The 115,505-nt window shown below is 36.3% G+C and overlaps 10 protein-coding genes across 12 annotated transcripts; 4 read left to right on the top strand and 6 right to left on the bottom strand.

The window, feature by feature from the left end:
• Window positions 1–27,889: 27,889 nt before the first annotated feature.
• LOC126588476 (ethylene-responsive transcription factor 4-like) lies at window positions 27,890–29,025 on the top strand. The gene has a single exon (XM_050253569.1). The coding sequence runs from the start codon at window positions 27,974–27,976 to the stop codon at window positions 28,664–28,666; it is 693 nt and encodes a 230-aa protein (XP_050109526.1). The 5' UTR covers window positions 27,890–27,973; the 3' UTR covers window positions 28,667–29,025.
• A 7,426-nt stretch (window positions 29,026–36,451) lies between these two features.
• LOC126589595 (uncharacterized) lies at window positions 36,452–39,180 on the top strand. The gene is made up of 3 exons (XM_050254946.1): window positions 36,452–36,726; window positions 37,054–38,739; window positions 38,859–39,180. The coding sequence occupies exons 1-3, from the start codon at window positions 36,673–36,675 to the stop codon at window positions 38,922–38,924; spliced, it is 1,806 nt and encodes a 601-aa protein (XP_050110903.1). The 5' UTR covers window positions 36,452–36,672; the 3' UTR covers window positions 38,925–39,180.
• Window positions 39,181–39,183: 3 nt separating this feature from the next.
• On the bottom strand, window positions 39,184–42,532 carry LOC126589596 (uncharacterized). Its single transcript, XM_050254947.1, has 7 exons — window positions 42,139–42,532; window positions 41,457–41,540; window positions 41,164–41,304; window positions 40,810–40,875; window positions 40,353–40,520; window positions 39,906–40,229; window positions 39,184–39,623 (listed from the first exon to the last, which is right to left on the bottom strand). Exons 1-7 carry the CDS (start codon window positions 42,397–42,399, stop codon window positions 39,510–39,512), a joined length of 1,158 nt encoding a protein of 385 aa, XP_050110904.1. The 5' UTR covers window positions 42,400–42,532; the 3' UTR covers window positions 39,184–39,509.
• A 684-nt stretch (window positions 42,533–43,216) lies between these two features.
• LOC126589597 (uncharacterized) lies at window positions 43,217–46,877 on the bottom strand. The gene is made up of 10 exons (XM_050254948.1): window positions 46,627–46,877; window positions 46,310–46,419; window positions 45,968–46,099; window positions 45,803–45,876; window positions 45,600–45,705; window positions 45,025–45,093; window positions 44,545–44,609; window positions 44,361–44,459; window positions 44,112–44,211; window positions 43,217–43,563 (listed from the first exon to the last, which is right to left on the bottom strand). Exons 1-10 carry the CDS (start codon window positions 46,775–46,777, stop codon window positions 43,501–43,503), a joined length of 969 nt encoding a protein of 322 aa, XP_050110905.1. The 5' UTR covers window positions 46,778–46,877; the 3' UTR covers window positions 43,217–43,500.
• Window positions 46,878–48,984: 2,107 nt separating this feature from the next.
• On the bottom strand, window positions 48,985–59,947 carry LOC126590734 (uncharacterized). Its single transcript, XM_050256232.1, has 21 exons — window positions 59,750–59,947; window positions 59,092–59,364; window positions 58,661–58,717; window positions 57,400–57,427; window positions 57,190–57,312; window positions 56,379–56,490; window positions 55,978–56,015; window positions 55,793–55,846; window positions 55,538–55,606; window positions 55,344–55,460; window positions 55,140–55,208; window positions 52,990–53,069; window positions 52,629–52,754; window positions 52,295–52,559; window positions 51,783–51,875; window positions 51,515–51,682; window positions 50,880–51,004; window positions 50,621–50,753; window positions 49,999–50,123; window positions 49,712–49,897; window positions 48,985–49,285 (listed from the first exon to the last, which is right to left on the bottom strand). Exons 2-21 carry the CDS (start codon window positions 59,187–59,189, stop codon window positions 49,246–49,248), a joined length of 2,106 nt encoding a protein of 701 aa, XP_050112189.1. The 5' UTR covers window positions 59,190–59,364; window positions 59,750–59,947; the 3' UTR covers window positions 48,985–49,245.
• Window positions 59,948–74,008: 14,061 nt separating this feature from the next.
• LOC126591629 (protein RICE SALT SENSITIVE 3-like) lies at window positions 74,009–76,789 on the top strand. 2 transcript variants are annotated; one of them, XM_050257405.1, is made up of 7 exons: window positions 74,009–74,509; window positions 74,663–74,713; window positions 74,882–75,013; window positions 75,268–75,373; window positions 75,522–75,563; window positions 75,690–75,746; window positions 75,841–76,789. In XM_050257405.1, exons 1-7 carry the CDS (start codon window positions 74,379–74,381, stop codon window positions 76,567–76,569), a joined length of 1,248 nt encoding a protein of 415 aa, XP_050113362.1. In that variant the 5' UTR covers window positions 74,009–74,378; the 3' UTR covers window positions 76,570–76,789. The 2 variants fall into 2 exon arrangements, with proteins under 2 accessions (XP_050113362.1, XP_050113363.1); XM_050257406.1 differs by lacking the exon at window positions 74,009–74,509 and having other exon boundaries at window positions 74,697–74,713; window positions 74,882–75,024.
• A 9,427-nt stretch (window positions 76,790–86,216) lies between these two features.
• On the bottom strand, window positions 86,217–90,282 carry LOC126588693 (E3 ubiquitin-protein ligase At1g12760-like; the record flags this gene model as incomplete). Its single annotated transcript, XM_050253802.1, has 5 exons — window positions 86,217–86,390; window positions 86,588–86,725; window positions 87,620–87,752; window positions 87,840–87,917; window positions 90,245–90,282. Coding segments are annotated over 5 exons (561 nt in total), but the record flags the coding sequence as incomplete, so codon positions are not given.
• Window positions 90,283–94,015: 3,733 nt separating this feature from the next.
• LOC126588692 (uncharacterized) lies at window positions 94,016–95,006 on the bottom strand. The gene has a single exon (XM_050253801.1). The coding sequence runs from the start codon at window positions 94,897–94,899 to the stop codon at window positions 94,123–94,125; it is 777 nt and encodes a 258-aa protein (XP_050109758.1). The 5' UTR covers window positions 94,900–95,006; the 3' UTR covers window positions 94,016–94,122.
• Window positions 95,007–99,080: 4,074 nt separating this feature from the next.
• Window positions 99,081–101,646, top strand: LOC126589725 (probable protein phosphatase 2C 39). 2 transcript variants are annotated; one of them, XM_050255108.1, is made up of 6 exons: window positions 99,081–99,238; window positions 99,322–99,377; window positions 100,034–100,279; window positions 100,435–100,711; window positions 100,982–101,136; window positions 101,236–101,646. In XM_050255108.1, the coding sequence occupies exons 2-6, from the start codon at window positions 99,345–99,347 to the stop codon at window positions 101,371–101,373; spliced, it is 849 nt and encodes a 282-aa protein (XP_050111065.1). In that variant the 5' UTR covers window positions 99,081–99,238; window positions 99,322–99,344; the 3' UTR covers window positions 101,374–101,646. The 2 variants fall into 2 exon arrangements, with proteins under 2 accessions (XP_050111065.1, XP_050111064.1); XM_050255107.1 differs by having other exon boundaries at window positions 99,091–99,377.
• A 1,491-nt stretch (window positions 101,647–103,137) lies between these two features.
• LOC126589726 (squamosa promoter-binding protein 1-like) lies at window positions 103,138–105,067 on the bottom strand. The gene is made up of 2 exons (XM_050255109.1): window positions 104,544–105,067; window positions 103,138–103,586 (listed from the first exon to the last, which is right to left on the bottom strand). Exons 1-2 carry the CDS (start codon window positions 104,900–104,902, stop codon window positions 103,376–103,378), a joined length of 570 nt encoding a protein of 189 aa, XP_050111066.1. The 5' UTR covers window positions 104,903–105,067; the 3' UTR covers window positions 103,138–103,375.
• Window positions 105,068–115,505: the final 10,438 nt, after the last annotated feature.

The following is a 115,505-nucleotide window of genomic DNA, read 5'->3' as shown; positions in this document are numbered from 1 at the left end:
ATTTTTTTAATTTTCAAATATAAAGTTATATTTCATTTCACATGACTGCTAGATTTAGAAAAAATGTATAAACGTTTTGGGTAATGAGACATCAAAAAGAGATTGTATGACTTTAGAATGAAATTGAGTTATATCACTAAAAAAAAAAACCAAAGAACATGAAATGATATTCAGCTTGGGCTAAATTTTGGAACCTCAAATCCAACTTTCCAATATATCTGTTTTTAAACTTAGTTTTCCTCCTCATTTTAGCTCAACATAACCAAACCGCAAAGGGACGTTGGGAGGAGCGAAAAGTGTAGTCGCACAAAACTCCAAATTTGAAGGGCCCCTCAAAATTTTGCTATCTAATATTATGTAATAATGTTCTATATTTAGAAAATGGATCTTGTTAGCATTTTAAAATCTCATTGCATTCCTTGTAAGAGTAATTTTTTTTTCCTTTTTAAATATAAAAGGGTAATGCTGGGAATACTAAACTAAATGATGTGTTACTAATAGGGAATGAGCACGTATATCAACTCTTAAATAATAATCCAATCATCCATTCATATGTCTAATTTACAAAATTTAGTCTCTCTAGCATTACTCAATATAAAAATTTAGAGTACAATGAGATATTCTAATTGTCAATAATAGCACCCCCATAAAACGATGGTTTTTCAATTTTATTATAGAATAATGTCATATATTCAAGTGAAATTATAAAGTTAGAGTTTTGAAGTTTTTATCCATGTTTGGTTGTTTAAGATTGAACTGCTTTTGATTATTTAGTGAAGGTTATGTTTGCAGCTTTTTTTTATTGATGATTAATGACATTTGTAAACTTGCAATCAGTGAGTGCTAAAGTTTGTTTTGATTTAAGTGATTGTTTCCAAACATCAATACATTGTTCTACTATTTTTTTAAATTATCTTAAGGAGGGGCCCTTTTATAAATTTCACATAGGGCCCCGAAATCTCAGAGACGGCCATACCAAACCACACCACATTACTTAATCGTAATATTCCTTGTTCTAGAAAATTTCCGTCTAACGCTTTTTTAGGCACCAGGCGACCCACCACCCTGATTAATTTTCAGGTGTTTGAAAATTAAGAAAGAGCGCCTAAACCTTTCTAGCCTACCTAAACCCACCTAAATTGCGGCTCTCACTTAGACAGGAAATAAATAACTTTTATTTTGCATTTCATTTCTTCAATACATTATAATATTAGATTTGTTAAATAACTATAGATGAACACACATTATATGCTTATTCTCAAAATTTTCAACGTGTTCTAATTATGTAACTTTTTTTAAATATAGGTAGACATCTATTTATATTATATAACAAATATAATTAAATTAAAAAAAAGGGTCTCCCCTCCTAGACGCTTAGGTGTTAAGCTTCTGTCCACCAACTGATTAGCGCATGATTCCTTTTAGTACCTTCATGATGAAAGTATAATAACTAAGATATGACAATTAAAAAAACAATAAAAAAGAGATACACCAAGTCACCCGATTTGGATCCTCTCCAAGGCAATTGGTTGGGATTTTCTTGATCGATGTTTGTGGGCCGTTGAAGGTTACAAACAAGAGGGCCCTCTAAAAGTTATAATAATTGTAGCCGTTGGATAAAAATTCAATGGTCCACAGACATCGATCAGAAGGATCCTGACCAATTGCCTCAGAGACGATCCAATTCCCAAGTCACCCTAACAGAGAACTTTCCAATGCAGTGGCCTGCACAAGAGTTGCCAAAAACCACCGCTACATGTGGCACCATCGCAACAAGCCAAAGATTGTAACAACAGTCAGATCAGATGGGGACCAGGTCAAAAGGGGAGGTGAAAGCATTTTCGTAGCCCACACACACACGAACCGGTTCGACTCACGCGCCGAAGAGTTGGGCCCATCCCGACAATTTTCACAACAAAGCCCAAAAAGTCGAACAAACCCGAAAACTAAACGCCGCCATAAACTTTCCGTCTATCGCCTCAACACAAAAGGAAACGGCAGCACGAAAGTCGAGATAGCGCCCTCATAATCGCCGTTAGAAAGCCGCCCTTCCATCGCAACTCTCACTAGAAAAACATGCCAGCGTGGGCTTTTGTTATCCATGCGGGCCCCATGACAAAATGAAATTGTGAGAGTGTGTGGGCGTTACAAAATGTGGGTCAAACGCCTCGTCGACCGAGCGAATGTTTTCTCTTTTGGCTCTCGGTGTTGGCATATTGGGTGCACGGCCACGTGTAGAGCGTGACATCAACGCTCCACGTGGGCTCCTTACTCATTTCAAATTCAAAGCACTTTTAGAGTTTTATTTAAATTAAAGGGTTAATCTTAGTTTACTACTATGAAGTTTCTTGATTTTCAACATTTGGTATATAAAGTTTTTTTTTCATCCTAGAGTGGTACGTGTTGAACGGAATGGAACCAAAAGATTAAATGATTGCGGAGCCACAGCCGGAGGTGCAGAGACTGTGGGGCTTCCGTTGGCATTGTAAGTGTTCATCACGCTCAGCAAACTCTTTGGCACTTGCAAAATTATAAAATTGAAAATCGAAAACCAATTACAAAGAATTTGGCTTTGCAGTAAATCATACAATCTAAAACAAAAACCAAATAAAGAATTTGTAGTAAATTATATAATCTAAAACAAAAACCAACTAAAATTTTCGTTTTTCAGTAAATTATGAATCCTAAAACAAAACCAATTAAAAAGCATTCATCTTTGCAGGAAACTATGGATTGCAAAACATAAACCAATTAAAAAGAATTCACTTTCTCAGTAATTCTAAAACAAAAATCAATTAAAATTAAAAACCCAATTCTCAAATTACCTAATAGAGGTGAAGAAGGCAGAGATTGGCATCAAGATTGTAGGCTTGCGAAGAAACCTGAAAAACAACCAAATAAACCCAGTTGTTCAATCAAAATTAATCAAACCCAAGTATCGGTTCCCATCAATGAAGAGACAGACAGAGACGGAGAGGGAGATACATACCTGCTCGTTGACGTAGTTTTCGAGATAGGGAAAGATGTCGGGGTTGTACGGATTCACGGCGAGCAACTGCTCCACCGGGAGCACCACCTGCTGTTGTTGTGGAACCTCTCTTCCCATTATTCTCTGATTTATTTTTTATTTTTTATTTTTGCTTTGATTATTGGAAATAATCTATTTTGTGAATTTGTATCATTGTTTTTCTTTGATACAAAATAAAAGTAGAGAAAACGAAGGGACGGAGCAAAGATGTCGTGGAAAATTAGGGCTTAGATGGACGCGAGGAGGAAGAAGAAGGAGACGGAGAGGTTGAGATCTAAGGAAAGAGACAATGGGAAGGGGCATTTTTGTCTTAAAATGTTATAATTTTGTGTCACATCCTGGCTCGGGCCCCCACCACATCCGGGCTCGACTCCGCTGTAGCACGATATTGTCCGCTTTAGGCCTCGATCATGCCCTCACGGTTTTGTTTCTGGGAACTCACACGGGAACTTCCCAGTGGGTCACCCATTATGAGATTGCTCTCGTGCGAACTTGCTTAACTTCGGAGTTCCGATGGAACTCGAATCCAGTGAGCTCCTAAAAGGCCTCGTGCTAGGTAGAGATGAGAATATACATATAAGGCTTACAAGATCCTCACCCCTGGGCGATGTGGGATCTTACAATCCACCCCCTAGGGGCCCGACGTCCTAGTCGGCACACTTCCGGCCATGGATTGACTCTGATACCAAATTGTCATATCTCGGCCCGGGCCCCCACCACATCACAAGCTCGACTCCGCCGTAACACGATATTGTCCGCTTTGGGCCCCGACCACGCCTTCACTATTTTGTTTCTGGGAACTCACACGAGAACTTCCTAGTGGGTCACCCATCATGTGATTGCTTTCTCATGAACTCGTTTAACTTAGGAGTTCCGATGGAACCCGAAGCCAGTGAGCTCCCAAAAGACATCGTACTAGGTAAAGATGAAAATATATATATATATAAGGCTTACAGGATCCTCACCCCTGGGCAATGTGGGATCTTACATTTTGTGTTCCACGAACGTGGAACGAGTCGTTCCAAGGGGTGAGAGGAATGAAAATTCACCCAATACTCGTCTCGTGGGACAACGTGTTCCACCTGTTTTAGGCACACCAAACGTGGGATGGAACACCTCGTCCCACTCCGTTCTGTCACATCCCATATACCAAACGGTACCTACAGTCATAATTTTGGGACTCTTTCATACACCCGTTAAGGTTGCTATTAAATAAGTTGTTAAATGGTGACATAGCGCCTATATGGATAATGATTGGGTGCCACGTGTCAATATAGGCACGCGTGAATATTAAAAAATTTAAAAATATTGAAAAAATAGAAAGAAAACAAAATTGGGTTAAATCTCTACCACCCCTTACCCACCCCACATTCTCCTTCCCTGATACCCACCTGCCACCGTCCCTTTTCCCCTTCCCCAAAACCCCCAAATAACCCTTCATCCCTTCTATCTCCACCGTCAACGCCCAGAATGCAAACCCGGATCAGGAAACCTGGTCTGCCACAAGCTCTTATTCGAGCCATTGCTTAGGCATCTGTCTCTCCGAAGAAGATGACAAAGTTTCTCGATTTGGATGAGAGCTTGGCGCACGCATAGGCCAACCTGCCAACAAAGAAGTTTGATTTCATAGTCCGAGGATCGACCGAATCGAGAGGCCGTTTGATCCCTATTCTTCCGCGTGCTCATCTGGGTTCAAGATTGCGATTTTTTCTGCAAAGATTTCCTCCTGGTGTTCGTGCATCCCACCTATTTGATCCAATGTATAAGTCAAGATCTTTTCCTGAGGTTATAAGTTTCTCTGAAGATTTTCTTGTCTCTTTTCTGCTCATTTGGTGATTTGGTGAAATGGGTTATGGTGGAATTTTTGTTTAGAAGAATGATTGTTACAGTGAAATGGGTTATGGTGGTTCGACAAAAAAAAAAAGGTTATGGTGGAATTTTGGAATGGAGAGAGAAGGGAGGGAGGGTTGCTTGGGGGTTTTGGGGAAGGGGACGGGGAAAAAGGATGGTGGCGGGTGGGTATCAGGGAAGGGGAAGGTGGGGTGGGTAAGGGGCGGGATAGAGATTTGCCTAATTTTTTAATTTTTTAATATTCACGTGGGCCTATATTGACATGTGGCGTCCAGTTATTGTCCACGTGGGTGCCACGTCACCATTTAATTGCAGATTTAACAACAACCTTAACAAATGTATAAAAGTGTCTCAAAATTATGACTTTAGGTACCACTCTAAGATGAAAAAAAACTTCATGTACGAAATGTTGAAAACCAAGAAACTTCAGGGTAGTAAACTGAGATTAACCCTAAATTCAAAGCAAGTCAAAATCCTTTTTCTTTCTTTTGGATACTTAGCTAATGATAATGCTTGTGTCCTTAACATATGATTAATGAACTTTTCATCTAACTATTACCGTTAAAATTATTTATTTTATTTATCATCATCTAAATATTAAATTTACAAACTTCATTAATTTAGAGATGGTTTAGTCATCTATACGTGCTAAATAAATCAACAATTTTGATAATAACTAGCATTCTCATGATGAACTATCTATTTATTTTATGCACACTAATGACTAAACCAACTCCACTTGGAATAATTTTTTGTCCATATAATATTTAGATTATATTGTCGCCAGCAGGGGAGCCCAGAGCACACAAGCATTATCGCTTTGCTAATCATGTATTAACTCTAATGTCCAATCCTATTTCCTTTTAATTTCACATAGCATGCATTGCATAATAGAGCTTTAACTTTATCCTTTAAAAAAAATTAGAGCCTTAACTTTTCAATTGAGAGGTTAATTACAATAGAACAAAAAATAGTGGAAATTAAACCATTTAAACCTAAAACACATTTACAATTTTTTACTCCAATGATGTCTAGTAATGATATTTCAGCCGATCAAAAACCCCACCAGCCGTAATCTCCTTTCCACACGAAAATTCTAAATCTAATACCTTTATATTCATCGGCTTCTTGCTTCGACTTGAGATCTATGATAGCCTTTCTCTTGTTCTCCTAGTCGTTCTCTCCATTCCATACCAAAATTCTAGATCTAATAACTCTAAAAAAAAATGATATTCCAGCTTTCTAATAAATAAAATAGTAACTATATTTTGGGTGATTCTTGAGTTAAGTACCATTTGTCTTTTTCTTACTTTTTAACAAGTGTATTCTGCTTACTTCATATCTGTTACATAAAGATAGACACATAATTGTACATAATAAAATAACGATAAGAGACGAATTATTACAATTATTAATAGACAATTAGATAATAAAAGGCTTCGCCACGAGTTGCATACTGATAGATTTTTTTTTTCTTTTTAAGAAATTTACAAATTGATATGATAAATGAAATTTGTTTTATCAGTTTACCAGCTATGAAACCGGCCTTGAAACTTCATCGAAATGCTAATATTTGTCCAATTTACACATCTAAAACACACTTCCAACTTTTTATTCCAATTAAGTCTAATGATGATATTCATGTCAATCAAAAATCCTAGTAGCCGCTCTCTCCCTTCCATACCAAAATTCTAGATCTAATAACTTTTATAGTCGTCGGCTTCTTGTTTCTCATGTTCTTCTAGCCATGCTCTCCTTTCCATACCTAGATTCTGGATCTAATAACTCTAAAAAAATGATATTCCAAGCTTCTAATAAATAAAAAAATAATGTCTATTTTGCGTGATTCTTGAGTTAAGCACCATTTGTCTTTTTTTTTTCTTACATTTTAACAAGTGTATTCTACTTACTTCATTTGTGTTACATAAGAATAAACACATAATTGTATCCAATAAAAGAGCGATAAAAGATAACATATTACAAGTATCAATAGGCAATGAGATAATAAAAGGCTTCGCCACGATTTGCATGTTGACATTTTTCTTTTTAAGAAATTTGCAAATTGATATGATAGAAATTTGTTCTATTAGTTTACTAGCTATGAAACCGGCTAGGAAGCTTCATCAAAATGCTTATATTTCTCAGATAATATAAGCATGCCGACTTATAACATTCACAGCACACACATCTCTTATTAGAATGTACATTTCTACCGCTATCTAGCTTTTTTTGGTCTGTCTACCACCATCTAGCTATTCGTCCACAATTATGTTGAGTAGCATATAATGATCGATAACATAAGTAAAAATTAAAATATTAGCTGAGCAGAAGAAAAAAAAACCCAAAACAAAAGATAAAATTAAATACCATAAAACGATGATTTACAATGTAAATAAAATTATGAGGACTTATAATTTTCTACTTTAATAATCAAAATTTCATCTTCTGATATAAAGAAAACAAAAACAAAAAAGGAGTCTTCCGGAGGATGAGGATCATTGAGGCAAGTACCTTTTTAGTTTTGTTATTTGACAAGGGTATATAGTTTACTTTTATTTTTTGAAAAGTGTATCCTGCTTACTTCATATTTGCTGTTAATTTAGAATTGGGGGGGGGGGGAGTGTATCCTGCTTACTTCATATTTGCTGTTAATTTGGAATGGGGGGGGGGAATGTTTTAGCTTCAATGTTATTTGATACAATAATTTTTTTTTTTTTTTTGTAAAAAATAAAAGAATATCTTGATACATTGTTTTTTGTAACATTTAAGTCTAGAAAATATTAATTTGTTTGGATACGTTTTAATATTTCATCTAAAGTCATGCTTTTTTTTTATACAAATAGGAGAGGAATTTGCAAATCCCTACTTAGAATGTGTCAGTTGCAAATCCCTCCTACAAACCCTTGTGATGATCCTAGAGTGCACTTCCTACTCCCTTGTATACATTTTTTTATGATCTATTTTTTACTAATTTGGTCTCAATCCATTAGATCCTTTTTTTTTTTTTTTTATGATTTATTCCTCTTCACTTGTAAGTGGGAGCTATTAAGTTCAATTCTTGCAAAGACGAACTTAAACCACATTATTGCTAGCTCATTGTGAAGATTAGCCCACTCACACACCATTTAATGTAAATAATATCGTTTGTTAAATAAATACATTTTTGCATGACTGTTCTCCAGTAACATCGACCATATATTTAAGTATGTTCCTACACTTTTCTATAAATAAAAGTTAATCGTCTAATAAATATTTCATTTTTCTCATTATAAATACACCAAAAAATAAAAAGAAAATGAAAAAAGAATGTGTTATTCTTGGGGATTCTGGAGTTAAATACCATTTGTCTTTTTCTTTCCTTTTTTTTAATCAAATGATAGATTTGTTAGATTAGGGAGTCGATGAGGTTCGAACCCACGTCCCTATCATGATGCAAGGAAAAAACTCCTCTATTTGCTTTCTTTTTGTTTTTTGACAAGTTTGTTTTGCTGACTGACTTCATGTGTCTTGTTATCTCATAACATTAAAATGAAATAAATTAGAGCTTTAACTTTTCAATTGAGAGGTTAATTGAAATAAAACAAAAAATTAGTGGAAAATAAATCATTTTAATCTAAAACACACCTACAATTTTTGGACAAGGATTGTCTGCCCTCTACTTATGGTGCCCTTTCCGTGCCCTCCTATTTATGTAGTCACGGTTAAGCCACATCAACATTTTATATTACTATTTAGTTTTGTCTTATTATATCTATAAAAAATAATATAAAATATTGACGTGATTTAACCGTGACCACACAAAACAGGAATGCAACGGAAGTGAAGGGCAGACAATCCTTGTCCACAATTTTTTACTCCCATGATGTGTAATTATGATATTCCAGTCGATCAAAAAGCCCTAGCAGCCATTCTCTTCTTTCCATACCGAAATCCTAGATCTAATAACTCTATAGCCGTCGGTTTTTCGCTTTGTCTTGGTGCCGGACATCATTTCTCGTTCTCCTAGCCGTTCTCTCATTTTCATACCAAAATTCTAGATCTACTAGCTCTGAAAAAATGATATTCTAGTCTTCTAATAAGTAAAAAATAAGGACAAGGATTGTCTGCCCTCCTAGTTGTGGTGTCCTTCCATACCCTCCTATTTTGTGCGGTCACGGTTAAAAAAAAATCCTAGATCTAATAACTCTATAGCCGTCGGTTTTTCGCTTTGTCTTGGTGCCGGACATCATTTCTCGTTCTCCTAGCCGTTCTCTCATTTTCATACCAAAATTCTAGATCTACTAGCTCTGAAAAAATGATATTCTAGTCTTCTAATAAGTAAAAAATAATTACTATTTCGGGTTATTCTTGAATTAAGTACCATTTATCTTTTTACTTTCTTACTCTTTAATAAGTACATTATGCTTACTTCATGTTTGTTGCATAAAAATAGAGTATAATTATATACAATAGAGCGATAAGAGAAAAGTTATTACAATTGTTAACATAAGATAATAAAGACTTCGCTAGGACTTACATATTGATATTTTTCTTATAAGAATTTTGGCAAGTTTTGGTTTACCAGCTAGGAATCTTCATCAAAATGCTAATATTTGTCTCAAATTTACATATGCTTCTTAGATAATTATAAGGATAGCTAATCTTATAACATTCATAGCACACACATCTCTTATAAGAGTGTATATTTTTGTACCACCTATCTAGCTATTCGTCCACAATTATATTAGTAGCATATAATATCTAATTTTTTTGTGGAGGTTCAAAGTTCAAGTCTCATGGACAATAACGATCGATAACATAAATAACAATTAAAATGTTAGTTGAGCAGCCAAAAAAAGACCCCGAAACAAAGGATAAAAAATTAAATAACATAAAAGGATGATTTAAGAGGTAAAGTAAAATTTTTGAGGACTTATAATTTTCTACTTTAATAATCAATTTTCATCTTCTGATAAAAAGAAAACAAAAACAAAAACAAAAATGGTGTCTGCTAGAGGGCTCTTGAGTTAAGTACCATTTATCTTTTTCGTTTTGTTATTCGACAAGCAAGCTTGTTTTTATTTTTTTGACAAGTGCATCCTGCTTACTTCATACTTGCTGTTAATTTATAATGAGGAAATAGTAAAACTTTCTTTAACCTCAATGTTATTTTATACAGTTGTTGGAAAAAATAAAAGAATATCGTGATGCATTGAATTAAAATATTAATTCGTTTAAGTTTATTCCATTCGTGATACATGGATAAGATCAAACTCTTTTTTTTTTTTTTTTTAATTTGAGCAGCAATTGCGGTTTGCTACGCCTGATAAAATTAAATATATTGAAGTAATTAGATTTGCCTACATATCATCTAAACCCTAAACCCTGAGGGATTTCCATGTTCTAAGGGCATGAGGTCAAATTATTTAGGAACTCATCATGAGAGAGAAATTTGCAAATCTCTCTTATATACCAGTGTAATGATTCCTCCTATCAAATTTTTTGTGATCCTTTCCTTACTACTTGGTCTCAATTCATAATTAGAACTTTCAACACGACACTTCTTTTATTTTGTTCGATACTTGTCGTTGGTGAATCATACAATGGTGGCCAGTGAAGGTTGAAATGCTTCTACGAGCCTTCTCGTCACCTGAAAGAGTTGACAGTTGTGGCGAAGCCATCAATTGGCTGCCTTTAAAATAATAATAATAATAATATATTTATTTTGTAGAGGGACAAAACTTCCATGGTTGTTTTTCTTATTATCTTTGTATTTGCAATTTTGCCCATCTATGTTTGAAGGATAAAATCACAATCTTTTTATTTCTCTCTCCTTGTTTTTCTCCTCTTTCTCCAACCTATCTCTCTCCTCCTTCTTCTTCGTCCTTCTCTCTCTCCTACTTTTTCTTCATACTTCTCTTTCCTCCTTTTCTTCTTCATACTAATCTTGCGGAACTACATGAATTTTAAAACTGATATAGCAGAAGTGCATAAATTTTGAAACTGATCTTGCAAAAGTACTAAAATTTTATAACTAGATAAGCAAAAGTCTAGGAATTTTGAAAATGATCTTGCAGAATTTCATAATTTTGAAATTGATCTTGCAAAATTGCTGAAATTTTGAAACTAATCTTGTAAAATTTCATGAATTTGAAACTAATCTTCTAGAAATGCATAAATTTTGAAACTGATATTGCTGCAGTGCTAAATTTTTTGAAACATATCTTGTAGAAGTGTAAGAGTTTTGAAACTGATCATTGCATAAGTGCATGAATTTTGAAACTGATCTTGCAGAAGTGCATAAATTAATTTTACGAATATAAAATCAATTGGAAGCTTTTATAAATGGTGTATGTGGTAGTAAAATTCTGCCACCTTCTATCTTGCAAAATTGTACTACAGAACAAATACACACCTTTGATCAAATGACCAAAGCCACACGTGCCTGCGAGGTGGGCGGGGGTGGTTGGCCATTGAATCTTTGATGTCTAAGTCACTTACTCTGAAAAGAGAATTCAAGGCTTGTGTGTGTAGCAAAAACTTATCAAAAATTAGTGGAGGTGAAAATTTACATAGCTAAGAGCGAGCGGACGCATGTATAAGAAAAAAAGTTGTAAAATTATAAGAAATAAATTTATATTAGCAAAAGCTTAACGTAGTGGCCAGAGTATGATTTCGGCTTCTAAGAGTATAAGAAGATGAAAATGACATTGACCTTAGGCTAAAATTTTTTTCTTCAACAAATGATATTATTTACATTAAACGGAAAGAGTGTAAGCTTATTCTCATAATTGCTAACAATAATGTTGTTCAAATTCACTTTTGACAAGACTTGAACGTAAGACTCTCACTTATAAGTGAATAAGAATATCATAGAACCGTAGTACTAAATGAGAAATTTTCATACAATAAATTAAAAAAAAAATCTGAGATATACCAAGTTACCCTAACATTTTATTTCCCTCTATTGATATAAAATATTGACTTGACTTAACCGTGACCACACAAATAGAAGAGGATGGGGAGAGTATGGAAATGGATGTGATATTCACACACCCTTTTTACTTCTCTCACACCCTTTTAATTTTCGACCGTCTGATCGGATGAATTGATGAAGATCAAATGACAAAAATTAACAAAAAGTGTGAAAGAAGTAAAAATAGATGTGTGAATAGCATATTCCTATAAAAATAAGAGGGCAGACAATCCAGCTCTTTGTTTGTTTCCATTTAAAATGGGTCCACTATACAAAGAACTTTCCTTTGCGGTGGCTGAACAAGAGTTGCCAAAAACCACCGCCACACGCGGCATCATCGCAACAAGCCAAAGACTGTCACTACCGTCGGATCAGATGGGACCAGTTCAAAAGGGTCGAAAGCATTTTCACCTATCTGACTCACGCGGCGTAGAGCCGGGCCCATGCCCCAGTTTTCATAACAAACCCCAACACTAAACGCCGCCACAAACTTCCCATCTATCGCCCCGACACAAAAAGAATCGGCAGCCACGACGGCGCCCTCCTAACCGCCGGTATAAAAGCCGCCCTCCCATCGCAGTGGCTCCTTCTGGCCTCACCACGCGCCAGCGCTGATCGCTGCGCTTTTGTCATCCACGTGGGCCCACGACCGAGTGAAATTTGAGAATGTGCAGGCGTTACAGTGTGTGGGTGTTGGGCGCACGGGCACGTGTGGCGCGTGACTCAACGCTCCACGCGGGCTCTCCTTACTCGTTTCAAATTCAAAGCATCTTTAGAGATTTTTTTTTAGTTCACAGGAAGTCAAAATCCATTCTTTCTTTTGGAATACTTTGCTAAGAATAATGCTTGCGTCCTTCACATATGGTTAACGGACATTTAGCACTTCCTAATGTTAAATCAATTAACGATTTTGATAATAAGTAATATTATCATGATGAGTTGTTTATTTATTTTATGCATATGAATGATTAAACAATATTCATATTAAATGACTTTTCGTATATATTACCTTTAGATGATGATAAAAAGAATGACAGTTTTCATAATAATATTTAGACTATAAAAGGAAGGGACAAGTACATCCCCAAAAATTTAAACAAGCATTTTCCATTTGCTAATCATGTATTAACACTAATGTCTAATCCTATTTCCTTTTCACTCTAATCTCAAGTAACATGCATTGGACAATCAGAGCTTTAACTTTATCCTCTAAAACAATTAGAGCTTTAACTTTACAATTAAGCAAAATTAGTGGAACTTAAACCATTTAAATCTACAACATCTTAAAAGTTTTTACTCCAATGATGTCTAATAATGATTTTCCGGTCGATCGAAAAATCCTAGCACACGTTCTCTCCTTTCCATGCAAAAACTCTAGGTCTAATAACTTTATAGTCGTCGGTTTCAACTTCGAGTAGGGGGCCATGACAGCCTTTATACCGTTCTCCTAGCCCTCCTCCATAGTTTTGTTTTTAATTTTAGTGTTTTCGTCTATAAGCGCCCTTTGGTGAAGATACTTGTGAGTATATCCTAATGATAATTTTAAGTTTGTGTTTGTGTGTACCAGCTCATTTTGGGTCTATTTTGTGGTTTCTGGTAGGTTTAATAATTGTGTTGAGCATAAAATTTATGTTGGTTTGAACACTAGTTGGTTCATCTTCAGAGTCGACACTGCTCGTTTAGGGAATAATGCGAAGAAGAAGAGAGGAGAGAGAAAGAGTGAGGTAAGAAGAAGACGTGAGAAAAAGGGACCGAAGCAAAAAAAGAAAAGAAAGAAGTAAAAGAGATACAGAGGAGTAAAATTATAAATGGAAATACAATTAAAAAAAAAAAACAACTATGATATCACCTGTCACATGGCTATGTTTTGTCCCTCCATAAAATAAATAAAAAAAACTTTATTTCTTCAAAATATAATCTTATAATTTGATTCTATTGGTAATCATAAAATAAAATAAAAATATATTTTATTTTACCGTTGAAAGATAACAAGACATATGAAGTAAGCAAAACAAACTTGTGAAAAAATAAGAAAGAAAAAGTCAAATGGTATTTAAATCTAGAATCCCCAAGAACACACCTTTTTTTTTGTACTTTTCATTTTGTGTATTTGTAATGATAAAAATGAAATATTTATTAGCACAATTAAACCTTTTTCTTTAAAGTGTTGGAACACACTTAAATATATGGGTGATGTTTCTGTAAGAAGAGTCATGCAAAAATTGGCTACGTTGGATTGCCAAGTTTCAATAGATTGCGACCAAGTTAGTTAAAAATAGATTATAAAAAATTGATAGGAGGGATTAAGAAATGCACTCTATGATCATCATAACGGTTTGTAGAAGGGATATGCAAAGAACACCTTTTAAGTAGAGATTTGCAAATTCCTCTCGTATATAATGATCGAGGAGGGCTTTTGTAATCCCTGTTATCAGGCCCTTTAAGAGAAGGGATCCCCCTCCCCTTTTTTTAAATAGAGATTAGTTGTGGAACTCATTCCACATTGAACTTCAACAATCCGAACATCTATTTTGTAAGTCTCGATACATAAACCATCTTTGCAAAAATTCAATTCAATCCGAAACAATTGGCTATTGAATTATCACGATTAAATTTCATTGTTTCTTATAAAACAAAGTGTTCGTCAATTTCTTTAAACTCAATTAGATGTCTCAAATATTTTTTATTTGACTAATATTTTGCAAGGATGATCTATAAGGTGCAACTTGAAAAATAGACAGTTTTGATCGTTAAAGTTCGATATGGTGTGAACCCCACAACTAATCCCATTTAGGAAAAAAAAAATAGAGGTCAATTCCTTTAAAAGCCTCCTCCCTGCTATTTACCATTTTATTGATATGTAGGCAAAATCTGATTTCTCCAATGTATTTGATCTTATCCATGCTTCACGAATGATTTAAGCTTTAAAGGTAATAAAAATTTCAAGCTAAAAAAGTATGACTTTAGATGAAATATTAAACTTATCCAAACAAATTAATATTTCAACAAAGATGTGAATTAGAAAGGGTTGGTCGAAGAAATATGAACCGAAGGTTGAATCTTGATATACCTCAGAACAATACATTTTTGTTACCGCAATATAGATTGGCAGCTGCGGATCATTTGATTGGAATGAAATTTGGAATGGATACCCTTGACAGTATGAATCATTTGAAAAATAGACATATTCATTATGTAAGGGATCTCTTACAAGATCAATTCGGATTGAAAAAATATTATTGTATCACATTGAGACAAAAATAAATAAAAATTTCTCTCTATTTTAAATTAATAGCAAGTATGAAGTAAGTAGGATGCACCTGTTAAAATATAAAAGTGAGCAAATATACACTTGTCAAATAACAAAACAAAAAGGATAAATGGTGCTTAACTAACGAGTCCTCTAGAAGACGTTTTTTTTTTTTTTTTTTTTTTTTGTTTTCTTTCTATTTTTTTTGTTTTTGTTTTCTTTCTATCAGAAGCTGAAATTCATTATTGAAATAGAAAGTTATAAGTCCTCAAAATTTTAGTTACCTTGTAAATCATCCTTTTACGTTATTTAATTTATCTTTTGTTTTTGGGATTTTATTTTTGTGCTCAACTAACATTTTAATTGTTACTTATGTTATCGATTGTTATTGCTCACGAAATTTGAATTTTGAAAACCCTCCAAAAAAATATTAGATATCATGTGCTACTAATATTACTGTGGACGAATAGCTAGATAGGTGGTAGAAATTTACATCCCAATAAGAGATGCGTGTGCTATGAGTGTTATAAGATTGCCGTGCTTATCTTATCTAAGAAGCATGTGTAATTTTGATGCAAAATATTAGTATTTTGATGCAAAATATTAGTATTTGGGTGCTTTAGATTTAGCCCCTTACAATTGTTGAACTCTAGATATAAACCCACCTATATTAAAACATCTAAATAAAACCCAAATTTTGAATTTAATGCCAGGTAAGATAAAAGATGTCCATACATTTAAATTTATTTACAACACCATGCCACCAACATTAATATGGCTATTACGGTTTTTTTTTTGTAGACTTTTAATTATTATCTTTTGTTTGTCAACAACATTCAATTAGTTTAAGTTTTTTTTGCTTTTAATTAAAAAAAAAAAGAAGAGAAGAAGTTCTTTTCTTCTTTTATGTGAAATCGCCTAATCCAAATCTAATTAGGTCAATATACATTCTATTGAAAAAGTAGATACATTAACTTGTGAAAATTAAAACAAAAATAGGTAAAAATAAACTAGTAAACGCATTGTTTCTTGTATAAATTAAATAATAGGTACTTTATTTTTGGAAGAAAAAAAAAAACTAGTAGAAACATTGTTTCTTTTAAAACTTAAACAATGAATTTATAAGGTAAATTAGTTTGCATGTATTTGCATATATGGGTTTGTTATTATGTAGGTGCATTATTTTTCATGTATTTTACATATACTGGGTATATTATTTTTCTTTTTTTTAAGCAATCTAACATTTTAAAATTTTAATAGTAGGTGCACTATTTGAATCAAATGTTTTTTTTGTAGGTATAATAACATATATTAGACAAGTTTTATGTTATTATATAGTAGGCAATGAATTTATAACATTAATTTTTTTTTTTTGTAAAATCATTAATTCTCCATTACCATCCATCCGCATGACATTAATTATGTACATCAAACATTTAAATAGGGTTTAAAAATTCAAATAGGGGTATTTTAGTCATCCGGAATTTTTTTAATATGTGAAGTCAAACATAATTAATGAATTTGCTAATATGGAATCTAATTAATGGGTTTTATTCAAGAACAAAACTTATGTCGGGTTTTATGTAGAGAAAATTAAATTTTAAGGGCTAAAGTTATATTTTCAGTTTTATTTATTATATCAATTTTTAAATTTCTCAGAAAGAAAAATATCAATATGTAAGTTGTGGCGAAGCCTTTATTATTATTATCTCATTGCCTGTTAATAATTGTAATAAGTTGTCTCTTATCGTTCTTTTGTTGTGTATAATTATTGGTCTACATTTATGCAACACACATGAAGTAAGCATAATACATCTGTTAAAAAGTAAGAAAGAAAAAGACAAATGACACTTAACTGAAAAATCACTCAAAATAGTCATTATTTTTTATTTATTAGAATACTGGAATATCAATTTTTTAGAGTTACTAGATCTAGAATTTTGGTATGGAATGAACAGAACGGCTCCGAGAACAGGAGAAAGGCTGTCAGGCCCCAAATCGAAGCAAGAAGCCGACGACTATAAAGTTATTAGATCTAGACTTTTGGTATAATAGGTAGAGAAATTATATTCATACATTCCAAATTATTTCTCCCACACTTTTTAAATTTTTTAATATTTTTTACACATTACTAACACTTGATAGAAAAATATTAAAAAATTAAAAATGTATGGGAGAAGTAATTTGGGGTGTGTGAATATAATCTCCCTAACAGGTAATGTATTGCTATAAAACAGGGAAGAGGATTATTACCCTCCTAATCTCTCTACCCTTTCATGCCCTCCTATTTGAACTGTTACGGTTAAGCAACGTCAACATCTTATATTGATTTTTTATAAACATAATAAGACAAAAAGTAATGTGTGAGAGGATGGGATAGAAGGGGATGTGAATAGGAGGGTGGAGAATCCTCCTCCACAAAAGAGAAGGCCATGACCATTTACTAAGTTACCATTCTAAATCTAAATAGATATATAGTATTTCAGAGCCTTTATCTAAAAGGATCCTTTTTGTTTAAAAAAATGGGTACTAGTTGTGGGGGTCTATTGTACACCGAACTTTCACAATCCAAGTAGTTTATTTTTTAAGTCTTCATTCATAGATCATGCTTACAAAAAAATCAATTAAATACAAAACTATTTACTCATTTGACTGTCATGATGAAATTTCACTGTTTCTTAGAATATAATGTTCGCTAACTTCTTTGAACTCAGTTAGATACCTCAAACATTTTCAATTTGGCTAATATTTTGCTAAAATGATATATAAAGTGTAACTTGAATATTAGTTGTCAATGTGGATTGAGTTCCACAACTAATCTCCATTTTTACCAAAAAGGGATCCTTTAGAGAAAGGGCATCTACATTATTCTTCTATTTATTTTATATTCCACTAGCCTTCATGCACGCGCTCAAGTGCGTGCAGAAGATATTTTTTAAATCACGACGTGCTACGCGCGACTTACTCAATTTAAATGTATCTATATACATGAATTGATAAAAGAAAAGTCAAATATTTGAAGTAAATGAATAATCTTAAATCGTGTTAAAAAAAACCCTCACAAACCAATCAAAATAGCTGAATTCACATAATTAAATTGGTCTTTCAATTTTCATCTACATTCTATTGAATTTACATTAACAATAGAGAAAATAATATTTAATAAACAATTGATTGAATCACATTATTGCTAGTTCATTGTAAGGCTAAGCTCACCCCCCCTTAATTTTTAATATCATTTGTTAAAAAAAAAAAACAATCATTTGACAACTAATTTAATCACATTACTATGCGTGTGTGAAAGACTTTTTTTATAACCGGCATTACACACCTCTTAAGATGTTTTGAAAGTATTTAAAAATAAAGAAATTAATATTTAATGAACAACTGATTGAATCACATTATTGCTAGCCTATTATAAGGTACAAACTAAATAAAATAAAATAAAATAAAACTGTACAAAAAAAATTAATTATTAAAAAAAAAGACTTAAAATTTTGAAAACATCCCTCCATTATTTGGTGCATTATTTTTAGGACTGATTCGGTATAGGATACCTAACCGAAACTCTTGTCCCGATTCCCAAACCGAAGTTTTAAGGAATCCTAATTTCAATACCGATCTCAAACAAAATTTTCAGAAATCCCGAAATAGTTTTAGAATTTCGGAACAAATTGAAAATCCTGAAATAATTTTGGGCTATTACCACACTAAACCGCAGACGATACTACAACCCAAGCATTGAGTCTCCTACTCCTAGTGTTTTCCTCAATACTCCCTTTACACCTTGCCCAACAGTGTGATTTGTAATCTATTAAGCGACTGAATGATCAAGTGGACAACGAAAAGGATGAAGTGTTCAGATATTCGACGACTAGACATGAAATGACAAACCAATTCCAAAACAAGCAAGAGATTGCCAGAGAAGATAACACCATTAAACGTGCCCACGGGACTGTTTCCCTAAAATACTTGTCATACCCACAGAACTCCAGCCTCCTTTCCTCTACAAAACTCAACAGTACCCTTACGCAACCGTTTGAGTCCTCTAGCAAGTATAGATCGACATATTGCACTAAATTTAAAGAACAAGAATACGTGGAGAAATAAATTATAGAGGACCTTGTATAAATAGATTCTTCCACAGAACTCAAACATTGATGAATCACATCAGGAATCAATTTAGAAATGAAAAGCCTACAATCACTACCGCTTGGTGATTACCATGTTGCTCCATTTCCAGCTTTCAGTGTCCACAATACCATTGTCATTAGTAATTTACAATCTCAACCAAATCAGACGGCTGCTATAATTCCAAATCGAACGGCTGAGAGAGAGATTGAGAGAGAGTGATTGAGTATGAGTCTGAATCAGGGTTTATTTGGATTCAACGGTTGAGATTAAATATCAACCAAATCGGACGGCTGTTATAATTTCAAATATATATTTTATTTCGGTTCGGTTTGGTTCAGTTTGGGATTACCGAATGAATGCAAATGTGAGACCAATTCCCATACTGAATTTTCGGGATCGTTTCGGTATTGGGTACCAAAATTTTCAGGATTTTCGGTTTGGGATTTATTCGGTTCTGTTTCAGAATTTTTTCAATTCAGTTTGGAATTTTCGGTTTTTGTTTTCCACCCCTAATTATTTTGGGTTGCTTTTGAAATTTTTTGTTTTGGGGATATTTTTGTCCAAAATTTTTTGGTGAAGCTTGTGACCCAAAAGAGGTTGTTGGCTTTATATATAAAGGTCTAAAGTCTTGACCAATGCTTGGTGGTTGGTAAGGAACTTGTTCCCCTTAAGTAAGGTCCCGAGTTCAAGCATTTGTGAATGAAGAAGCCAGCATTGAGAGAGCTTGCCTCTTGAATGGGGTCTGACTCGGCTTGAGGGATTAGTGAGTCCACGTCTACGTGCGGGAGATACCCTTGATTCATCCAAAAAAGATCTAAAGTCTTGCTATTTCTTGTCCAGAAATTGGATAATTTGTAAATTATTCATGAAATATGGATAGAGTGCTATTTTCTGTATGAGATACGATGGGCAAAGGAAAAAAAAAAATTCCTTGTTTTTTATTTCCCTCAAAGAGAAAAAGGCGAAAGTAGTACGTTTGGGGTCAAATTTTCTTAAGAAACTTTTGGACTCCTTTTTGTGTGACAATAATTTACATGTCTCAATCATCTTGTTGAATCTAGCTAGTAATGTTTTATGTGATGAGGCCTTTAATTTCTTTCTGGACACTACTAAGACTATCTGGATTGCAAAATTTAAAACTCAGGGTTGACTTTTTACATTTAAGTATGTGCAGGAGAAAACATTTGATTTCGGACTCAAATTTGAGTATGTGAATTGGCAGATGGTTGGTTTCAAAACTCAAATGTTGTTGTTCTTGTTGAAATAATAGTTTTCCTTGTAGGTATGAGCTTCACTTTAGAATCAGGTCTTATATTGAAAGTCAAATATTAGTTTCAATTTGACTAAAATTTATACATAGGTTTTAACTTGGGAACTTTAACAAAAAGCACCTGGTACTGTTCACTTTAACGAAAAACCATATTTTTACACTAAAAAGTCAATCATGGTACTATTCACTTTACCTTTTATTTTGTCCTTATCATTAAAACTCAAAGTTTTCAAGCCCTTTTCATTAGTTTTCTTTTTTAACTTTCCATTGCATTGTTGTGAAAAGGTTGGATTTGGATCCTCTCCTGAGTTAATGGAGAGGATCCTCCTGACCAGTTATCATGGGCCGTTGGATTTTTATCCAACGGCTATAATTATTATAACTTTAAAGGGACCCCCCTGTTTGTAGCCGTTGGATAAAAATCCAACGGCCCATGATAACTGGTCAGGAGGATCCTCTCCATTAGCTCAGGAGAGGATCCAGATCCGTTATATTTGGGAGCTTTTTTGCCCACCATCATAAACTATGGTATATGCTCACCATACATCTAATCAATTGATACGTGTTATTTCACTTAACTCTAGTTAACTTTCACATTAAATGTTAGTTTTTCAATTTTGAAAAAAATTAACCAAAATTAAGTGAAATGACACGTATCAATTAATTAGGTGTGTGAGAAGCATACACCAGAGTTTACGGTGGTGAACAAAAATACTCCCGTTATATTTGGACTCTAATATAATATATGAGTTCTTCCAGAAAATATAACATTTAAGTTCAAACTTTATGATGCATTGGATATAGCCTAATAAATGAAATCGTAATCTTAGGGTGAAAAAAGAGGTTCGAAAATTGAGATTTTGAAGGCTTGTGCGAATATAATATATTAGGGCCCTCCCTTTTTTTAACAGTAAATGTGACCCTTAACAATACTATTTTACCAGAAAATCTTGAATATGGCTCGGAATAAAAAATATATATATTCATTAATTTACAAAATAGTTACTTTAAATACAAAGTATCCATATCACTTAGTACTATAGTCTAGTTGTATTTTTTTTCACTTGTAAATGAGAGGTTTTAGGTTTGATTCTCGCCAAAGGCGAATTTAAACCACATTATTGCTAGCCTATTATGAGGTTAAGCCCATCTCTGCTTCCTTAATATAGATAATATCGTTTGTTAAAAAAAAAATACAAAATCATCCATAACAATAATATAGGAGGGAAGTGATTTTCTTACTCCTATTTGACCTTCAACACTTCAATCTTTAATTTGGTCACTTGATTTTTCTTTTATTTATTTAGTCTAATGATTAAAAAAGAATATATGTGTGCAGGAAGCTAAAAAGACAAATGCATAATTCTCTTCACAATATAGAAACACGAACCTAACTTAACAGATGTAGTAATAAAAGTTGACACCTTTTTACTTTCTCTCCCTCAACTATTTACCTCTCTCTCTCATTCTCTCTCCCTCTCTCTCTCTCTCTCTCTCTCTCTCTCTATCTCCATGTCCTTCCTCACCCATAGCTGAGCACCCTCAAAGTCTATGATCGTACATATGGCTCCCTATGCGCCACTAACCAATTCCTGATGGGAGATTGTTGGCCCCAAAAGTTATAAAATCTACGTGGTGTGCAAGTTGAGTAACTATCAGCTAATTACGTCTTATTTGTGAACGTGAGTGTGCTAACTCGCGATCGAGCTCAGTCGGGCGAGTAGGACAGATGCGGTGGTGGTGGTGTCGAATGCATTGGTGACTTCTGCATTTAAGCGAGTACGACCAAGGAATTAACACGTCTCAGCTTAGGGTTCTGAAAACCTGAAAACAAGATTTGCTTTATAGTGAAGTTCAATAAAGGTTTGACTATCAATGTACCGAACATTAAGTAACTTGAGTAACACCTCATTTCGCCTAGAACACTAATAAAGTGACCACTTTGGCCTAAAGAATTAAGAACTCTTTGCTAGCCGAAACTTAGATAGATTATCAGCCGACCAAAACTAATGTTGTTTACTTGCCCAAACTAAAGGCACTCTTGAATCGTTTGCTTCTACGGCTCCAATGTTATTTACTTATATCCAAACTGAAGGTGTTGCCGGTTGTCAACATAGTCTTATTTACTTATCCAAACTGAAGAGGTAAGGTGTTGATGGGAGGGATATGATAGTTAGTATTTTTTTTCAACAATGTGAGAAATGGTTTGCATATAGTGATTTTTTTCACCTAGAGCGTTTGCGTATAATGAGATTTTTTGCGTATAGCGTTTTGAGTTGAATGGGATTCTCACGTCGCAAAACCTTTGTATTTATAGAGATGAATTTCGTGATGGTCAAGTCTACCGATTGGTATAATTCTGATAGTATTCGATTCTTTAGCAAATTCTCTTAACATACTTGGAATTATTCTTGGCCAAAACTCTATCGTCACTGAGTCTCATTATCTTCAACTAGGACTCTAAACTTAAATTGATTATTCGATTGATTGAACCTCACCAATCACGATTCTTAAATTTTTTTTCATTCAATAACTTAGAGTATATGGATAGAGTGCATGCAAAATCAAGTCCAAGTAGAGATCTAGTAAATTCCATGGCTAATGTTGGAGGTAATTATGATGATGTGGAGTTTGTGTAACGACCCGTCCCTAAAAATTATGATTTTAGTATGTGGTATTACGAAAATGCCCTTCGAGGTAAATATGTTGACTTATGTTGACCGCCTTGTCATGTTATGTAAGGTTCATTTTCTTGGCGTATTCGAGTAGTACTCATCGACACAAGTGCATGGGCGCGAACGAAGTGTGATTTGGAGCTATAACAAAAAAGTTATTAACGTTTAATGTTAGGGATATTTTTGTAATTTTGACCTTGCTAGAAGGTTCCAGATTTTCTAGAACCCTCAGATAGAGCCACGTGTGTGGCTGGGATCGAAAAGGGAGAGAGATGTATGGTTAAGATAAAAAGAAAATGAGAGAAAGAAAGAAGGAGGATGGGAAGTTGGCCAATAAGGAGAGGGGAGAGGAGAAGAGTGGACGAATAGGAAAGGGAAGAAAGGAGGGGGGAAGGAGAGAAGAGAGAGGCACGGGATCATGGATCCCTGCCTAGTTCGTGCGACCCGACCCAACGGGGCTTGCAAACCCGACGCTATTCACGACATTTCACGGCGAATTGAGGCAAATCACCACCTAGGAATGACTCCTTAGCCTTCCCCCTTCCATTTCCACCCAAAATTAGGAGGAATTTAGTGCTAGTTTTGGGAAAAACCCGACGGTGGAGCTTATGGGTTTTCTGTGGCGATCCGCAAATCGTGAAGCTAACTCAACCCATTTCCACCACCAATAGGCTCCTCTCAATCTCAGGAACAAAGTCCGAGAAACGTCGAAGCAAGTATAGAGGTCAAGTTAATGACACCCTTTATGGGGTTTCCGGCGGGTTTGGATAAAATTGGGATATTTCCCGACCAAATTGGCCTTAGTCACAGGTATGAAAGTTGCTTTATTCACTGAGATCTTCATTTCTGTGATCTTTGAGAATTTTTAGAAATAGTTAAATTTTCCGGCAAGTCGAGGCGGCCAATCGCCACCTGCGGCGGCGCGTGGGCTGAGACGTCCCCGAACCTTCCTAGGCTAAATTTGAATACCCTAGTTCCATTGGTGAAGTCTGATTGACGAATTTCCGTCATTTGAATGTAGTTCCATTAAGGTCCACCGCTTGATTATTATAGCAATCGACGATCCAACCGTTGAATCGTCACCAAATTTTGATACATTATAATACGAACTATTTTAGGATATTAGAAATTTACAGATCAGGAATCCAACTTACAGATCTTCCCGAATAGGATATGTAAGTTACATGTTCTATTGATAAGAATTCTAAGACATGATTTGATAATTTTTCTAGGCGCCGATTGTTCATGACGTTTTCATGTTTGTGCTAGGGAGTTGTAGCGCGATATGCTTTACATTTTCCCAGAAACTGTTTTGAGACGAGCGTATTCTTTTAAATGTCATGTCATGCATGCATTTCATTTTATTATATGCATTGGTATGTATATGCAAACTATTGTATGACACTGTGAAGGCCAGGTAAATGTCAAGTGAGTACTGTATGGTGTTAGTGGTTGCATTGGTTATGGTTATACGTAGAGGCATGTAGAGCTCATTATCCTGCACCCCAATGTTAGTGCTCCTGCCCGTGGCCAGGGCACAATCCTTCACGTGATGTTCACCTCCCTCACTGCACACTCACCTTGGATCCAAGTTTGATGCACAACCTTGTCGTACATACCACATTAGATGGTTCCGACTCGTAGGTGACCCGCAATTATTCGCACAGCCTTCACATGATCGTAACACTTGAGCGTACTTATTTACACCTAGCCTTGTCGTACAGACCACAATAGGTGGTTCCGACTCGTGTCCAGGAATTGGTTAATGAGTTATAGGTTCAGCCGTACAAGTCACGTTAGGTGACTCTGGCTAGCATATAATTTTACATTGATTTATTTCACCTGGCTTACTTATTTCATTCTTGAGATACTTGACATGACATATACTTGGTTTTCACTACTCTCGAGCATGATTTCTATATACGTATGTATTATTGTTTTCTGGGAAATTATATGGGTTTTACGGCGATGAGTTATAACGTTTTCAAAATGTTTTTATTAAAAACTTTATTTTTAGGCCCACTCACCCTTGTTTTGTGCCCTCCAGGTTTTAGCTGCTGAAAGTTCATATCGACAAGAATTCGTGGCGAATCTCAATATAGGTGGCTACCTCTGAGGGTATAATCCTTACCCACACTACTGTACTTTACTTATGCTCTGATGTTGCGTGTGAAATGGGTTCATCCCCGTTCACAACACATCCTTGTCTTTAAGCACTTTTAGGTTTAAATTTATTCACATTTTCCACATCACTATACTTTATGAATTCGTCACCTTCCAGGTGTCGGCCAGCACAACTCAATTCGGAGTCCTAGTGGACATTCCGGGTCGGGGTGTGTCAGTTTGACATATTTTTCAATTAGGCTAATTTCATATTTGGCACCACACACACCCTTTTTTTTGTAATGTATGGTTGTAATGTGATGGTATGTGTAGGGAACCGGATCCCCTTTGGACCCAAAAAAATTTGAGCCTAAGGATCAAATGATCTAGACCATTGAAATTTGATCTAACGGCTACAAACAATGAGCCCCTCTAAAAGTTATAATAATTGTAGCCGTTAAATCAATTTTCAATGCCCCAGATCATTTGATCATTGGGCTCAGTTCCTTTGGGTCCAAAAGGGATCCGGTTCCGTACATGTAGGGCTTTTATGTTAAATCAATACTAACAAACCCTTCTCGATTCTTTCGTGGCAAGACCAATGCTAAATTATCAAACCATAACTTATAGGTTTCACTTAAAATTAAAGTGAATTGAACCTTAGCTTATGATATCCTTATCATGTTAAATATAAGTTCCACATCAGAGAATTAAGAAAATATAACATAATATATAGGTGTATGGTTCCACTCCTAATAATACTGAGACATTTTGTAATAAAACCGAACATCTAGCAATAGGTGGTTAAATTGAGGCAATATCGGTTGGTTAGTAATGGACCAATGACCATCTCTCTAAATGTCTGAAATATTCATCTTCCCATCTTAAAATAATGAATGTGCCAAGGAGACCGTCCTGTTATTTTGTTAAAGATGCAAACTGAAATTGGGTCCGGATTTGTTAAGCAACATAATTCTTCTTATCTAATACGCCAAACTTAATAACGACATATGACACTACGGATGCAACCAATACCCTTCTTACCCTGATTCCTGGCAATAAGGGCCAAGCACGGTAATAGAAAATGTTTGACATGTCAAAATTAATAACAACATATAACACTACAGATGCAATCAATACCCTTCTTACCCTGATTCTAGACAATAAGGGCCAAGCACGGTAATAAAAAATAAGTCGACCTAGAGGCTTTATAAAGCTAGAGTATGTCGTATTTGGGCCAAAAGGTATGCAAGAAAATTGGCATCATGAAACACGTGACAAAACTACACTTTAAGAAATTGAAATGTCAAAGACCGAATATCATGAACCCATAGTTGCATTCACAAACTTACCTAACAAGGAATCAATGACAATCTCAGAATTTCACCTTCAACTTATAAAAGTCTAATCTCAATTCGTCGGATTGTGCCAAGGAGACCGTCCTGTTATTTTGTTAAAGATGCAAACAGAAATTGAGCCCAGATTCGTTAAGCAGCACAATTATTCTTGTCTAATACGCCAAATTTAATAATGACATGTGACCTACGGATGCAACCAATATCCTTCTTACCCTGATTCCTGGCAATAAGGGTCAAGCACAATAATAGAAAATATGTCTGAAACACCAAAATTAATAACGACATATAACATTACAGATGCAACCAATACCCTTCTTACCCTGATTCTAAACAATAAGGGCCAAGACAATAATAAAAAAAAGTCAACCTAGAGGCCTTTATAAAGCTAGAATATGTCGTATTCGTGCCAAAAGGTATGCAAGAAAATTGGCATCATGAAACACACGACGAAACTGTACTTCAAGAAATCGAAATGTCAAAGACCGAATATCATGAACCCATAATTGCATTCACAAATTTACCTAACAAGGAGTCAATGACAATCTCAGAATTTCACCTTCAAACTTGTAAAAGTCTAATCTCAATCTTGTCAGATTGTTCCCAAAATACAACCATTACAACAATTGCACAAAGACGATTGCTGAACAAAACAACACGCCCGAAACCTCCACCTGAATACCTAAATCATGCTCCGAGAGACCCACACAGGTCATCAAACTACAAATTCATCATAAAACATCACAAAAGTGCAAACTTATAATGTGGTGTAGTTTCCAAGACCGAAATGACATAGAACTGTTTCGCCACTAAAAACATCACATTCAATCTTAATATCAATACAAAAATGAGAAATTTCCATTACAAAATTAGAAATACTTCTCATCAAAATATGGAAATTGAGTGAAGCAAGATAAGGATATGTACCAAAAACATCTAAAATAGAAAGAAAACAAATATTTTTACTAAATCTTAGTTACCAAACAAGGCAAGAACATTTTTGTACATACCAAAGATACATACGATGTATGTATAATGTACCAAAACCAGCAGTAAATTTGTAGAGAGGTAGGGGGTGGTTAAAAATCTACAAAATTGGAAAGAAAAGAGAAAAAATGCGTGGCGCGAGGTGAGAGGTGGTCAGAAGTAGCTGAGGTGGTTCGTGCAAGAGAAGCCACATTAGGCTTAGATTGTGCACTCTCCACTCTCCACAACACACAAGCGCAAAAAAGGAGCGTCGCTTTTACACTCTCCCCGCTATAAAACCGCACCTTCACTCCCCTCCCTCTCCTCTCCCCAACCAACCCTCTCCCTTTCTCTCTCAAGGCTCGCATCTTTCTCTCCAAGCAGCCATGGCTCCGACGACGGAGAAGTCCCCACCCAAATCCGGCTCTGAGGACCCGAACCCGACATCCAACGAGACCCGATTCCGGGGTGTCCGGAAGAGGCCTTGGGGACGCTACGCCGCTGAGATTAGAGATCCCGGGAAGAAGACCCGCGTATGGCTCGGGACCTTTGACACCGCTGAGGAGGCAGCGTGTGCCTACGACAAGGCGGCGCGTGAATTCCGCGGAGGCAAGGCGAAGACCAACTTCCCCACCCCCACTGAGCTCCATCTCGACGCCGTCAACATCGCCAATATGAACAACGCCGCCAAATTAGCTGCGACGACGAACATCAGCAACAGCCCCAGCAGCCACAGCAGCACCGTGGAGTCCTCCTCCCCGCCGTCTCCGCGCCCGCTCGACCTCACTCTCAAAACCCCCCGCTTGTCCACCGGCGGCGGCTACTTCACCGCCGCGAGCGGCTTCCGCCCGCTTCCCGCTTCCCGTCCCGTGATCTTCTTCGACGCCTTCGCACGGGCCGACAGCACCGCCACCCTCCAGCACGCCCGCGAAACTTGCAGGTTCGACCCCCCAGCCCCCACATCAGGCTCGGGCCACAGCGACTCGTCCTCGTCCTCGGTCGTCGACTTCGAGCGCACCTCCCGCAACGGGCTGCTCGATCTCGACCTCAACCTTCCTCCCCCCTCAGAAGTCGCCTAAACTACCGCCGCCCGCCGCGAAAGATCCCCCTTTTTATCTTTCCGGTCCAAGTTTGTTCCTTTTTTATGTAAGAAACAAAACCCCTCTTAGAAAACGAGAAAGCTAGCAACCCTCGAGCTGTCATGTATTTTGAAATTAGCCCCCTACATGCAGTTTTTTAATATTAAAAACTGCTCCACAGCTCCTTATGTATATACCCGAAGGAAAAAAAACCCACCCGACCTTTATCTAATTTTCTCTTCTTTTTTTTTCTTTTTTTTTTATTCCCATCTGAGAGATCTTAGCTTCTCTCTGTGTTGTTCAGTTAGTAGTTAAATGTTCAGAAATCTGCAATGAAATGAAACTTTCATTCTGTATCATCACGCCATTATTATTTCGTATTTACTGTTTGTTTCCCGAGAAAGCGCAGGAAAATGAAAAACGCGGCTGGATCCGAACAAGCAACGAACAAAACCCGTTTTTTGAATTCGTTAAATTTTTACGTTAAATGTTATCATTTGTGGATAATCTGTGCCGACGATCCAACAGACATGTCGCCGGCATTGTTTCCCGATTGACGAGCCTTGTCCCGCGGCGCGGGTCTGAGTTCTCACGCGACACCTCTAACGTGCGCGTCAGCCGACTGTTTTCAGTTCCAGGTGGGCGCACGTTAAAAGAAAATTCTACCCTGCTTACGTCACTTTTCGGGCCCCGCCTCCCCCAGCGTGGAGGACCACGCACCATACCACCCAGCTTATTTTAGCAAATGGAAGAAGAAATATAATTTTCCAAAAATTAAAAATGTTAAATAAAAATAATGATAAAAATGCTGCAAGTCACGGTGCGGATGTCGAGCGTACCATGATCGGACGGTGAGGATGCCGTGACTCAGGGGTGGGTCCGTGAGGGCGGTTCTCGGTTGTCTCATCTTTTCTCCGGTTTTTATTTTACGCTGCACCGAGGGCGAAACCCCTGCGACTTTTAAGAGGACCGAATCAGAAGCGGATGGGTCCACGGGATGGGGCCCAAGCGGACCGTGTTGACGAGGTTCATGTCGGGATTTGGGTTGTCGTCACGTGCACCCTACTTCACTCACCGTCCAGTAATCACTATTTCTGTTTCACGCTTTTCTGGTTTTTCTCTTTTCGCCCCGTCAGTTTTCTTCTGATAAATATTTGCCCCTTTGGTTGTAAATATTTACATTGGAAGGCTAAATATCATCACCTTCTTTTTGCGTTTTAGTTAGTCTAGTGCTTAAGCACAAATAGGAAAAGGGTAATAACTAATAAGTTATCATAAAACGATATTCTTTGGTCATTATTACTTTTTCGCCCGTTTAACAAAAGCCGACCTATGTGCAGTTTCTTATATTTCTATTTCGTCATAATTAACTAAATACCTCATTTGTAAATGAGAGTACCCACAACCGTACTCTAGCTCATATGATGATATACATGTTTTACGTAAAAATTATTAGTTTTGAGCTCTAAATGTTGGTTGTCAACAAAATGAACAAATGATTCTCTATCGACATGAAAAATCATATGAACACCATCATTTCTTCTTGTCGCTTTAACAAAACTACAAAACTTCGGTTATGTGAATTTCTATCTTTGTCTGCTTCATCATAACTGAACTGCATGATCTTGGGAATGAGCGTTTGTGTCGTTATATTGGTAATCACTAAAAATTCTAGAACAAATAAATCATTTGATCATTAGAGTATCGACAATAAAAAATGATATTCTCATGTTATTATTTACTTTGTTCGTCCAAAAATAGATGTCCTAAGCGCATTTTCTATTTTATCTAGTTCATCATAACCATTATTCTAAAAAGCAGCCTACAAGGGCTGGCTAAGCACTAGGCAATGTCGAGCCGCCACAGTTTAGCTTAAATCAAGATGTGAGTTAGGTGGCATCCTAGGCACTGTCTAAGTGACCTCAACAGTGTGGCTGGGTGTTGGGCGGCTGTTTGCAGGCTGCACGAATGACATCTCTATAACGAGACTAAGAATTTGGTCATCATAACTTCTTGTCGCTTTAACAAAAGTTTGGTTACGTGAATTTCTATCTTTGTTTGCTTCATCATAACTGAATTGCATGATCTTAGACATGAACATTTGTGTCGTTATATTGGTAATGACTCAAAATCCTAGAACAAATAAATTCTTTGATCATTAGAGCATCAAAAGAAAAAAAACTTCTTTAACATAAAATGATACTCATGTTATTTTTTACTTTGTCCATCTAACAATAGATGTCCTAAAAGCATTTCCTATTTTGTCTAATACATCATGACCAGTGTTATAAAAAATGACCTAAGCGCTAGGTGAAGTCGAGTTGCCGCAGTAAATCGGATGCGAGTTAGGCGACATTCTAGGCGTTGTCTTAATGGCCTCGACAATCTGGGTGGGTGATGGGTAGTATCTAGGCGAATGTCAATAGTGTCACATCCCGGCCCGAGCCCCCACCACATTCATGGCTCGACTCCGCCATAGCACGATATTGTCCTATTTGGGCCCTGACCACGCCTTCACGGTTTTGTTTCTGGAAATTCATATAAGAACTTCCCAATGAGTCACCCATCATATGATTGCACTTGCACGAACTCGCTTAACATAAGAGTTCTGATGGAACCCAAAGTCAGTGAGCTCCCAAAAGGCTTCGTGCTAGGTAGAGATGGGAATATACATATAAGGCTTACATGATCCACTCTCTTGGACGATGTGTGATGTTACAAGTAGGTTGCATGAAAGACATCTCATCAACGAGATTGAGAAATTGAGGTCGAGAGAGACAAATTGATCCCCCACTCGGCTGCCCAGATTCGGGTGTTTGTTTGATTGACATCTCTGGTATCTAGATTAAGGTTGAGAAAGAGAAGGACTGAGAAATTGAGTTGGGGCATATGAGAGACTGAGGGAGAAGAGAATTCAGCATGGAAAAGAAAAGAAAGGGTGGTTGGACCCATCTTATTATTTTGGGTTAATAATAATTAGTCCATCTTATTAAGGATAACTACCTCTTCTTATAATAAATTCAATTAAATTAATTGTAATTATGTATTCTTCGATTTTGCATTTTATCTTTCCCAAATTTCTAATACAAGTACAAATTTTTAAGTGTGGATAAGCATTTATTTATCTGATATGTAAAAACTAGATTAATAATATATTTGATTTCTTTTATCACATTATCTAATACTGAGTTGTGTGCAATCTATCGTTATGTAGTCCATCATACCTAAATACTCTTGTAAACGAACATTTACACTTTGAAATTGAACACCTAATTTTAAGGAAATACAATTTTAATTTAACCGTCTTAATCTACGTTCAAATCCATTTTTATATCTATTGTTAGATGAGGGATTAAATGATGAGGTACATCTTAGCCGCAACATCTATGATGAGTGAGACACAATTATGAGATCAATTTTTGCTTAATCTAATAACATCACGTAACGCTGATTAATAAAACACAAGAAATGTTAAGAACACTCTCTTAGAAGTATGATTTTTTACCAATTCTCATCCGTCTCATATTTTTAATACAATTTTCATACCAACATGATAAAATAATGTGTCAGAAAAATTGATGTGGCAGACTGTCTATGAGAGCCTTATTTTAAGTGCGTCTCCTTGACATTTCATAAAAACTTTTCACTCAAAAATTACATCCAAGATTATTTAATCGATTAATTTGCCGGCCCAAACCCGCCGTCTAAAGTAATAAAAAAATATTGATTCGTTATCTTAAGGTGTTTTCAAAATATTTATAAAAAAAGTAGCCAAAAGTTAAAAACCGAAAACTATCGGGGAGTTATGCTGAAAGTAGAGACTAGCGACTAATGTGAGGTCAACTCCAACACACCCCACTGTATTTTTCATAATTACACAATTTAAAGGGGTCCACGTAAGAAAATAGTGTACTTACGTGGAGGCGCGGAGCCCGCTTTGGTTTCGGCCCACACACCGATATCGGGTCGTCTGAAATCCGCGAACAAGTCCACAAGATTTTCGGCCCCCCATGCAGTCTTGCATGACGCTGACACGTAGCGTATGGCTCTCCGCCACGCTGGCCGCCTTCACGTGGACCCGAAGTACGGACGCTCGCTGCGCTGCGACGGGTGTGGCGGTGACGTGGGCGAAAGTGACACCGACAGCCGTGGCGAAGGCGCGTCGTCGGCGAGAGTTGCGTGGAGCGAACGGTGGGCGGGACCCGGCGGTGACGTAATGGCTCCTGGGGTTAGGTCATGCAAAGAGGGGAGCATGATCGGTCGCCACATGGAGCAGGAGGGAACCGCCGAAACGTAATAAATAAAAGGAATATAAAATTAAATATTTTATTTGTATTATTTTTTTATCATATGGGAATTTAAAAATTAAATAAAAATATGTGTGAGTTTTGGAATTGGGGCGGCTGTTGTTCTTTGTTGGGCTGTCAGGTAAGCCAGTACGGATATGGGCTCTGTTTGGCTGGTGGGATATTTATATACTGCATAAAATGCTACTTGGGAATAAAAATATATAAAAATATTGTAATTTTTAATATATAATACTAGATAATAATTTAATGAATTCAGTAAGTATATAGTTTGGATCCGATGTTTGGGAAGGATCTGATGGCATTGCAAAAGGAAATCTATAACAAACAGAATCATGTGCAAGGAGAGATATATGTAGGAACTTTGGAGCATTTTGAGCTCGTTTGAATCTCATGATTGGATTTAAATTAAACGGTTTTATTGTTTGGCTTAACTTGTATCGATATATTTGGATTTGTTCGTATCCAAGATATTTAGACTGAATCATCCGCTATCTCATCAAGTCATTAGCTCTCTCCTTTTTATCTTTGCTTTTCTCTCTATCAACTCTTTTTTGGAGTGGGAACTGTGGGATGATTAAAGGATCTAAATGGTTAAGTCAATATTTTAAGGGTGGTGCTATTCATACATCTCTTTTTATTTTCAACGCACCTTCTGTTAATTTTTATCCTTTAATCTTCTTTAGTTCGTTCAATCCAACGACAGAAAATTGAGATGTGTAATATACATGTAACTTTTTTCTGGTGAGTTGGACAAGTGTTTAAAAAAAAAAACAACAATATTATCAGAGTGCAAATTGCCTATTTGTACCTACCCGCAAAGAAGTGAGCAATGTATAATCTAAGAACTAGGCCCACTTACAAATGGAGTCCACGGGCTAGGTTCACTGTTCTACATTGGCTGAATGTGTGTGTGTGTATATATATATATATTGGTTTCTAATCTTTTGATATATCGTTGATTTTAACAATTATACAGCCTACATGATACTCACACTGAAGTAACTAAGGAACTAACTTCGTTTTTTGGTGGTTGATTATTGATGTGGGTGTGCCAATTCAAGCTCGGTTTGGCGAATGTCTTGAATGTATGAAATGCGCTTCTAACACCTAAATCGAGCAATTTCTACTAAGGGATAAACACTCTCGATCTTGAGTTCTATAACCTAAAAACAAGGTTATGCAACTCACTATGAAGCTTTGAATCTTGTGCACCCTTTAGCAGCCTCGACCATAGAGGTAAGAATATAGGTCTACTGAAACCGGTATCAAACTATAGGACAAAGATACTAAAAAAAAAAATGAGTGTCTTTATTGTACGAGGTGTGCCCGTCGACATATTGAACTCTAAATATGACTTGGGAGTATCCAATTATAAAAACACGCCACTTCACTGAGAAAGCAAATGAAGTGACATTTTTCCACAAGAGAATCAAAGCCTCTGCGCCAGCAGAAGCTTTAGATAATTAACCAGTCGGACTTGAGAAACTCGCCATTTAACCAAGCAGTCGGGACTTCTAAGTATAACTGATTCTACAACTCCGTGGCTGTCTAACTAGACTGTCGCCTTTGCTGGTTGCCTCTGGAAAACTTCATCTAACCAGGCAATGTTTGTTCGTCGGTTGCCAACCCAAATTTATCTAACCAGACTGTATTCGTACTAACAATTAGTAAAATAGTTAGTATTTTTCTCAAAATGTGAGAGAATTCACATAGAACGTTGATTTGTGGTAAATTAAATGTCCAAAACCTCTTGTATTATAGGGACATGCGTGCCTAAGATGATAAGTTATAAAAGCAATTTTGATTGCACCATGCCTCCTGAGAGTTTATCTCATTTTCTCCTTGCTAATTATCCCATGTCAGACTCAGATAACAGGATTGTCATTTGAAGACCATGTGCATGCATGACATCAATCCTCTCCTTAAGTTGGATTCTAGATTAATACAATTCCAATAATTGCATGTTTGTGCATGACATTAATCCTTTCCTCAAATTGGACTCTCCCCTACGCGTTGCACACTGTGCCATAAGACACAATCCTCGGCTCATCCATTTTAAATTTTGCCATCATTATCCCGAGTCAAACTGATTACTTGATAATTAACTTTGATAAAATTCAACGTAATGTGGAGATCAAATTTATAAACCAAATTTTATAAATTAAATGATGTAGATGTTGATGAATGGATCATTAAGTACTGGTCAACGTGCTTATTTCTACCGGTGACACATCATTTAGTTTGCAAATCTAGTTATAAATTTGACATCCCTAGCATTATCTTTATTCTTTTCTTTTCACTTTGCCTTGACCTCCCAGCTACGAAGATAATTTTCAGAATAATTATTATGATAATTAAAATTCTTAATAACATCAAGAAAAGTCATTGAAAATCACTTTAAAATCTTTCTTGAGGCCTAGAACACTTAACCCGATCCTGCAAATCGGGTCCAAACAGATATATATATATATATATATTGGGGGTAGAGTGAATCTTACTCACTAGCAAGAAAGAAGAGCTGAGGAAGAAAAAAAAGATGGGAGGGATAACTTCTTCTCCGACTGTCTCTCGGGTAACTTTTTCTCACGCTTCTCCCAATTTCTGCTGAAAGATTGCATCTTTCACTCACAACAAAAATGATCCATCATTAAACACTGTAAAAGTTTATCTCTTTGTTCCTCAGTAATTGTAGCCTTATCACACAAATTTGAGTTATTAAGTGGGCTTTGGTGACGCCAATTAAAAGCTCTAGATGGAAGTCTCAAGGAGGTGAAATAGTAAAAATGAATGATGACTTTTCACTTATGCCATTTATTTTCTACAGGTATAAGGTTTTCGTATATAACGAGACATTTGCAATGAAAAGAGCATTCCATCTTTCTATCTACCTATCTCATTAAACAATTTGTGCCAACTTTGCTCTTTCTCTTACCCAACAAAACAACAAGAGCATAAAGATAATACAGCTTTCTTTCACATCTCTTCTTCTACGTCTATTTCAATTGTCCAACGCTAGCAAAGAAAATAAAAAATGCGATTTATTGCTCTCGTTCCACTTCGATCTCAAGCAAAGCAAAGCTAAGGTTCTCTCTCTTGCTTCTGCCTATTTACAAGGTAAACAAGAATTTTGAAGAACGCAGATGTGCGTGTACTTGTAGTTCAAGCATGGAATTGATTTTTTACTTGGGCTTGTCAGCCTTTTATAGATATTTTGGCCGATATATGAGCCCTCTTTGTTGGGCTTGTTGAGTATGTCTTTCCTTGTTTTGGGTTTGAGGAATTGTTGGGCTCATTCAGCCGATTCTCTCTCCCTTTGCGTCTTAATTAGAAGATATACGGTCTAATTAACATCGCGGTGTACATAACAGAATGATTTTACAAATATTTTTATTGTTTTGTCAAACGATAAATTTTGTTAAATTAAATGTTAGATTAGTCACATGAGGTCAAAAGTCCAATCGATCGTGCAATTAAGGGAGAGGTAGAAAGAAGTTAGGGCAGAACCAAGCGTAACACACAATCCTTGAGAGGAGAGAGAGAGAGAGAGAGAGAGAGAACGAGAGAACTATAAATATGTTATATATGTATATATCCTCCGGAATCCTCCTATCCAACTTCTGCACAACCCCTTTTCGCTTTCTTTGTAGTCTGAATTTTGCTTTTTAACAGTTTCGATTGTTGCAGGTGTGAACCCAGATGGGCAAGTCCTCTTCTTCTCGTACCAAGAAACGCTCCAAGGTTTCCTCCGAGGTTGTCTTTCTCTCTCTATCAGTTGTTGTCGTGTTCTAGGTTTCTCGTTTTTTGTTTAATTACATGGGTTTTCCTTCCCTGCTTAAAAGATTACTTCTTTGTTTGGTTTTGTTCTTCCGATTTAGGTTTGGAATCGAAAACGAAACGAAAAACAAATCGAAAATTTTAGGCAGCATTATAAGTAGTTTGCTAAGAAATATGATGTTTTGACTATAATGTTGTACAGATATATTTGCACGATTATGTGTGAGATTAAGGTTTTATAATTTGGTTCATGATTGCCAATGTCTTATGCTAAATGCTAATTTATGTATGTGATTGCTTTAGGCTCGAACAAGGAAGAAAAGTAAGAGTAAGACCAAAACAAGGGAATATAGATCCAAGAAGCTTCGCCGTCGTGACGATTCTTCTTCTTATTCCGGTGAGGATGATTCAAGAAGTTTGAAATCGTTATCGTCTTTTAGCTCAGATGATGATTTGAGAAGTAGAAGGGCTCGATCGCGCGCTAGGAAGGATGCAAAAGGGAGCAAGAAGAGGGCTCAGAGACGATCTTATAGCCCTGACAGCAGCGGGGACTCTCCCCGTAGAAAGAAGAGGAAATTGGCAAAGAAGAAGAATGATAAGAAAACGCATTTGAGGAAGAAGCCTAGGAGGAATGTTAGCGTTAGTTCCAGGAGTAGCGCGTCGTTTAGGTGCTCAACTTGTCCGAGTGAGAGTATTAGCGGTGATGAGATTGAATCTAAGAGGCATAGGGGCAGACCTGGAAAACGAAACAGAGTTGAAAGTGGGATTAACAAGGTTGAAAGTGGGACTAAGAAGGCTAGGTATAGGTCAAGGAGTTGTTCTTTGTGCAGTCAGCGTAGCGAGAGTGGTGATTGTCGGAGTGAGGAAAAAGTGACATATGAGAACAATTCGAGGAGGTTGAGATCTGTAGTTACGGTAGCAGAAGAAAACGAGCATGGAAGATGGATGGATACGGATGCGCACAAAGAAGAGATTACATATGATGACGACTACCCTTCTTGTAGGAGTAATGATAGTAATGATGGAGGGGGCAAGAGGGAGTTGGATGATCGTTTGGATGTTGCATTTGAGAAGAGAACGGAAGTAGAGAGTGGGAAAGAGGAAGAAGCTTATGTTTCTAATGTTCTAGTCATGGATCTCAAAGATAGTTGTAACATTTTGGAAAAAGATTGTACGGGCCAAGATGATGGAATCGGGATTTCTGGTCCTGCTAATGAAAATAAGAATGAGGTTTCTGGGGCAATCATTAGTCTGCCAGGTGAGGATCTGGAATCAATTTTAAGACAAAGGGCTTTGGAAAATCTAAAAAGGTTCAAAGGAAAGCATCAAAGAATTTCAGCGGTAACTACCAATCAGGAAGACAAGACCGACATTGATTTGACACAGCCGTCCACTGCAAAGGTTGAATTGGTTCAAATAGAATCGCCCAGGGAGGGTGGTGCTAGAGTGGTTGTAGCAAAGTCATCCGAGGAGGATGTTGCTGAAAGGGTTGATGCAACGCAATCAGTAGAAGAGGCCAATGGGCCTCAAGAGAGAGTTTCCATTCTTTCTTCCCAAAACCTGAAAAAGGAACCCGATAGGATTAATAGTGGCAGTGAATTTATCTCTGCCAAGCAAGATGTTGCTTGTCCAATAGAGCAAGTTGGTTGTCCAATAGAGCAAGTGGCTGTCGGCAGAAAGATTAAGACCACTGCTTCGCTCTATAAACCAAACTCGACTTCACCAACCTTGAGGGGCCATTTGCTAGAAGCTCACCAAACGCTGAAACAAGAACCTGCTTCGCAGGAACCTCCCGAGGAAGGATTGTTGGTGAGTGAGAGTAATGTAGATAAGGGTGCTTCTGATATTGCCCAAACCGTGCCCCAAAGAAGCAATAGAAACGGTGAAGATATCAAAGATAGTTCTGATATGCAGCAAGATGAAGCTACTGATGGCTCACAGTTTGAGCAGAAAACAATGTCGGTGATGCGAGGTAGTGAAATGGTACAGGTGGGTGTTTTGATCCGTCACAAATTTGTTTACGTTTCTTTCTATATTACCGGATGTCCCTGAAAGGCAGGCGTTTTCTACCACTAGCTTTAACGATGTTTTAATTTATTTTTTGGCAGGTGAGTTACAAGGTTTACATCCCTAAGAAAGCTCCTGCTCTGGCGAGGAGGCAACTCAAGCGCTGATATCTGATCATCGTTCTGGTGCGCACAGTTTGCTCTTGATTAAAGCGTTGCATTGCACGGTCTGATTGGCTTTCTAGCAGACATTTTCATCCGCGGTTTGGTAGTCGTTTTTGGTAGTTATATCATCTGACACGCTTCTAGGTTGAATGACATTGATATACTTCTCTCTTTTGTGTTCTTTTTCTTGTTTATGTAAGGTGCTCACAAATATGAAATGAATAATAATGAAATAATATCTTCAGGATATTATATCGAATCCTTCTGCAAATATGAAATGAATAATAATGAAATAAAATTATGAGGTAGATTCAAGCTCATGAGAGTTGTCAATATCTGTGTTTGGAAAAGAGGTATCTCTCTAGAACGTCGACGCCGGTCATTGTTGCTCGGCCAAGAGAAACCCGATTACAATACAAGATCATCTGACCTACTCCCGGGTGAAAAGAGTTTCTACATGGAAAGAAGCTGCATACAAGTTGTCATGGGTCACTGCTGCTTTTTCCCAAGGTCAGTCCTGCTAATTCACAATACTGTCTGGCTCGCTTATCCAATGGTACTTCCGTCAACGTTTGAAATGGCAGAAAGTTAGCTTTCAGAAAGATTCTGCTTCTTTGTTCCATGAACACAGGCCCAATCATCCATCTCAGTAATCGATACGTCTTCTAATAACTGTGAATACCGCTCTACGATATGTGGAAGCTGCAGGAACACGGGCACAACGAAATGAGGACGAGGAACCTATGTATGATCCAATATATACCAATTCATTTAGAATTTCTGAGTGAAATTCATGGTGGATCGAAAGAAAACCACCATGTTTGCGCAGCCAAGCTAAACATCGCTTAAGAAACAGATACTTAAACCTTAGGTTGGCAGCTTCATGAATTTGGAAAACGTTCCTATAGCTTACCAAGCAACATGTAACCTAAACTTTAGCAAGCAAATGACATTTACAATCCATCACCTGTGCTAGAATGATACCTGCTCAGAGATAATGCCAGAGAGACCGACGACTGCCCCAGGCTTTGCATAAGAGACGATATGATCCGCCAAATCTAATAGGGGATTCAAAAGTATATTTGCGATGACCACGTCGTACTTGTTTGTTTCTAAGATGGATTCCACTCCAGATGAGCTCCGATCTTCCACACCTCCGCATGAATCTCTCGAGGTAGAGCTAGTTTTGCTGGGGAGCAGGTGCAATTGCATCTTTTCAGGTCCTATGTTGTTCAGAGCAGCATTCTGCCGCGCCGAAGTAATTGCTTGGGGATCTATATCAATTCCGACTGATAAGGCAGCACCAAACTGCGTTTACAGTCAAAATGCCAACATCATTTGAAAGGAATTACATCACAATAATGAAATGTGCAAAAGATCAAATGGATGGAGTTACTCAGCAACATCATTTACAAGATTTAGTTAAAATACCTTAACTGCAGCGATTGCGAGAATTCCAGAACCTGTGCCATAGTCCAAGAATAATTCTCTTCCCTTTATCAATCTACGGAGCAGCAATAGACATAACTTGGTAGTAGCATGCTCCCCGGTTCCGAATGCCAATCCAGGATTTAGAATTATATTAGTTGCTTGGGCATCCTGTAGGAGTTAAACAAATATAACTATATGGCATAAGAAGAGACGAGAGTAAGTAATTTGGCATCACTTAGCATTAAGACAAATAACAAAGTGAAAGGGCGTGAACATATACACGCAGATGTGCCTGAGATCATGCGTCTGCCAAGACGTTTCAATAAATTTCTGAGTGTTGAGACGTAGAATTTTCCAGTACATGATCAAGTTGTCAATGCATCATGAACCACCATAGCAAACAAACCCTTTCAAAAAATAGTTTGAAACCAGAAGAAATAGTGTAATACTATCATACCGGGGGAATTCTCCACTCGGGCACAATCCAAAGTCCTTCAGTAACTTCAACAGGATGGAATGATTCCTGTAAACAAAAATGGAAAAGCAGATTAAAGAAATAATGCTTAGAAAATATGGCCAAGAGTAAAACAGTACCACTGAGCATATTCACTGGTTGCTTTAACATTCTGCATATTGTCTCTCCTATGGCCAATAAATACCCTTATGCTGTTTAAAACAGTACTAGAGCTATAACAAGTTCTTACTAGTGAAACTGATTTATCATTCAACAAGCATTAGCAAAAGATATCGCACCAAAGAGGATAATGACGAAGAAATTCTTTCCGAGGACAGAATTTACAAGCAAATTAACCTGAGTTTTCGTTATCCAGTCGAACTGCTCACCCATCTTAACTTCATAACTAGGCATCTCTTTCAAACTTACGGAATCTGCAGCACGTGAAATGCAGGTTTTTACATCTTCGCCTTCAGGAAATATGGAATCAATGCAGATCTGCGTTTAAGAAAAAAGGCGCATTCTCATCAGTTGTTCATCTGCAAAATCGTCTAACACTAGAAAGATAGCACAACGAAAGAAGCTTTCAACACATAAGGACAAGTAAAAAGCATTCCAAATGGAACGTCATAAATCAACAGGGAACCCACCTCATCCTTTCCGTCATTGTCATCTTCTTCGTCAATACTTGTAGAACTTGCACCGAAACATAACAGCGCTTCTGAAAGTATATCCTGGTCAACAAGGAGAACCAAGTTGGTTAGGCATTGTATTGTCTTCAACTTAACAGAGCCTTAGCTGATTCAACGAGTTTTGATAGTCTTTAACTCCATGTCTCTACTTCCAAGACCTCATCTTTTCAATTGAATGGCACGTAAAGTTGTAAACTTCAACTTTATTGATTACGACTAATAAAAAACATTCATTTTCTTCCAAATCCAACCAAAATGACATAATAATGAAACAAGTTGAGATTCCATCCTAAAACCAATTGGCATTAGCGGAAGCGGCCCAACTCCTTATAAGCCCTTACGAAGTTTCTTACTTTCCGACGTGGGAAAATCGTCACATCCTCACAATAAGAAAGTTTCTACCTTTGGTAAGAAAAAAAAAATTTAAAGAAGTTAAAAGTAAAAAATTTCTGAGTCCCCATTTCAATACAGACAATAAATTCCATACAGAATCAGTTTTCTCTCCATAATTTTCTGAGTTCCCATTTGAATATACACAACATATACAATCTCTGTGACCAAACATGCCCATAACATTTTCATTGGAATCCCAGTAACTGAACTAAATGCACCAAAAGAAGAAGAGAGAGAAGAAGCTCACAGCGACATGTTTTTGGCAGCGGATTTGAACGGAGAGGAAAGGCGAAGCGAAGGGCTCGTTGGGCTCGGCGGAGGGAGTGGGAGGGTCCGAAGAAGCAGTGGAAATATTTGCGGCGGCGAGGGAATTGGGCCGGGAGAGGTGTCTGGGTTTGGGGTTTGGGAAGAAGCGGGAGGAGAATGGGGGAGCGAGAGGGCGAGAGACGGTGGTGAAGCAGCGGGAGGTGAGATTGTACGCAAGGTGTCTGAGCAATCCGCCTGACATTATTGAAAATCAAAGTGTAATCACCACCTAGTGGGTTAAAAAGGCCTAATCGGATAAATGCTTATTAATCGTCGGTATTCGGAAGATGGGCCATGGTGAAAAATTACGAACTAAATTATTGTGATGAAGTCCAATAAGATTTAGGTTCAAAATTGAAAATTTCGTAATTTTTTATTCAAGAAGAATGAAATAGCGACGTGGGTGTTACGTTTTATCGTCAATTGAAATGAGTGAGGCTAGTTCGTATTTGAATAACTCACACCGCGATTTCATCGATCTGCTATGGAGAGTGGCTATGAATGAGTTTTAGTTTTGAGCTTCTGAGCGTTAAATGGTCGACCAAGAAGAGAAAATGATGATTTTAGCTTCACAATTGAGGCTCGCGCGCACGCTGTCATAACACGTATGAAGCAAAATCTGCAACCCCAAAGAAGCAGCCATGATATCTGTTGCCTTAGACGAAATCCGTTGAAGAAGAAACAAAATTGAAGTGGCAGACCGAGGGAGAGGCCCAGATTATGCAGTTAAAATCTGTCCACAAGGAATGTGCGCAGTGGATTTCAGCGAACAACGGGACGAGTCTTCTCTGATGCTGCAAGACACTGCGCGTCTATGTTCTTGGAGAGCTTTTCTGCCGTGGAAAATGCACCGACGTTGCTAACAACGTAAACAATTGCGGCAAGTGCGATAAGGAATGCTGCCGCAGAGTTAAATGTGTTTGTTCAACTTGTGGATATGGCTGAATAGTCAAAGGTTTCGTGCCAGAGTTTAAAGGTAATTGAAATGAATAAATATATGGCTACTTTCTGTAGCTACATAAGCAAAAAGATAGTTTGATTTGTTTTGTTGGTTGGAAAGTCTGTAAAATGTATTTGCTTAATAATTGTATAGAAAATACAACAATTAATGCACAAAATTAAAAAAAAGTAGGGAAAATATAATATGTACACATTTGGACTTACAAAAGAGAGCCAAACTTGGATGCAGCATATGCTTGATCTTTGGAATAAAACCTCTGGGTTTTAGGCTACAAAAACGCCACCTCAAGACTCGTTTAGATCCCATGAACAGTAATGTTAGAGTGTTCCCCGTTTCGAAAACTTACAGATAAAGAATGAGCTCAACTGCAAATTTCCCCTTCTTCGTAGGGTTAATTTCTCCTATCTGAACCAATGTAAATTTGAACATCATAAATGCCAGGCTAAAGACATATTAAGATTTAAGAGTTAAACATGAACATAAATATAAGAGATGGTTATGCACTTATGCTGATACTTAAACTCTTTAACAGATTATGAGGGTAATAATGCAAAATAATACATTCTATTAAATTACAGTAATATAACTCGAAAGCATCTCCAATCAAACGATGGTCAATCATAACCTTTGTTATTTGGGTAGCCTTATACCCTCACCAGTGTCATGGCAAAATGATATGCCAGGGTCTAGTTAGTGAAGAGTGCATATAGTGCAGATTATAACATGTAGTAAGCACTCGCAACTTCGATAACAATACAGTACTATACTACTCTTAACATATAAGAACGGGAAATGGTTCCATATCCAAAAGCACTACTTGCAAAAATACTGGAAAGGTATCAGGAACTGTACAAGAAGTGTCAATGTGTTTCATGTATGGTGCTACATAGCTGACAAGTAATTTGGTAAAAAAATAAAAAAATAAAGTAGTTTTCTTAATTACGGAAACTCACCCTTAGTCTTCCTTTACCTCTAACCGACACAATATCACCAGTCTTGAGTGTAGCTCCATTTTTAGTAACAGGGGTCCAGTTCACACGCACATCACCATCACTGCACAGATAAGAAAACGAAAGAACCCATCTAACTAAGAAGTAAACCAACAAAATATGATTAATTAACTCAATAAAGCTTAACAAAATTGCATATGACCAATAAACTATTATTCGAGCGAGAATTCTGTACAAGTGAAAAGACCGTACCGAATAAGATCAACTAGTTTTGTCCGTGATAACTTAAATCCTGCACTAGCTATAGCATCAACTCTCACTGATGCTTCTATGGTTTTGAACGACTTAGTCCTGCAAAGAGAACAAGATACTTAAGTAATTAATGATGCTGCATTATGGAGAACGGAAAAAAGATAACAATATGATAATTTGCAACCTTGGCGGTTCATAATCAAGAGCAATCAGTGGTATCCTCTTAAAAGATACTGGCACATTACTAACCTGCAAGGTGAAAAATTGTTTGCAAACATTAAACGTGTACGCTTAAATATTATGATATACATAGCTATCTTGACCTGTGATTCTGTGAAAAATGCTTCTCTTTTCATACTAGAAAATGTGAAACCATTCTTTTCTCTTTTGTTTATTATTTGCCACTGTTTTATCTCCTCAATGTACACTGCAATGATCGCTAAAAAATTAATGCCACAATAGTTCTTTCAGATGTTTTTGAGAAATTAAATGATAAACCTGAGATGTAACATTCAAAAATAAAATTTGCTCCAGAGATGAATTCAACCTTATGTAAGGAACCAAAAGAAGAAATAAAAAGACACAAAACCCAGAACTTTATTATTATTGACGTTAACGAGGAAGAACAATTCATAAGAAACAAAATACTCAGATGTTAGACAACCTTGTCGAGTGATGATATGATGAAGTCAACAAGTTCTGGAACAACAATGACTTGAGCTCCCTTCTCCCCCTAGAAGCATTACAAAAGATATAAAAAGTCATAAACACTTGATCCAACCAGGCCGTATCCCTCATAAACACGAAAAAAAATCCAAACTCCAAAATAATGGATACTGAATGCATCAGTGGGAATTACAAACTGATCACAATGGTATCCAATTGAAAGCTCTAAGACAGTACTGCACTTAAAGGTTGATGTTTCAAATTAATACTTCTCTATAAATACATTGAAAAGATATTGCCCTGCTATGGCAGGACCACAGCAACACTACGTAATGCCGTTATCACATCCACGTACCAATATAGGATACAGACATCCAAATCCTGACATTGAAATCCCATACGAAGTAGCCATTAATAAGTTGAGGCAAAGATTGACATGTGTTTGTTTATTTTAGCTCTGATGTTACAGAAGAGGAAATTCTTATTTAGTTTACATATAAAACCTAATGACCCTTCTCATTGGAAATTTTGATCAAGAGCTAAACCCTTAACCAAAAAAAATACAAATGATACCTGCAAGATAATATCTCCAAGCTTCTCCCTAGAAATCCCTGTACCAAGAATTGCGCCTAGGAAATCACCATGAGAACAAGGCTGGAACCCGAAGTTTCCTGTGATACTGGAAGAACCATTAGAGAAAACTTAAGATAAGGTTTTCCTTCAATTAAAGATGAATTCTTGGATAAATAAAAGTGGTACAGACACGATATTAATACCTCAATGCTGCAATTACATCAGGATCACTTGTCAATCCTTCCGGATGTCCTACAGAAATCCGACACCGCTCAGCCTAGACAATTTGAAGCGGCAACACATTAATTAATACAAGTACACTTTGATTTGCACAAGCGCAACACAGAGCAAATACTATTTAGTTCAACCTGCGGGTATCCACCTTGAACAACTACTTTCAGATCAGCTAGCTTTTCCAATGCTAGCATTGACTCCTTCACCACTGGAGGGGTGAGAAAATTTGTATGGAGAACCTCCCTTCTCGATGATGCACGTCTAGCCTACAAAAAATGGAAAACCAAGAATGACAACTTAGAAACATCTCTTCTCTTCATCTTCAAGTAAAAAAAAAGGTGAAACCTATTCAGCTATTCGATGTGACCTTACATTCATCTGTCTGAAAATCTGGACTTTATAAGTCTCTCTAAAAGGAAGGGTTAAATTAAGAAACAAAAAATATGGTCTTGATAAGGAAACAAGTTTTGAAGTACCATCTCGAGAACACGTTTTACTTCTTCAATAACAGTTTTGTCTGCCACTCCCTTAAGCAAACCATCAACATCCCCCTTTATAGCTTGAGCTAAATGGCATATTTCTGAAGCTGTATCAAGGAGAGTAATCCAGTGATTACGTAGCAAATCATCAGATACAAAAATAATGGCTTGTTTGATAACCATTTCAACTTATCCAATCCACAATTCAACCAAATGGGTAGTCAAAATTACAAGAAATTAGACAGTGGAGAGGGAAAGAAACATGATTTATGTTAAATAATCAGGTACCCAAAAGCGGGATTTGTTCGCAGTACCTGAAGAACTTAAGCGAGGAGTGAGAGGAAAGGAGATAAGGGTCCTGCGGCAAGAAAGCTTGCTGCTTGTCAGAAGAAGAGGATGCGAGAGAGCAAACGCCACGGTTGCTCTTCTTACAAGTGACGCTGCTAAGAAACTGGTGGCAGCCATGTCCCTCTCCTCTGAGCACTGCACAAGGCCAAGTGTTTGATTTCGTAAGGAAAAATGTGTGCTTCTCCCTTTTGGTGGGGCTTTTGGTTTCACAAAATTTAGCCCAGTATTGCACTTGCACAGGTTTACAAACTAGGGGTGGGCACAGGTCGGGGCGGGTCCAAAATTAGAGGGACCAAACTGAACTCGTTTGAAAAGAAAACCTCGCAAACTTACATCCTGATTGGCTGCCCCATCAACATTCAATTTCACAAAAGGATTATGAAATTCTAGGAATTTAGATTGATCAAGGGAGAGTACTATATCTCATTTGCTATTCTTCTTTTTCGTATTTCTTTTTATTCTGATTCATGAATTATCTCATTCTAAGTAGGTAAAGATACCTAAAACGTTACAGGTGTGGACGTAATCACATTGCCAGAAGCGAAACTGCACCACTTTACATCGAACTTTGAACCTCTCTTGTACAGTTTAAATTATAATCACTTGTATAATAAAAACATACCTAACAATCAAATTTGAAATCTACTTCAATATTATTGAAAGCATTTTTTTAATAAAGAGATATGATTTCGGGTTGTAGACTCACACTTCTTAAAGATCTAAATTTAAAGAAAATTAATGAAAATGGCTTCAAATCTTTACATTTTAATCAAAAATCACCCACTAACTTTATTTTAATAATATGGACAAAAAACTAAAAAAAAAAACATAACAAACCCACTAGCGCTGGGAGCGTACCCCCCCCCCCACCCCCTAGTCCACTTTTTTTCTCCTACCTTTTGTCCCATCATTCAGCTACATTAATAGTTTGTTTTTTATTTTTTGCATAGAATTTAAAAAAAACTTCGAATTGAATTACATTCTCCTGTTTTATTTTTGTGGTGTTGTTTTCTAATAGTAGTCATGATGATGAGAAACTTTTCAATATGCCTAGAACACATGATGGTACACTCCATACAAGTTGTGAGAATCTTGTGTTAAAAAATTAATAACATAAAAAATAAATTTTCCACCACTTATATAATAACATGTGGTATGTCATTTGTGTTACGGGCACAAGGAAAAAAATTTCGAAGATGACACCTAAGCTCAAGAAATTGGATGGAAAGCTACATTTATCATTGTAGGTATATGAAAAAAGTGAGGAAATTTTAATTTGGTAATTGAAAACAGCTTTTTAAATATAATTACTAAGAATTAAACACTATTTATAAAACTTGACTAATAATGGTCTAAGTTTCAAACCTTATGAAACTGAACCAAGAATTAAACACTATTTATAAAACTTTACCAATAAGTAGACACTATTAATGAAATTAGACCAATAAGTAGACATCATTTATGAAACTGGATCAATAAGTAGACACTATTTATGAAACTAAAACAAGAATTAGGCATAATTTGAACACTAGACTATACACTATTTATGAAACTGAAGTAAGAACTAGACAATATTTATGAATTATAACCAAGAAATAGGCACTATTTATGAAAGTGGACCAATAACTAGACACTATTTATGAAACCGGACCAAAAAAGAGACACTATTAATGAAATTGTACCAATTACTATACATTATTTATGAAACTGGACCCAATAATTAGGCATTATTTATGAAACATAATCAAGAACTAGACATCATTTTCTGAAAGTGGACAAAAAACTAGACACTATTTATGAAATTGAACCAATAAATAGTATAGTACGGTTTAGTTTCATAAATAGTGCAGTTTCATAAATAGTGTTCAGTTTTATAAACAGCGTTCAGTTTCATAAACACTGTACATGCACTGCTCGCCCGTCAGGTTTTTTGTTTTTGTTGTTTTTTTAAATTGTGTCATTTTCGTTAAAAATTAAGTTTTTTTGTCCTTTTTATTAAAATTTAAGGGTTTTTCATTAAATAAAGTTTATAGCATGGTTTTTTGTTAAAATAAACTTAATCCAAGCCTTTTTCATTAAAGTTATAATAACATTATTAAGTTCATTAAGTTGTTCTGGTCTTGGCTATGTAAAAGGTCGGGACTATGTTTTGGTCTTGTTCGCGAGGTTTCTCGTATTAATTGCAAAATTGAATCCCCAAGTTCTGCATTATATTATATGAACATCTTGTGTTGAAAATACCAACTCTCGTTCATGAGATTTGAACTCTGCAACTCTTCCGTTGCAGTGATGTTTATAGTTTCACCAGCACAAAAAACCGAACCTTCCACAAAAACCACGACCAATAATATGATTATGAATAAATATAACCAATTTTGGTAACATTACAACGATGATAAAACAATAGCAAACCCCTAATTAAACTCAATGCTGGCTACTCCCAAACAAAAATGTTATTAAAAAAATTAATCATAACAGATGAAAAATGCAGAGTTTCTTACACTGATATGTACATCAAACCAGTATAATGCATAAACAGGAATCACACTACAAAAATAAATATCCAATCGCTACTCGAACCTCTTTCAAACCGGGTTGAGATCGCGCGAGACTTGCCCTTGCCATCTGCATCAAACATTTAATTATAAACTTGAAGGACTTGATCTCCGTGTTTTTTAATTAATGGTTTCTCTTGTTTACGTTTGTAACCAAGAGGGTATTAAAGTGATTGGTTGTATGAGGGTGTTGAGCCTGGCCCTAGACCCGCATGGCACACCTTACCCACCATGGTAGGTAGCAAACAAACATTTGACATTGAAACGTTCAGGTTTCTTTTTAAATGATGAAATCTGGAAATTCCGACAAGAACTTCTCATTCCAAATGATGGTTCAATTCCTTTTGATGAAAATTGCATGAAAGGTTTAGGACGCTTTCAATTCTTTAGAAACTAAAACTCGAGGGAAACCTTTTAGTTTTTGTTTCTTTTTACACTACAATCAGTGTCTGATAAGGTGAAAAAAGGAATATGAGAGAGAAACAACTTCGCTAACCTTGAGAGCAAAAATCTTGCGAGTGGGCTTATATTTGCATTGGATTGAAATTCCTTGTTCTGCTGCCTTTTCTTGTTATCAGTTTCTGCATTTTGTGTTTCTCCAGCAGCTGTCTTGCCCTTAGCGAAGATGTGAGCAGCCAACTCCTGTAGATCTTTCAATGGAGATTCCTTTGGACCTTTTGAACTGCAAAGGTTTTCTTCTATAAGTCCTCTAGACCACAGGCCACCATTTTAAGTGGTTGGAAAGAATAGGACAAGAAAAAAAAAAAAGACAATTAGTGAAACCTTGCTAATCGCTGAAGCAATTTGCTGACAAAAACTTCAGAAGATCCCGGCTTCAAACTCTCCAACTTGACCAGCGAATTTACAACAGAACGCACAGCTGACGCTTCTGAATCATCAGCATTGGCCTGCATATACACGAGGGTAAATTATACAAAAAAGGTAAAGCACAGGATCTGAAACTACATACACTATGACTTCAGTGGAGATGCATGCATAAGTGAAGAGAGAAAATGAACTAGCTCGAACCATATACACCACATCTTGAAGTTTATGTTGCTGATTCTAACATAGTTACAACCTAAAGTCCTAAACGTATGCGTACAACAAGCAATCTGCATCACGCCTGGACATTATGTTCTTCCACAAATCAACTATAACTCCTCAAATAATGTGGTATTTCTAATTAAAGACACCCACCCTATGACACCACAAAGCAATTAAAAATATGGTGCAACAGGCTTCTAACTTATGATAAACCCACAAGTTTGGCCAACAATTACTCCCTTAGGAGGAAAGAAAAAGAAGAAAACAATATTTCTTGAAGGTAAAACAACAAGGCAAGATTACCCCCTTGACACCATATCAAGCCAAGAGGTCTATGAATATATCTGAGTGTTCTCACCTCTTTTAACGAAGGGATAAGCAATATTGAAAGTGCTGCAGACGATGATATAACTTTTGCACTTTCTTCGTCATCACTTGATTGGGATGATCTTGGAAATGCCTTTGGGGCATCTAAGTATTCATGAGATTGTCTGAGGTAAAGAGAGTTGTTGCATAAATTAGAAAATTTCAACCCTATCTCGTATGTGTGCGCATGTGTGGGTGGGGGTGCGTGTAAAGATTAGATACAATAACGGCACTTTTTCCAATAGATGTACCTGGAAGAATCAGAGCTACTTGTCGTCTGCTCTCTTCTATTATCATGCGCATCATAGTTGATCTTGTTAAGTGCAGACCTATCTCTGGCATTTCCTTTCCTCCCTCCTTGAATTGCGGCCCTTGCCTGCATAAACATTGTCAACCCCAAAAGAAGCTTCATAAGTCAAGACACTGGATTACTGAAGCCAATAGCACTTCAACCATTAGGTTTTGGTTTTCTGGTTTTACTTTCAACCTAAAATATGACAATGACCTAGGAAATTTCAGAAGGGTACTAGGAAATTCATATTTACAACCAAAATATAAGGAGAATTTAGGGATGAAAACCCTAGGAGCAGATTGGATCTGGGACTTCATGGAATTCTGAAATCTACTGAAAGAACATTTTAAAGGAAAAGGTCTTTCAAATTTGATACTGGATGGTACCAAATGCAACTGACGAGTAAGTTAATCTATTTGGGCGACACATATCAACTGTTTGAAGATCAGTAGCTTTTTGCAATTACTCCAAGACGTTGCACTGAATTTTATTACACATGAAGACTTTTAATGTTTCAACTAGTACCGTTGTAATGTCAGAGATTTATTGAAGATCAGATAGCTAACTGATATCAATTGAAATATCAAAAGGCACCTCTGCAAGATTAATGGCACTGTCTTCGTTTGAGGCAGTTGATGTTTTCTCTTGAATTCCCAGCCTCGATTTAGGCGTTCGAGGAGAATCAGAATCATCATGTTGACCACGAAAAACAACAGTTCCACTGGAAGAAGTATCTTCATATGAAGCATATGTGCCGCTAGACTACAAAACAAAAGAAGCTAATCAAATAAAGGATAGGTGAGAAAGACAAATTCAAACTTGAATACTTTGGATTATTGTCATATCTGTACAAGATTATTACCAGAGAGTTTTGATCACGAAACTGAGTAGATGGTTGGGATCCTTTGGGAGTTCGTATAACAACAGTTCCTGACCCACTCACAGTCAATTCATCCTGGAAATACACCTCAAATTGCTAAATAATATATAATAACGTAACATGGTGCAAACAATCATGTATTCCAACTTTGAATCAGTTAACTAAAAGTTGATGTGAATTAATAAAAGCAACATTTTGCTTTTTGAGGAAAAGAAAATTGGCTTGGTAGACTACATACCCTGATTAACTTTACCCCGGTAAAAGCAGACAAAACTCAAAAGTGAAAATTAAGTAATGGTGTACAGCCTTTACTAATTATACAGATAAGAGTTCAGTAAAATCACAGAGTTTGAGACATACAACCTTAAAAATCTTTTCTCAACTTTGTATAGCCCATTGATGAAGTAAAAAAATTATATTTAAAGGTTGCAACTGGGATGTCACTTGTATAAAACATGAGTGAAAGAAAAAAGGAACGGGGGTGGGAGACTTACATCTTCAGGATTTGACTCATCATGATATGAATCTCTACCATTCCTAAAAAAATAATCTTCACGTGATTCTTGAAGAGCATTCCCAGACGCCGAGAACCGTTGGTTAGTACTCTCTGGGGCTCTTCCAGGGGTAATCTGACTGCCTTCTGGCTTTCTCTCTCTTGCCTGCGGTGGTTTTAGTTTTGGAACACTTCTAACAGTACCTGTACCCTGTGCTCCAATGCTAAAATCCCAACCAGCATTTTTCGTGGTCTTACCCTGGTCACTGCAAATTAAAACAAGAGTTAAACCACACAACCTGCAAGGCACTAGTGATCAGCAATATATAACTCACCTAGCTCCAACAGTTTCATCTCTTATATTTCTTGTCACTTTCACAGTACTAGATATCTCCCCTCTAGCTGTAGGACCATTTCTAGGGCTGTCAGCATCTTCCTTGATAGGGTATTTTGGACGCTCTCTGTAAGGTAACAATAAAGCATGGCATCTTAGCTAAACCATATTAATGGGCATTAGTTGCCAACTCAAAACACAAAGACATGTAAATGCCAGAAAATGAAACTATGTCTCAAGTTCTCTTATCCCCTGTATCTGTGGGCAGGCACAGCCCAGGGGAGCATCATCGTGTAGCAGGTTCATTCTAGAAAGAAAGATACATCACTAAAAATTTCAGGCACAATAGCAACATATAGCACCTTATTCTCTCAAGAAGCCTTGGACTCTTCCTTGCAGTCCGAATAAAACGGTGCTTTAGAAGTTCCTTGGCACTTGCACGCTGAGATAAAAGACAAAACAAAAAAACAAAAAACAATAAGCAAACTTGAAGAATTTATAATCAATTTAATGGATTGCAACCTGCTTTAATTTATATCAGCATAGATTTGAAGTGCTATAAACTGAAACAAAGAACTTCACGCTCTACTTATTGAAGAAACGTATCTACAAAAGCTGATCCAAACAATACTTAAATTTAACTATAACATTATATAACACTATCAACAGTTGCAGATAAGTCCAACAACAAGAACAAAGCCTTATCCCACTAGTGGGGTCGGCTATACAAATCCTTGAACGCCATTGCGATTGGTTTTGCACCAAGTCTTCCTTTAGCTCCAAGTACTCCATGTTTTTTCTTAGATTCTTTTTCTAGGTCTTCCTTAGTCTTCCTCTACCCCTTTTTTCCTAGGCCTCTGTCTCATAATCACACTTTCTAACCAAAGCGTTTGTAGGTCTTCGGTTAACATGTCCAAAGCACCTTAACCGATTTTCTCTCATCTTATCTTCAATTGCGGCCACTCCTAATTTACCTCGGATATCCTCGTTGTTAATCCTATCATTTCTTGTGTGCACACACAGCCAATGAAGTATTCTCACCTCCGCTACACTCATTTTTTGCACGTGTTGATGCTTGACCGCCCAACATTCCATGCCATAAAACACTGATGGCCTTATTTTCATCCTATAAAAATTTTCCTTGAGCTTTAGTGGCATACAACGGTCGCACAACACACCCGATGCACTCTTCCACTTCATCCATCCAGCTTGTATTCTATGGTTGAGATCTCAATCTAATTCTCCATTCTTTTGCAAGATAGATCCAAGATAATGAAAGGGCCTTATTCTCTTTGGTACTTCTTGATCTCCAATTCTCACCCCTATCTCATGTGGACCCCATTCCCACTAAACTTGAACTACAAATACTATGTCTTTGACCTGCTTAGGCAAAGATCTTTAGACTCCAACACTTCCCTTCAAGGTTAAGCTTCACATTTACTCCCTCTTGCATTTCATCTGTCAACATTATATCATCTGCTAAAAGCATACACCAAGGATAACATCTTGAATATGTCTCATTAACTCATCCATTACCAATGCAAAATGGTAAGGACTTAAAGATGCGCCTTGGTGTAACCCTATGGTTATGGGAAAGCTTTCAATTTGTCCTTCATGAGTTCTCACTGCAGTCCTCGCCATCATACGTATCCTTTATGCTTGGTTATGCTACTCGTAATCATTTCTTCTCTGGAATCCTCCACAAAATTTCTTTTGGAACCCTATCATATGCTTTTTCCAGATCTATAAAGATCATGTGCAAATCCTTTTGCATATCTCCCTATAGTTCCATCAATCTCCGGAAGACATAGATTGCCTCCATAGTCGAGCTTCCTGGCATAAACCCGAATTAATTGTTTGAGACCCGTGTCTCTTGTCTCAATCTATGATCAATTACTTTCTCCAAAGCTTCATTATACGACTCATTAACTTAATACCCCTATAGTTCATGCAATTTTGTATGTCGCCCTAACAGTTGCAAATAAGTCCAAAGTAATATATTACAACCACAAAAGGTAGCCAAGTACCTTAAAGAAAATACGATCACTTCAATACTAACTCCCAATATAGGATTAAATGGGTTTCGAAGACCACCAATGTACTATCGTCTAATTATTGCTAAGAGAAAACAAAATAGAAGAATATGATAGTTCTCTTTAAGAGCGTATGATATAAAAAATTAAAAAATTAAAAAAATTAAAAAAAAACCAATAAAATTCGACAAGCATACACTGTCCTCAACTTCAACAACTCTCACTTCCATGTTCCAAAAACATATTCTCAATGTTTGTTTGTTTGATGACTGCCTTTAGTTTAATTTTATTTATGCAGGTTAATCATGTGGATATTCTCCACTGAGTTTGAAAAAGGGCCAGTTCCTGGATTTTCCTACACATCTTGGGGTAACCACAATGATACTGTCAAGTTTGTAATGATTTCCCACCTTTTAATTGGTCAAACAAAAAAATAGACAGAAAATTTAGTCAAATATTCAGATGGCATAAGTACTTACCTCAGCTGGTACCTTCCTCAAACAAAGTGCAACAAATTCTTTCATTGGCCGAGAAAAATGCTCATCCAACTGCACAACGAACAAAAATAATGGTTCTTTTATGTTGTGAGTAATATCTCCATATGGCTAAGAAGCAATTCATCTTCAAAAGTTCATTTACAAAGATAACTGCATCAGTGAGACACTACAGTATATTTAGAGAACCTGAGGTGGATTTTCTCGAGGTATAATGAAGAGAACTCTCATTGGGTGAAGATCAGCAAGTGGTGGTTCCCCTTTTGCCATCTCAATAGCAGTGATTCCCAGAGACCAGATATCTGCCTGCTTATGCAAAGAGTCAATGTGAGTCATTGATCAAGGCTCAGCTTGATAGAGAATGAGGTCACCAATAGGTATACCTTCTCATTATATCCTTCAGAATTCTGGATTACTTCTGGAGCCATCCAGAATGGTGTTCCTACAAATGTCTGGGGTTGTTAAAAAAAATTAGTGCATTCTAGCTAGCATATAACATTTAAGATATTACTTGTACATAATACAACACACAGTGAGCACAAAATAATACGTCTATAAGTTAAAACTATAAGTTAACCTAATCATTCATCAGATCTGATCAACAACAAAGCAAATGAATTCAAGTTTAATTATGGTACCTTCCTCCTTGATATTGTCCTTGTAAGTTGTGCGGAAACACCAAAATCGGCCACCTGTTACAAGTCACAAATGTAACTTGGAAGACCAAAGGCTCATAAATTTAACACCACCCTTCAATGCAGTTCCTACTTCTACTTAGCTAATTCTATGAACAAATTAAAGGCCTTTGACCATGAAGATATACCTTAACATCGCCATTTTCTGTCAATAAAATGTTTGCCGCTGCAATATTTATAAACGTGTCATTAAAACAAGAGCTAGAACAAGAAAGTTGAACTGATGAAACTAAATACAACAACAACAACAAAGCCTTTTCCCACTAAGTGGGGTCAGCTATATGAATCCTAGAACGCCATTGCGCTCGGTTTTGTGTCATGTCTTCCGTTAGATCCAAGTACTCTAAGTCTTTTCTTAGGGTCTCTTCCAAAGTGAACTGATGAAACTAAATAAAGCTGCAAAATGATATGAGGGTTGGTGGTGGGGTGGGGGGGGGGGGGGAAGACATTTAAAAGCACAGAAAATCAAATTTTTCCAATGATTCTCTGATAAATATGCATAATTATGCAGAAGAGGAGGGGAGAACACCTTTGATATCTCTGTGAATTTTTCCTTCATTATGTAAATATTCAATTGCATGCAGCAGATCACGAAGAATACATGCCATTGACATTTCATCCAGTGGAGGACCTGATTGGAGCTGCAACAACACAAATGTCTGAGCATTCTGTAAGAATGCATGATAGATGCATACATTTGGGATTTTTACATCAGTTATCAATGCCACACTAGATGAATATGCACACACAAGACTTAACAACATTAATACAGCTAAAACATTGATCTATCAACTCACTATTAATATATTGTCATCATAGTGGGTCAAAAATTTTAAACTGACACAGTACACTGAGAAGGGAACCCCACCTGCAGTTCCTCCTTGGTTATTTACATATTTATCTGATTATGATAACTGACAAGAAACACCATTTTCTTTCAGTTAAGGATAAAGGGAGATGCAGTAATAGAATCTCCATCTTACGAAAAAGTGGTTTGGATACGTAGGAAAGAGATAACAGGCAAGTTTGTTTGTCTACTGTCTGCGGGCTCAAGTATTATGACACTTAGTAGACCTTATAAACTATCAAGAATTGTGTATTAGCAAGCAATCAAGCTATAATGCCCCCTTAATATCTTCCTTAGGGGTAAATTTACCTGATAAAAAACGTGAACTCTAAAGAGAGTTAATTACATAGCACCCAAAAGAAATCTCATCATCTTGTAGAGGAACTATGATGAAGATAGATGGACGATATAAAAGAGAGTTCTACAAGCCTTATAAATGAAAGCAATTTCATCTGAACACATTGAATATGTACAAACAACAGAAGTAACTTACTAGGTCAGCAACAGAGCCACCGGCCATGTACTCCATTATTATCCAAAGTTTTGTCTGGTGGAGATAGGAACCGTAATACTCTGTAATATAAGGAGATCGACATTGTGACAAAACTGAAATTTCCTGGAACACATACAAGCTCAATTTAGAAAACAAATATTTGTATAATCATAGTGACAATATCCTAACTCTAAAGATTATGAGTGGCACCTTCTGAATATCCTCAATCTCATCCTCTCTGCAGAAAATAATAAGTAAAAGAAAATGTAACGTTAGTTTCATAGCTTTATGAATATCAAATAGATAAGGGATGCTTGAAGGAGAAAGATTAATAATACGATATGCAAAATAATAATGAATCACAACTATCCATGTCGTATTCCATTGCACAGAACTTTCTGATGAGGGCCATTAGCATGAATAAGGACAGAATAACTTCATTTAACTAAGTCGATCAAAGACAAAATATATGGAGTGCAAGTTCAGTGCAAATAGAGGCCCAAATGAGTTAGGGGTGAGGATCGGAGACCAAGAAGTACCAAAGAGCGACCACTTTCGCTACTTAGGATCTATCTTGCAAAAGAATGGAGAATTAGATGGAGACCTCAACCATAGAATACAAGCTAGATGGATGAAGTGGAAGAGTGTATCCGGCGTGTTGTGTGACCGTTGTATGCCACTGAAGCTCAAGGAAAAATTTTATAGGATGGCAATAAGGCCGGCAATGCTATATCGCACAGAATGTTGGGCGGTGAAGTAGAAGTGGCCGAAATTAAAGGAAAGATGAGAAAAAATCGGTTACGGTGGTTTGGACATGTGCAACGAAGGCCTACTGACGCTCCGGTTAGAAGATGCGACTACGGGACAGAGGTCCAGGGCCAAAGGGGTAGAGGAAGACCTAGGAAGACTTTGGAAGAGACTTTAAGAAAAGACTTAGAGTACTTGGATCTAACGGAGGACATGACATAAAACCAAGCGCAATGGCGTTCTAGGATTCATATAGCCGACCCCACTTAGAGGGAAAAGGTTTTGTTGTTGTTGTTGTTGTTGTTGTTGGTTGAAATCAACTTCTCTCTGGTGAGTGAGAATGTTGAAATCAACTTTACTTTCTGCATTCACTAACTATATAAGAGGTCGCACTTGGTGCGATGGCAAGTGCCTTCGCCCATGAGCGGTAGGTCTCGGGTTCGAGACTTGGGAGCAGCCTCTCCATAAATGGGGGTAAGGCTAGCCGACATTCACCTCTCCCAGACCCTGCGTAAAGCGGGAGCCTTGTACACTGGGTACGACCTTTATTCACTAACTATATAGCTATCAGTATAACCCTATGTGTGCTTTATGAAATTTCATATCCTGTCTTGAAATTTACCCACTAAAAGTAATCGACAAAGAGAGGAAAGTTCCTATCATGGCAACAGCCTGGAGCAGTAAAAAGAAAAACATATAATTAGATTCAAAGCAATATACTTACGATTCTTCTAAATCAATTACTTTAATTGCAACTTCCTTGTTAAGCTCTTTATCAAACCTGTAAGACAGAAAAGGAGTCAGGGGCCACCAGCTTAGGAGATAACCAATCTTACATTACGCTAAACCTGACATACATTTAAACAGATTTCACCACAATCAATCACAACGTATCCATATATATATATAACAACCATGCATATTACGTACAGCCATGTGCTAGTATTTGAAAGGGCCACAAAGTGAAACAAGTAATTGCAGAAATCCAGTGGCAGTAACATGTACGGTTTTTCCACATAACACTTTTAAGTACCTTCTGTAAGTCAGGTATAATTTGAAGTTGTTCAATTAGACAGATGATGAGCCCAAACAAGTCATCATACAAGGGCTTGTTATACAAAGTTATACACTATGCATTTATAAACTGGAACTTACGCTTTATACACATCACCAAACGATCCTCTTCCAATTAGCTCCAATGAACTAAATCTTGATCCTGCAGCCTCTGCCAAAGCTGCTGCATCATCAGCCATTTTCGTGCACGAGTTGCTTCCCCCTTTGCCCGCTTAACCAGTAAAACGAAGGTCACTAAACAACACTACAATATCACCAAATTCTTCCAACACCCGAACTTCCAATTCACAACCCCAAATTCACCCAATATCAGTTTCTATGAAGCCAAATATATATTGGCTTTGGATACGAAATCTGAAACGGCATTAGCAAACACAAAACTAATCAGCCCATGCAAATGAATCCAAATGTACCACAATCAACAGACCAAAAAAAACATAAAGAAACAAATTTTTGATAACACAGAGAAATGGAAATGGCAAGACACAATGCAATACAAGCTCTTGGACTCAAAGCAAAGCATATGGTTTGCTGTAATTGACCAACACTTGTTAGGTCAAGTGGGATTCCCACATAGTGACATCCCAACATAATGGAAAATTATACCAAAAAAAACTCCAATCAATGAAAGGGAAATATAAACAACCCACATGCGGCTCCCATCCGGGGTCCTTGAATTTCATCCAAATTTCAAATCTAAACGCAATGATTCACAGAAAAGTCGAGATTTGAGACTTACCCTTTACACAAAATGCGATTTTGATACGAATCTGTATGCCCGAGAAGCTAATGTCTGCGTATTGAATCCATGGGTGGATCTCTTTCGCGTCGTATCTGTATCGGGGGCTCTTTCTCCCTCCCTCTCCCACTGCACAGAAGCTTTGAGAGCTTCAAAGGAATCGAAGAGAAAGTGTTTTGGGTTCAATTTTCTTTTATTATATTTATTAAATAATTAAGTCCTAATTTCATAGTGTTTTTTACCTTGTTGTAAATTTTCCATTCCAGAAAACTTTAATTTGGGTTTGATCCGGTTCTTGGAACAACCCGCCAACACAGTTCAGCAAAACTTGGCAATATAGTACTTTTCATCTTTTGAGTTTTTTTTTTTTTAATTAATACATTTTCCTTCGTAATTAAAAATGAATTTTAACGAAAAATTTCCGGTACTGTTCATTTTAACGAAAAATCACACGTTGACAAAAAAAAATCAATCATGGTATTATTTGGAATAGTCATTATTGGCAGGTTTATTACTCTGTAATTAAAATGGGAGATTGAATTAATGAAGAATTGAATTAAGAAGAAATCATAATCATATTTCTTTGGAGGTTGTTTACTAAACTGTTTGGAATCGGGATATGAATGATATTGATTCTATAGAAGCTGTTTACCAATTAAAACATGAATCCATAAAAGAACCAACTGATTAGTAAACTGTCACTAGTTTAAATAAATTACATTAAATTGTTTTATCTAATAATTAATAGAATTTAATTTCATAACAACTTAACTCATAAATGATAGAAATTTGATGTGGGTTTAGCCTCACAATGAGTTAGCAGTAATATGGTTCAAATTCGTCTTTGGTGAGAATCAGGACATACGTGGCATGCGCCATGTCCCTCACAAATCATGCACATCGATATGACTCATCAAAATCGAACGAGTCATCAAGAAGGACATGAGTCAACACTTGGTGGAAATAAATTATTTGATTTTAATTTAATTAAATCAAATATTAATTGATGGAGTCAAATCACGAACCAGCCTACAAATCGAGTCATGATTCTTTCATCAATTGATCAAGCCCACTCCAAATGGTGGGCTAAGAGAGCCTATAAATACGAAACTCAAAGACAAAGAAAGGGCCAGAAAATTATTCATGCTCAAACGCTGAAGCCTTGAAATTCTGAAACTCTCAAGCATTCAAACTCATACTCAAACACGAAAACCATCGGCGTTCTTCGTCAAACCCGTGAAGAACCACCAAGCACACACATACGTGCCAGTTCCTTCATTGTCAAGAGCCAAAACATTGTGGCATTCCTTCGTCCAAGATCAAGTAATCGCGACCCTTGGATCAACAACACTACACACTTGTTTTTTGAGAGATCGAATCAGAGGATTCAAATTGTAAAGATTGTAACCCTACATTTACTTTAATACAAATATTACTTTGTAAACGTGTTTCTCTTGCTATTTGCTATAGGATTTTTGTGTTTACATGAATATCACCAAACCATGATACTAGGTGACTAAATTCTTTAAACCAGCCGCCAATACCATTTTGCTATTTTTTAAAGGCCAAGAAGACCCATCCTCTCCTCTCCTCCCCACATCTATCTTCACCACTCCCTTATCCAATAGTTACCTTCTCAGCAGCAACCACCATTACCATTCTCTCCCTCCCTCATCTCTGTTTTATTTGCTTTGCATCTAACATGTCTCTCCTGAAAACAACAAAGACGGAATAGAACTCCTACAACTTCTAAGGTTTTCCTCGGTATCAATACACACATGCTACTGGTTACTATGTGCAGAGGTTGTATCAAACAACTTGAGGAATTGAGATATTAGAAAGAACAACATGCAATTCAATAGATACTTCCCCTCAGGGATTCAATTCCCTTTTTTGTATGACCATTCCTTCATATTTTGGTAAACACAAATCACCTGTAATCAAAATAATACTTTGACTTTTGATTCCAATTGCAGGCATGTAAACATGCCCTGAACGAATTAAGTTTTAAATCATTATTCCCAATAATAGTTAATATTATAAGAAAATAAAAACAAAATTATGCCATAAAATTTTTACATAAGAACGTGAAATCAAGGGGAAAAACAATAATTTTTTTTTTTAATATAGGGTCTATTAGACGGGTTGGTAAATGATCCAATAACCACCATTATTTTTGTTTTTGGAGTAGTTCAAAACTACTATGATGGCTTTGTTACTTTATATATTTATTTCCTCTCATCATATTGCAGCAAAGACCTTGGGCATATTGGCAGGTCTGTTCCATCTTAGTGTACGTCCACCTCAACGCCTATACAAGGGATTACGTTTGGGAAATGTTGATATCGTCCTTTTTGTCATTTCCAGTAGTAAACAATCAACCTATTGATATTGGGAGAATTTTTTATCTTAGGGTAACTTTTATCCATTGAGGGATGGCCCTTCCACTCAGTACCCTTGGATCACTAAGGCCGACTTTCATCCCTAAATGGGTGGGTCTTGTATTCAAGCTTCCTTCTACCTTTGTTGAATATTTTAAGAGTATACTATAATGTAATATATATATATATATATATATATATATATATATATATATATATATATATGCGGCTGTTTGACGGGATGGGATTCAACCCAATAATCATACCTTTTGGAATGAAACAGTGCACCTTTTTTTTTCTATTGGCGAAAAGACATAATGCATCCCGTACATATGCATTTCTTTATGCCTCTTGTATCAGACATATACATTAGAAACATTGTTGCAATGTTCAGTTGTGTCTCATGATGAGAGGACACACCCAAAACCAAAAGATATGTGTAAAATGTGCAATTCTCTCTATATATATTGGTGACATTAGTAGAAAAGGATTCATTCAAAAATTTGTTGTATGCACAATTTCCTTGCTCTCTCTTCTCTCTCCATCACATTCATACAATTTCTTTCTAGTTATTTCTAAGGGAATATAATTCGGTTTTGCTAATCAAATATTTCATACTTTGTTGCATCCTTAAAGTGTTATTTGCCCCCACTCGAATGAGTTTGCTAAAGGGTTCTTGGCAAATCACTTCCAGGATACAACAAAGTATAGAATATTCAATTAGCAAAACCGAATTATATTCCCTTATAAATAACTAAAAAGAAATTGTATGAATGTGATGGAGAGAGAAGAAAGAGCAAGGAAATTGTGTATACAACAAATTTCTAACCGATCCTATTTGGACTTAGATTTTTTGTAGAAGTGATGGCTATTTATAGGGGTGTGACCGATCCTATTTGGAGAAATGGGGACCGGCCACTTATGGTGGTTTTTTACTCTAATTGCAAGATATTATGTCAAATAATATCTTGCAATCAATTAATTTTGGTAATTAATTCAAATTTGAAAAGGATAATTGGGAGTTACCTTGTGGGTGAGGATTTGATGAGGAGTTATGAGAGGGTTTAAAAGAAATGAAAACTAATGAAAATGTCTTAAAAACTTAGGCCTCGTTTGGCAGCTCGGACTGTACTGACTATTTCTGTCAGATAGGATAAATAGCCATCGGATAGTACTGACTAAATTAGTCGAGCGTTTGGTGCAGTATCGGACTAATCGTATTATTTATACTGTGTTTGGTATTATACCGGATAAGAGGAATCAAACTTAAAATAAAATTAAACTAAAAAAAAAAAAAAAAAACTGAAATCAGCTTTTTGTTCCTAGATGTCTCCGCACCCCCAAACTCCCTCCCTTTCTCTCCCTTCTTCTTCTTCCCCGACTGCATAATCCCAAATAATTGTTCCCCATATCTCTCCACCGCACCCCCTAAACTCCCTCCCTCTTTCTCCCTTCTTCTTTTTCCCCGACTGCAGAAGAATCCCAAATAAATTCAAACAACCAGTTGCAGCAGAATCCCAAATTGAAATCATTTGTCAGCCGCACCATGTTTCTTTGCAAGACCTAGTTGCAGGGGAGGACGGCGAGTAGGCGATGAGGAAGGCCACAAGGAGAAGGCGAAAGGTGACGGCGAGGGGTGACGGCAATGGCGAGAAGTGACGGCGAGGACGGCGAGGACGGCGATGGCGAGAGGTGACGGCGTGGACGACAATGGCGAGAGAAGGTGACGGGGAGGACGACGACCTGCTTAAATAATCCGAGCCTTTTGGTTGGTTTTATTAAGCAGGCGTATACCTGCTTAAATAAGCAGACCGGTTAGATTAATCTGGTGCTTATTTAGTACGAAGGGACGCCAAACACCCGGCTCGGTATAACTAATCCTATCCGATCTGCCAAACAGGGCCTTAGAGTTTTAACGATAAGGACAAAATAAAGGGTAAAGTGAATAGTACCATGATTGACTTTTTAGTGTAAAAATGTGGTTTTTCATTAAAGTGAACAGTATTTTGAGTTTTTCATTAAAGTTTCCTTAAAAGAATACCATTTTGATTACTTTTGACCTTGATTGAGCCGTTATTGCCCGCTGCTTGTGCGTGGAAGTTCCGGTGTGCTTCAAGGATAATTTTGTCTTTTCACCTAAAAGTCCGCATTTATATTTTCCTTGATTATTTTTTTACTTCACGTTATGCATTGGGAGGAAAAGAATGACAGCATCGAGAAGATGCATTGCGTTCGTGACCATGCATTACGTGATCGATGCATGCATTGCGTGTGATTAATAACAAGAGGGAGAATAAGCAAATCTCAATTATTATCAAACATTCTCAAATTATTCATTTCACCCAGCTGGCTACCATAATAATTCATGTTTTTTATTAGAGAACAAAAATGTTGCTAATTTCTGTAACAAATTAATCTTTATTCTGTAATCTGCTTTTAAGGGCAATTGAAATTTTGAAATACGAATTAAATCTTAATTTTTTTAGTGTTTACTTTATTAATTTTAGTATTAGAAAAATGAATAATCTGAACTGATATATAACATACAATTCTTGCCGTGTGACATGCAGACCGATTTATCATTTTTACATGATCATCTGATTTATAGGCGTGTTGAGTCTGACCAAGAACTCTTATATATGCATATGGATTGGGTTGAATTAGAATTAGCTTATTGGGCCGAATTAGCTATAACTTAAATTTTACCATTTGTGGCGATGGAGGGCATTCCTTGGTAGACTCCATTGTAAATTCGATGATCCGATTTTATTGTGTAATTTGACTCGTCTAATTTTATAGAATTTATGTCCAAGTAATTAACTTTGCTGCAGTAGGTGTTAACTCAACGATAATAGATTTTCTTCCATATTGGTGATAAACATTACCACTCTATTATATCGTTAGATAAATTTAATTTTATGATTTGTGTGGTGGAGGTTAGATTAAATCACTCATTGAAAGTAAATAATGCGGTATTAATTTTCACCTCCACTTAAAAGTAGGTGGTGATCAAATTTGTTGTCTATTATCTGCGCATAAAAGGGTCGCACTTCTAATTGCATCCGTATGTATTCCTTAAGCCTAGCTTATATAGGTACATAGAACTCTTTTGCTACATGAATAAAATGATAAATAAATAATAAAAAAGAGCATGCAACTTAAGCTAATGACACCCTTTCTACCACTCTTACAATCTTAACTCCGTCACTGCATAGATTCCAGCTAGCTCATCATACTATGGATCCATACTCAATTATTTGACATAAAATCTTCATACATTACAGTGCGTGTGTGCGCATGTGACTCATGCATGCCAATTGTTGCCAAAGCAGACGTATCACGTCCTGCATATTCCTCATGAGCATGTATGGGAGATTATATGGCATCACGATTATATAAAACACAGCTACCTAATTTTGTACGTAATAATGAAGCACTAAGTTAAACAGTGGCATTAACTAATTAATTAACCTGCCTGAGAAATATGGGTATCATGATATCATCCTATAAACGCCAACCAATGTGCATGCAAGTTCCTATGCAATCAATCGAGCCATCCATTTTATTAGTTAGCCGGTTAAAGGAGACCACATGTCGGCATGAAAAGTTTCAGTTGAAACCTGCATATTCAGCTCAACCATGAAGTTATTTGTCATTCTTTTTTCTTTATGGAAAATAAGGGAGTTTTAATGAAACACTTTTAACGAACAATCACATTTTGTACTTTTCCATGGTACTATTCACTACACTTTTATTTGTCATTTTTCATTAAAACTAAAGTGTTTTTTTTTTTTTTTACTTTTCGTTAGTTTTCCTAGGAATCCTTCAACTATTAGTTTTTAATTTTTAGTTTAAATACTTATTTAGTAAGTATTTTCATTTTTTTAGAAAAATCAAAATTAATTTAAATTTTAAAAACTCATGAAATTAGTATGAAAACTGAAAACAGTTACTCTACAAATTTTTAGTATTTACTTTTTAAGAACGAAATGGTTATCAAATGTACGACAAAATTAACTACGCGGCTGGTTGCAACATTATATATCAACGTAAACTAGGGAAATAGCCAACTGTTCTTTCTTTTGGTTTTTGCTGTCTTCTCGACTCTCGCCTCAATAATCGGTTAACATACTGTGCCTGATCCTGCTAGTTGATGAAAGATCGACTTCACCAGTACTTATTGCTGCTAGCTGTTTATATAGTTAGTCAATTAGTCGATGATACGTATGTCGATTTGCATTTACAAAAATATAAACTTTCGTGGTAAGAAACCTAACACCCAAACATGCATGCACCGATGCACGTAGGCTCGATCGAGATGATGTACTAGCTAGTTTGCATAGCTTATTTTTGGGTCCTTCCTTCGGCAACGGAAATTGAAAGTCAATAAGGTACCGTGCTTCGAATATAAATCATCAAAACAGTTGAAAGGGTTGCTACCCACCACTTGTTTAGGTCTGCTCCATAATATTTGCGATGATTTGAATCGATCACTTTAGAAATCATCAATAAAAGATCATTTTGCAGAAACTTACTCAAATTCAAAAGTTTTTAGTTATTTAACTAGGACAACATACACAAATGAGGATCCTCTCGGGATCTTCTCTGTGAGGATCACGAGAATTCTCAAATTGTATCCGTTGTATATCGTGCGATCAGTTTTTGCTAGTTATTGTGTATATTTAATTTTAAATAAAAATATTTAAAATAATTTATGGCCGCACGATGTACAATGAATGGACACGATTTGAGGATCCCAATGATCCTCACAAAGAGGATCTGGAGAGGATCCTCATTCAACATATACATACAAAAAGAACGTTGTCCCTAAAAAATAAAATGTTAACTGCAATAATCAAAGGGCTAATTAATTTCTAATTTGAATGAATTTTGTGGAGGATGATCTTTAATTGATGACCTAAAAATAACGGATCAAATCATGAGATTAAATTATGAAACATTCTAAACGAGTTATTATCATCGTATTAACTTTCTAATTAGTTACCGCTTAAGTACTATTGCAAGTCTGCAAATTTTAGCATCGTTGTTATGTAGTAGATTTAAAATTAAGAGTTAATTGGAGCTAAATGTGACAGATACACCAACGACCAAGCAATCATTCATAAGATTTCCCCTACTTGGAACCAATTGCGTGATATTTTAGTGTAGTTAAAACTTGGAACTAATGACTTTAGGAAATGCAGTGTATTTGTCCTCCATCAGTCGTTTCATAGCATTGTTAAAATACAAGGGATGGAAATATTTACAATTTCTGGATTAGGTTAATAGGAAGTAGGGTCCCACAAGAGATACGGTCAAATGGGTTTGGAGCGAGGCTTGGGCCGGTCAACGCGGAGCAGAGCGAAGCCCAACGATTCCGATTGACGTATCATTTTGTTGTTTTCGGCAGAGACCAAGATCACGCGCCCAGTCTCCCACGCTCCGTGGTGACCCACCATCCTTCAGTTTGCCAGTGTCCGTGTCTTACAGAGCGCGTGGTTTATGGGAGGAGGTTGTCGCAGGTTCAGGAAGCACATCCCGCAATTCGTGTGCTTCTCTTTTTTTGTTTTTCCAACCTCTCTTCTTTTTGTTTTGTTTGTTTTGGGTTTCTATTGGTCTTCCACTGTAATTTCCAACAGAATTCTCTCCGGATCATTTTGTTGAGATCTTAGAGATTTGTAAATTCTATCTATTTATTATATATCGTATGATCAATTTTTGTTAAGTACTATTTGTGTTTAATTTTAAATAAAAATATTAAAAATAATTTATTATCATATGATGTACAATAATCAGCCATGATTCACTGATCTCCGGAATTTTCACAAAGAGGATCCGGATTAAGTTTTTTTTTTTTTTTTAACACATGATATTTTTACACTAAGAGAGTGGAAGAGTGGGGTAAGTCTCACAACGGGTTAGCAATAATGTGGTTAAAATTTGTCTTTGATAAGAATCGAACCTAAGATCTCTCACTTACAAGTGATGAGGAATATCGGTAGACCATAATATTAAAGTTAATTAGAGTCTTAAATTAGAGATATTATCATTTGAAGAAAAAAAGGCAAAATTTAATTTGTGCAGTACTACATTACTGGCCATAATTTTATTTTGTGATATAAGAATAAATTGTTTTTTCACTTTCTTTTTGTCAACAAATAGAATTTGTTAATAAATAATTAGAAATATAGAAATAATCGGTCTGAATTTAATTTTTATGCAGTATTTTAATAATGGTGTGAATTTAACACCAAGTGAATCTTATATATTAATAGTAGACTTTGTTAGTTTTTATTATTTTCTTAATTTTAGTTCTTATTTAGTGTATAAAATCACAGCATTGCAATCAGATTTTGATCCAATGTAGAAGGTCTAAGCTACACAAAAATTCTTTGTTGCGAATATAAGTTATATAATTGTTGTGTGGCCTAGGTTATTGTCGTGCCAACCGAATTGCCAACCGTGCCATACCGATTTTGTGCCAAATTTTTTGTACCAATCGGTAATGGTACGGTATTGGTAATGGATACCATTATCACAGTATTACCGTACCATACCGAAAATACAATATAATATATAATTTAGAAACTATATAATAGATAATTATATAACACATATTTATAATATTCCAATAATTTGAAAATAAAACCCTACTTATATTAGTATTGTTGTTGGCGACTTTGATCGCTTGAAATTGTGGAAATCAAACACAAAAGAGTTCCTAATTCTTTCACAAATAGCCAAAATATCTTTGTAACCCCCACTTCTACTTTTGCTAGTGAAAATGCATTTAGCCTAGGGAGGAGGGTTGTGGACCCTTTAGGGTATCCTTGACTCCTAAAATTATGAAGGCACTAGTGCGTACTAGTGGTTGGCTTAGGGCAGATGAATAAACTTCTACAAGGAACCAACGGAAGATATGCTTCAATTTTACAAGGAAATGAAAGAAGAGAAAACAAGAAAGATATGCTTTAATTTTGTTAGTAAATTTGTTATTAAATGGTTTTCAACTTTAATTATTCTTGCTACTAATTAATATGTTTTCTTTGTTTGTAATGTAGGCTTGACACAAACTCAATCTTCTACAAGTTCAATGCCTCTTCCACAAGCTTCAACATTTTAAGCTTGAATAATCGATCAATGAATTCTCCTTTTTGAAGTTTACTTCCAATTTTCATTTGGTTTGAAACTTTAATTTATATTTGGATTGTTAACTTCTATTTGTTTTGATTCGTAACTTCTATTTGGATTGTAAGCTTAATTTTCATGATGAATCTTGATGCATCATTTGAATTATTATGTGTGTGAATTGTGAATGATGAATAATAGATGAATTTAATCTATAATGTATGAGATAAAGGTACAAAAAAAAAAGTTTTGCCGTCGAATTGGGTTAAAAAAACAAAAACAGATTTTGTCCCAAAACAAAATGGCAATTACCATTGCCATACCATGCCAACCGAACTTTTAGCAATACCGCACTTCGGTATACTAAAAGTTTGGTACGGTAATGGTAATAGATTTTACCAAACCGAAAGTTTGATATAGTAATTGGTACAAGGGGTTTGGTACGGTAACCGTACCGAACCCACCCCTAATTGTACTTGGTTACTCACAGCCAAGTTCGATCTCCTCCTCAAATTAGGGAGTTTTGTCAAAAAAAAAAAAAAAAACACAAACAAACAAACAAACAAAGACATGGTCAAATATTAGTATTTGGGACAAAAGTTGAAAATTGTTGAATGTCAAAACATTTAAATCCATTTTCAGTCATTAATGTCAAAACATTTTCTTATTTGTTACATCTTTAAGCTAAGCTTGTCCTACTATCTCGAAAGTAAAACTCTTTGTCATCATACAGTTTATCATCAATTCTAATGCCAACAAATAAAAAATTAGGTAAAAAACATGAACTGACAGAGTCCATTAAAAATTCAATTTTTGAGAAAGTCTTGTTAGTATTTCTCTCTGAGGTAATAACTTGGGAAACAAAGGTATAGTTAGTCCCAGTAGAGAAAAACTTTCCTAGTATAGAAAAGTCTTGGAATTTTTTAGTAAATTATAGCAATGGTCCCGCAACTTTAATCAAATTGGAGCAATGGTCCCTCAACTAAAAATTCATTACCATTGGTCCCTCAACTTATCAAAATGTGTAGCTACGGTCATTTTCATCAATTTCGTCAAAACTTTGTCAAAATAAGTTATATTGGAATAACCATTTATAATTAGGGTCTCTCAACTCATCAAAGTGTGTAATTATGGTCATTTTTGTCGACTGTGTCAAAACAAGTTATGTTGGAATGACCATTGTTACAATTGAGTTAAACTTGAGAGACCATTTCTCTAGTTGAATTAAAGTTGAGAGACCAATGGTAATGAATTTTTAGTTGAGGAACCATATCTGCACATTTTGATGAGTTGAGGGACCAATGATGATGAATTTTTAATTAAGGGATCATTGCTCTAATTAAGTTAAAATTAAGCAACCATAATTACAATTTACTCTAGAATTTTGTTTGTTAATTATAAAACTGGGTGCGCTCCTTCCCCCGCTATTCGTGCGTTTCCCTTTCTTTATGAGAAACGATGCACCGACTCACTGCCATCGCACGTGCGCACGTGAGACCTTAATCTCCCTCCCTTATTCTCTCTCTATGATTTGTTTAATTATTATTTCATAGTTACGTATAAGCAGATGAGCACCATTTTCCTACAAGAGCACCATCTTGTTTGAAAAGACAATATTGCCCCATGTGTTCTAATGTAATCATCTTGGATAAATTATTTTAGAATTTAAGACGGTGTAGTCAAACTCGCAAAAGACTTTAAAATCATAGTGTAGTCAATTAAAAGATTTTAAAGGATTTTAGAATCTATTCAAATTTAGGTGTAGTAAATTAAAAGATTTTAAAGGATTTTAAAATTCATCCAAATCCACCCCCTCCCCCCGGTAAAACATACTAATTTTAGGGAGTTATACATTAGCACTTCGAACAAATCATCATGTAATATTGAATTTTATAAAAATGCAAAGTTAAATTTACAAAGAAAACAATTTAAGTTGACATTTTTGAAGTGTTAATGACAAATAATAGTTGTATTCACCCCAATTTACCTCTTGTTAATAATGTAATTGTTCAAATTTCATAATCCGAATTGTTCAATTATTTAAACCAGTTAAGGATCATACCTATAAAAATTAAAAAAAACTTTTGAATTAGACATTGTTTAGTTATTTAATATGTTAAATAAATAAAAGGTTCATCATGACTATGTTACTTGGTCTTTACGCCATTGATTTGTTCCATGTATTTAGATGACCAATCGGATCTCAAATTTAAATGATTATGTAAAAATGATCTTTAAATGAAGATTAGAAAATTGAACAATTTTGATTAAAATGTTATTTTATTCGCAACGTAAGATGAATTTGGGGTGAATGCAAGTATCATCTGCTAATAACAAACATCCTCTGTCACTTAGTACTACGGTCTAGTAGTATTTTTCTTCACTTGTAAGTAAAAGATCTTAGGTTTGATTCTCGCCAAAGACAAATTTGAATCACATTATTGTCATCACATTGTGAGGCTAAGCCCGTCCCCCCCTTACAATATTGTTTGCTAAAAATAATAATAATAATAATAACAAACATCCTCTACTTATTAGAGTTTTGTTTTTATAAAATTGAAGGGCAAATTAGAAGTTGCGATCACCTTAGTTATGAAGCAAGGTAAGGCAATAACAAGAGGAAGAGTGCTCAAATGATAAAAGCCATCTTTATACTTCGAACCCTACAATATTATTATGATTAGACTACGTTTATGTCCTTGAAACTGACATAACAACAATATTATATTGTCTTAAAATATTAATCCAAATCTAACCATCAGTATCCACCTTACGCCTTTGACTGGTAAAGATTCTGTGCCATCCCAATTGTTTTACTTATCTTTCATTTTTTGATATTCTAGATTTAAGTAAGGTTAAGTAGGTAACATTGCGAAGAAAAATATTTTTTTAGAGAAATGCTAAAGAGAGTCTCTCAAATATGAACTTTTTTATGAATTAATTAAATTTAATTTTCATATCTACATTATAAAATATTGCGTAAAAAACATGAACTGGTAGATAGTCTCATTTTTTAGAGAATTCTTTTAGAATTTCTCTTCTTCTTTTTTATATTTATATGAACGTTGTTGCCTTATTCCTTAACGCTTAAGATTTTGGTGTGGAATTGTCTAATATGGTATCACAATGTAAGTTTTAGGAATATCATAAGTTTATCTCTCCATTCTGTACCACTACTTATTTATTAACATGCACAACAAAACTGAATCTATATTGACTCAACCCTCCTCGTACACGGGATGAAAGTAGATGATGATGTTATACATGTTATCAATACAACCGTGAACGATGCACAATGGTGTAGGTGATTGTGATACCTATACTAGGAATTAGACACTTTGAATTTAATTCGTATTACACTGCTGTCACAATGGTATGAGTTTGATGCAGATGAGTTGTATATATTAAATGTGAAACCCATCGACTTTTCAATACATTGAACTCAAATAAAAGAAGCACTCTCATAGCATTCAGAATTTCCGGCCTGCCGTAGGATTTTGACTATTATATTATTAGAATCACACTCTTTTTTCCAATCTATTTTGGAACGCCTAATGTCTATGTAACTAATTGTGCAATGTATACTTATTCAACAAGCAAGAGATAAGGAGAAAACTTTGGTGACTTTGTCCTATTTATGTCCAAATGCATTTGCTAATTGGTAATTGGCAAAGTCCAGCTTCAAAGCACGTTTATATAGGTGCCAAATTTCTGTTACTATTAATCACTATTAGTGACTTGAACATGAAACTTTTCCCAAACACAAAGTTCAATTATACTACTAATCATTCAAATTCACCGTTATTTAATGCTTAATCAGTGGCTTAAAGTGAAAAATTGCATCGTACCACAACCAATTTATGATGTCTTTTACTTTTACCACTCAAAAAATTAACCTTTTTCTTCCTTCCCTTTTGCCTTTTCCTTTGTTGTCTTAATTTCTACCACACAATTAATCATATGCCTATAATTTTCATTTAATACAAAAAGTTTGATCTGATGCATGCTGAAATATAGTTGGCTATTGCCACGTCATCTAAATAGTAAAAATTGTTGGAAAAATGGGTTTGGTGGGAAAAGCCTAGCTATTTGACTGATTCGTTCTAAAAGAATCTGTCACGTAACTAGGCCAAATTTAAGAGCTTTTCAACGTATCTGAAATACGTTTTTGTGATTTTATTATTTTGCTCAAAATTATGATATATAATTTTTTTATTAATATATTTTTAAAATGAAATATATCAATTTTGTTGTACAAAGGATTCAGTCGTGCAACTAATGAACAGGCTCAATGGTGGTAATTGTCCTTTAAATTTTTGTTACGTGTTAAAAAGTTATTTCTCAATAAATGTTTGTCATATATAATCAATGGTTAAAGGAGAATTTTTGTATTTATTACTAAAACGTAAAATGATACAAAATGTGATTTGCGTTTCTAATACCTTTATTAGTCATCAAACAGAAAGGAATCCAAGTGAAATGATAAAAAACGTGATTTTGTGTTTTCGGTATCCAAATTTGTCGCCAAAATCAAGAGGAATCCAACACCTAAACTAACAGACAATCCTAAGAAAAGGGTAGAATGGTAATTCGCTATGAAAATCACAGTCGCACAACCCTTCTTTTACTTTTCCCACGCGCGGTACCCCCTCGCTCTCTCTCTCAGTGTTCGGCTTTGCAAGAGAGGAGAGAGGATAAAAGCTGATCCCCGCAGTGTTTTTCCAGTGCCTAAATACTTGCAACTCCCAAAACCCCCCACTTTTTACTCCCCCCCCCCCACCCTGCTTTTTTAACCCAACCCTTCAAGAAAACCCAAACCTGACTACTTGGGACAAACAAAGCAGGAATAGTAAACAAAGACAAAGTTGCTGAACGAAATATCGAAAATCAAAGAAAGAGAGAGAGAGAGAGATGGATAAAGGGTGTGCCTTTGTGCCTTGTGGTGGTTAAGCAGTATGCAGGTGCCAAAGAAGATAGAAAATTTGAGTTGAGTTTAGCAGAGAAGTAGGCTGAGGTAGCTAGTGGCAGTGTTTTCAGGCAGAAGTAGATAGATATAGAGAGAGAGAAGGGAGAAGAAAAGGAAAAGTGGTAGAGAGAGAGAGAGATAAAGAGAGAAGATTATGGTGGGCTCAGGAGCAACAGATAGGAGCAAAGAGGCTGTTGGGATGATGGCCCTTCATGAGGCCCTCAGAACCGTCTGTCTCAACACTGACTGGACTTACTCTGTCTTCTGGACTATCCGTCCCCGCCCGTATGCACCGCTCTCTCTCTCTCTCTCTCTCTCTCTCTCTCTCTACTTTCTCTCTCTATCTACCCTTGATCTGTGTTGAACTTTGGATACTTTGATTTTTAGATGGTTTCCTTTTCTGGGTTTAATTCATTTTTTGTTATTATTTTGTTGCAGGAGAGTTAGAGGTGGTAATGGTTGCAAGGTTGGGGATGACAATGGCAGCTTGTAAGTATAATTAGCTCTTTAATTCAATTTTTGCTCTGTTTTCTCTCTGTTTTTACAAATGGGTTTTTGGTAATTTTGGGATTTTGGTGTTGTTTGAATTAGTAAAATTTTCAAGTTGTGAAAAATTTATGTAATTTTTTTGTTGCTTTTTTGTGAAATTTGGTGAAGGATGTTGATGTGGGAAGATGGGTTTTGTCGAGCGAGAGTTTCATCAGATTGTCTGGAAGAAATTGATGGAGAAGATCCTGTCAGAAAGGCCTTCAGCAAAATGTCCATTCAGCTGTATAATTACGGAGAAGGGTGGGTACTTGGTATGTCTTTTTATGTTGTTGTTCTCTCTCTCCTCCCTCCCTCTCTCTCTCTCTCTAAACAATCTTGCAGGACATGAAATTGTATGGAGTTTCCAGACATGGGTCTAATCCAAGTGGGCTAGACCCAACTTCGAATCTCCTTCCCCGTAGAAATTTAGTAAATTTATTTTTTCGTTTGTTAAAATATTATGGGAAATAAGTTGTGTGAATGTGTGCTCCCATTGATTGCACTAATTTAAACAGGTTGATGGGGAAGGTGGCATCTGATAAGTGCCACAAATGGGTCTTCAAAGAACCCACAGAGTGTGAACCAAACATCTCCAACTACTGGCAAAGTTCATTTGATGCTGTATGTAATCAAACCCACATGTTTCTTCTTGCTTATTTATCAATAGCGCTTGTAGCTCACGCAGTTAAGAGTATTCAACCGAGTCGCGGGTCGGAATTATTGATGATTGATATGGTAACCTTTCCTTTTTTGGTGCTATTTATTGCAGCTTCCTCCTGAATGGACTGATCAGTTTGAGTCAGGCATTCAGGTCAGAACAGAAAAATAGTTACTGTTTTACTGTTATTGGTCTCATCATTTTTTGAAGTTACAGTTAAATTTTTCCCTAGTTGTTTGTTGTTCTTAGTTTTTAAACAGTGAATTTAATTTTCACCAGACAATTGCTGTAATTCAAGCTGGTCACGGGCTTCTGCAGTTGGGCTCCTGCAAGATTGTGAGATTATATATTCTTTTCACTTCGATATAATTTTGATTTTTATGTTATTAATTTGTAAATTAATAAAAGGGTATGAACAATGTGTTACCAGATTCCTGAAGACCTGCATTTTGTGCTAAGAATGAGGCATACATTTGAATCTCTAGGCTACCAATCTGGTTTCTACCTCTCCCAACTCTTTTCATCAAACCGAAACAACTCTGGATCATCGGTGCTGCCCTCAAAGCAGTCCCCAATGCCAATCCGCCCTTCTCCACCTCTCTTCAATTGGGCTCAAAGGCCTCTTCCATCTGCAGCAACCATGCAGCTTCCTTCACCCAATTTCCAAAACTCTGCTGCTAGACTAGGGTACAATCCTCAAGCTGGTAAAGACGAGACACACATGTTTTTGCTGCCTCATTCGGCCGAAACACAAATGGGAGGAGACATGATGAGAGGCGGAGGAGGAGGAGGAGAGCATGAAGGTGACATCAAATGGCCTAATGGATTGTCCTTCTTCAATGCACTCACGGGGCGGTCTGATGATGCAAAGCTTTTGTTCAATCCGGAGAGCTTGGCAAACAAAGGCGGGGACGAAAATCATCACCACAACAACCCGAATGCAAATTCAGACCACAATGAGTTTTTGAGCTTGGACTGCCATCCGGATAGTAGCATAAGGAAGCACATGGAAAACAAGTACAAGAGGAGCTTTACTTTGCCTGCAAGGATGGCTTCGTCGTCTTCGAATTCGGTTGATCACCATCAGCACCAACCTGTCGGGTATGGAAACGCAGAAGCTGGTATGTACTCAGATGTCATGGAGACATTCTTGGAGTGAAACGGGGAGGGCTGTATTAAAGAGAGGAACGATGGGGAAGAGTTGTATGTCGGCAAAGCCTTCGAGCTCCTTTGCTGCTTATACTTCTGTGCTTTTATTTCATGCTCTTAGCTCTTTATATCTTTTGTTTTTTTTAATGGTTTTTTTTGGTCCAATCAGTTAGTGAGACTTAATTAGTGAAAATTTGCATGTAGTTCATCCCATGAAGAGTTTTCCTCAATTTTTATTTTGTCTTCTAATTGTCACCATGGAATCTTAAATTAAAAGAAAAACTAATGAAAATAGCTTGAAAACTTTGAGTTTTAACGATAATGACAAAATAAAGGTTAAAATGAATAATATCATGATTGACTTTTTAGTGTAAAAATATGGTATTTCGTTAAAGTGAACAATACCAGGAGCTTTTCGTTAAAGTTCCTTAAATTAAAAGTAAGCCTCAAGAAAATCAACACATTGCATCCTTTTGCGTAACTAAGTTGATTAGAACATTGTGCCTCCGCCTTTACAATGATACTATTCTGTTAGTTTCTGGACCTTAGGTCGGTAGAAAAAATAACCTCACACCTAGTGCGTGAGCTAAAATTTAAATAATAAATAAATAATAAGGAGTTTTAACGAAAAGCCCACGGTACTGTTTACTTTAATGAAAAACCATATTTTTACACTATAAAGTCAACTTTGTACTATTCACTTTACCCTTTATTTTGTCCTTATCATTAAAACTCAAAGTTTTCAAATCATTTTCATTAGTTTTCCTTAAATAAAAACTAAAAAGAAACTAAAACAAGGTGAAAATTAAAATTATTTTAAAAAAAATAATCAAGAATTTTTTTTACAAGGCTAAAAATAAAAGTAAAAACAAATAAATTTTCTATCCTCACAACTAATCCAATCTCATCCCACCTACCCTCTCAATTGTTTAATTCACAAATATGCATAATAATAGAGGGATGAGCATCAACAACTCAATAAGGACATAACCTTACCATAATAAACTGGCAATACTAAATGAAGTATCATGGCATCACGCAATCAAATATCAAATATAATCAATAACAATGCATGAATGCAATGCAAAGAACCTTAACTATACCCGTAAATCCCTATAACTAAACACCTCGAACTCGTACATCTCATTATGTACTTATACAACTTGATCCCCAGTAACTATTATATAAAACTAACCACCGTAACTCAATCACTCAAAATTTTCCTTTGTTAGTCATCTTGCCTAAACTCGTCGTTGCAAGTCTCGAATTATCCTAAAAAAAATTGTTCATTAATTGTAGGCTCGCCCAAGACGTGGTACATACTGTGGATGCAAATTTCTTCCTCCTTGATTTTGGACAAAATTGCACCTATAAAACAATTAACACCTTAGGGTCAAGGCCAAGAGCCTCACGTGCCCACGATGAATTGGGGGGACTTTAACCGAAGAACCTCCGATGCCAAAGTTAGAATTTAGAGAGAAAAGTGTTTGGAGAGTATTGAGAATTTTGCAAGTGTGTTGGAATGATCTTTTGGTGAAAATGGGAGCCTATTTATAGGGATAGGGTGTAACTTATGGTTTAATGTGTGATTTAATGGATTAATTAGGCAATTAATCCATTAATTGGTTAGTCAACACATTTTTGGAATAAATATTTTGGGGGTTATGTAATTTATATGGGATGTTTTGAAGGTTATGAAATAATTACCTTGTGGAAAATATAGGATGAGGATGGATGAAATAACTTTGAATTTGTTACCTATTTTGAGCACTTTTGATTTGGTTGAAGAATGATTGCCAACTGCTCGCGCGTAGGAATCCCGTTGTACCTCAAGGGTATTTTTGTCATCTTTTGTCCAAAAATCCACGTGTCGCCTTGTGATTATTTTTGGCTCCACACATACTAAGACCTTGGCTAACTACAGAAAAGATCTTACCATTACCCTCATTTCCTTAATTCATTTCTCAACACCGAAAGCTCCAACCGCATGACACATCATGAATGATTCACAAATGATTTCATTTCTTATTTCACCAACGAACAATATTCCAAATGGTAACACAATAATCGATAACCAATAAGCATCCAACCAGACTGATCAACCAAAACGATCAACATATAATATAGCATTCACAAAATTTAGTGAAATCAATTTCCATAAAGTTTGTTGTATTTCCCTTACCTAAATTATAAAACAAAAGCATAGCTCGAACTCACTGACTACCATAATGATCAACTCCTATTTACAAGTACAAGCCATCACAAAAGGGCACGACACCCACTCTAATCCTGGTCAAATAACTTGGTATTACTAATTGAATCAATCAATTCAAATATTCATTTGGTTGCTTAGACCAAAAAAAAAAAAAAAAAAAAAACAAGTCATTTGGTTGATCTAAAATAACGTGGTTACAAGAAACGTTTTGAATATATTTATATTTGGAAAATAAATGAACACATACATGCCTATTTATACTTCAAAAAATAATTAATTGTATTGGGATACATAAATTACAAAATAAAATGACATATAGTGTTGAGCAAAAATTGTTATTTTTGTTGTTCAACATATAGATTATAAAGTATTAGAACATACTGAAAACATGGAGAATAAGGATATAAGTGATTGTTCATCCACGTAGTTAACAAGTCTCTTACATTTTTTTTGAAAAAGATAAAATGCAAAAAGAAAGTTAACGATGTTCTAAGTGAGAGTCACAACCTAGGCAGGTGTCTAGATGGATGCCTAAACATGTCTAGGTGTCATTTCTTAATTTTCAAATGCATAAGGATTCATCGGAGCGGTAGTCAGCTGCCTAGCGCCTATCCGACACTAGGCGGGAATTTGAATCTATATCTCACTTTATATAATACCAGTACACTTAAGCTTATATAGTTGTATATAAGCTTTATCAATTGGTCTGTAATTGGAACGGTGAAAATATGTACATATCACCAACTCCAACCAGATGCTGTACTTGATATAGTTGAAACTATGAATATCAGACATGTACAAACATTTGATAGCGTAAAAGCCGGCTTGGTTTAGTTATAGAATGTAAACATGAAGGCATGACTACACATTACTAAAAAGAGTAAACTGCCGATTTGCCCCCTGAACTATTACCCAACTTTCGATTTGCCCCCTGAACTTTTTAATTGGAAAATTAAGGACTTAAACTAATTTTTTTGGCCGATTTGCCCCCTGCTGTTAATTTTTCATTCATTCCATCCAAATTTCTGTTAAATTGAAGCATATGCACAACATGTGTAGGTAGTTCGGTCGCTTCATTCTTTAAAATAATTGAAAACCTTAGATTTCTAAAATATAAACCTATGCAAATATGTGTGATTCTATAGTTTTTCTGTCTGAATGTCTAGTGAAATGACGCTTTTGTCCACAAATGAGAGTTACGTGGTTTGCACATGATAAGAGTTAACGTTAATTTGGATGAAATCTAAGAAAAACTAATGGTAGGGGGGAAATCGGCCAAAAAAATTAGTTTAAGTCCTTAATTTTCCAATCAAAAAGTTCAGGGGGCAAATCGAAAGTTGGGTGATAGTTCAAGGGGCAAATCGGCAGTTTACTCTTACTAAAAAATCAATTCCATCCATTAAACAAATTACTTTTCTACGTAAGAGTAATCTAGCAAATGTACGTTTTCTTAAAATGAATTTGCGGGAACAATTTATAGCAGAGTTTTCCTCCGTCCCCTTTTCCGTTAACCTTCCTCTATGCCTTCGAGTAATAGAGTGTGTTCTTAGTTTCAGTTTCTCATCCTAGCAATGAACAGGAAGAATCAGTGAGATCAGTGTTTCAACTATATGATAAGAAAACGAAATTTAGAAGGGAAGCAACCCAGAAACTGATGAGATGACAGCCTTGACTTGGTTGAGTGAATTGTTCTGATATAGGTCGATTTACCTATCCACTGTGATTCACAACTTATTTGTACAGATGCTTAAATAATTGGGAAATATAAAAAAATAAGACCTTTTATTAATTTTGGGACAGAAAGATGATTTTTTTAATATGCACACGAAATGCACAACAATCGAACAAAAATACAATTTTTTCTACACCTTAAAATGACCAAATTGCCCTGGTATATAAATGGATTATTTCCTCCAATCTTTTAATTTTTTCTCTCTCTACTCTCTCTCTCTCTCTCCCTCTCTCTAAAATTAGTAGTTATTGGACGTTCTTAGATTAGTGAAAGATAATGGAAAGCCAAGTTGGAAGATTTGATTTATTTAGAGATTGTTTGTGTTTGTTGATTGACTCTTTTGGGAAATGAACACATTTCTATGCTTGCAATTGTAGATTGGGGATTTCTTCCTCAAATCATCGTCTTCTTCCCCAAATTTGAAAACCCAGTTGGAAGATTTGATTTATTTGGAGATTGTTTGTGTTTGCTGATTGGCCATTTTGGGAAATGAACACATTTATGTGCTTATAGTTGCAGATTTGGGATTTCTTCCTCAAATCATCATCTTCTTCCCCAAATTCGAAATCCCATTCAAAACCCATCTAGGTCAAAACCAATATGCAGTCCAAAAAATTTTCATATGTTGAAGAAAATCCATTATGAAAAACTAAAGACACCATTTTTTTTGCTGCAATCTCTCTCTCTCTCTCTCTCTCTCTCTCTCTCTCCCCTCTGCCGATGAACGCCTTCTCCTTCTAAGTTGGAAGAAAATCCCAAATTTGTTATTTGTATCAATACGTGCCACGAAGTCGATTTTGTTGTGGACATGCATCGTGCAATTAACGGCGTTGGGGGATATGTGGGGGTCTAGATTTTAGAAATACCTTAGAGATTTGTAGTTTATAAATCTTTGACATGAACCTAGATTCTGGAAATCCCATGAAGAATCATCTATTTCCAGTGACATGCACATGATATGCTCATAGATCTGAGTCAACAAAAAAATCTAGAACTCACAGCTCTCTCTTTGCAATTAGAAAAATGACATCATGACGTCACTACCATAAACACTATATTCACACCATCTGCACATTATATGAACAGTACATGCACATGATATGCACAGAACTGGAGATTGAGCAACGAGTTGGTTTTCAAATTAATAAGAAACTTGAACGACAATCTATTAGTATAGTGGATACAATTAAAACATAATTGTTATGTATATAAGGTTATAGTGGCAGTTTGAAAAGTCTTTTACATATATCAACTACCGCTTAACTGTGCACATGAAAAACATGAACACGTATGACCCTTAACATCCTCTAAGTTTTTTCTTAATTTTGTTTTTTGCTGAGGCCAACTAGGTTGTGATCATACTCGCTAAATTCCGAGGCCTAACATAGGTGCATTATGAACATTCCCGCTTCTCATATTAAGTTGTAATCATGCACACCACATGCACATTACGGAAAAAATTTTCACAAATTTATGTAATTGAACACTTGAACCATAAATTGTTCCATCCCAGTTTTGTAGCACGTCAAAAAGTAAATTTTATTCCACAACCCATAGGCCCTAACATGAAACACAAACCCTAATTTAACTTCTAAGTATTAATTCATATTACAACAACCCATTTATTCCATAAATCATTGATGTAGAAACTCGGAACTAAACACCCTACCAGATTATGCTTGCCAAAGCTTCAGTCGTCCGAAAAAAATGGAACTTTTCGGCCAAAACAGAAAATATGATACAAAACCTAGCTCACTCCTCTCATCTCTCTCTCGCATCTTTTTGTTTGAAATCAGAGGTATGAGGTCAATCCAAAACCCAACTCACTCTTCTCACCTCTCTTGGACTTCCATCTCTTTGAAATCTGAGCTCAACCTAGAAACCCCAAGCTCATAGAGCTTTCTCTCCCTCTCTTCCAAATCAGAAAAGTGATGCAATGTGCTGATGATTTTAGTATTTATATGTGGGTATTTTACTAATTTCGGTTTTGTGCATGGTGTACATGGCTTGTGTATGACCGGTTTGTCCTATTTATGTCCCAAAATTAAGAAAGTGTCCTATTTTTAGGTATTTCCCTAAATAATTTGGATTTGAGTATACATGTATATCTATATAGTTAGTGCATGCTTTGGTTTAAATGGTATCAGTTTGTTCCCTATATAGTACTGAATATCATGCAAAACCCCTTTTCGATCGAAGTGTTGGTCGTTAGTTCAAGTTTTGGTCTCTCTTTCCCGTATATTGCTTGTACTAGGAAAAAAAATCAACATAATCACATCCTTCAACTACTGCAAGGTTGCATCCACATCTAGCCACAATGGAATTGGTTTGTACAACTACATCATGTCCAAAATGGGTTTATGGTTGATCCAAAATACAACCACAATACACAACTTATAGTAAGACTATCTACATTTTTTTAATATAGTTACAATAATATATTTATACTATGTGGCATATAAATAAATTGATATTGAACTTGTTATTTATGAGATTTCAACCTAAGACATCTTATTCATAAGTAAAAAGTAATATTATTAGACCATAATACTAAATGATAATAAATCATCTACTTAACTACAAATACGAAAAAACAAAGTTTTTATTTGTACCCAATCGTTGACATTGACCTCGACTCATTTTGGAAACTCCCTCATCGATGCTAATGGCAAGACTATAATGACGACATAGATGGAGGTCAGATTATTGTGATTCAACAATGTCGGGTGTTTGTTCAATTTTTTTTTTTATACATTAATGTATTTACGCTAAAGGGTGAGAGATTAGGTTAAGGCGCATAATTAACCAACCATAATTTGGTATTGAATTTTTCATTCACATAACTCGAACTTAAGACATTCTATTTATAAGTTGAGAGAAATACTATTAGACGGTGACACTAAGTAGACCGATGGTCATTTATTTTCAGTTTTCTAGTTTTCAAAATACTTTTAAGGGATAAAATGGATATTTCCATGTTTTGCTGAGTGAACTGAGCATTTCTGCTGGGTCCGAACAAAAACTCCTTACACTAAACTATGTAGACCATGTTCAACTTGATTTGGTCAAGTCCAAACCCAATTCGACTTTTGAATCATATGAGTGGGGCTTGGATTAAAGCATTTTCAATCGCATAAACAGTTTTGGGTGGTGCCCCTGCCCTCTTCAACAATTGACCTTTATATTAAATTTATTAATTGAATGGAAATTAGAAGTGGAGCATTTTAGTAGAAAAATGTGTCTACTCAAATGAAGAGTTGTAACTTTTGACCCTTCATGAATAGTCACATGCTTTCTAAAGAGGTATCTCACATTTTATAAATAGGAAAGCCCCTATAATCATTTAATAACTTTTCATCATACATACATATAGTGCATTAAATATTAGAGTCTCATTAAGTTCATATGAGAAAGTTTTTCAACACAATCGTGGTTCATGGAGTCTTGTGATTTGGAGTGCTACTATTACACGGACGTGGTCTTTGTATCTTGGAAGACATGTGTAGATCAACCATGAGCACCGTAGTGGGTGTAAACTTGTCTTAAGGATAAAGTGTCCAACACTTGTCTCGACCATATTTTCTAGGTTTTTTTAATCCATTATATCATGTTCATTTAACATTGGTTACTCATGTGCATGCATTACTTTGATATATAAGTGCATGAATTATTTATTGATTTTTCATGTGATTTAATATAGCAATTAGACCCCAATTTTTCCAACAAACTTAAGACAAGTTTATGGTATGGTTGCTATGTTTGTTTAAGATCAATATTCTGTCATGAATGTTTATGCGTGGATTTTCCTTTTCGTGGTAGAATGGTTTGGTTTCTAGTTTTGCATAAAAAAAGTACATATGTTAATTGTTTCCAAATGTATTGCAAGTTAATTTGATTCAAAAGATGCCAACTCGTAACCTTTCATCATTATTTTGTTCGTTTGCTTATAGTTAATTGAACCAAATATTCTTTACAAGTTTATTGTTACATCCTGGCATGAGCCCCCATCATATCACGAGCTCGACTCTAACGTAGCATGATATTGTCCTTTTTGGGTCCCGACCACGTCCTCACGGTTTTGTTTCTGAGAATTCAGACGAGAACTTCCCAGTGGGTCACCCATCATGGGATTGCTCTCGAACGAACTCGCTTAACTTCGGAGTTCCGATGGAACCCGAAGCCAGTGAGCTTCCAAAAAGCCTCGTGCTAGGTAGAGATGGAAATATACATATGAGCTTTACATGATCCACTCTCCTGGACGATGTGAGATGTTACATTTATTGGTTTAATGCTATTATAATTTGGCTTGTGGTTTTTAATTTTCTCGACAAAATTGATCATGCACTGCTTTGAAATCAATTGTGATTTTATTCTGTTGTGCGAGTAATGATGGCACAGAAAAGTTATACTAACATATATACTTGCATATATGCATTTTATTTCTTGACATTACACTAATTAAATTCATGTATTTGTTGACAATGAGTTTATTAATTTCAATTCTATGAAATATGCATGCAAAAGGATAAAGGTTTTGTTTCACAACTTTTGTTCTAGTAGTCTCAAGTGTGTAACGGTTTTAAGATTGGTATGTAGGGAAAACCTATCTTCTGAAAGGATGCGTTTTGTAGACTAGGTAGATTTACCTTGCATTTCGCATAAGATACTTATCTTTGGCACTGAATATTATGTTAAATGTTATGAGCTACCGTTGGTATGACTGCATTTACAGTAAAGGCCTTGTATTCATGTCTGTTGTTCGATCTCGGATATTGCTTTGAGATTTATACATATGATGTTATTACATTTGGCTGTTTGAATGGTTGTGCTATGTACATCGGTTGCATTGCAATGAAAGGTTGGCTGCCAACCCAGTGGGTAATCACTGAATGTTGTCATTTCCTCATGAACCGGTATAAAGATAATGTGGCGATGAGGATGTGATCCTTCGGGTTTTCGTTGCTCTACAAATTATTGTGATTTAAGAACACAACCTTTCTTGTTTTAAACAAATGAACAGACACTAGTAAAAAAAACGCTTTGCACGACGCAGGTCCTTCGTAGCGCAAAGTCAAAAAACGTCGCGCAAAATTTTGCCCAACGCACCTTCGTCGCGCAAACCGTCGTAGCAAGGCAGTGACAGAAGGCTTTGCGCAACGCATGTAACCCTTCGTCGCGCGACTTTGCGCGACGTAGCCTGAGTTGCGCAAAGTGGATTTTTGGTTTTTTGTCAAAAATATTATTTTCTTAATTTTTAATAATATTGTAATTAAATTCTAAACAATAATTAATTAACCAAAGAAAAATATTTAATTATAAAATATATATGGAAATGTATTGTCTATGTCCGAATAAAAAAGAAAAAAACTACAAGTAATCTTCTTGGTGCGTCGCGCAAACCTTTGTTTTTTCTTTTTTTTTTGGCAAAAATATTTTTTATTTAAATTTTTTATAAATATTATAATTAAATTCTAAACAATAATTAATAAATCAAGAAAAAGTATTTAATTATAAAATATATGAAAATGTACATACAAAATGTGCAAACAAAAAAGAAAAAACTACAACAACTAGTCTCCTAGGATCGATACATCAGGCTACTTGGTATCGTCCAATGCCAAGCTTTGCATAACATTACACTCAAGTTCCTGAGCAAGAATTTTATGTAATTCCGCAGCGTGCCCGGCATTTGTCTTCATTTAGAAGAATTCTACACTTCCCCTTGGTTCTGGCTGCTACTCTTCAAGATATTGTACTTGTAGAGAGGACATGTAGTGTTGATAAAAAGCCACTTGTTGATGCAGGAACAGTGAAAATGGTGGGCACAAGGAAGTTGCCTTAGTTCCACTCCATCATCATAACAAGAAAGGCAGATGCAACACTCCTGTAAATCACAATGATCATCATTCAAATGTAACAAGAATCTCTTGACTGCTCTAAAGATTTCTTTAGTCCACACATTGCATTTGAATACAAAACAAATCCGATTATATAACCGGTCAATTAGAAAACGTTCCTCCTTAACTACCGGAACTCAAGAGAGTAAAGAAGAGTATGAACCAAAAGTCAAGAGCCACTTACCGCATCCTCCTGAGAAAGAACATGTTCGATGGGTGAATCTGTTCCACCACCTTGTACATCATCGGCAACTTTCTCATTGGCAACTTTTCTGAATCTAAATTTTGAAAGTTGTTCGATGTCTTCCTTAGATGCTCCATCCTGTTTCAATAACAGGTCAGACAAATATACAAGGGAACGAGTAAATAAGGCATCAATATTCTATATAATTCTTCCAACTACACTCCATTAAATTTATAAACAATGAGGAGGCAAATTGATAAGAGTAAACAACACTTCCAAGTTTTAGTTACAACAACAAAACATCAAGCACTGTCCCATCAAATTTTTTTTGTCAAGCCCATTAAGTTTGATGCAACTAAAAGAGAGCCAGAACAAATTAAATGAAACGAATTAGTATAACAATAATAAATCTTTCATCCCGAAGTGCTCCAAGGGAAACTACTATACATCAATTTTTCCAACCCTCTTTTATCAATAGAAATAGAACCATGTAATTCAACTATCTATCAATACTATCAAATTTGAGAGGATATACCAGATATTTATGAGGAGATGAAAGTTTAGCAGTGAATGGGAGAAGGGTACGGTTTAATTTAGTGTAACTTATTTTACCAACACGGGAACTCGCCCGTTTAGTTGAGCTCATGAAGGCTATCAACAAACTTCTATACAAAACATCACTTGCCAACCCACCCCAGATAAAGTTATGCTAAACCGGAATCAAGCCCATCTTAGTTGAGTTCCATTTTAGAGTCCAAATCCTCCTACTGAAAATCTTGATACATTGATATTTCCATTCAAACTAACAAGATTTGACTAATTTTTGTTATTGTCAAATAACTGGTAAATAAAGTTTGCTATTGTAGAAACATATAGAACTTGTCAGTTTTCGGTTTCATTTTTCAACCAGTAATACATCAATATTCACCGAACCTACAGAATGATAATGATAGAAGACACTGATAGTTATGGACATGAAAACCAGCACACCCCCACACACAAAAAATAGAGATTACTGGGGATGAGAACTACCTGATCTGTGACAGCATATAAAAGTGCAAAAATGCACGGAAGACAGCAACAAACTGCGATACCAATCATACATGCTAGTGCAACACAGAAAACGACAAAAAACACATCAAAACCCAGGAAAATAATACATAACCTGCAGACAAAGCCACATTGCCATAGTTAGGAGTTTATCCTTGATTTTCAAATAAATCGATGATAGAAAGAGATAGAGAGCAAAAACCAGTAAAGCTGAGGGGAGGCGCGTGCTAAAGATTGACCACCTGCTGATACCCAATAGAACCCAATGATCCACCAGAAGTTGAAGGGATGAGATTTTTAAAACGAATAAAAACCCTGATTCAATCCCCATTTCAAAATTAAAACCCTAATTCCCATTCACAAAATTTTAAACCCTGAAATACATCCCATGCCCTAGTAATTTATCCCAAATTAAAACTCTAAATTCTAAAATTCATCTCAATTCACAATCAAATTCCTTAATTTCACAATTTCATAATTTGTAATTAGACTTACTTTCAAGGAGAGCCTCCGAGCATGACGAAGGGGTGGTGGCTGCCCGTTGTTTAGAACAAGAGGGAGAGAGACAACCGACAGAGTAGTGGTGGTGGTTGGATTCGAGAATGGGAAGAGGAAAGAGAGGTCCGGGTTCAAGATTTGGGGTTCGAGCTTGCGAAGAGGAAAGAGAGGTATGAGTTCAAAATAAAGAAGATGAGGAGGAAGGCTACCAGAGAGAATGAGGAGAGGATGAGGATGAAGGATGAGGAGGGTGGGAGAGAGAGGGAGAGAGAGGGCGAGATGAGAGAGAGGGAAGACAGAGACCAAGTGAGAGAGAGTTCGGGTGTGGGAAAATTTTGTCTAGAGTTGGGAAAATTTTAAAAAGGCGCCCATTTTTAACAATAGCACCGCCAAAATTATCAGGAATCGTGCGACGAAGATATACATTTGGACGTCGCGCAAAGTGTTTTTGCGCAACGATCATATCATGACGTCGAGCAAGGTATTTAAAAAAAATGTTATAAAATTTACTGAAATGTGACTTTATTCTTTTTACATTTATTTATTTTTTACATTAAACCTACAAAAATCCGATCCGAACTACAACAATAAATTTAAAGCTACTTAATAAATATACATATCATTCAATTTCTTAAATGTTATACGTACAAAATAAATAAATTTAAGTCTACTTAATGTATATATATAACATTGAACTTGATGGGATACACATTGTACGAAAGTAATTTCAACGATCCAACCGTCAAACTTGCTTGTATATACTTCGAAATCGCATACGCCAAAAATCGCAAAAAACAAATATTCAAAGATGAAGTAACAGGACAAAACTTTTTGACGGTTATAAACAAAAAATCACGATTTAACGGTAGTTTTAACTCCGATTTTGATGTTTTTTTACAACTACACTCCTTGTTCCTATATGAATACAATGAACTAATTCGATCATCAGTTTAAAATATTTACACTACTAGATACCATAAAAATCTTATGTTATACTTAATGAAAGTATAAATAAACTCTAAGTGTTAGTGAATCTATTGTTTTGATGGGATACGCATTGTACGAAAATAATTTCAACGATCCAACCGTTAAACTTGTTTGTAAATACTTCGAGATTGCATATGCCAAAAATCGTAAAAAACAATCATTCAGAGATAAAGTAACGGGACAAAACTTTTCGACGGTTATAAACGAAAAATCAAGATTTAATGGTAGTTTTAACTCCGATTTTGATGATTTTTTACCACTACACTCCTTGATCCTATATGAATACAATGAACTAATTTGATCGTTAATTTAAAACATTTATACTAGTGGATACCACAAAATCTTACGTTATACTTAATGAAAATATAAATAAACTAAGTGTTAGTGAATTTATTATTTTGATGGGGTACGCATTGTATGAAACTAATTTCAACGATCCAACCGTCAAAGTTGTTTGTATATGCCTCAAGATCACATACACAAAAAATCGCAAAAAAAAACATTCAGATATCAAGTAAAGGGACAAAACTTTTCAACGGTTATAAATGAAAAATCACGATTTAACGGTTATTTTAACTCCGATTTTGATGATTTTTTACAACTACACTCCTGGATCCTATATGAATACAAGGAACCGATCCGATCATCAATTTAAAATATTTACACAAGTGGATACCACAAAATCTTATGTTATACTTGATGAAAGTATAAATAAAATACAAGTGTTAGGGAATCTATCGTTTTAATAGGATACGCATTGTACAAAACTAGTTTCAACGATCCAACCATCAAACTTATTTGTATATGTTTCGAGATCACATACACCAAAAATGGCAAAAAAAAAATCTTCAGAGATCAAGTAACGGGACAAAACGTTTCAACAGTTATAAATGAAAAAAATCATAATTTAACGATTACTTTAACTCCGATTTTTCCAATTTTTTACAGCTACACTCCTGGATCCCATAGGAATACAAGGAACTGATCCGATCGTCACTTTAAAACATTTACACAAGTGGATACCACAAAATCTTATGTTATACTTGATGAAAGTATAAATAAAATATAAGTGTTAGGGAATCTATCGTTTTAATGGGATACGCATTGTACAAAACTAGTTTCAACGATCCAACTGTCAAACTTGTTTGTATATGCTTCGAGATCGCATACGCCAAAAATGGCAAAAAACAGACCTTCAGAGATCAATTAATGTGACAAAACTTTTCAACGGTTATAAACGAAAAAATCACGATTTAACGGTTATTTTAACTCCGATTGTGATGATTTTTTACAGCTACACTCTTGGATCCTATATGAATACAAGGAACTAATTCGATCGTCAATTTAAAACATTTACACAAGTAGATACCACAAAGAAAAAGGCAATTCAAGAACCCCAAAAGAAAAGCAAAAGGAAAAAAAACAAGAAAAACAAAAACAAAACAAAAAACACTTTGCGCAACGCATGTGGACCTTTGTCGCGCAAAGTGTTTTTTTTCTTTCTAAGTTTCACAGTTTTAACTTCTTGTTTACCCCTTCCACTCTTGCCTTAAAATTATTGTTTAAGGACCTATATGATGAGACCACGTATTCTAAATCGTAAAGGGTAGAGACTACACCTAAAATGATTAGGGAATCTATCCTTTTAATGGGATACGCATTGTACAAAACTAGTTTCAACAATCCAACCATCAAACTTGTTTGTATATGCTTCGAGATCGCATACGCAAAAAATGGCAAACAACAGACCTTCAGAGATCAAGTAACGGGGCAAAACTTTTCGACGATTATAAACGAAAAAATCACGATTTAACGGTTATTTTAACTCTGATTGTGATGATTTTTTACAGCTACACTCTTGGATCCTATATGAATACAAGGAACTAATTCGATCGTCAATTTAAAACATTTACACGCGTAGATACGACAAAAGAAAAAGGCAATGCAAGAACCCCAAAAGAAAAGCAAAAGGAAAAAACAAAAAAACAAAAAAACAAAAACAAAAAAAAACACTTTGCGCGACGCATGTGGACCTGGGTCGCGCAAAGTGTTTTTTTTGTTTTTGTTTTTTTCGAAGTTCCACAATTTTAACTTCTTGTTTACCCCTTCCACTCCTGCCTTAAAATTATTGTTTAAGGACCTATATGATGAGACCACGTATTCTAAATCGTAAAGGGTAGAAACTACACCTAAAATGATTAGGGAATCTATCGTTTTAATGGGATACGCATTGTACGAAACTAGTTTCAACGATCCAGCCATCAAACTTGTTTGTATATGCTTCGAGATCGCATACGCAAAAAATGGCAAACAACAAACCTTCAAAGATCAAGTAACAGGACAAAATTTTTTGACGGTTATAAACGAAAAAATCACAATTTAACGGTTATTTTAACTCCGATTGTGATGATTTTTTATAACTACACTCTTGGATCATATATGAATACAAGGAACTAATTCGATCGTCAATTTAAAACATTTACACAAGTAGATACCATAAAAGAAAAAGGCAATGCAAAAACCCCAAAAGAAAAGCAAAAGGAAAAAAAAAACAAAAAAAAAAACACTTTGCGCGACGTAGGTGCACATACTAAAATGATTACTAACCACGTAATAGAATAGTGGTTTGACAAAGCTGTAAACTGGTTTCTTCTCTAAATCTCTAACATTCTACACATCAATCTATCCCTAAATTAGATCAAGTTAACTGAGCAGTTTGCAGTTTCTTAGCTTTTGTTTCCCTAAACCTATCAAAATCCTTCATACTCCTAGTCATTCATTCTACTCATTCAATTGTTCAAAACCAAAACTCAACTTGTTAAAAATAAGCATTGACAAAGATAATTAAAGAAAAACATAAATACACAAAAAAAAAAAAAAAAATCCAAACATAAATGTAATCAATAAATAGTTAATTAATTAATCAAATAAATACAATACCTGAAGGTGATGATGGTGAGGGTTGAAAGAGATGGAAAGTCTAAAAGAGAGAGGTTGAATGTGAAGAAAAAGGCCTTTGTGTGTGGTTATTTTAGAAAAAAAAAGTCGTCGACTTTGCGCAACGCCACATACGTTGCGCAAAACAGCTTTGCACGACGCAGGTTCAATTACATCGCACAAAGTGGGATAGTTCAGCGCCAAAATTTTGTGCGACGCACAAAACATCGCGCAAATGGCCTTTGCGCGACAACACTTTGCGTGACGAAGGCTTGCGTCGCGCAAAGACCATTTGCACAAACATGTTTTTGTACTAGTGAGACATGACTATCCAAAGGTCAGTGTGATATATGATATGTCATTGCGAAGTGAGTTTTCCCCGGCTCATGATTATTCATAAAGAAATCAATTTAACATTCTGTTGTGACAATAAAAGTGACGTTTTAAGTCAAAACATTTGTCTTTGGAAATGAAAAGACTAGACATTAAAACATGGGATATTTGAAGCAAAAAAAAATGTATTAGACATGATGATGTTTGCCTTAAGGACAAAGTGTCCAACCCTTGAGTACCTTAGTGAAGCGTATACTTGTCTTAAGGACAAAGTGTCCAACACTTGCCTCGACCGTATTTTTTAGGTTTTTCTAATCCATTATATCATGTTCATTTAACATTGATTACTCATGTGCATGCATTACTTTGATATACAAGTGCATGAATTATTTCTTGATTTTTCATGTGATTTAAGATAGCAATTAGACCTCAATTTTTCCAACATGAAATTGGCATAAGTCTCCATGGTCTGTTACAATAAAAATTGATAGAAGTGGTCCTCGAGTTTGTCCATCGTAAATTATTTTGGTCATTACGTGAAAAATCTGTTACTATCCTTGTTAAGTGGAGGGGTTTGTTTGACAAAAAAACACACTTAAATTTGTGGTCATGTAGTCATTTACATAACAATTTAACGAGGATAATGTTAGATATTTTATGGAATGACCAAAAGATTTACGGTAGACAAACTTAGGGACCACTTCTATCGATTTTCAGTGTTAGAGACCAAAATAAGGAGTTGTACTAATCTTATGGACCATTTTGGCAACAAATCCCATAATTTATGCTTTAAAAGGATTTCGAACAAGTGATGAGAGAAGAGTAACGAGTTATGATTAGAATAGTCCATAATTCAATTCCTCCTATAAAAAAAGTTATAATAATTATTTGATTTAACTTGTATGTTCAATCAAATTTAATTCATTTGATAAGCTAACTACAATCATGTGTTAGAAATTTCTGATAAATTTGTAGCCAATGATCTAACGTAACAACTAAAATTCAAGTTAGCAAAGCCAGTTGAAGCTTATTGATCATCGATCCTAACAAAAAAAGTCAGATGTAGTAGAAAATGCTAGGGAAAATATGTTTTTAAATGTAGATTACGTGATTTGACGTTTGATTTGGATACATTCAATACTAGGCTATAATTGACTTTGCTGACTTAAATTTTTAGTCGTGTCTTTATAATCGAACAAATACTAATTCAAGTCGGAAATAAAAGAAAAACAACACAAGAACAAGAGCAAGAGTTAACGAGTTTACCCAAATTGCATTACATTTCAGACAATGACAACGACTATCGACAATGTCAAAAGAAATAAGATTATGACCTCTTACAACTATGGAATGAATGAGCTCAAACTTGAGTTGTTGAAGCCATTGCTTTTTAGATATATCTGATTAGGATAACAACTTCAACTTAAGATTAACGTTTGCTCTGCAATGTTATTAAACGCATATTGTGAAGAATCATTATGAACAAGCGCCAAGTTTTCTTTTTCTAGTTTACGTTCCCAGCATATATAATTACCTTTTGCTTTTCTTCAAAGTTCAAAGCAATCAAAAGCCAAAGCTAAAGCTAAAGCCAATTCTATTCTTTCAAAACCTGACACATCTATAAACAAACTTCAAAATCCTGACCTCATATTGATCATAAAAAAATTACAAAACTCAGTAAATTAACATATAAAAATCATCAATTAATGTAACTTCACAATTCACTTTAGCTAATTTCCAGATGAAATTACATTATCATTAGTACTTTTCTTGGATGGCTCCATTGCGTGACACTTTTTGCACGTCGAAACAAGCCACCGGAAAAACCTCCGGCCAAATAAGAATCTCCGCCGGGACACCACCGTCTTCACCTGCCTTTTATTCTTCGCTTTAACGGATTTCTCTTTCCTTTCAAGCTGATCCACTTTTATCACTTTCTTCCGCGAATTATCACGGCTTAAAGAAGCTGGCATGGGCACGGCCGTTATGAATTGCCACCTCTGAGAATTCCCATAAACTTGATGACTTGAAATATTGTTATTAGGTTTGTTGCCCTTTTGTCTATCGGATGATAATTTGGAGTGATACACCAACTTCCTCTCAGAGTTATCACTTGAGCTTGTCCTAGCACTGCTGCTACAACTGCTACTCCTACTGTTGGTGCTATTGCTTCTCGACGACATGAGAGAGTCCTTGCTGCTAATGCTGCTTGTCCGGCTTGTTCTGCGAGAACTATTATCAACAACCATAAAGCCGTTGCTAATAGGTTGAAATGGGAAGGCATGTGGCAAGAGCCTCCCATTGAGGAACAAATGGTCTGCGGGTGAGTCTTTGCAGGGATCGGTGCTGGAGGCTGAGTCCGGGGTGATGCACCCAAACTCGAAGTCGGAGTCTTGGTCGTGGACTGGAGTGCTAGGGAAGGAGAATGTGTCGCCGGAGGAGCTATTTTTTCTTCGATTTTCCATGGATGGTTGGTTTTTTTGAGGGGGAGGCTGGTGTATTTGCATGGGGTATAGGTATGTATATTTATAAGAGGGTTTTTAATGGAGGGGTAGGGAAACAAGTGAGGGAATTTGGGATTTCTTTTGATATGGGTGAGACACATGGAGTGATCTTAACCCTCTATTGGGTGAGATGGATAGACTTGTGGTGGTGTGAATCATGAAATCCTACTGGCCAACTCAAAATGTTAAATTCAATACTAGGGTGGGGTTGCCATAACACTCACTCTCATAGTGTGGGATACTCCAAAGGAAATCATAAATGTTGTGAGGCTTAACACTTTTTAGTCAAACAAAACCCACATTGTAGAATGCCCCACATTTAGTCCAAGTGACCAAAACATTGGTAGTCTAACCATGATAAATTGTAATCCAAGCATAAATCAATTCATAAATGGCTATCATGTCCTTGTATATGAGCATGGTAACCTAAATTACTACATTGACATAAGGTATCAAATACACATAAATGTTTTTTCACTTATATCTTCTTTTTAACAGTTGGATTGAATAAATCAAAAGAGAATCAAGAGACAAAAATAAAGAGAAGAGTGCATAAAGAGAAAATAGGTTTACCTAAATTATTTTTAATATTATATTCATTGACTGGCAAGTGGAATTCATATGGTTTTCACTATCTATAATTTGTGATCAGCAAATGTGATACATGTAACATTATTATTTACATACAAATTAAGATTTAAACTAAGTTAAAACGTAATGATAAATGGAACGCTGAGAAGTAACTTGTCTATATATTTAATCAAGAGGTGTGTGGATTGAAATCCTTTGATGATCTTGTATTTTGGCATAAGATCATATAAAATCTTTGAAGTACAGTAATAAATACTCTCAAACCCTTGTTTGTTTATTCATAATCCAGTGGATCCTTTTAATCTTTTGTCCACTAGCTTTTGTTTTTGTTTTTGTTAAAATTTGGTGCAGCCCCCCAAAAATACTCCTCCCACATCTGAAAGCAGAAAGGGAGAGTTGTGATCAGGAGACATAATAACAAGCATATTGGGTTGTCTGAGCTTTTACAAAACCAAGCAATGATGGAATCAGCAACACAATGGCGTGAAGCTTCCTTGCTGTTGTGGAAACGAAGTACCCTTCCTCTCACAAAGGGAGCGCAAGTTTTTATAATATTTGATCAAACACTTTGATTACTCACAAAACATGGAGACAAGTGGCTCTTAGAAAATTCTGTGGTCTCCTATTAGGGTTTCTTGTGGAGACCCCATGGGTCCATTTCAGCTGATCATGCTATTGGGGACCGCAGGTCAGCCAGATTTAGTCAGTCCTCTTTCCACCCACCACACTCACACAACACACAAACACAAAACAATGTCGATTAAGTTATACACTTCCTTGGATGATACTCTAATTATGCTGTGTGGTAGGTCCATGGTCTTCCTTGCTGAGTTTGAGTTAGCCGAAGTAACGAGAAAGCGTGAAAAAATGAGTTAAGATTATCATAAATTGAAGGTTTGGTTTGTTTTAATGTGACATAATACTTGTTCGTGTGTATGTCTATCCATGCAAGCATAGTTACACACAAACATAAACATGTATACAAGTATAGTTATGATAGATAGAGGTAAGAGCAAAATCAAGAATTTTAAAAGAGGTTGCTAATTAATATACTTCTTTTATGGTATCAAAGCAAGTTGTTCGGTTTGTGAAGCTCAACGGCCACGTGTGCTCCACGTTCCAATTTGTGTCGTTTATGTGCTAAGCTTAAAAGTTTCACCACACGTGAGGGGACGTGTTAATAGTATCAATCCCACATCGGAGGAATGAGGGAACTTGCATGTACTTATAAGTAATTGAGTTACTTTCCATACTGTCAACTGCTTTTATGATGGAACCTCAACTTCTTTCAAAGAGTAGGGATGAAAGAAACTACACATCTAAAATTAGTTGAGTTGGATTATAGTCTAGTGGTATTATTTAACAACCCAATAAGTTGATTTGCCACCTCTATATACAATATTAAATAAGATTGTTTAGGCGGACGAAAAGTTTGCATATCGTTTAACAACCCAATAAGTTGATTTGCCACTTCTATATACAAGTATATATATGTTTGTGTGAAAAAAATTGTTCTCTTAGCAGACAATTTAGCACAAAACAGATGAGGGAGTGCAAGCTAAAGCATATATACATATGCTTGATGGCCTAGCTAATTGGAGCCGTAGTATGGACTTCGGACGCGATGTTTTCAAGCAAAATTCAATGACTTGGACTTTATTTGATGGATGTTTATGTAGGGGTGCCTAGGGGAGGTTCTGTGTCAATACATTGGGCTAGAGTGTAGCCTATGTGCAATGCTAGGGCCTGTTGGGGATATGAATTGAATTCAAAGACCAAAGGTTCAAAGGTTCAAAGGCTCATAGCTGACACTCACTCCCAACCATTCATATGCTTAATGTATGTAGGGGTAGGTTCAAAAAACTGAAAACCGAAAAGAAAAAAAAAAGAAGAATGTTTTACTCATGTACGAGCGAGTGACTGTACTTACCAAAATCTATATAATTCAAGTTTCAATGTAACACAAAACTTAAATTCTATAAGATTTTTAACCAAAGCTGAAAATTTCGAAATATAGAATACTCAACAACACCATAGAATTTTCACAAGATAAAAAACTGAGTTTGGACTAAATAAATCCAACTTGAAGTTCGGGATTTGATTTTGGATGAGAACCCTATCCTATTGGGCCCATTCGGACCTTAAACATGGGCCAAGGGGGACTTAAACTCAAGTCCTAGATGTTGAGCCCAAACTAGAATTCGGACCTCAAGCCTTGGCCCTCATTTTCATCCCTGAGATTAAAATAATATTTGGCATGTGCTTGTCCTTCATATGTGTGATTAAAGGAAGTCAATAGTGTATAATTAAATCCAATGATGGTCTCTCAGTATTATGGTCCGATGATATTCTTTTTTATTTGGAAATGCAAGGTTTTATATTTGAATCTCATGGATGATAAATTTGATACTAAATTAGGTTGCCTATTATATGGCTTAACCGAACTTTTCTTCTCTTTAGTGTAAAAATATCAAAGTACTCTAAAAAAAAAAAAAAAAAAAGTCTTCCAATGATGACCAACAATTATAAAACTCAAAACCCAATATAAAATATGTGAAATACCATTTAATCCTAACGTGCGCGTGTCATCCATGCACGCGACCACTCACGCGTCCTTGTTGCTTGTTTCGCCTGCTCCCACCTACGTTCTTATTTCTATTTTTTATTATTTGTAAAAGAGAGGGGAAAAGATTTTACACCATTGCAATAATTTAAAAGAAGAGAGTTTCGATGGTGCAATATCTGATTAGAAATCTAACACTCTTTCTATTAAGACATTTGATAACATGCAATAAAATTTTGATACAACTCCACTAACGATTTGTTTAGACCGCTTTACAATAGTTGTCGTAATCTAAAATTTTCATTTTATGTCATAATTCGTAAATTTAGTGAAAATTCACTCAACTCGGAAGTTGTTAGCCCTCTAATCATATTGTGAACTTTTCATTGTTTATCGACAACATTATGTTCTTTGATTTATAAGGTCGGCATTAGAGGGCTAAATGTTATTTCGTTTAAATGAATTTTTGCTACATCAATCTTTCATGATAACTTAAAAAGTGATCGACTCAAATTATGAAGGATATTGTCGAAGTGAACTTAGATGAAAAGGTTAATTGTATTAAGTTACTAGTTAACGCCTAAACGCTCCTGATGCTACCCTTATTACATTTTTTTTTGGCCACATTATACTATGTAATTGCATGCAATGTAACTTAGCATTAAATAAGATAAAAATCTTCTTTTTTTTTCAAATACAAAAATATATTTGGTTAGAGAACAAATTGGTATTGAATTTCATCTACGAGATTTGAATATAAAATCGCTCACTTACAAGTGAAGAGAGATATTATTAAACTATAAGACTAAGTAACATGCAAATTTTAATAAATTGAATCACTAATGGATCTGGCGATGGTTAAATTTTTTATTTTTTTTTAACTTATTGAGTTTCGAGTTCAAACGCTATTCTTTCCGTTTTGTTTGGACTTTGGAGTAGAAATACCCTTGTTTTAAAAGTAAAAAAGGATTACAATTATAATTACAAAAAAGACAAGTCGCGGCGCGAACGCGTCTTTGATTAATGCAAGGAACGCGGCATAGAATTGGAAGAGAAAGGCTGGAAAACAGAGACCATAGGGCGTGTCAACGCATCCTTCATCCTCATCCTCACCTCATCCTCAATTCTTCTCACTTCCCTCTCTCTCTCTCTCTCTCTCTCTCTCTCTCATCGTCTCGGTGACTCTGGGTTTTGTCTCTCTTCCTCTTTTTCTTGGCCACTGTGGTTCCAATTCCAAATTTTCATTTTTCAAATTTTATTTTTTTAAACAGATAAACTTCACATCAGGACAGCCATGACCGGCAGAGAAATCCTCCTTAAGATGAAGGTATTTTTTGCTACATTTAACAGTATCTCTACTCCTTCATGTATCTGCTTTAATGTGTTTCAATCCGTTTTTCAATTGCCTCACTCCTCTGTTCATCAGTTGACTTTTTTGGCTTGTTCTTTATATCTTCCTGATCTGCAAATTTAATTTCCATCCACACCATATAGAGAAATTGTTGCAGATCCTTGTGTTATGTGTGTTATTAGCAAAAACCCATGTCTCTAAATTGTAATTGTTTGTGTTATTTTTTCAGAATTGCAATTTTAGATCTGTAACTCTACTGTTCCTCCTTGATATCCCTCAGGGTTTATGGATGGTGGAAGAGGAAAACCCTTTTCTTTTTTTCTTTTTTGTTAAACCCTTCTTCCTTTTTTCCTTTTACTAGTTGGGGGTTTATGGGTGGGAAGATTAAAATGCAGCAGAAGCTTTTAGTGAAATAAAAAATCGATGAACAAATAGGAGAATTTTCTCTCCCTGTTGGACTAGTTAAGCTAATTTAGATAATCTTTTGATGCTTTATGGGTGAGATGATTATTTAAGGAGATTTCTTTTCAGCATAGTGTTGCTGGTTGCATGTTAGAAATGAATACCCTGATATCGTTTGTTTAATCTTTCCGGTGGAGAACCTAAATGGGAGTTTTCTTGTTTTGTTGCAGGAGAAAGTTTTAGGTTCATCAGACCCTGACTCTGGAAAGGGAAAGAGCAAGATGTCGCATCATATAACACATGGATTCCATTTGGTAAAGGGAAAAGCGCATCATCCTATGGAAGACTATGTTGTTGCGCAATTTAAGAACATCGATGACCACGAGCTTGGACTATTTGCAATATTTGATGGCCATTTGAGCCATGAAATTCCTGAGTACTTGCAGTCTAATCTCTTTAAGAATATCTTGAAAGAGGTAATGTATTACGTAGCTGTTTGGTATTATGTTAGGTTTTTTATGTGCTTTGATTTTGTTGTTGTTGTTTGATAGAAGCTCATGCACTTAAACGATGTTACATATCAAATTTCAACGTCTTTATACTTTTGGTCCTTGTTTTCTCCTCTCCTCAGCCTGATTTCTGGACAGAACCCAAGAAGGCAGTCGAAAGAGCCTATCGTGTAACAGATGCTAACATTCTGGAGAAGGCAGTTGATTTGGGCAAGGGGGGTTCAACAGCGGTGACGGCCATTTTAATTGACTGCCAGAAGCTGGTGGTAGCCAATGTTGGGGATTCTCGAGCTATTGTCTGCAAGAATGGTGTAGCTAAACAATTATCTGTTGATCACGAGCCTAGCACAGAAAGAGAAGATATCGAGAACAGAGGTGGTTTCGTGTCAAACTTTCCAGGTGAGAAGATTTCTGATAATACAAACTAATGTGTTTAGAAACCACACGAAAAATATATTCTGTTTTTGAATACCATTTAAATTGTTTGAGTTTGACGGGATTTGTTGCTTTGTGATTTATGAGCTGTGACCTTAGGTGCTTGAAGCATAGTTTCCATTGTTGAGATTGATCATAAAGCCTTATCAATTTATACTTCTCCAGTTCTCGTCACTCTCATCACATCAATCTTTTTTTATAGTAGTGTTAAATTTATGATTCTGATGAATTCAGGGGACGTCCCACGGGTTGATGGGCAGTTGGCGGTAGCAAGAGCATTTGGTGACAAGAGCTTGAAGAAACATCTCAGTTCTGAACCTTATGTGATGGTGGATTTAATAGATGATACCACCGAGTTCGTTGTCTTGGCAAGCGACGGACTATGGAAGGTTGTTTATTTGAAATTATGCAACTACAGCTACTTACTGCCATTGTAATTAAATGGCAAAGAATTGGACTTGAAATTTGTTTATACAATTTGATGTCAGGTGATGACGAACCAAGAAGTTGTGGATTCTATCATACAAATAAAGGATGCGCGGGCAGCAGCAAAGCACCTTACTGAAGAGGCCGTCAAGAGGAGGAGCTCCGATGATATTTCCTGTATAGTCGTAAGGTTTCGGTGAATGCGTATTTCTCTCTGTCATGTAATTTACCTTTCTCTCTTAACTCTTGAAAGATGTATTAGATATGTTGTATTGATAAACACCTACGGCATTCAAGTGTGCTTCAAGTTTCTTGTACCCTTTCCATGTTGATACTCTTTGAACATTGTTGTCTTTGAGGATTTCATATAATGCTAGAACAAGGGTCTTGGCAAACGTGGTCGACACTTTCCGAATTTGACTGTATGCAGACAGAATCTTTTACAAATCTTCAATCAAAATGCAACTTTTCGACTTGTGGGGCAATGAACAGGAAATATAACATGTTTTTAGTGTCCCTTAATTAGTGCCTTTCATTGTCTCTACTTTTTTTTTTTTTTAATTTTTTTTTTGTTTTACAGCGAGATATTTACAAGAAAGGTTGGAGGTCACATAATAGACAGTCAAAATAAATTAGTATTGAACTTGTTATACATGGAAATTGGATTAGAGATCTCTAATTTGCAAGTGGACGTGCTTATCAATAGATAGTAGTGTTAAATGACATGTTTAGTAGTCTTTTGGACAAAATTATACTTTTTATTGATGATTTGTATACGGAGTGAATTTTGCAATTTTTGTTTTTCTTTTGCATTCTATTATGTTTGATCTACTATTAGATTGAATTACTAGAGGTGAATCAATGGATAAAATTAAAGAGCGGTGTGCATAAGGTGAAAAGAAGAGTGCAATAGTTACACGCTCTGCTTTGTTAAAGGGTAGTGCTATCTACATTCATATTTTTATCTTTTACACACCTTTTCTCAATCTCCTGTCGTCGGATATAATGAATTAAAGAAGATCAATTGACAAAATTATCAAAGGGGTGTGGGAGATAAAAATAGGTGTGAAAAACACTACCCTTGTGAAAATGTCATATTATGGCAGCTTTTCCTACTTTTAATTTGAAGATTGAAGACTTATCACTCCGTCGAAGTTTTCAAAAATATAATGAAGAAAATACTTGACATGGTGACAAAGATAATATGGATGGCTATCACAAACAAAAGAAAAGCTAAAAGCTTATATTTGCAGACAAAAAGACAGCTAAGGAAGATGACCCTTTAACAAGATGGGAAAATATATGAACGTCAGAAAGCTAGGTTCCGATTGGTATGGAAAATATCTGAGATAAGGCGTCCTAATTAATCCTAGTAAAAGCATATTGCAGTTGGTCGTATTATCCATAATATGTAGTCGTTTTCAGCATCTTATTGTCAAAACCTTCATTCATGGTGAAAGCCATGTTGCACATTTTAATTCATTATTTTTTGTTCAATCATGTTCAACAGAAAACTAGAGTGAATAATTGCCTTAATTGGTCTAACTTTTGATTTGTCAACATGTTGGACACTGTTTACATGCCTAAAAATCGTTTTTGGCGGCGTTTGACAAAAATAACTAGATGCACTAATAAAATTTTTGAGGCGCTTCTCGAGAAAGTTTTTTTTTCAAAAGTACTTTTTCATAAAGCACTTGGCCATTCAGTGAAGGTTTTGTTGTGCTTATAATAAAGCGGTTCCAGGATATGCACTTAATTATGTATTGTGACTTTGTGGGCATAAGTGCTTCCTATAAAAACATTCCATCACACATAGTCTAATACCTGTTTGATATTCATCGAACAAATTATATGTGTCCTATTAATTTTTTTTTGAGGTGTTTGTCCATAAAGTGCTTCTCAAGTGCTTTTCTAAAAAACACTTGATCTTTCAGTAAAGATTTTGTTGTGCTTATAATAGGTAGTTATGAGCATATGCGTTTCTGTATTATTAATATCATAGGTGCTTCCTACATAAACATTCCCAATTGTCTTATTGAAACATCCAGAATAGTGTTAAGGATTAGTTTTAACACAAGTCGAAACTACATAACCATACACCAGAATAGCTTTAGAAGCTCACATATGTAATGGCCTAGAAACAAAGCCACGGATGACAGAAGAGAGAGAGCATGTAGAGAGCAGATCACAAGATGCATGGCCTTATCTGATCTGACAATGCTTGGAGGAAGAGTTTCCTGGGGGCGTGATCTGATATCTAGTCTGACTTTCTTTGTATTGGTGACCAACCACTCTCCGGCTTGAGCTTTCTCCATAAGGTTCGCCTGAGCTCTTGCGGCGTCGCTCATTGTGTCCTGCCAGACGCCTGCGACAGCTTCTCTTTGCTTCATCAAATTCGATTAGCTCATGGAACCTGTGCAGTGCAGTCCCATAATAATGAAAAGTTCAAAAACATGGTGGTATGTAAGAGTACTACTTTATGGAGGAGTATATTAAGAGAGGTGATTTTAGCACTCCGACTTTTTTTCTTTGGCACACTACCTCTTGATTCTCCCTTAATTTATTCAATCTATAGGTCAGAATGCAAGAAGAGAAAAGAGGTATCCAGAAATCACTTACGTATATTAATTAAGGGTCTCCAAAAATTCTGCAATTGAAGTTCAGAGGTAATAGCTTTGGCCCTAGCAAGTTCAGCTAGTGTGGGTTGATTAACTAATGGACAAGCAAAGGAATGAAAATGTTCAGTGACTGGCTCACACGTTATGCTATTTAAGCAGATATTCATTAATATTCTGCAGCTTAATAATTTACCTCATCTCCAAATTTAAGAAATTAAGAAAAGCTTGTACCAGTTATATACCTAGCATGATTCGGCATGAACCGTTGCTGCATTTGACTAAATTAATTAACGTGTTGACGACACTCTTAACAATACCAGTCAAGTAAAAGTTATTTAATATTCCAGCTTATATGGTTAAGTCAATGATCTATTTGACTCCATGGAAAGATGCATTCAGGAATAAACAAAAATCAAGGAATAATCTGCTTCAAAAATTTGTTACATAGCTGTAAACCCCATGTTTCCAAACGGTCCTCATGATCTGAAGCGGAATATAAATCCTTAATTATATGTGTTAATGTTAAAGGAATATATTTTTTCGAGTTTAATTCCCCAGAATTAGTCAAAACCCTAATTATATGGATGGAGTTTTTGCTTTCTGAGGGTATAATAAAACCAAAATTTTATTCCATAAAAATTAAGCAGAGATCACCATTCTGCTAACAAGTCCTAAATCATACAGAAGCAGAAAAATGCAAGGAAGCAAGTGAAAGAAGGGAAAAAGAACAGGAAAATGGGATGCAATTAGACCTGCTGCATTGCTGACAAAACCGCTGTCGAGTCCCGGAAACAATCACAACAGCTGCCTTCGAATGAAACTCACAAACCTTATGCCGGCGGTGGTACCTCTTTGCATCAACCAAATCAGCCCCGCACCTTTCCGCTTGACAAGATGGCTGTGAAACCCCACCTCCACCTCCACCACCAGATCCTCTTCTTCCGGCTGCAGCAGCTTTCTTCTGCCTCTCATTTTCTTCAAATCTCAGCATCAACCCTCCACCACCGCCACCGGTCTCTTCTTCGTCCGAGTAGTCATCCTCTACTTCCTCAACATCTTTCTTCGATTTCTCTTTCCATGTTTGCCTTCCTTCAAAGTTTTTGCCCTCCATTGTTAAGGAAGTCTACGTATCAGAATTTACAATGAGGTTTTGGTGGAAATGGAGAATGGTTGAGCGTTATTAAGAAGGGGGGAAACTGGGTGGAGTTATGAAGGTGGATAAAGTGTAAGGAATTAATAGGTGAAAAAGTGGAAGAGGACCACAAACACAAGCTCCATTCTTTTGTGTTCTGCACGTGTCGATATCGTATAAGGTGGCAGAATTTTGAATGAACCAGTGAATATATAACAAAAGAGCACTTAAAAAACGAGGTTAGGATTTCAAAGCTTCTGAGCTTAATTTGTATCAGTGTGAAAAAAATATAAGAACAGTTAATGTTGATCAGAACAAGAGAATTTCTCTTGCAACCTATTCCTAGGCTCAGTGGTCTCATCCGACAAATCAATGTTTGTCATGTATCTCAAAAATGACCATCCGTTCAAAATGAGCTTACTACATGGTGAACTGGTGATAAAAGAGTATATCGATCAGAAAGTATATAATTGAGTTTTGCTTTCTGAGATGATCTATTAACAATAACATGCGGAGATGAGTGAAAGAGCACAAGAGCCTGCAGGGGTCGTTGCATTGCTGAAGTTAAGTGTCATTGATTGAGAGGGGACAGTTCATTTACAAGTGAGTACGTAAGAAGAAGGGCAGTAGCTCATGCTTTAATTAAATTCACGTAGTACGGTACGCAGGATGAGTAAACTTGCATGCAGTAAGAGAACTTTGAATTACAGTGATCTTTAATCTAAAGTGAATGCTTTGTCTGCCACTCTCTACTTTACCCTATGCTTTATTGGGTGCAGAATGTACAGTATATATATACAGCTTCCAGGGTAAAGTCGATTTCATTTTTATCCACTGTTTTCTCAAGAGATAATTATATGTATTATGTCCTTAGATTATAATGTGAATACATACGTATAGTTACTTCAAAATATGGTTTAGATGGTTAAAATCAAATTCAAATGGAAAGGGAGATGATTCAGTGATACCGAAGGGGTGTAATCTAAGACTTATTTGGAGTTGAATGGTTGCCAAACTATTTCATAAAGGGATACCAAAACCTTTATAAATAAAGGACGAATTTTAATTAGAATCGTCATTGGCTTCATTCACTCATATTTCTAAGCATCCTATAGAAATGATGCAGCGAAAGCTTTTCCAATTCTCTCCACCATTTTATTGAAAACCAAAGCACCAAAAATAAAAGTTTATGTAGATTTTATTCTTGAATATTTGAGTGTTCGTATTATCTTTAGAGTATTTGATATTTGTTTCAAGAGTGTGCAAAACTTTGACAAACAATAGTCGCAAGGTTAGACTTCATTGTATCCACCAGTCTAATTTGCATCCCTTTTGCACACAAGTTGTGTGGGCAATTAATATTGAAAAATAACGTAATTAATAATGTATGTGCTCTGAAACAATCTCATCCCTCATCATAACCATAACCACGTTATAGAAAATTTTCAAACATACATTAATGGTTGGGGCCGCTTGTTATTAGGTTTAATGATCTTATTCATCAAGTTTAGATTTTCCTTTGAGAATCTTCTATGCAAAACTTTAGCAAAATAGGACGTATACGTGTGACCATTCGCTTTTCATTGTCAAAATTTCACGTTGCATTAGTAATATTTTTTTGTTATAGCTCGGTAACTTAATAGTTCCCCATTTTGTTGATGTTTTGTATTAGTATATAGCTCATGGCATTATGTGGATGGTACAAGCTCACGGGACCTTGGATGTGTTATGGAGGAACACAGGTACATACATATGCAGAGATTAGCAAGAAAAATCAAGTGTGACATGACCCCTGCATTCACATGGTCATAGTACGAAAGTACCCAATGGTTGATGCAAGCGTTCAATAAGTCATGGGATCTGTACCTTTGTGGACCTAAACATTCATTCTAGCTAGTTTGATCTTTCAAAACACAAGCAAAAGTGAAGAAAGCAGGCGATAACAATTCTACTTCCAACTGGTATGCAATAATGCTTTGGGTTCCTTTGCAATGTGTCCATGCCATCATATATGTCGTTATAGGAAGAAGTTATTTACAATATAAAAATGTCATTTTGCACTCTTTTTAATCGTGAGTAAGTCAATGAATGCTCTTGAAGTGTAAATAGCAGTTTCCTAATCATATTACTGATCGATAATATATCCCGGTAGGTTTAGTGGATTCACCTAGAAGTTTAGGTTCTTTGTGTGAGAGATATGATCAACAATGTCATTAGTGATACATATGTAGCATTGTCAATCTATTCTGCAGATTTCAAATTAGGGATATAATACTTCCCTCAGTTCCAATAAGGAGGAAAGTCCTCCCTCTAACGTGGCATCATTTGATTGTACAAACATTTATAATTGAAACCGGCAATTCTCTTTACCATCATCTATAAATCATCTCTGAAATAAATCATTTACAATTTAGAGACCATTTAATCACTTAACATGACGTAAGACTTAAGGTGACTGGTCCATTTATAGTCGCTTGCCATACATGATTAAAGCATCATACCACGTACACTGTGGTCCAAGCTAGCTTCATGAAACATTCACCTCTCTGACTTCCGCGTCGTCTCTCTCTTTCTCTAGCCAGTAAGAATCCATTTGTCACACCAAGTAATTTTCGCCACAATATTGTGCCAATCACTCCCAGCTTTGAGTTGGGTCTTGGTCCCGGTGCTCTTTAGTTCCTGGATTCTCTCTTTATCATGAACTTGAAAGCATAAGGCCTTTATCAGATCATTCTTCATTGAGGAGTTAAACTAACAAATTCAAAATACGACTAAAAGATCTATTGCTAGCATACAAGACAAGAGTACCGCGTGACTCAGCTATGTAATGAAAGAGATATACACAAAGTTATATAAAATCGGTAATTTGACATACTTTCTTTTTATATTGGTTTCAAACTCTAGACTTGGAACCTCTAGCTCAACGTTTAACCTAGAGCCCTAATTGATCCAAACTCTGGACCCTAGACCTTAAACCCGAGGAATGAGATTCAGATTTCGATCTTGAACCCCAAACGTTACTTCTAACCCAATCAAGCCCCATTTCTAACTCCTCAATAAATTTATCACCACAAAATTAAGTGTTCGCTTTACGCATCTTACTCATCTAGTGGACTAAAAAGCGAACGTACTGGCTCTCAGTTTAGAAACATTACTAGTTTGGACACAAACACTATACCGTTCTCAGAGGAAACCTACGTAATATGAGAATAGATTTCAAGTTTGAATCCCTCTCTCCCTCCAATTGGCAAAAAACTTATAGTAACTAACATGAAGAAAACATAAAATTTGAGTTTGCGAAAAGTTTGAATGTTATCATGCTGGAAAGGAGCCTTTCCAACCTGTGAAGAAAATGAAGGTTGATGAAAATGGAGGTCAACCAATCTTGATTCGGCTGGTCCCAAGGTTTTGGCTTGACATCTAAATCATATTGTGTTCATATGTGCATATATAATTCTTCAGAGCATGATAAATTTGGTGATGTATATTCAGTCCCTTTCCTGCACGCACTAAAATTGAAGGATTGGATCTTTCACTCAAATGCTTTTCTATCTCCTCTTTTTCATCATCTTTCCTCGATCCTGAACCTTATTTTAGACCAGTTAATGGCCAAGAAATAGACCGAGCATCGGATTCCCACACCTCTCACATCTCAACCATAGAATGCAAGGGGGATGGATGAAGTGGAAGAGTGTATTGGGTCTGTTGTGCGTATGTCGTGTGTCACTGAAGCTCAAGGAAAATTTAATAGGATGGCAATAAGGCCAACAATGCTTTATGCCACAGAATATTGGGAGGTCAAGCATAAACACGTGCAAAAAATGAATGTAGCAGAGATGAGAATGCTTCGTTGGATGTGTGGGCACACGAGAAAGGATATGATTAAGAACAAGGAAGTAGGTGTGAAACCTCATCCCAAATTACGTATATGTGCATTTTAACGGAATTATGAAATGACTATTTTAGCCCCTTATCCCCTCACCCTACTCGGATCTCCCTTTTCCCTTTTGGGATATTTTCCCTATCCTTGTTTGCCACGTGGCACCACCCTCACCTCCTATCTCCCTATCTCTTCTTCTCTCTTCTCCCTCGAGTCACTCTCCCTCTCTTTCAGCTTACTTTCTCTCTCTCTCTTGCACACTCTCTCTCCCTCTCCCCGATCTACACCCTCACACCCCTAAATCGAGAAAATGGCGACAACGACACCACCACGCCTCTCCCCCCCCCGTGTCGAGTTTCTCTATCGCCCTCCACCTCTGTGAAGCACAAGAAACCCAGCAAACTCATCTGGCGAGCCCCGTGGCTTTCAAACCAAACTCCGACCATCACACGGCATGATATAGGTATGAATCTCTTCCTCTTCTCACAAGCTTCATTTTGATAGCTAGATCGCACCCTAGGTTTGAGAATTGGTATTGAACGAAGCTCGGAAAGCTCCAGCCTTCTTTTTCGTCAATACCGGGTCGAAACGACCTAAACTCGGAAACCTAAGCCCTTTGGTCGGGCTTTCAAGCCCAAACCCATGTTGAAACCCAACCCAATAACCCTTAAGCCCAAACCCATTTAGGCGACCCACTAAACCCAGACCAGGCCTTTAGTCCATGGAACCAGGGCCAATTGGCCAAGCTTAGACCCATTGAACCTAGGCATTTGGGCCGTACAAACTAGGGCATTCGGCTCGTTAAACCTAAGCCTAAACCCAATAGGCCCAAGCCTAGGCCTAGACCTGGATCCGGCCCCACCCAGTTAGATCCCAAGAACCTAGGACACGTGTGAAGGGATGTCGATACTGGCGCATGGAGCACACGCACCACCATCCACGGCGACGCCGACGACTTTTCCGGCCAACTTTCCGGCAACCTATCTCGGAGCATGCGGTGACGCGTGAGGACACGTAGGGGTACCCGAGCTTCCCCCTTATATTTTTTGGTGTCATGAATCTGTTTATGACGTCCGTTTTCTGAAATTCAGTCGTTATGGTAGAGTTTTATTAATTGGAACCTTTATGTGCTTAAGTGCGATTATTATAAGCGATTATGCTCTTCCTATTTCGATTTTTACGCTTTATGAAATATCATGCTTTACTGAGAATATTTTGGAATACCATACTTTATCGATTTTTATGTTCTTTGTAATATATGATGGATGACTGTATACTATAAAGATGTTTTGAGATATGATGTTTGAGCTACTGAGCTCTATTGAGATATATGTACTTATGTTGGAAAGATTATATACAATCTTTTTGTGCTTATCTAGTGGTCACTATATATGCTTTCGGGTGGGTGCTGTAGAACCCTACGGGCGATTGATACATATATATGCCTTCGGGTGGATGTTGTAGGAGCCTACGGGTGATTGATACTTATATGTTTTCGGGTGGGTTCTGTAGGAGCCTACAGGCGAATGAAGTGTTCTATATGCCTTTGGGCAAATGAAGAGTTCTCTATGCTTTTGGGTGATACTGATACCACTATTTAGCACACTATATATGATATACGTTTTACAAAGGTTTTATGGCATGCTAGGATTTTCAGAAAAACCTATTACATATTATACTATTGAGTTTTCAAAAAACTTTGGGGGTTAGTACGTTGTTGAATAATTGTTTCAGTATTATATATATCAACTTGGTCCATTCATGTTTGTTTTGCACCCCCTCAGGACATAGGAACGAGGCATATGATCCGAGCTACGAGGCATATGATCCGAGCTACGAGGCATTCCCATACTAGTGATATCGTGCCATCCTCTCTGCTTTTGACATTACTTGTAATAACACTTTCTGTTACACCATCCGCTTGTATTCTAAATTAGATGTATGCTCTAAACATGTCATGCATTATCACTATCATTGTATTGACGGCTGAATATTAGTATATTGTTTTGGTAAAGTTTTTATTTGAATATTATATTATGCAGTTTGAACAAAATTTATATGCATGTTTCACATGTTCTGGGCATATGCATTCATTATATGGCTTGCGTCACCCTCGGGTTGACCAACACATGGCCATCCCACTGTCTTTTGGACATCGGGATCTGGGTGTGTCAGATTGGTATCAGAGCATACTTGGGACTTCATTCTTCCATTTGGTAATCATAAGCTTTCTTGTGGCCATAATCTTTCATCCTTCTAAGTCTTGTTTGCCTCTTATCAGAATCATGGATCTTACTGGTGGGAATGTACCTCGACGACCTCGTTCAGGTCTAATGGGAGGAATTCAATAGTTGACCTCCGCTTTGCGAAATGCTTTTCCTGGGAGTAACAGGCCGAGTCATACTTATATGGAGATTGCTCGTAACCACGGCATTACAGAGCTTAATGTAGTTGGAGCATGTAAGGAGACTGAGGATTACCTAGAAAAGATGGAGAACACCTTAAAGAGCATGAGATGCCCAGCGTCTGAATGGGCGAATACCGCTGGTTACTTCCTTTAGGGGAACGCGAGGTATTGGTGGAAGTCAATGATGGGCTCTCGCCCACATAACTCTTTGGTGACTTGGGCTACGTTCAGGAGACTATTCAGCGCACACTTTTTGAGCCCCGGTTATAAACTGAAGAAGAGACAAGAGTTCTTAGAGTTTCGGCAGGGCAATCTGAGGAAGAGACAAGAGACAAGAGTTTCGCCTATCAAGACACCATGATGGAACTTATGAGAACCAGCGGAAGATGATGATTCAGCTGTAGATTGCTATAAACCAAGACTTTTGCAAGTTTCTGGCACCATAGAGGAATACCTCATACTAGGAGATGAGGCGGCTTTAAGAATCGAACAGACGAGGTGGAACAGACTTAACTAGAACCAGCCTTGGAACCAGAGTCAGCAGGGTCGTGGATTCCGATCCCGAAGTATGAGGGAGCCTTTTATTTCTTCTAATTCCTTCGACCCTGGACGCTCTCAGTCGTTCAAGCGACATGGTCAGGGTTCAGGATCATTTAGTGAGGGCTTAGGCAGTGAGTCGGCGAGGTGATCCTTCAGCCACTTTAATCCAAATGCGTCTGATCAAAATATATGTTAAAGGTGATGTGACAAAAAATCGAAAGAAGAGCATCGTTGACTAACATTCCAGGGATCGTGAGTATGAGATCGGTAAATTTGTCTTCTTGAAGTTGTCTCCCTAGAAGAGTGTGGCTCGATTTGGTAAGCGAAGGAAGTTAAGCCCTCGATATGTTGGTCTCTATCAGATCACAGAGATAATTGGTGCGGTTGCTTATAGGTTGGAGCTACCACCAGAGTTGTTGCAGATTCACGACGTTTTTCATGTTTCCATGCTTTGGAAGTATGTACTGGATCCTTCTCATGTTATTCAGCCGAAACCGTTAGAGGTGAGTCAGGACGTAAGTTATGTTGAGGAACCAGTGACGATCATTGACCGACAAGATAAAATGCTAAGAAATAAAGTCATTCTGTTAGTGAAGGTGTTGTGGAAAAACCATGCAGTTGAGGAAGCGACGTGGGAAACGGAAGAACTAGTGAGGAGTCTGTATTCGCATTTGTTTATATGAGATTGTAATTTCGGGATGAAATTCTTATACGAGGGGTAGATTGTGAAACCCTGTCCCAAATTATGTATATGTGCATTTTAACGGAATTATGAAATGACTATTTTACGTTCTTATCCCCTCACTTTACCCGGATCTCCCATTTCCCTTTTGGGATATTTTCCCTATCTTTGTCTGCCACGTGGCATCACCCCCATTTCCTATCTCTCTCTCTCTTCTTCTTTTTTCTCCCCTAAGTCACTCTTCCCCTTTCTCAACTCACTCTCTTTCTCACACACACTCTCTCCCTCTTCCCGATCTACACACACACCTTCACACCTCAAAATCGAGAAAACAGAGATGACGACACCACCACGCCCCCTCCAGTGTTGAGTTTTTCTTTCCCTCCACCTTTATGAAGCCCAAGAAACCTAGTAAACTACTCCGGCGAGCCCCGTGGCTTTCGAGCCAAACTCTAGCCACCACACAGTGTGATATAGGTATGAATCTCTTCCTCTCCTCTTAAGCTTCATTTTGATAGCTAAATCGCACCCTAGGTTTGAGAATCGGCATTGAACGGAGCTCGGGAAGCTCCGACCTTCTTTTCCGTCAAAACTAGGTCGAAACGACCCAAACCTGGAAACCCAAGCCTTTTTGCCCAAACCCTTGGGCTGGGCTTTCTGGCCCAAACCAACCTGATAACCCTTAAGCCCAAACCCATTTGGGTGACCTATTGAACCCAGACCAAGCATTTGGGCTATGGAACCCGGCCCAATTAGCCAAGCCTAGACCTATTGAACCTAGGTCTTTGGGCCGTACAAACTAGGGCCTTTGGCCCCTTAAACCCAAACCTAATAGGCCCAAGCCTAGGAACCAAGCCCAAGCCCATAATCAGATTCGGTCCAACCCAATCGAATCCCAAAAACCCATGCCACACGTGCCCCTGTTCATGGGCGCGCGTGAAGGGTTACCGGTGCCGGTGCCAGAACATGTGTTCCACAGCGGCGCCTACGACTTTTCTAGCCAACTTTCTGGCGACCCATGTCGACGTTTGTTACAGTGGTGCATGAGGGCGTATGGGAGTACCTGAGGTTCCCCCTTATATTTTTCGGCATCCTGAATATGTTTATGACGTCCGTTTTTCGAAATTCAATCGTTATGGTAGAGTTTTATTAATTGGAACATTTATGTGTGTTTGAGCAAAAATTGTACACAATATGTAAACAAATAATTCACTTGTCACAATTTCACCCTCATTCATTTTTCGAATAAGGTTTTATTAATTTAAGTTCGACCTATTCTAGACTATGCGTCTATTAATTACAATCCTTCTTTAAAAAGGAAAACCTTTTGATTCCAATATGAATAAATCGTAACTTGGGGATTTGGGTGTTTGTTTTATTTTGCGATTGCACCTAGGTCGAGCCCTAGATTGCCTACGTACCCTCGTTGAGGGATTAAGTCACTCGTAGTTCCTTATATATTTGTTGGGGTTTGATGCCTTGTAAAGTTTCAACTTGTGCAAGCAAGGAGCATTTGATGCATTGTGTAGTTTTAGGTCGTGCGAGCGAGAACTTTGAGCCATTTGAGCATTTGATGCCTTGTGTCATTTTAGCTCGTGCGAGCGAGAACTTTAAGGCATTGGAGCGTTTGATGCCTTATGCAGTTTCAGCTTGTGCAGGCAAAGGCTTTGTGCCACTTAGAGTGTTTGATGCCTTGTGCAATTTCAGCTCGTGCAGGCAAGGACTTTGTGCCATTGGAGCTTTTGACGCCTTATGCAGTTTTAGCTCGTGCGGATGAGGACTTTGAGCTATTGGAGCAGAACACAGCTTTGTGCCATTTGATATTTGATACGGCTTCCTGCCATTTGAAATTTAACACGGCTTTATGTCATTTGAAACTTGTCGTGGTTTCGTGCCATTTGAAACTTGTCGTGGCTTCGTGCCATTTAGGATTTGATACGGTTTCATGCCATTTGAATTTTGACGTGATGTCAGTCCACCGAGCTTTGTGCTTTAAGATGGTTATGAGATGGTTCACATCTACCGTGCTTGGAGTTATCGCGTCGTCCTCGTCACCCATTTGTATTTGTACTTGATAACGGGTTAGCTTGGATTTGACGTTGCATGTTTTGGACTCCTAACTTAATGGGTGCTCAAGCCTACAAAGTCCATTTTGATGGAAATGGTGGGCCTACGAGATCAACTTGCATTGGCTTATTGAAAAGCTTCCCTCGTGTTATAAATCCTTAGTGAATTAGGACTCCATCTTTGCATGACTTTTCCATGTGGTTTCAAGTATTTTCCTCCTTAATACATGCAGTAGCCATCCCCTTTTCGTGGGCTTAAACCATGCATAGGTCGACCAAATGTGACAAAAGTTATACTAGCCTTCATTCCCTTTTTTTTTTTATTTATTTTTTATATCTCAAACATGGTTTTTGTGAGATTAGGGTCCCGTGTACGATAGCCTCATTTTGACCTTTAAACAGACTTTTAGAATCCCATGTTATCTCAGTTTCCTTCAATTAATCCTTCTACTGTCATCATATTTAGGGTGACCAAAAGGAAGTAAAATATTTATTTCCAGCAAGCCTTCTATGCATTCATATGCATCGTCCCATTTTCTGCAACTCCTGGCTGCCATAAGATGCTTGGCCATGAAACGGTTTCGTAAGTTTTAGAGGCATATCCGCTGCCTTGGGATTAATCAAATCAATATAGTGTATTTTAGCTTGTAGCCTGCTTTGTCTCAAGAGGAACTCTTATGTGGCCTCTTCATTCTTATGGTTCATGAGTAAAGATTGCAACAATTGCCCGTACGAATCCATAAGCTTGTCACCTGGATCATCATGCTCAAATTTGTGCGGAGGTTGACTGCGGTGGCTACCTTTCATGGGGCGTAATCTTAAATGGCTTCAAAGTAGCTACTTGGACAAAACGATGACACCAGAAGATCTTTTTTGCAGCGACTTGTTTAGGTTTCTTGGAAGTAGAGTTCTTGACCGACTTGGCCTGTTAGGGCTTCGCTGCAGTACATCTCTCTCTAAGCAATGGGATCATCGACAGTTGCTGCTTGTGCGTCTGTCCCTCTTGT

The sequence above is a fragment of the Malus sylvestris genome, chromosome 11, assembly GCF_916048215.2.
Source record: "Malus sylvestris chromosome 11, drMalSylv7.2, whole genome shotgun sequence".
NCBI lineage: Eukaryota > Viridiplantae > Streptophyta > Magnoliopsida > Rosales > Rosaceae > Malus > Malus sylvestris.
Note: the sequence above shows the minus strand (reverse complement) of the source record. Positions and strands in the feature narration are given on the sequence as shown.

Bases quoted from the DNA above. Each gene is read 5' to 3' on its own strand.
- LOC126588476 (XM_050253569.1), top strand. From the start codon at position 27,974: ATGGCTCCGACGACGGAGAAGTCCCCACCCAAATCCGGCTCTGAGGAC.
- LOC126589595 (XM_050254946.1), top strand. From the start codon at position 36,673: ATGGGCAAGTCCTCTTCTTCTCGTACCAAGAAACGCTCCAAGGTTTCC. The intron at 36,727-37,053 runs GTTGTCTTTCTC...TGATTGCTTTAG, and splicing joins GCTCCAAGGTTTCCTCCGAG to GCTCGAACAAGGAAGAAAAG. The intron at 38,740-38,858 runs GTGGGTGTTTTG...ATTTTTTGGCAG, and splicing joins GAGGTAGTGAAATGGTACAG to GTGAGTTACAAGGTTTACAT.
- LOC126589596 (XM_050254947.1), bottom strand. From the start codon at position 42,399: ATGTCAGGCGGATTGCTCAGACACCTTGCGTACAATCTCACCTCCCGC. The intron at 41,541-42,138 runs GTGAGCTTCTTC...CTTGTTGACCAG, and splicing joins GCTGCCAAAAACATGTCGCT to GATATACTTTCAGAAGCGCT. The intron at 39,624-39,905 runs GTATCATTCTAG...GTGTTCCTGCAG, and splicing joins CTGGCATTATCTCTGAGCAG to CTTCCACATATCGTAGAGCG.
- LOC126589597 (XM_050254948.1), bottom strand. From the start codon at position 46,777: ATGGCTGCCACCAGTTTCTTAGCAGCGTCACTTGTAAGAAGAGCAACC. The intron at 46,100-46,309 runs GTACTTCAAAAC...CATTTTTTGTAG, and splicing joins TAAAACGTGTTCTCGAGATG to GCTAGACGTGCATCATCGAG. The intron at 44,610-45,024 runs GTTGTCTAACAT...TTCACCTTGCAG, and splicing joins TCATATCATCACTCGACAAG to GTTAGTAATGTGCCAGTATC.
- LOC126590734 (XM_050256232.1), bottom strand. From the start codon at position 59,189: ATGGCTGATGATGCAGCAGCTTTGGCAGAGGCTGCAGGATCAAGATTT. The intron at 50,124-50,620 runs GTGAGAACACTC...GTGTATATGCAG, and splicing joins TTATCCCTTCGTTAAAAGAG to GCCAATGCTGATGATTCAGA. The intron at 49,286-49,711 runs GTTAGCGAAGTT...TGTTTGATGCAG, and splicing joins GCAAGATTTTTGCTCTCAAG to ATGGCAAGGGCAAGTCTCGC.
- LOC126591629 (XM_050257405.1), top strand. From the start codon at position 74,379: ATGGTGGGCTCAGGAGCAACAGATAGGAGCAAAGAGGCTGTTGGGATG. The intron at 74,714-74,881 runs GTAAGTATAATT...AATTTGGTGAAG, and splicing joins GGGGATGACAATGGCAGCTT to GATGTTGATGTGGGAAGATG. The intron at 75,014-75,267 runs GTGGGTACTTGG...TAATTTAAACAG, and splicing joins CTGTATAATTACGGAGAAGG to GTTGATGGGGAAGGTGGCAT.
- LOC126588692 (XM_050253801.1), bottom strand. From the start codon at position 94,899: ATGCAAATACACCAGCCTCCCCCTCAAAAAAACCAACCATCCATGGAA.
- LOC126589725 (XM_050255108.1), top strand. From the start codon at position 99,345: ATGACCGGCAGAGAAATCCTCCTTAAGATGAAG. The intron at 99,378-100,033 runs GTATTTTTTGCT...GTTTTGTTGCAG, and splicing joins AAATCCTCCTTAAGATGAAG to GAGAAAGTTTTAGGTTCATC. The intron at 100,280-100,434 runs GTAATGTATTAC...TCCTCTCCTCAG, and splicing joins TTAAGAATATCTTGAAAGAG to CCTGATTTCTGGACAGAACC.
- LOC126589726 (XM_050255109.1), bottom strand. From the start codon at position 104,902: ATGGAGGGCAAAAACTTTGAAGGAAGGCAAACATGGAAAGAGAAATCG. The intron at 103,587-104,543 runs GTCTAATTGCAT...TGCACTGCACAG, and splicing joins TTTTGTCAGCAATGCAGCAG to GTTCCATGAGCTAATCGAAT.